The following is a 143,787-nucleotide window of genomic DNA, read 5'->3' on the forward strand; positions in this document are numbered from 1 at the left end:
CATTTTAAGGATGCTTTGTTCTTTCATTGAAAATAAAGACAGTGCCTCTGGCTTAAACCACTGTAGATTTCATTCATAATTTCTTATCAACTTCTCAATCAGTCTTTGCATCATTTAGCTGGTAAATATGCCCTGAAACAGCGGTTTACAAAAGCTTCATGGCAAACTACAATCATTCCCTCGAATGGAATAGATGATTGTGTGTGTGTGTGTGTGTGTGTAAACATCTGACATTATATAATAAGTCAGATTAATTTAAGATATTCACTTGCCAAACAAAGAGCATGTATCAGTCATGGACAGACCTGCACAGTTGCATAATCTTTTCTAAAATAAATAAATAAGGACATATGAGATGCCCGTTTGTTATATGTGACCTGGTGTTAATGAGTACACAAAAATGAACATTGAAGTTTTATATTGTCAAATAATATATTTCTAAAAACAACACTTGTGAGAGACAACAGCTCGGATTAATTTATTGTACAGGTAGTTTTTAAATTGCTGATTTTACTTGAATATTTAATGTGTTAACAGTATAAGAAATCTTCAGAACATCTGCTGATATGGGGATGATGATGACATTTGTATAGTCTGCCTCACCACCAAGTTCTACACACTCTCCATCTCTTGCATATTTTAATTGAATATGCAATTAAATCTGCCAACAATATTCGTTTAGCTCTCTACGCTGTTGAACATATTTAACCATGTTTAATTCTGCAGTATTCAGCAGATATTTTGTGATGTGAAAAAAAGCCTGTATCTTTCATCTGAGCCTGCTCAGGGCCTCGTGTTTGCCTCTTGACAAGACTAGCATCTACTAATGGGGAAGAGTGAGTTAGAGAATGTAAATGAGAGCAAGATCAAAGAAAGATAGGAAATGTAAGTAATGCCTCAAAGTGTGTCTAATTGAAGCATGAATGTAGAAATTGATTAGCTTGACTCTAATTGATTAGAGTCAAAGGAAGGACAGAGCACTCAAGTAATGACTAAGAAAAAAGGAATAAGAAGGAAAAGGCACATGACATTTCAGGAGTAAGAATATTTAAAGTAAAATATAGCAATATGCAATAAAAGAAATGAAAGAGGCAGATGAAAGAAGGGTCTAGTGTTTGTGGTGACATTTATGTCCCATCAATAAGAAGCTTTCAGAAGACTTTGAATGAAAAAGCTCATCCAAAAAGACCTTAAGAAGAAATCATTCACACTGCATTCATTTGTCAAACTTATACAACAACTGAGTGATCTCAGAGTGAAGAGATATAACAGCTATAACAGTTTACATCTATTGATATTCTATATTGCTATATTAACGGCTTATTAGTGATTTTACTAAAGAAACTACAACAAAAAATTAACTGCACTAGATCTAATTTCTTGATGACTTTGAGTAACATTAAGTCATTTTAGGCATGACAATAACTTTTTAAAAAAAAAAAGGTCTAACAGTTCTAAAAGATACCTTAACTCCATTCTAAACTTATAAATATCCCACCAAGAGAGCCACCCAAAGGGGGAATTCCCCTCATTCCCATTTTCCAAAACAAAATCCACAACTGTGTTTTTCTCTGTTTGTTTCTCATTTACTTTCTCACTCCATCTCTGTGCATGTCTTTGCTAGGTCTTTCTTCCATTTTTATCTTTCTGCTACTTTTTTTTTGTAGCTTCATGCGCAGTTCACAAGGCTGTATTTCTGAAAGGATCTGAACATTCACCACTGCTCTGAGAGCTCTTAAAGGGCTGGTTCTTCTTTTAACATGCTCAGGCGATGTAGCAGCTCACTGCCATTTCTGCCTGCCGAGTCACAATGACATGCTTACCTGCGTGCTAGGGCGAAGCTTGCAGGCCGTGCCCCAGTAACCCAGTTTTCCTGGTGAAATAACTCCGTAACAGCACAGCAGTGGCTACTGTGTCCCGTTACCTAACACACACTCACACAAGTTTCTCACCACCCAAAGGTTTCTTACTACTAATGAGAACCTTTACACAGAACAATTTAACATTTAGAGCAAAACAGAGTGCATATAATTGTCCTTACAGTTACAGTGTAACAGTCAAAAGACTTAAGAAAGAAAATGACTGAGCCACATTCATACACCACGAAAGAGATAAAGAGATCTATAAAAAACTCAAGCCTTCTAAAGTACAACTGCATTATTCTGATGAGATAACAATGACTTAATCAGTGACTGGCAACCTCAGGATGAGCCAATCAAGAGCCAGGAAAGTTCTAACAACTCAAAGGTTTGAAAATAGGAGAATCAACTGTATTCGAATCCATCCCTTATATCCTCATTCACTATTCCACATTAATTGAATGAATAAGTGAATGGAAACAAGTGAGTGAATTTGGACAATGAATGTATCGGAAGTGCTGTGAACGCCATGCAGAATTCATTCAGCGTGACACACACAGTGCATGACTATTTTCTAGTGGCTAGCCATTAAGTGTTCATCAACTATAGGTACACTAGCCTTTGAGGTGCTTTATGGGATTGAATGTCCACTGTGGTTTCGGACACCACTACAAATGGCTGTCCCCTCAAAAAGTGCACTATACCAGCGTATTGGGGCAATTTCAGACTCAGCCTGGGTTTTGCCAATGTCTATTTGCACAGTTTGGACAGCATGTGACTGTTTGACTGCGATCAAATATTCTTTTCTTGACCAATGGTAAATTTACTAGCAAACATTTAATATGAATCTGGTTCAATATGTGGCACAGCAAAGTTACAAAAAAGCAAAGTTGCTTTATAATCACTTCATTACATTAAGTGGCCAATGGGTGATGATCACTGCATTACTAACATAGCTAATAATTGCTAACTTTATTATCCATGACACACACTGATTCACAATATTTCCCTCTTGAACAGATCTCTTGAAATAAACTTGAACAGATCAAATAAACTTGAAACTATATAGATAGATAGATAGATAAATTTTCAGCATCATTACTTCTTTCTTCAGTGTCACATGATCATTCAGAAATCATTCTAATATGCCAATATTCTAATGCAACTATATAGATAGATAGATAGATAGATAGATAGATAGATAGATATAGATAGATAGATGAATTTTCAGCATCATTACTTCTTTCTTCAGTGTCACATGATCATTCAGAAATCATTCTAATATGCCAATATTCTAATGCTTGATTTGATTTTTAATTATTATTACAGTGTTTATTTATTTTTTGGTGGGGAAAGAAATGCTAGAAATTAATACTTTTATTTAGCAAGGATTTAAATTCATCAAAAGTGATGATGAAGACATTTATAATGTTACAAAAGATTTCTATTTCAGATAAATGCTGTTCTTCATAACTTTCTAGTCATCAAAGAAATTACAAAAAAATATATACTGAGCGGTTTTCAGCACCATAATATATATATATATATATATATATATATATATATATACACACACACATACATATATACATACATACACACACACACAATTTTTATTTGAGCAGCAAATCAGAATCAGAAGTCAAATATTTCATTCACATGTGACAAGAGATTCTTAAAAACAAATGTAGGGTTTAAGTGAAACAAAGAATCTCTTGCTCTTTGTAGGCTTGACAGTAAACCGGTGGAACAACTATCTAAGAGGACCTTGACTGAGAGAAATTATTGAGGGAAAAATAATATCAGGGGAAATCTCTGAGTTTTGAAACCAGCTGCATTGGTTTTAGTCTAATTTGATATCTGATGGATCTGATAATCTTGTTCAAGAAAGCCAAAGCACTTTACAGAGCAACCCCCAGCAGTGTGCAGCATCAAGTTGGATGATGCAACAGCCATAAGGTGCCAACACCAGCAGCTATCAGGCCAGCAGGTTTACATCCCTTCCCTTTTTTAGAAACTTTTTAGAATTTTAGAATCAGGACATAATTTTAATATTGCATCTTATCTAAAGGGTGGTGCCTTTTTTCAGGAATGTCACCATCGCTAGGTGAATGATGGCACAAAAAGAACACAGGTTGAGCACCATCTGCTGGCCTCACTAATACTTCTTACAGTACCAGCTTTTGTTCTCCCATAAATCTCCATCCTGGTACTGACCAGGCTCATCTACTGTTTAGCTTCAGCAGGAATGGTGGGAGGAATTTGGTTTGAACTGTTCTGGAACAGAGTTTTAAATACAACTTAACCACTGATTTCTAGTTGTGTCCTCTTTTGGAAGGCCAAACCAAGTAGTTTCGCTTTCACAAGAAAACATCCAGCATCTCCACGACATGGGGTCGCAACAATACTACAGCGAGAATCAGTTGGTCTTGTAACCCAAAGGACACAGGTTCGAGTCACGGTGCTGGCAGGAGTTGAAGGTGAAAAGGAGTGGATGAACAGCGCTCTCTTCCACACTCAATACCCATGGCTGAAGTGCCCTTGAGCAAGGCACTGAACACCCAGTTGCTCCCCGGGTGCTCGATATATTCGGTTGTTAAGTGATGACGTAAGAAGCTCTGTTTCCGGGTCCAAACCTCAACTCGCTTCACTTGAGAATACGACCTCAGTAGCTGTTTATGAGCACTGTTTATTCATATTAATAATTTAAGCTAAACGCTTTCAAACTTACGGTGTACACAGTCTCCGTGCTCACAGCATCCCAAACACAAATAATTTTACATTTATTTATTTACATTTATATTTTCATTGTCTGGCTATCTGGGACTTTGGTATGGAGTAAAAAAGGTTAGCATTATAACTTTCTCTGTAGTATTATATCACATTGTGAGTTTATATAAACAACTTTTGTTGTTTTCTTGTGGCATCTAATAGAGCATTTGGAAACGGAAGCTGTGACAAGTGACGTCAGATTTAACAAGCGAATAGCTGCCCACTGCTCCGGGTCGGTGTTCACTTGCTTTTTGTAAGAAATATATACATGTTCTAAACTTAATCACTTCGAAGGTGCTGTATGTAGGATTAACTCCGAGTGGTTGAACTAGGTATTGTAGGCTGCCCGATTGAGTAAACCAACAGGAACTAGCGCACTTAATGATGAATGAAATTAAATACTGTTTTTTTCCGCCAGCTGGCAACCCGGAGTGCAAAAATACAATTGGGTAAACTGGCAGTGAGCAGGTTTCACAAACCAAAACAGAGACCGACATTCCAGCCCGGAACTCACATTTTCAAAGGAGAATAACTAACTGTAGAATTGATTTTCAGATAAACAAGTATGTTAACTTAAAATGTTTTTTAAATATCTGCAAACATATTATGGTATTTTTATGCTTTAGTAGGAGTCAAAAATGTACATATAGCACCTTTAATGTAGCTTGCGCCAACAGTTGTACATGGAAGCAGCTCCGGGCTTATGACGTATGTGTCCATGAAAACCAACGTTTGTTAACAGGAACCAAGGAGGCAAAGTTCCCTTAATTTAGCAAAGGAAACCCAGTTTTCTCACAAAAATGCATCCATTCGCTACAGGAAGACTTTGATCACCCCTCAGAGCTGAAACACTTTATATTAAGGATGGGGGCTTTTTATTTTACTTCTTTTGGACTGAAACCAGAGTGTGAATTACCCTACCATAATTGGGGGCTACTGCTCCTTCAATTCTTTAAACTTGCGACTAGTTAACTTTCTAAAGAAGGCTCAGTCGCTTCTCGGGTCGATATTAACACACAGACAAAATTATATTCAGAATTTACAATATTTTTATACCACTTTTTAATGTGTGAGTGTGGAAAGGTGTTCATGGGATCGAGACACCAGCCTTTCGCAAATTTGCTTTCAATGTCTAACGAACACTCGTTTTCATGGAAATGCGATGTGCACAGAGGGGAGGGGCTGTGTGTGTGTGTGTGTGTGTGTGTGTGTGTGTGTGTGAGAGAGAGAGAGACGCATGAGTGACAGAGAGATGGAGGGAGAGCAGGGAAAGGAAATGCAGTGTAACGAATACGCTGCATTTAAAATTTACATTTATAACTACATTTACTCTATAATTTTATTTTATTTTAGTTAGTTAGTTTTGCCAAACACACAATACAGTTTTAGTTAGTTATCTTATATATATATATATATATATATATATATATATATACACACCTTGTTTTTATTTTTATTTCAGTTAACGACAATGTTTTTTCCCCACCTAGTTTTTGTTTTTTCGTTCGTTTTTGTTAACATTAACAAAATCCCCAAAAAAAAAAACAAAAAAAAAAAACAACCTTTCTTTTATTTCTGTTCCTTTGATTCTAACTATGACTGAAACACTGCAACACCCCGCTGAGCGGCATTAAACAGCTTGAAAGATCAAGGCCAATTTTTTTTATATAACTCAGGCTGGATTTGTCTGAAATAATAAAGTAATATACACAGAGGATTATTTGAGAGTGAGCAATTTATGGGCTAATTTTCATTTTTGGGTGAACTAACCCTTTAAAGCATGTCATGGTTGGGCACAACCTATATATAAAACTAGAAAGTTATCAAACTACACAAACAGTAAAGCCTTCGCAATCAAACTAGTCACCTATATCTCAAATAATGTTTAACTTGCATCCATTTGTTAACTTTGTCCAGAACTAGCAACACCAGCGAATTAACTACACACAAAATGAGCAAATAAGCGAGATCAGTCATTTTAGAGCGAAAATGAAAAGTATCACCAGAGGCGAGTCTGACTATAAAAAGAGAGAGAGAGAAAAAAAAAACCCAGAACGTGTAACCGAGGACTCTTCGTCAGCAGTGAACTTTTTATTCCTCTCAACGAATCCAGGGCATGACGTAACTCCCACCGGCTCATGATTCTCAAGTCATGTGTTACATAACTTGCAATCTTTTCATAAGTGTTTTTATTTTGAGGGTTATTATGTTCAAACTTTCAATAGGCATATCGCCATAGTTAAAATTATTATCTATGACTTCAGCCTATAAGCTGTAAAAGAAAATAAAGTAGACAGGATTTTACCCCGCTGTTGCTCTTGACCTCCATTAAAACACACAGAGACGTCAACTCGGCCATTGAATTAATATGTATATGCAGACTCACATAATCTGTCCAACCATCTGACACTCATAGATATCACAGTTAATATCTTAATTCCTGCAATATGTCATTTCAGGAATGAAGTACAGGAATAATTGACAAGAGTACAGGAATAATTGACAGAGACTGGCCTCATCAATTAATTGTCCACATCGTAACAGAGAGGAAAAAAATACATAAATGCATTTCCAGAAAAAAATGAAACAATGTGTCAGTACCGACACAAGGCACAAACACTCACGGTTCTATATTTTGCAACTTTAACTGAACGACCAAAACGTCCATAGCAATACGTAAACCCGTTATGGGCGCTTGCACCGGGCGCCTTTAACAAATTGACACACTTCTTATTGTGTGCTCTAATTTCACAAACTAAACCAAGCAACAACCGACTGTACTCACCTAATCAGAGGCAGCAATGAGAACCTGACTTCGACAGAGAAGTTGCTAGGAATCTCCAGCGACGAGACAGACACACCGAAAGCGTTTTTGCCCTCCTTGCCTTACACATGCAATCGAGTTGCATAACCGGCACCGTTTCTGTGGGCAATGAGTGACTTCCAGGACCCTTTTTTTCATTCACTGATGTTCATTTTCCAACGCACACACCTCACGCTTTACGTCATCAGCCGTCGTCACTCCTTAAAAGGAGCGAAGGGGGCGGATTCGCCGGCGGAGGGGAACGCACACACCCGCAGCGCGTGCTCGCCAGCCAGCGCGGTCCACCGTCTCCCTCTCCGTTCTCAAACGGCTTGAACGGCGGCCAGAGAATGTCATCGGCGGAGAATTAAGGAGGCCGTGTCTCAGCGAGGCAAGCTCTTAGTGTGGAATTAAATGGTTTCGTTAGTATATTTAGAATCTATGTTTAGTACGACTTAGCAGAATATTACGAATACCATTTGAGTGAACGATGTTTAAAAACAAATCTCATAGTTGCGTGCGAGTTTCCCAAATGACGTGGGAGTTCTGTAGGCAGTTATGTTATGTAAGGAATATTGTTTCATAAGGTGTATTTTGCCAACTTATTAGTTTCTGGCTGTGAATGATGACTTGAAATATTGCCTCACCCCTAACCCCCATCTGGAACAACGAGTTTATCCGCGCTTGAATGCCAATTAGGGGGTTGTGGTTTTATGTTTTATATAACTTACCAATATATATGGTTCAACGGTGTTTTTAAAGTTTCCGCAAGCATAAAAGTTAGATCGATCACACCACGTTGCTCAGAGCTAACGTTAATATTTACAGCGGTCTCCGAAGATTCACACTGACGTTAGTTGAGTTTGAGCTGGTAACCATGGAAACAGTACGCCACTCACGCCCTTTAAAAAGTGTGACAGTTGGCAACACGTCAGCAAATGTTAAAAAGTAGCCTACTGTAGCGTACTCATTCAGCATTTTATTATCCTGCATATCACAAAACATGCAGATTTCGTTCCCCTCATAGAACATTGTAAAACTAGACAGCCAGAAAATCATTGCAGAATTAATACACTGAACCCCATTCATTTTCTACTTTAGGAAATTGGTACTTTAGGTTTTCTTTTCTCTAAACCGTTTAAATTCACAATTGTTTGTGTGTGTTAAACACCAAGAAAACATAATTCTTCGAAGTGAAAAGATTTTCTTTCAAACTGTACACAGATCAGCGGGCGGGCGGGGCTTTAATTGGATCGTGCTGTGGTCTGTAACTAGGTCATGTCAGACAGTGATTGCCATCTGCCGACGGTTCGCTCAGCGGTGCTTGCTCAATGAAACATTGGACATTCAGCTGTAGTCTCGAGGCAGAAACCACACAGCTGATCCATACTGAGTCACTCTTGTGCAGCCTGTAAACGTATCAGCTACATACACAAGGACATGCACAAGCAATTAATTTTTTTTTAATTTAAATGTAAAGCCCTTACTTATAATGGCTTAATTTAATCATTAACCTCATTCTTGACCTCTTTAGCAATTTAAGACACAGTGCACAGTGTTACCTTACAAACACAAAATACCCACAGGGCAACACAGAGGACATTTAAAGAACGCAAGAAACATTAACAAAAGACAACACAATATACCAGTGTATTTGGAGAATTCCTCTTTAAAATGAATTAATAATCCAACATGGATTGCCTTATTTAAAGGATAGTTCACCAAAAAATGAAAACTGTCTTTCTAAATGTCTCCTCTTGTCTTTCTAAACCTGAATGACTTCCTTCTCTACAACATAAATGAAGATATTTTTAAGCATGTTGGTAACCAAACAGTTTTGGTTCCCATTTGACTTCCATTACATATGGGCAAAAAAAAGTCTTCAAAATTCTTCAAAATCTCTTCCCGTGTTATGCATAAAAAGTTTTTTATTTTTGGGTGAACTATTAATACTATATAATGTATTTTTTTCCTCTGTAAATTATAAGGTAAGTAGTGGTGTTTATGACCTAAACCCTAAAACTCTAACATTTCTGTATCTATAACTTATAATAAAATAAAAGTCTCCTAAAATAAAATGTTTACCATAATGTTACTTACCGTTATTATTATAGTATTTCCCCCCCTTTTTTCACACTGCACAACATTCATTTAGTGACAGATGAAAATATACATATTTACACACAGTATACACAAGTATAATAGTGCTAATTACAGTGGCATCATGCAGAATGCTGTATAAAACATACATATGCATATCACAGGATAACTTTTAGTTCTGTAAGATCAATTAAGATGATAAAGGAAATTGAGACATGAGAAAGAGAGAATGAAGAAGAGAGAGGGTGTTTAAGTACAGATCAGAGCACACATTGCTGTCCCAGTGCCCTGGCAGAATACCTAATGAGTCCGTGTGCAGACTCATGCCAATATACCAGCCTGAGCTCAACGAAAAGCTTCATAATTACTGTTCCAAGATCAGCATGAAATATACAAGTCTGTGCCTGCAAAGACAAGGTGGCTAGTTTTAGACCAGTAGTCTTTTCCATTAGTAAATAGCAAATCATTACTGACCAGAAATGACATTGCATAAATCAAAATAAAACAGTCTGTCATGGCTTTCCCACTGAATGCTGAGCACATACACAGGTCTCTTGCGCAGACAGTCTAGATATATGTGTTTACAACCTCAAATAAGATTCTGTGGATTATGCTATGAAGTTTAAAATTATTCTTTTCTTCTGTCTCTCATTTCTCTCTCTCTCTCTCTCTCTCTTTCTCTCATGCTGAACTTGAAGTGATCGCTCTAAAAATTCCAGGATAATGTGAGAGAGAAGCCAGTCTCCATGGAAATGGTCGCTAGTCTGTGAATCATCCTTAGTTACTATTGCACAATCAAAATACAGGATGAGAGCCCAAACTGTGTCCATGGAAACTTAGCGGATGTGTTCCACTTGGGGAACAGCATTCTGGTTCTACAGGTTGAGACGGGACTCATACTTTGACTAAAAATATTCAGCAATGTCTGAACCACTTTCTGGCCTGTTGGTTTTGCTTTAGATCCCACTGACGTACTACAATAGATCTGTGCCATGAGCCACTTAGCTGAGTACAGATGTTTCTCATACTTAGCATTACTCACTAAGTATGAGCAGAAATATATGAATACTATATTAAATGCATTTCATTTATTATGTTACTATACTTATTAAGTGACGGCGCCAACTGACCATCAGCCAAAGTGTGAAATCCCATCACACTAACCATCTTTAATGGACTTCCTCTTCCTGGATTCAGCTTTCTACAATGTGTATCAGGCATCGTCAATAGATATATTGCTTATTAAATCTGTTATTATTATTATTATTATTATTAATGCATTCAAAATTACAATTTATATTATTTATTTTAGTATTATTATTACTGAATTGTCAATTAAATATTATATGTAATATTTATTTTAGATAAGATCTTTAAATGATTTATGTACAGTTTGCAACGTATCTGAGTGTTGGTTGTATGTGTGTAAGTCTGAACTGGTCAAGACTTTTCTGACCTCGGTGACGTCATGCATTGTCTGACAGTAGAAATTCACATGCACACAGGAAATGGGGAGGATTATACAACATCCTCTCACCTCTCTGCATGTGTGTTTACACGACGGGAGTGAGTCACAGAGAATAATAGGGGAAGACTCATACATACACACATACCCACCCATAAACTCGAGCACTTATGCACACTCACAGATACATACACACAGACCTGGATTAATAATTATAATGATGACGCACAAATGGATGAACTATCTACGTCATCTCTTTGTGTCTGGGGAGGAGTGAGGAGAAGCAACGAGTGAAAGAGAAAAAGAGAGACTTGTAGTGGTTCTGTCATGTGCTGGGTAGATTTCAGGTCATGACTGCTGTGTCTGAGGAACAGTTGGATAACAGCTATCCGTGCCCTATTTGTCTATAATGGACCCCCCATGTGGAGCTGCTTTTGCTTCTAATAAGACCTGTATTTTTCAGTCTTTCCTCTTTTCCTCCAAGCTCCCCATCTATGTGACAAAGTATTGCTGTACTAACATTAACCAGCCTGTGACCTCTCCCTCTCATATCTCCATCTTTAGTGATACTGTGTTATCAAGACATGTTTAGAACGTGTATCCGTTTTAGAAATATCCGGCAGGTCCTGAAGTTCAAGACTTGGATACCTACGCATATCTGTCTGAAAACTGATCCTGAAGACAGGGTCAGTTTACAAAACACATCTAGTTATTTTATCAGGTGTTTATTCACACAGTTTTGTCCACACTTTAACACACTTACGGGATCAATGCAATGGTGACATCTTTGGAAACAGATCTAGCAGTCATTCAGTTTCTTTCATGAGCTTTAACTATATCACCTCACTCTCAACAAACTCAAAAATATGTTAGGAAAATTATTCAGAAAGTAAAATAGTAAAAGTTAGAATTCAAGTGTAAGAATTCAATGAAATAATGAAATACATGGGCTGAAATTTCCCTCTTCTGACCTCGGTGTGTTCAGGTGAATCACACACACATCATGGTCAATTATAGCACACACCACACTAGATGGCGCCAATACTTCGGTTCACTTTTTAAAAAGTAATTTTAAAACATTTCATATTTTAGACAGTGTCTACTCAGAAATATACCTTATATGTATTTTATAGTTATTTATGTTGCATAATTATTTTATGATACTGGTTTACAGTACAGTATCACTGTACAGCACTAATAGTGGATTGTTATTTTTATTCCATGCGAAATTTTATGTTTAGAAAGATTATCGAAAGGATCTAAAGGAATAGTTACATAACATGAAAGATGAGTTTGTTTCTTAATCGGAACAGAAGATAAACTTAGCATTACACCAGACAGACAGCTGATAAAAACATCATGATAATTCACAATAATCCACACAAATCCAGTCCACCAATTAACGTCTTGTGAAGTGAAAAGCTGCATGTTTTTAATAAAAAAAAAATCAAAACATTTTTTTTACTCCATTAAGTCATTTTTTAACTGTTTCTGGCTAAAATTGAAGTCCTTTATCCATAATATGGCTTTCCAAGTGATTAATCTCATCTGAATCAGTAGAGAAAACTGCACATATCAAGCACTGTTTATAAGTGGAAACAGTCTGAAACAGTTCTAATTAAACAAATACTGCAATGTTTTAATCAACTAGTTGGACTCTCATTCTGATGGCACCCATAGGATCCAATTTAAGGCGAGATACTGCAGGTGAATAGGGTAAAAAAAAAAACCCAAAAAAACTAATAGTTATCCCCTTACTTACCCAGTTGATTGATTACATTGATTATTGCAAACATTTTTTGTATTACAAGTTTTCAAAAATGTTATGTTTAAATACACTCTTTAGCTTATTGCTTAAACATGAATTTCTATTGTTCTATTATCTAGAGTGCAATAGTTCTGCTGTCACCATTGTAGTTTTGTAGTGTAGTGTAGTGTACCCCAGTTGGGCTTCACAGCTCAATGAGGGGGTGGAATGGAGAGAAAGTAGTCGGAAATGACCAGAGAAAATGACAAACCTGGAGAGGAAAGCAGGAAATTCTAATCATTGTCCTTTTCCTCTTCCACCCAGACATATTCTCAATATTTCCACGAGGATGTTTCCCTGCTTTCCCTCCCCAGCTATATCCCTCAAGACATTCAACTCACAGTTTTTCCCTTTCCTCTGTTTCTTAATCATCATCATCATCATTTTCTGGATCATTCTGCTTTAGCAGAAGGTGTGTAAAAGCCCTCAATCCTTCCATTACCAGCTGTACCGATGAAAAACAGGGCTTTAAGAATCTATTCGGACAAGATTCATGAAATCATCGAAAACCAAACCCATGCTTGGAGGGGGAGCAATTTTATGTAACTTGATGCAGACCGTCTCAGAGGTTCAGTGACCTCTTTTATTTGTATAATATGAAACATATAAAACATATATTCAGTTTATTGTGAACCTTTATGTGACCTTGTTTTTCTTAACTGTTCATTGCTTAAGGTACAAATATTATAATTGAGTTTAAAAGGGCCATTAGTGTGGTAGAGCTTGTGGCTAATCTCAAGACAGTATTCTAGTCTTATCATGGTCTCAACAATGGGTATGCAGGAATTTAATTTTTGAATTCCAATTTGATCAAAACTACATTAAAACACATCCCTTCTTTGGCAAACTTCTGCATGTAATCATCTTCTTGTGTTGCCTTGAGGCATGTTCTCTTGCCTGAACTAGGCTAAGAAATACAGAAACCTCTTAATATTCATGATTTCATTGCCTCCATCACTATCCCATAATAGTCTTAGGCTGATTCACTTGTCAAACATGATTACAGTAAGTTTCCACTTGATAAATGTGCAGAGCTTGAAACCTTCGAGACAGAACACATGTATTTAGTCATGCAAAATTATTATATTGAGTAGAAGTGTGAGTACTTTTATATAGTTAATTATATAGATATTATAGGCATAGATCAATCTAAATCACAATATTGATAAATGCTGTAATAAAATGAATTCATTTTATTTAATATTATCCTTAAGGGGACGAAGTATTGATTGATTTTATATTGATTTATATTTTCTACATTGATCTAAAACACATAACATCAACATATTGGCTCTCACCCCACTCATAACTGTCATTTTAAACAATATTTATAAATGATAAAATGTCTACTAAGAAGTGCAATACTCTTGGGGCTTCAAAGGTGTGCAATTCCGGTAAAAATTGAGAAAATGAAAGCTCCAGAGAACAGCTTTAATTGATAAATAAAACAACATGAAATGATCCATCTTGGAATTATTTTTGACTTAATCACACAGACACAAACTAGTTTCAAACAACCAACTGACTAAACAATCACTGTGTGTTTGAGTAAAAATATCAGGGAAGATACTAAAATTAGGTTTAGGTTTGACTACAACAGCTTGAAATCAGTTGATTCAGAATTGAATTCATCTATTGAATCGACTAAGATGGGTCAGGATATGACACTGAAGGAACAATGTGTTTTATCTGCACAAAAACACAGACTGACCTCCAGCTAGAGCAAAAGATGACCTCGACTATTCCATGAGATGAAGAAAAAAAAAAATCAGGCATCTTCTCTAGATACTCAGGAGAAACGTAAACACACACACACACACACACACACAGATGGTGTCACTCCATTATGATTTTCTTGTTCAGGAATGAATAAAATCAATGATTATCGTGTGTGTTCCAATCTCTCCCTGTAGTTTTCAGTCCTGTTTAATCCTGTTTTCCCTCTCTCCATTGTTGTGATCCCTCATTCCATGCAACATAAACGAAGAGTGCCAAAACTACATGGACGGCAAGCACTGCAACAATGGCAGCATAGAAGTAGCTGTCATTGCTGGAGTAACCCAGAGAGGCTGTGAAGAAAAGAAGAGAATTAAGCAGAAATTACTAAAGCAAATCAGCAACTAAGGACATAATACATTATGCTGTAGTACAACATGTATATTAAATAGTATTATTTTAATAAATAAATAAATAAATATTTTGGGAGTATCAGCATTTGAAAGCAAAATACCTTCAAAGAGAAAAGACTTCGATGCAAAATACAGTCCGATGGGTAGAGTTATCATCAGAAGCGTGAAAAACAAGAGAGTCTTGAGAACAGAGACAAGAGAACCGTCATTCCTGAAGGATTGCAAGGAAGAAAGAGACAAAGAGATTTTATAAAAATTAAATAATCTGAAATGCAACAGTCATAGTCATTAATCGACTATTTCAATTTAATCTCTTAGTTTCGTGCCCTTAGTCATTGTGATTTGGTGTGAGGTCACGTGCAGTCTGAAAGGATAGACAAATCACAGACAACCTTACCCTCTGAAATCAGGCGCGGTGGCAGGCATGGAGCCCACAGCTGTCTTGTCGTAATTTTGCATTCTGTATTTTTATTTAAGGCCAAAAACAAAGAGAGAGAGAGAGATAGGAACTCAATAGCTCGTAATTCCGTTTTGCGACATCTTGAATTATTTGCTTTTCCGGGTCTTTGTCACATGATCTGGATAAGCGTGACACAGTCGCCAACTCTCGCGAGACAAATAAGCAACCGCAGCTTCAAAAACAAGCCCGATATTTATCATCAATATTATTTATCACTAATAAGTGATCTTGTAACATATTAAACTGAAACTACCCTTTTATCTGAAAAGCAAAAATAAGTTATTTTACAAAAATCGGCAAACTGCAACAAAGCAGAAACAAAACTCATCTCCAATCACCTGTGAACGGAATAGGATTGGAGAGATGGAAAAGATGAAAAATACAACAGCTTCAAAGGGGAGTTGTAACATAGCCACATATTTATAGTCTACTAAAATATTGGCTATTTGAACCAAATATAGGCTACTAGTAGTATATGCCTACTTGTTACTATTATTATTATTATTATTATTATTATTATTATTATTATTATTACAGCCCGTGATAATTAATACATTACAAAAACATTGTAAAAATAAAAAATAAAACCATATTTTTTTTTTAATTAACCCCCCCCCCCAGACCCCCCACCCCCTCAAAAAAAAAAGAAGAAAAAAAAAAAGAACTAACCCGCGACCCGGGTGCTTTTTTTTTTTTTTTTTTTTTACAACAATGAAGCTCTAAATTGATTATAATATGCGAAATTAACAACTCTGGACGCAGCGGTGGTGTGCGTGTTTGCGCATGTCCGCTAGGGGGCGTCGCAGCACTGTAACGAGTTTCCAGTAGTAGCCTACACGAGTACTGACGGGGGACCACTGAACTTCAGAAAAATCTCTAAATCAGTTCATGTTTTGGGGATGTATCGCTATGCACATTTTGTTTCAAATCATAAGTCTGAAATGAAGGTAGTGGAAATACTACAAAGTAAACTTTGAAAGTCTTTGTAATACTAAAATGGTTGCAAGGAACTTTTTTATATATTATAAGACTGTATGCGTTTACTCCACTGAACTGGACAATACATTCATGTTTATGAGTCTGTGGTGGATATGGCAATGCTAGAGCATCGGGCATCAAGCATTCAAGTCATTCTGTGAAAATTACTGCTCCAGAGAAGCTTGCATCAGGTCATCATCATGCCCCTTTTAGCCAGCTCTTTTAGTGTCTGGAGAAGTGATACATCTTTCTAAAGGGCAGGAGCAAGAGTGTGTACTGTTCACAGGGAAATAAATGAAGGTAAGTAATCGGGCTAAAGAAAAGTACTGTCAATTAGGTGGCAAGATATAGCAAGAGAACAAAAGACAGGACTACAAAACAAAGATATAGTTTAGTTTTTAGCACCGTTACATGCAGACCACTCAGACTGGAAATGCCGAAAATGATTGTAAGGAAATACACAACATGAAGTAGATATTTTTTTTAAAAAGCATTTCACTAAAATCTTTTTTTTTTTTTTGCAAAAATGAGAACATACAACTTCATTTACAATAATTATGAATGTATCAGTTGTATTTTACCTTAATAAGCACCAGTCTTATTTTCCTTTATTACAAAATTACTACTACTACTAAAAAAAAAAAAAAAAATAATTCTGTTGCTTAGAAACACACTGCCTGATATACAAAACATTGATCCATATACAAAGAATTTACAATGGACACACAGAGCATCAAAATGTCTTTTTCGGTGTTGGTAGCCATGGTATCAACACATCTTTATAAGAAAGAACATATACATACTCAACTATCTGCAGTAGTCTTTTTTCATTTTTATTTTCTTTATTTTAGTTGCAAATCTGCTAATATGCATAAAAAGGCTGACAACCACATAATTTGTTAAGCAATGTTCATTCAACAAGAAATACGTGATACTGACCATTTGAATCTAACCATATCATGCCAACAAATGAAAAGTGAGCCTGCTATTTATTTTCATTCCAATTAGTGTGCCTTTAGCTTCAACAGTAGGGGCACTTTATCCCTAAATACCATACTTTCACATATTCACATTTTTGTTCACAAAAAAACTACTGTTTTAATTACTTTGAACAAAACTGAAAATCATTAACAACATTCTTTGTCTCAGAATATATTTGGTAATTTTATTGATTCTCATTTGCTACATAACTGTATAAAATGTAATATATGTGACCCTGGACCATTTTGAAAATGAGATTTATACATAATCTGAAAGCTGAATTAATAAACTTCACATTGATGTATGCTTCATTATGATCAAACAATATTTGGCCAAGATACAACAATTGTTGAAGATCTTGAATCTGAGGTTGCAAAAAATCTAAATACTGAGAAAATCACCTTTGAAGTTGTCCAAATGAAGTTCTTAGCAATGCATATTACTCATCAAAAAATAAGATTTTGAAATATTTATGGTAGGAAATTTACAAAATATCTTCATGGAACATGATCTTTACTAATAATTATCCTAATAATTTTTGGCATAAAATAAAAATCGAAAATTTTTACCCATACAATGTTTTTCTGGCTATTGCAAAAAATAAATACCAGCAACTTAAGATTGGTTTTGTGGTCCAGGGTCACACACACGCATGCGCACACACACACACACACACACACACACACACATATATATATATGTTAGGTCAGTGTAGTGCAAAATTTACTTTATCTGCTGAGTCAAGGATCAGTCAAATTTCCTGGAGCATAGTGAACCATGGATGTTTAGAAAAGTGCCGTGGTGATCTTGAAAAATAAAACAAAATGCGCATGTTACCCTGGTGTGCCTTTAACTCCATTGTACTCTAACATTGTGGTTGTTCGTTTACTGTAAATGGTGAGTGATCTACTATAAAAGAGTGTGTGTTACTCCACCCTTGTACATATTGGTGTCTTTCACATTGTTATTGGTTCCTGCCGGTGAATGTTTGCTCTTTATGGCTTCAGTGTTGTACCTGGAACTTTCAGTGAACAGTGCTCTTGGGGTGCAGAGAGCACGGAGAATCTGTTTGTACTCTTGCCTGAAGTTCTGGTTAAGCAACCCATAGACAACAGCATTCAGACAGCTGTTGAAATATGCCATGAAGTAGCTGGTAACAAACAGCCACTCTGGGACATTCGGTGCCACTCTTGCTGGGTTAACCGCCACGGCGAGCCCAATCAAGTTCAGGGGTGCCCAGCACACGGCGAACAGCACAAACACCACAAACATCGTCAAGAAATTCCTCAGGTCGGCCGCTCTGACTTTTGGATTGGGGCGGACACGACTTTTGACCCTAATCACCAATGTCCATATGCGCAAGTAGCAGAAAGAAACCACACCCAGAGGAACAAGGAAGTGAATCAGAACAACGCAGACAGTGTAAGAAGAGCTTGCTGTCTGGGTGAATGTGCAGGAGAAGACGCGTGGGTCGTATTTTAGGGAACCAACAAGGAAGTTGGGCACGGTGGCCAGAGCGGTTAGCATCCAAGTGAGCAGCAGGTACAGACAGGTGTTTCGACGAGAATACAGCCGGTCATAGCGGAAACTGTGGCAGATGTAGCAGTAACGGTTGATGGCGATTGCAGTGATGTTGAAAACCGAGCCGATCACACTCAGTCCCATAACAAACCCACTCAGCTGGCAGTGCAGGGAACCCATTGTCCAGCCATTATGGAAGATAGCGAACAAAGCCAATGGGTAGGGGTACAGTGCCACCACCAAGTCAGCGACAGAAAGACTGACCACAAAGAGGTTACCTATCAAAGAAAGAGAAATTGAGAGTGACATAACTATATCATATTCGAATATTTGCATACTTAAATATTTAGACAAATAATTGAAGTTTATAATTACATTATACCATATTGCAATTGCACATGATAACGGCAAACAGCAAAGTAAAATAAAATTCACCCAAATGAAAATTCTGTCTTCATTTACTCAAGCTTGGAAAAAAAAAAGATCATTTAAAAAGTCTTAAACATTGAGACATTTGTTTTTCCAAATTCTTCCTTTGTGTTCCATCTATAAACCATATTACAATTATACATAAGTGCTGAGCACGTAGTTCACCCAAAATGAACATTCTGTTTTTATTTACTCACACACAAAAATATATATATATATAAAAAAAATATATCAAAATATATATAATATATCCTAGACTTAAGTGCTGCTTTTGACACTGTGGACCATGCCATCCTGCTTGCTCGTTTGGAACACTGTGTAAGCATAAAAGGAAGTGCTCTTGAATGGTATAACTCTTATCTTTCAAATCGAAGTTTCAGAGTTAACATTGGTGAACACTCTTCTGAGGTAGCTGCTTTGTTGTGTGGGGTTCCCCAGGGCTCCATTTTAGCTCCTATTCTCTTTTCACTCTATATGCTCCCTTTGGGTTCTATTTTTAGAAAGCATGGTCTGTCATTTCATTGCTATGAAGACGATACTCAAATCTATTTGCCCTTAAAACAGAGTTCAAATGGATTGGAAGCACTTATGTCTTGCCTATCTGATGTGAAAGCCTGGTTGTCTTTAAATGTCTTACATTTTAATGAGAGTAAAATGGAAATAATTTTGTTTGGTCCATCAAATTATTTTACTGCGCCTAAAGTAACCCTAGGCGATAAAAATGTTTCTGTGAAGCCTTGGGTAAAAAATCTGGGTGTTATCTTCGCTGATGGTCTAAAGTTTGACAAACAGGTAAATTCAGTGGTTAAATCCTGTTTCTTTCAGCTTCGACTACTAGCAAAAGTTAAACCCATTTTATCTACTAGATATTTTGAAAAAATAATTCGTGCTTTTATTACATGTAGATTGGACTACTGCAATTCGCTGTAAGGATCAGTCAGTCAGCCCTATCTCGCTTGCAGATAGTTAAAAATGCGGCTGCTAGGCTTTTAGCGTGCTCCAAAAAATGGGAGCATATTAGACCGGTTTTACGCTCTCTACACTGGCTACCCGTGCGCTATTGAGTTAATTTAAAAGTTCCACTTTTAGTGTTTACATCATTAAATGGTCTTGCCCCTACTTATCTTTCTGAATTATTGACTGAACACCGACCCCTCTTGTCTCTCCGGTCATCCAACCAGAGATTATTATGCATCCCCAAGTCGAGGCTGAAATGTAGGGGTGACTGCGCTTTTTCGGTAGCTGCCCCTAGATAGTGGAATGCATTACCCCTTTTTATTAGATCTGCACCTTCACTGTTTTTAAATCTTTGTTGAAAACCTACCTTTTTGATTCAGCGTTTTAAAACTGAGAATTTTCTACTGTATTGTTTTATAGTATTATTATGTATTGTCTTATTGAAATGTTTTTATTGTTGTTGTTCAGCACATTGGTCAACCAGTGGTTGTGTTTAATAGTGCTATATAAATAAAATTGACATTGACTATAAACTATATGAAACTAAATTACAAGTACAGATAATTACTGGCTAACCCAAATACAACAGCTAAGAAAAATTGTCACGATCGGTGTTACAAGAAACACGGCGAGAGAACCAATTGCAGGTAAGTCATTTATTAAAGGGTAATCCAAAGGGGTAAACAGTCCAGGCAGGGTCAAAACCAGAATATCCAAACATGAAAACAAGACAAGGAGACAAGACTGAATTGACGGACATGAATAATCATAAGACATTAAACAAGGACTCCGTCACACAGACTCGGACAGACCGGGTATAAATACACAGAAGGTGATGAGGGAACTGGAGACAGGTGGGGAACAATCAATTAACTCAAACAAGGAGCAAGATGACCAAATAAGGGAACAGGAAGTTGATAAGGTGACAGACACCATGGGAAAGGAGGACACTTAGTGGAAACCCAGGGAACACAACCCAGACACTGTGACAAAAATAAGTTGGACCCTGAGACCCTTTTTGTGGTCCACAGAACAAAGAAAGTCATACAGGTTTGGTGCGCCATGGGGGTGAACAATTTATAAGAATTTTCATTCTTGGGAGAACTATTCCTTTAATTCACATAAACCCCTTGCCTGTATCCAAAATGTATCATGTGGTGTATCACACTGGCTCCACTCTCTGCTCTCTCATTGTCATATTATCTCATAGTCAGATTATGTCATTGTACATTTGCATAGAGTTAAACTCTGCTCAACTCTGTTGCATCGCCAATGGTCTCTGTTGCTCATGTCGCCTCAAATCACCAACTCTCATTGAAAATGAATGACTTCCAGTTGCTTTGTCACTACAAATCGCTGTCAGTGTGAACGGCCCTTCAGGGGACCACAAGGACTGCTGTGCACAAGATGCCTTTGCCTGTTACCATATGAGGGACAATGAGTAACCATGTCTAAACATTTACTAAACATATACTTTGACTATTGCTCTTTTTCCCCTCTCTTTTTTTCTGTAACTTTGTTTATAACTTTATTGTTATTATTATTATTATTGTATTATTGTACTTTTAATTTATTTATTACTTCCTTATTAATCCTTATTTTATTTTGCATTTGAGAATATAAGAACTAAACTGAGACTTGTTATAGCACTTATATTACACTTATAGCTTCCACTGTCTTCATCTGTAAGTCGCTTTGGATAAAAGCATCTGCTAAATGAATAAATGTAAATGTAAAATAAATAAAATTAAATTAAAAATGTATATTTAATTTAATATATTTTATTTTACATTTTAATTCTATAATTAAAAGCTAAGCAACAAAATATTTGGCACTGCAAATATACTCTAAATCAAAGTAAACTGAAACAGAGATAGAAAAGGATATTTGAATAAAAGGGAAGTATGAGTAGTAAAGTCTCTTTCACAGATATATCTTTTTTGTAATATCAGCATAGTGCACCTCTCAGACAGAGTATAAGTGCCCTTTAAAAGAGTGTTTGTGAAGGTAAGACAGAGAGTCTGGGTCAGGACTGTGTGTGGTCTGATAGAAATACAGACACAAGTATGTAATTTATAACTCGATTACGGAGGCGCTGTAAGAACTATTATCCCTGCAGACTAACATTAAGTCTCCTCACAGTGTCCACAACACTCTAAAAGATAATAAAAAAACTCACAGTCCCAGACCCCGTCTGGCTGCCTTTAAAAGCTAAGTAATTCAGCCTCATGTTCCACCTCCAGAGCAAAACAGTCAGGCAAATACATCTTCTCTAAAAATGACCTTATTGTGTCTGTGCAAAAATGCATTTCTGATTGAGCTGCCCCCTTAAACCCATTTACAAATCTTTCTCTGAATTCAAATGCAGCTCATTTCTGCAGTTTCAATTATTCTTTGGCTCTGTGCAACTCTGATCAGGGCACATTTGTTCTGCTGGCAATTTTCCATTCATAGACTCTCATTGACTGTTTCCCTTCATCACACTCCACCTTCATTTCATACCGAAGGAGCCAAAAAGATTACATGTCAGGAAAACTAAACATGCTTGCCAACTCATGAAGGTTGCATTAATGAGTAAAACGGATTCAAACAGACTTTCAAATTGCATCAGAGCTGCTGCCTTTTGTGCATGTTACACCTGACATCAGCTATGGCTTCCACTCATGTGAAGTATTATAACATTTTCAGACTGGGTCACACTTTATATACTCTGTCAGAACAAAACATACAAAGCTGTCAAGGGACAAAAGATAAAAATGACATCTTTGTACCTTACTTACCTCTATGTACCTTCAATGTACATAGTACCTCCCCAGTGACATTTCTATCTTTTTTCTGAGGGTGGGGTTAAAAACATACTCACTAATAAAACAAACACCTGATTTACATCTCTGGGATCCTGTTTATTATATGATAATTTTCTTTTTGAGGCTGAAGAACAATTTCATGGCCTGTTCCAAACAGCAGATTGTCATAAGGAGATAAACAAGATTCAGTTTCAGATTGCATCAGCCTGGTAAGCACAATTGCACACAAACACAAAATCAGATGTTAGACAGCCTTAAATCTGCACTTTTCTCATCGTGTCTCCTTTAGCATCAGAAATGATTTATCAGAGCATTTCCTTTAAATCTACAGTGGCATTTTGACTAGAGTCTCAGCCTGCCAAACATTTTGTCAACCCGAAGCCACAACTGACAGGAAGTGTGCTTTGACAAGCTCACAATATCCCGCCATGAGTCTAGCACGAGTCCAGTAACCCGAAGCATCACACACTGGACACGCTCTCTGTGCTGACATCAGAAGTGTATGCAGAAATTATAACCTTGAAATATCTGTACTTCTTATACAAATGTTGTTGTGATGACTGAGCATTGCATAATAATATCAATTGTCAAATTGTTTATATCAATATTCTGAATGCCTGAATAATTATCATAAGCTTTGACATGGAAAAACGCACCATGTTAGAAAATACACTGTAAAAACATTTTATGTAACATAAAAAGTTACATAATCTAGAGGTAAAACCAGAGATCTCATAATTTACTGTTTATTTACTCTTAATATGATGTCTTTAAAATATAATGTTTGTAACAAATATAATGTAAATACAAACCTACTTGCCCATAAAATAATTTTCAAGGTCCAATCCAAGGTTGCCATATCTATTCAGCTGAAACTCTTTTTCAGTAGTGCACTCGAATGCCTCAGTGGTCTGATTCTCTGTAGCTCATCACTGAGATCAGAGCAGAATCCTTAATCTAAGCTCAAGTCAGACCTCAGGCTCGAAAAAGCAGTTTTTGACTTTTTTCAAACAGTCACTGGAAATGGATCCTCTGGCAACAGTCAAAATGGTCAGGGAATTGCACACAGGTCACTGTGGGTGCTTCACACTGACATTTACAATGACATTTATATGGAGAATCAGTACTGTTGGCATCAGACAAAGACATTATTTCTCAGCTGAAAAGTATTTCGGATAAAAACTAAAAAAGCTATAAAAAAAAGAATCTCTTTTTTATTTTTTATCTTAATTTTTGGAGTTAAGACAGAAAAGTTGCATATTTTCATTTAAATAAAGATTTTTTTTTACATTGTCTTACTCTTGTTCCCTTTAGAAGTTGAAGTTCAGTTGGATCTGCATTGCAGTCATCTCGCAGTTGCTCGCTTCAAATCTGCATGGACCTACAAAGCTGTCAGAGGATCACCTGACCCACAGTAAAGGTACCATCAGCGTATCAAACCTTTAAAGAGCTGTATTTCAACATCTAATAACACCACAATTATGAGAGATAAGGTGCGAATACTGAACCTTTCCTTTATCACTATCTTCCAGCTTGAATGCACATGAGTCTGCTCTTGTTTTTTATTCCTCATCAAGCTTAAGGGACATAAAGACTTAAGGGACATAAAGACTTATTTTACAGAGGCTCATCATATATCATGTCTGGGAGAGAAAGTAGGAGAGCAGGAAAAAGAAAACAGATTTATTTTGTCTGCGGCTCATATCAGGACAGCTCCTGGGTAGGAAAGACTGTCTGAGGACCACTATAATCCACATAATTATCCTGTACAGGTTTAATTGGGTTCCTTACAATTTCTCATGGCAAACTCTACACAAGAACATATGTTCTACAACCCTGAATCATGGATTTAGAATCAGCATGTGTGAGTCACATGGAAGATCCGTGGGAGAACATAAAACAAATGGACCTTATTTACTGATTTTACCTCAGGGACAACCAATTTAGACCGTGCGCCCAGGGGCGCCGACCGCTTTCCTGTCTTAAACTAGCAAAAGTGGATTCAGAAATGCCCTGAGTGCGCCATGACCTTTAGACCATGCGCTTAGATCGTTAAAATAGGACCCTCTATCTACAATCTCAATTGGGAGTGTCAATTGTCCATTTGAGAGATAAGTGGCGCTAATGCACTTAAAAGTCTGTGATCCGCCGTAAAGCAAGAAAAAGAAGATAATGAAGAAGATGCGAACACGCTCAGGACAGTTCAGACATTGTGGTGAAAATCAGAGGTAAAAAACTATAAATACTGTTCAGTTTCTTTTACAGACTGATCATTTTGTGTTTTCACACATCAATGAGCCACAGGGTTTAATTTGGTTTTGTTTGTGTTTTATGACTCTCAAAGCCGTGATTCCCATCCACTGAAATGATAAGACTTATAGACAACAACGGCTTCAGTTAAAAATCTCTGTTTTTTTCTACTAAAGAAACAAAGTCACCTGCATCTTGGATGCCCTGGGGGTAAGCAGCTAAACGTCACATTTTAATTTTGGGGTGAACTATCCCTTTAATATATTGTTACTCTGCATGATTTATCAGTGCAGTGTGTTTGTCATATTTCATCAAAATATAATACCTTGCTAGTTAAGACATGCAAGGTGCAAGTTGTAATTTAATACAAAGATTTATTTGAAAAAGCATAGGCTATTTCATATCTTCAGGGTATTTGTCAGAAAAAGTATGCTATTCTGAAGTCAGCCTAAAATTTTGCTTTGTTAAACCCTAGACATAGTGATTATTTTGCGTATTGATGGCACTTCTCATGTTATTTCCTCCTTAAGATGAATTGCTTGTTTTTCTAATTTGTAAGCTGCTTTGGATGAAAGCATTAAATCATTTTTTTATTATATTAAATGTAAACAGAAATGATAAATTAATAATATTAGAGAACAGAAAAAAATGTGAAAATGATTAATTGCACATTTAGTTTCTATAGTTAACACATTAATTCATTCTATCTATGTACTGTATAATGTTAATTTGTGTGAATAACATTTACAAATGTGGGTTTAGTTTACAGACAGCTGGCCACTATCAAAAAGTAAAGCCTGATGCAGAATGGACACTCACCAAATGACAAAAGGAAATATGAATGATCAATGTTGTGATAGACCAATTATAATCAAGCATTACAGAGAGCTGTGAAATAAGTGCATTTAACTAAATTAAGACATAGGACAAAGTTATGGTGTCTTTATGTTATTTCAAATAAATGTTTTAACTTAAAAATGTGCTATTCTCTTTACTCAATTAATTGAAATACTAAATGATATACAGTGTATTGCAAATTAAAGCATTCTATACATTTTATTTTGGGGTTGATAAAGAGGGTACAGAGTTTGGAAAACACTATATGCCAATGTTAAAGAACCGCAAAATAATGTAGCATTGCCGCCTACAGAAACAAGATCAAATGAACACCTCACAACCATCTACTTTAACATTTACCTTGTGGCCAAATGATAAAACTGAGGAAGAATTCATTGAAACATATGCAGCAGATATGCAGCTTCATGTTTTTGCTCCAGATGGATACAATATTGTCATTGTCAACAGGCGATGAGATGATTTTATAAGCAGTCACAACACTGAGCGTGAAAACTCAGCAGCTCTGAGATTCTGTAGCACAAAACTGGAGAAAAAAGTCCTTGGCAAAGAGTAAACAAGGATGAATCTGGAGAGGAAACCTGAAGATGGAGGCACATAAAAGGTTTTTTCCAGGCAAGCGTCTTGTCAAAAATATACAAATTCATTCTCAATATTCACTCTGTTGCAAACAGCTAGTTGGAGGAAAGCTTGTTTTGAGCTGTCAGCATGTTCTGAGTTCCATCTAGACGTTTGGGCTTCAGAAATGCATACAGTGCAGTCTTCTTCCACTGCCAGGGAAGTCCAGAATAGATTTCACATCTTTGTTCCAACTTATGGCTCCATTAACTCACATTCTGATGAAATCTGATTATTTTACTTCCAATGTTTTCAAAATGATGTATATTGAGAGAGTTAAATGCAAATTACCTTGCATTTAGAGTTTTGAGGTACTGTAAACCGACAGCAATCTGTAAGTTAAGAAAATATGCCATAAACTAACAGTCTACAACAAATGGAAATTCATAAAAATCATACTTTAATATCATTGTGATCTCTCCTAGAAAATATCACATACTTCATCAGTACCTGAGGTGCATGATGGACTGAAGCAAGGCTGAATGTTTATGCTTATGCAACCTCACCACACAGACACGCATGCACACACGCTTCCTATTAGTCTATATAAAACACCTGTACTTAAGTTCATATAATTCTTAAAATTATGCAAAATATTTGTAATTTGCAATAGGAAGCACACACTAACATATGTAAGTGTGGCTTGATAGTGAATGATTTTTTCTGTTTTTTTTTTTTTCTGAGAGAGATGTAGCATTCAGAAAGCTAAAAGATTGGATTTGAACTTTTAATAAATCTGTTTGCGTGGGGGAAAAGAGGAAATCTGCAGTTAGCAGCTGAGTTTCAGAGGAGACAATTAAAATGCAATTACCTGTTCTTTTCCACCAGTACCTCTGTGAGTGAATTTGAGGTTATCGGTAGCTGTGAGGATGAGGCTGATCTGGCTGCACTGTCTGTGCTGTCATAAATGTATTTAATGGATAGTCTGGCTCTGCTCGTCTTTGCTGGAATTAGCTTATATTAAAATGCATTTACCAGCTTATTTTAGTACACAGATCACAGTCTCTTATAACTCTGCAAACCTCATCTTTATTTCTCACACTGATGTCCAGGAATATACGTGTGGACTATAAAATGTGTCATCCATCACCTGTTGAATTATTGGATTATAAAATTCATGAGATAGCGGTGAGATATCACCACCAACACTGCTCTGAACACGCACGTACACATAACCCCAGCACCTTTCACAAGCACTAGGGGTATGTAAACACACAGACCTATGTTCCCTTCTACATCCCAGTAGCATAATAAAACATCTGAGTGGAAGCACAGAGAGAGAAAGAGAGAGCGAGAGAAAAAGACGTGAAGGACAAGTGAAGGTTAATGCAATACAGGATAATACAGCAATCAATATAGCAATCTCTTTTTAAGTAGGGATTAAAGTGTGTTACACTACAACAATTGGATTTCTTTCTTTTTTTAAAATACTAATATTTTTAAATAAATCAATTCCAATTTAAATAAATTGCTAATTATTTTGATAAAAAAATCTTCTTAAAATTATATTTATTTAAAATATATGAAATGGGAAGAATATTTAAGCTGTGTACGAATTGTAGGAGTTGCGTGAGCATGATCAGTATTTTAGATCATGAGTGTGTCATGTTTATCTTTGACAAAAAAAATTATCAATGAAAATAATGCTTTAGTACAATAAAAGGTAGATAGCAAGAGAAACATAGAACAGATAAACAGAGAGAATCATGTAAAAGCATGTTACTTTTCAAAGGGTAACACTACTACATAATTAGTTTCTTTATGAGGAGTATTATTTTAGTATCATTGAGATATTTTGATAGTTTTTATTAATATAATTCCACTTTCACTTATATTCAGTTTTAATGTTATTTAAAGTTTTGTTTTTGTATTTTTTTTTAATTATTATTATTACTATTTTTCTGTCTACATTGTTTTTATTATCACTCCCAAAAACCAGTTAAGAGGTTGTTAGAGGCCATTGTATGTATCCACATTTTAAAGCATTGTGTGTGGGACTGTTTATGCATATGCATGAAAAAGAAAGAATGGGAGTATTTCCCCCTTCATTTCCATAAGTACTTAATGCTGAATTATTCCTGTACACCAGCCAGTCATATAAAACAGCCAACCATCCCAAGAGCTCTGCCAACAGACAGATCAAACCCACTCCAGCTGAAAACATCTTCATACTGCAATACGCAAATGACCATTTTTCTTCTATTATTGCAGTTTTGCTGTGGTGAGATATTCTACTGCTGCTGAGTGTCCAGTGAGAGTGTGATGTCAAGTGCAGCAGTCAGACTGTTGGCTGCAGCTCAAGCAAGAAAACATGATCATTGCCTTCAAAGACTTTCACAATCACTGTAACACTCCATCTCAACACTTTCTCATCTGCACACATGCATTCCAGTCTAATTCAAACCCATTCAGGACAGAAATGACCATATAAGAGCATTAACATGCCTCAGTGTGAACTGGAGACACATTTAATAATGCTGACACTAGATTTGTGTGTGTTTGTGCATATTATGTGAGGCAATGGTGCATTGACTGAGTGTGTGTTGTCATAGACTGAGGTGCCATTAATAGAATTTATGATGCATGTCAAAGTCAAAATCGTAACTATTTTTCACATTTTCTGCAGAAGTGCAAAAGTTGCTGCCAGGATGCCAAGGAGTTGTGGTGGCTGTCATAATGCTGCTATGAAGCTGCCCCGGTGTTCTCTTCAACAAGCTGCACAAATTGAGGTATAAATCATGTTTATAGGAAAATGACACACCTGAACAAGCCACTCATGTTCAGCAGTACTTAAATTACAGACAGGTGTGATGGTGCAGGTCGGACCTGAAGTCTACAGCCCTTTAGGAGTACAACTGGCTGCCCTTGACTGAAGTTAAGGGTTGTTCGAATACCTATAACTTTCCTTATAAGCAATAGTACGCTTGCCTTAGCAAGAGTAGAGAATATATATACTGTCATGTCGTTCTTTACTCACCATATGTGAGTATTACTACACTGAGAGTAGTTTTCATTGCCTCTCCACTGAAAGCCATCTGCTCATCAGCAGCCCTGAGTGTGTGCCAATGCCAAGACAAGCACTACTGCTATTTCAGGTGAGGCATAATGGATGAACTGCAGTGTGCTGGTGCTGCTAATGGAGACACCGTAATGCAAAAGGGAAAATGTTCAAACAGTGAAAATGTAAAGGCCACCCCATCAGAAGTGTATTTGAAACTTAAAAGCTCAGTAATTGTTTTCATCAATGATGCATTCAATTGATCAAACATGACAGTAAAGACAGTAAAGTAACATTGCTACTTTTTACTGTATTTTTGTTCAAATAAATGCAGCCTTGGTGAGCATAAGAATGCCCCCCCCCCAAAAACAGTAACAATTTTACCAATTTAAAAATGTTGAGATGTAAAGAACTTTTGTAAATTCCAATGGTTTCCTGCCTTTCTCCACTTGTCTTGTGCTCAAAGGCATTAAAGCCCATAAATAGAAACAAAAAAAAGCAAGCAAGCACCAAAACTGCACAAGCAGATCGTGTGCCACTCTTTTCTACAGCATTCTCTCCATCATGCACAGGTTTTTACAGAGTTATCCAGAATCTAACATTCTAAATTATCCCTATATTGATCCCTATTGTGATCATCACAGAACTTCACAAAGACAAAGAGCTTTTTCTGTAAAGAGCTCCCAACTCAATGTTACCAACTAAAATTAAAAGCAGAACAGCGTTTTGCAATGATGGTCAAGTGCTGTTTTAAAATAAATCAGAGCTGTACGTATGTTTAACAAATTATAATGATTTTTTTTTTTTCTAATATGTTGCCATTGTTGAGAGTACCTCTAAAACTGGCAATCAATTTATTATTATTGTTATTATTATTAATATTGTATTTTATTTTTTCTATTTAGTATTTTTTTTTTTTTTTTTTTGTTGAGAAAAGCCTTTATAGGGCCTTTATGCTATACTCTCTATAATGCATATTTTTCAGCTTCTTCTGGCTGAAATCATAATTTTTGTTCCGTTCCTATCTAAGTAAACCAATGAATAAATAAATATATTACAGTCTTACTGACACATCCTTACACTGATCATGTGTGTAGTGTGTGTGTGTGTGTGTGTGTGTGTGTAAGCTTAGTATCTGGTGTTTGTCCATCGCTGTCAGGAAATGGATGTCTCTGGGCAATACTGGATCTTCATTCTTTTTGCAAACATACAGGGTTGCACATTTACTCAAGTAGCTCATGGCTCAGGGCACTCTGGGAAAACACCGCATGATCTGAAGCAGCGACATTTCATCACACTACCAAAGCAGCTACAGAGATCAGAACGGTCTGATGACAGGAACATGCAAAGAGAACAACACTGCCCACACTGAAGCAATTTTTTTTTCATTATGATTGATGCGTTTTTCATAATTCCCTTTCTGTGGAGCCCAATATGGACAATTAACCACTGTTTTCAAATCATGAGAAATTCTCTTCTCCCAGAGGACTTTAAACACATGTAAACAGCACACTGTACTCTTCAAAATAAAAGTTCTAAAAGAGGGTTTTCCAAGTGACACAACATAAGAACCATTTTTGGTTGCTTAAAGAACCTTTGGGTTAATAATTAAAATATTTTTTTCTAAGTGTGAAGAACCCTTTTCCACTACAAACTTATAGGCAATGGGAAGTTTACATGGATGTTAAAGGTCCCGTTCTTCGTGATCCCCTTGTTTTAAACTTTAGTTAGTGTGTAATGTTGTCGTTAGAGTATAAATAATATCTGTAAAATTCTAAAGCTCAAAGTCCAATGCCAAGCGAGATATTTTATTTAACAGAATTCGCCTACAAAAAACGACCCGTTTGGACTACATTCCTCTAGTTCCTGCAGTAATGACATCACTAAAACAGTTTTTTGACTAACCTCTGCCCACATGAATACACAAAAAGGGGGTGTGGCCTTGTTGCGCTCCAACGGAGAAGAGGAAGAGCTGCATTTGTGTTCGTCGCCATGTCGTTGAAACGCTGTTATTTTCATCTCAGAGTCCAATCACCTTTGTTTGGGCTTCCCAGGGAAGCTGTACATGGAGATTAATGGTTACAATTTATGTTTAACTCGGTTCCCGAAAATTATAATCCACATGTAAAACTATGTGCAGCAAATTTTGCTGAGGACAGTGAGCTTCCTCAATCTCAATCAGGTTAATGCTGTATTCGCACAAAGTTTATTCTTGAAAGATGGAGCAGTTCCCTCTTTGTCTGGAGAAGGCGTTGTTTATGGACCACAACCGGTAAGTGTATTTTATTATTTAAGTTGGTGCGTTTAACAGTTTCTGTAACTTATTACACAAAGGGCAACGCTGTTTAGCTTTGTTAACTAGATGTTAGGGCTGTGAAAAAAAATCGAATGCGATTTTCATGTGAATCTCGTCAGTAAAAACGCTCCTGTGATCTCCAGCACGTGCTTTCTTTTACTGTCTGTGGTTCAGATCAGGATTGCTGGGTTTTCAAAACAAATCCTGCCCACTTGCTTCTCAAAACTAGTCCAATCACGTTTCCAGGAGGGCCGCATGCTCTAAGCTGCTGTCGAATCACTACACAGGAACCGCTGGCACAATCAGAACTCGTTACGTATTTCTGAAGGAGGGACTTCATAGAACAAGGAAGTCATCAGCTCGTTTTTATAACAGTGAAAATAGCGGTATACAGATAGGTGAATTGTGTGAAAAATACTGTGTTTTTTTACACACAAAACGTGAACACGTTATATTGCACACTGTAAACACAATCAAAGCTTCAAAAAAGCGCAAAAAACAGGACCTTTAAAGGTTTTCTTGGAACCATAGATGCCAGTAAAGAAACCTTTAAGAGTGTGTCTGATGACGGCACTTCAGCTCTAATGGAATCTTTTCGATTTCTGTCTGCCCTGCTCAGATCATGGTCGTTCTCACCTACTACAGCCTGATCATGTGAAGTAACAATGAACTTGTATAGCACTGAAATTGATAGAGATATCTACCCCTTGCAGGAAGAGATCTGCTCTTTTGCTCTCACCTGTATAAGATTACATACAATAAAAGAAAGCAGACAACGTAGCAAGCAACAGATCCTTTAGCAGATGTACAAAGGTCAGAAAGTCTGAGAAGACACTAACAGTTTAGGATGCAAAATCTAACTGACAAAATCTGATTGGCAAAAAAAAGTTGTAAAATTAAATAAGAAAGATTACAGATGTATCTCAATAAATTAGAATGTCATGGAAAAGTTCCTTTATTTCAGTAATTCAACTCAAATTGTGAAACTTGTGTATTAATTAACTTCACAAACTCAAGTAGTTTAAGTCTGTTTCTTTTAATTCTGATGATTTTGGAACACATTTAACAAAAACCCACCAATTCACGATCTCAACAAATTAGAATACTGTACTTCCTAAGACCAATTAAAAAAAACACTTTTAGTGAATTGCTGGCCTTCTGGAAAGTATGTTCATTTACTGTACATGTACTCAATACTTGGTAGGGGCTCCTTTTGCTTTAATTACTTCATCAATTTGGCGTGGCATGGAGGTGATTGACAATACTCTTGACAATACCCCACAAATTATCTATGGGGTTCAGGTCTGGTGAGTTTTCTGGACAGTCAAGCACACCAACACCATGGTCATTTAACCAACTTTTGCCATTTTTGGCAGTGTGGGTAGGTGCCAAATCCTGCTGGAAAATGAAATCAGCATCTTCAAAAAGCTGGTCAGCAGAAGGAAGCATGAAATGCTCCAAAATTTCTTGGTAAACAGGTGCAGTGACATTGGTTTGGAAACTTCCTATTCCTACTTTATTCCTTGACAAGTCTGTGTGTGATGGCTGTTGATGCCTTGACATAGCCTCAGTCCATTCCTTGTAAAGTTCCCAAAATCAGCAGTCTTCCCCATGATTGTGCAGCTTAGTGAACCAAACGGTTTTTAAGGCTCAGGAAACCTTTGCAGGTGTTTTGAGTTGATTCGCTGATTGGCATGTCACCATATTCTAATTTGTTGCGATCGTGAATTGGTGGCTTTTTTGTTAAATGTGAGCCAAAATCATCACAATTAAAAGAACCAAAGTTTCACAATTTGAGTTGAATTACTGAAATAAATGAACTTTTCCACGACATTCTAATTTATTGAGATGCACCTGTATATACAATTTCTAGTCAAATAATAAAATTTGAGACAATGACCGTATCAACTCCACTACACAAACGTTCAGATTTTCCACGACTGCCGCAAAGATGTTCACTGGAATATTTTCAAATATGCTGGTATATCCTTTATAATTTGCAATTAAATCTATTAAATTAGAAAAATGCTAAATATTTTTCACTATAGATTTTTGAGCATAACTGCATGTGTGAGAGTTGGTAAGAATGTGTGTGTGTTTTATATTCTTGCAGCCCTATAACAGTCTCACATATCTTATTGTTTGTTCATTGCACTGCCTGCTGTATGAAGCTCTGTAAAATGAGTTGTTTGCTGACGTGCTTCTGATGAAGTGATCCTGCCTTGGGTTACATTTTCCTGACTTTTTTGCAAAACAGAAACATGAAAAATCACTATGTCATTCAACATCTTGTGTTTTGTTGCACAAAAAAAAAAAAAAGACATGTTTTGCTGGTGTCTCTTTTAATTCTGAGGGAAAAGGTGCATCAAAACCTACAGAGAGAAAAGCATGTAGCTGATATAATGTGAATGAAATTCTGCGTATTATGATGAATCCTCTACCAACAAATAAAAAATGGTTCATGCCACACTGACACCAGCAGCTGGAAACAACTTAATCTAACAAGAAAATACAATGCTGCGTTAACTTTAATAAATTTAGATGCTTTTTAGCTATACACTTTACTCTGCAAATTATTTAATTTCTCATCTAAAACATGAATGTCATCTATACAAGCTACACAAAAGACGTATGATATTAGCCTGACATTACAGTTTCTGTGTCTTTTCACACCTGCATTCCTGAGTTTCTTGTTCCTGTACACGGATAGGATAACCAGTAGATTTCCAACGATATCAGCCACGGTGGTGAAGATCAGCACGCCGGCGAGGGTGGCCGCTACCCCGGGAGACGTGCTCCTGGCAGGGAGGCAGTTGTTTCCACGGGAGACACTATCCAGACAGCTGAAGTTCGCCTTCATTAATGCCATTCTTAGGAACCAGCGTAACGCCACATTTAAGTTTTTATTTTATTTGATCCATTCTTCAAAGGAAAAAATCAAAGTTGGCACAAAGAACTATTCACCTTCCCAAAAATATAACCAATCCATTTCACTTATAAAATGTTAACGAGCACCTAAAAATCTACTGCAATGTTTAAAAGCCGTTTTCATATAACTTCCATCGCACAATAGCTTTCACAGAAGAATCCCTTCGAATTTCCCAGTAGCTTCCATTTAATTCAAATGCATGTTTGGTAGTCGGTGCATTGTCGGACCAACAGTTATCTCGATTGTCACCTCGGATCACACTGACTTACACCCACTCCGGGTTGTTGCTCAGACGCCACACACACATCACGGCACAGACATCAGCGGAGGTCTGCGTCGCATCCCTGGCGCCCGGAGCCTCTCGAGCTCTCTTTGCAGCGATTAGCGTAACCAGTTTGGGGATTCAATTTAGTCCACAGCCTCTGCGAACTGTTAAAACTGAGTCTGTGGAGGTATGGGGATAGTGATATCCATAATTATAATAAGCTACATGTATATTTAATGATGTATATTAAATAAATATATAATTATATTATAATATTTAAAATGTTTAGGTAACCAGAAAAGTTAGCGAATCGAACTGGTTTGTCTCGTGAAACCCAAATCCTTTGGTGTTAAAATGAAATTGAGCACTTTATTTTAACTGTGGTAAGTAAACCTATAAAGTATATTTTTAATGTTAATAAAATTTACAATTAATTTCAGTTCATGTCTCAGAATTTGTATTTTTTGTTTGTAATTTCACAGCTGTAATACCATAAAATGTTACTGAATTTGGAAAGCTCTGCTTTTTATCGCGAATTTGCCGAATCTGATGAAGTAATGATAGAGAAGGGGAAGGTAGCATGGACATATAAATATTTATATGTATTTATCAGGCGGCAAGGAAGTTGACCGGAAGTTGAAGTCGGCCGGGTGCCACCATCTAGTAGCAGAACTTCACTTGCGTTAGCATTTGTCCGACACAGGACGACACATTTGGCTATGCAACGACGCATAATGGCGGCCGAAGCGTAACGATGCGTAGCCTCGGGGACGCGTATGCGTACAGATGCGTTGACTATGAAACGGCCCTAACGATGGCAGTTTGCACGCACAGTTACTAAAAGATTTACATCTGTCAGACAGGTTGCTGACGTCATCAAGCTTAAGCCCCTTTCACACTGCCATTCCGGCAAATACAGGGGTAAAGTGTTCCTGCAATTGTTCCCTGGTCGCTAGATTTTGCACTTTCACACTGCCAGTGATGACCCGGGATATGTGCGTGCTTTCACACACAACCCTTGAAGATCCCGTAACGACACGTGAAATCAGCGCGAAACGTGTAATGTACGAGTGGACAACGCTAGGCACGTTATACTTTCACTGAAGCAAGCAAATGATCTCGGTGTCAGCGCGAAAAGTGAGGAACTAACTGATCTCTGCTTCATTACAGTTTGCACATGTGTTTCGTCGTGAACGTTGATCTTCCTCCAAAACAGCCGGTAAAAGAGTTGCGCGATAACGCGCGTCATCACTTCCACACAGAATTAGATCTGGCTTTTGTTCACACAGCGCTCGTCCCGGGTCGAACCCCGCAATGTTACTAGGTCTCCGACTCGGGTTCAATTCGGTAATCAATCCCGGGACGTGGTTGCTTACACACAGAAGGCGACCCGGCAATGTTCTGGAAATATTGCGGGTCCGACGTGCAGTGTGAAAGGGGCTTTAGTTTGAGTCTGCACGTCAGAAACGGAAAAAATGCTAAAAACGCTAAAAAATGGTTTTCACTTGTCTCAATTGAGTTCCAATGGGGTCGCTGTGTCCATTTCTTTTACTGTCTATGGTATTTATATGTCTATGGAGGGGAGGTCGGAGGAGAGCTGAGCTATAATTACGTGACATTGGTTTGAACGTCTCTCGCTGCGCTGATAAGGTACCAAGTGGCGATATTGAATATTTGATAGGCAAAAAATTAAAAATAAACCAAATTGTAATTCAAATATAAAATAAAGTGAGAACACGCTTAAGCTGGATAGACTAACATTACAGCAGTCGGCTCTTTTAAAACAGACTTTTAAGAAGGGATGGATGTTTGCCTCAAGTGATAGTCCAGGTAATTGAAATTATATTACCTTGCTGTATGTCTGTATTTCTGGCTATAAGCAACCAAAAAGGCATTTTAAAGTGTTTAAGCAAACAATAATAATAATAATCAGCACAGATTCCCAGACCAATACAATTAGTGTGCCTCCTCTATTTTAAAACCCATAATTTGCCAATGATAATATGATCTTTTCTGCTTCAGACCAGTACTTAACACTGAATCCTTTCAGCAAGGACCCACACAAATGCACACACTGCATGTTAATAGTCTAATTGTTATGTGTTCATTTGGAGCAAATTTACAGATGTTTGGCTAAAAAAAATTAGCCTGCATTGGTCAAGTTGACCAACAATGCTAGGCCACATATAAATAGTGACATCCTGCCATGAGAGCTAGGAGAGCTGTACAGAAAACAATCTGTGTCTAAAAATAATCAACCATTCAATAAAATGCATATTTACATTCACACTGGTGTAACAATGGTGTACAATATGGTAGTGAGTGCAAGCTTTATGGGAAACAGTTGAGAGAGCCTATATTATTCCAATAACTGCAGTGCCTTCTGTGAAAAGGAAGTTATACAATTATTCTATAATGCAAAATAGGCAGTGAAGCAGATGACAGGGATCATAAACAACCAGCTCATCCCTGTAGGTGTCTCATGTCTTGTTTACAATACATTTCTGTCTATCGCAAAGGACTTTAACTAAAGAGATGTGTCACAGTGTGGAGAGATGAGGCAAGGGCTCAAGTTGCAGAAAGTGAAAGTGACATGACATACAGGCAAGCTTGATGACCAATAATCAGAATTCATGCTCTGCATTTAACCCATCCAAAGTGCACACACACAGAGCAGTGGGCAGCCATTTATGCTGCAGCAACTGGGGAGCAGTTGGGGGTTCAGCACCTCAGTCATGGTATTGCCAGCCCAAGACTTGAACCCACAACCTTTGGGTTATGAGTCAAATTTTCTAACCACTAGGCCACGACTAATCCTTTAAAGGAAGGGTTATTTAATAATAAAATGAAACATAGCAACAACAAAAACTACCTCAAGGCGAAAACAGGCAGGCAGGCCAGGGACAACAATACAGACAGACATAATACACACCACGAGCATACTTGAAGACAAATAACAGATCAGTACAGGACTGCAGACACACAGAGAATAAATAGGCAGAGAAACAAGGAGAGTAATGAAGACAGGTGGAACCAATACCACGTTTCCATTGAAATTACCCGGTACAGTTGTACCAGGAACTTTTTTTCCACAGGAACTATTTTCCCCCGAGACTTGTTTCTTTCTGCGTTTCCACGGCGGTCTAAAGTACCATAAAGATTAGGCAAATAGTCTGGTGACGTAGGTCTGCGCGCTTTTTTCAATAGAAAAGTATGCAAATTTTGGACTTGCATCATCGGTAGTTCGGACTTTGCGCATTAGACTTGGGAGTGTAATGTCCTCGAGGATGCAAATCTGGTAATTCTGCAAACAGCAGCCTACTTGATAACATCACTCAGCTAAATGATGGTAGAATACACAATTCGGCATGAACTCAACATATCAGCATGTGCAGCGCCCAAGTCCTGCCCCGGAAGTTTCGGAACTTTGAAAAAGTACTACCTCGTTATCAGGGACTTTCTGAGGGGCATTTTTTTACCTGGAACTTTATTTAGATCATGGTTCCACAGAGTACCAGGCCAAAGTCCCTAGTTCCTGGTAAAAGTTCAGGCGGTGGAAACACAGCTCAAATGAAACAATAATGAGGTAACAAGATGGGTGGGGTTAGACGATAGACAGGAGAGCACATGGCATCAACAAACACACAACAAGCCATGTGCTCACAAAAACGCAGTGTCCTTTGGTGGCCAGCCAGGGCACACCTGCTAAAGACTGTTACAAAACCCCCCCTTCTAATGAGCGGATTCCAGAAGTCGGCAGGACAGGAGACCAGGGCAGAGCCGAAGATCACCACAGCCAAGCAGCTAGGTTCAAAGACACCCACGACAGAGCAGAAGACCATCACAGGTGAGCACATTGGCTTGAGGACCACCTCAATAGAGCTGATGGTGCAGGAGCGGGAGAGTGTTCCTGAGTGGAATGGACTTTGTGTACTCCCGGACTGGAGCAAGTTCATGAGTGGACTCTGAAGGCTCCCAGACTTGAGTGAGTTTATAAGTGGACTCTAAAGGCTCCCGGGCTGGAGCAAATTCATGAGTGGACTCTGAAGGCACTCGGACTGGAGCGAGTTCATAAGTGGACTCTGAAGGCTCGCGGGCTGAAGCTGGCTCTTGAATGGACTCTGGAGTCTTCTGGACTGAAGCGGGTACCAGAGTGGACACTGAGGACTTCTAGACTGGAGCGGGTGCTTGAATGGACTCTGAGGGCTTCTGAACTAAAGGAGGCTCTTAAATAGACTCTAAGGACTCCCGGACTGGGGCGAGCTTTGGAGTGGATTCTGAGACTTGAGTGGGCTCTAAAGCAGGCTCTGAGATCTCCCTGACTGAAGCAGGCTCTGGAGCAGACTCTGGAGTGGATTCTGAAGGCCTCTGGACTGGAGCAGGTTCATGAATGGAAAAACATGCAGACAGGAAGGTCAGGGACAACAAATAAAAGGCAGAAATAATACATGCCACGAGCATTCTTGAAGACAAACAACGGATTAGCACAGGACTGCAGACACAAGGAGGGTGTAATTTTGAATTTGAACCTTATTCACTCATAAAAGCTACATAAAGATATTACTCTAAGGTAAAAGTGTGTAATAATTATTAAATGCACTTTTTAAGGGTTAATAGTATAAAGATGTTTCTTTAAGAGCATTGCCCCAGCGACAAGCTGGAGATAATAAGTGATAATGATTCAAATATAAAAAGTAATTCTAATCTTAGAAAACAGTTTTGGAGAATTTGATGTTTCCCCATTCAAAGAGATAGGAGCTGCACTTGGATGCCCAAGAAGCGTTTCAGAGCTGGCCGCTGAGTGACATGACTTGTCTTAAAGAGACTTTGATATAAATCAGCCTTTAGGGTATCCCATTTGTCATTTTAGCATTCAAAACAGTGCTCGCGAATGCCACCCTTTGCGTCCGTTATGTGCCCTTGATTCCCCCAAGGCCATACAGGGGCGAGCTCCACAGCAGACTTCTATCCGACAATCAAAGCGGCATTACGTCACAAAAGTGCGGATTCAGAGGAAAACTGTGAGGGTTTAGGGTGCCATTTGGGACAGGGCCATTGTCTCGTTAGGAAATTTACTCTTTCTAAATAAGTTACTCTTTCAATCAGCAATTTTATTAGTTTTTTAGTGAACTAATTGCTCATTTTTTAAGCAAAGTTCATTTGTGTCTATAACCTTTTTCTTATTAAACCAACTTGTTTCAATTACAAAATCATTCAAACATGAGAGCCGATAATGTAAGAGACAGTAAGAAGATAAAAAGAAAAACAGGTCCGGATGATTTAAAGGAACCTGGCAAGAAGAGAAAACAAAGGACAAAAAAGAGGGGAAGATCAGAGCAGTGCAGAAATTAGATGGTATCTATCTATCTTAGTGGCAGCTACTTTGCTATACTGTACTGTACTATAATATACTATAATACAATATACTATACTGTACCACTACTATACTAGCATACTATTTACTAAATCAAAATCATTTTACTGTACATCATGCAATTTAGATTTTTTTTTTCATTTTATTAATTAAAAAAATTGATCTTAGTTTTTTATTTTACTACTAAATGTTGCTTAACTTATATAATTATTAGTTCTCTGAGCCAAGCCATTGATACAGCAACTTCTGTAAACACCTCAGGTGTCATAATGGTCTCAGGTGCAGCTGTAATTTTACTTATCTGTCTGCCCCATGCTCACTCATATCTTCATTTAAGTCAAACATTGTTCAGTCGGCCTGTCCTCTGAAGGGCTGCAGGCATTTCAAGGCATCTCAAGTAATTTTAATTTGGAAGTGGTCGAAAGTGTTCTGACATTTTGATTTGTTCACTTGTAAATAGTTCGCCATTGAAACCAATTAGATTTTCCAACTGATTAGCATGCATGAGAGGCATGCATTATTGCATTGATGGTTTTCAGCCAATCATAATATGGGCATAATTGTATAGTTACTGCACACATTCATACTATATGATGTGGTTGCTTCTGTGAAATCACTCTCAAAGTCTGGAGGTTTTTATGCCAGAAGATTTTTTTATCAGAGACAATGAAGCCAAGAAGCTCTACAGAGAATCTGTCAAGTCTGTGTCTGCACACTCTTTATATAGCTTTTCCTCAAGGGGTGTTTAACAAATTTTTATGCACAGTCTGTCTACCCCCATACATTGTACACATTTTACTCTTCATACACACAGGAGAATAACAGAACATTCTCTTTTGTGGCCGTGAGGTAATTACTTATTTAAAAATACCTACTCAACAGAGTATTTGATTTAGGATGCATCCTCAGTTTTAGGACGTGTACTAAACACCTCACCTCAATGGAGTCAAAAGTAACACTGCCTTGCTTTATGAAATGCAAGCTTTACCCACTTAAATGTTTGACAGTGTTACTTTAAACATTATTTCTCTTACATATTATTATTAATATTATTATTTTACACTGGGTTATTTTCATATTCCAAAATATGATTTCCTCATCCACATTTGCATAAAGAAAATAGACAATATTTATGTATGTCAATATATATGAATGTTCTTGACAGACGCACGTTTCTGTCTCATAATTTACACATTTTATATTTACATTTCAGAGATGAAGGTTAGCAACAAGATTGTGTTTTATAATGTTTTTCTCTGACCCACAGCTCTCAGTGGTAAAGCTAACTCTGCAAAATCTAAAGTGAAGCTTTCTAGCAAAGACAAGGACAGAGAGAATAAAAAATCAATCTGCCCACTCAACAGACTGGTATGAGGATGATAGAAAAAAACTCAGATGGTGGCAAAAATAAAATAAAAATAAAAAAATAAAGAGGAATGAGAAAGGACAACTTGTGTTTAAAGGTGAAGTTAAGAATGTTTTGTATAAGTTTGTAATTTAATTACTGATTTATTGATTTACTTTTTTTTTTTTTTCTGTTGATTCAGATTACCCAGAGTTCACACCTAAAATGACTCCTAAAGAGGTTTTACAGGCAGGCACTTTTTACTTATTTCAGGCCCATCTACTGAAGACCACAAGTGTGTGTAGACCTTCATTACCTGATGGGACACACTTGCAAGTGTTTACAGAGTTAAACAATTTTTTAACTCTACCAAATTATATGTAATATTATTATTAATATTTAACTTACATTGGAAAGGTTTCCGTGAAAGATGGGACTTTATCTAAATAATCAAAAAAATATGAATAAAAATCTATATTTACCCCTTCAATACTTAATTTCAATAATCACTGTTACAGCCAATTGGTTTTTAAAGTCACATAAATGTTTATTTATGATCGAATGTATGATAAGTCCATATTGTGACAGAGCTGGTGAGAGGAAACAACTCTGAATGTGTTACATGCTTTAATGACTGAGATTAGCTGCAACAAACAAATGCTGTCCAGGGCACTTTACCAGACACTTTTACCAGACCAAAAAATGTGATTTTCCAGACTGGTGTAAGTCATCAAAATGAGAGTCCAAACAGCTAATCAAAACCTCATAATACTCCAATTTTTAAATTCAGACCATTGCTTCCAGCTGAAATACTTGTCCACCATTCGTAATATTGCTTTCTATAGTGAAAAAGTAACCTCGTCTAAATCAGAAGAGAAATATGCCCAGATCAAGCACAGTTTACAAGTGAAACAGTCCAAAACTAGATTTAAACAAATATGTTGTTGGATTTTGATTTGAGAGGACAACAGGGGATGGACTTTTTCACCGGAGGAAGCATTATAATGGATAATGGGTGATTGTTTAAAGTAAAAAAAATTATAATAATGATAATAAAAAAAAAACTTTAATCATGGATTGTTTCTGATTGTTTTTTCTTTTTTCACTTTACAAGATGTTAATTGATGGTATGGCGTTATGTGGATTACTTGTGGATAACTGTGATGTTTTTAATCAGCCGTTTGGAATCACAACCTAAAATTTAATGCTTGAAAATGTCAAAATTCAACATATATTACAGTATACAGTATATAGTTCCATTTAAATTAACTATTATTATGTTTCTTTTACTATTTTACCTTCATTGAATGTAGTGTTGCTAGAAGGTAGTAAGTAATGTTGAGTATAATGTCCATCAGTTAGCATGTGCTTCAAAGATGTTTTTTGATCAATGACATTTTGATTTTCAAGCAGGAATAAGATGGTTGGCCAAATAGTCCCTTGAAGGTTGAGAGACTTGTTCATTTCCCTAAATTAATGAACTATAAACTGTTATACAGCCCCTATTTTACAAATAGTAATAATGCAATCATGAGATGGTGTGATGCACTATGTGGTTTCTATATTTTAAAACTTTTAAAATGCACGAAAATAAATATTTTCTATCACTTTATCACTCTTGAAATGACCTGTACACTAAATAATCTATCCCTCATTCTTACATAACAATAGCAGTCTATTTATTTAGTGGTCCAAGTTGAAGTCAGTATGTAAATTAATGACAGTATGGGACAAATATAATGTAATTTAGTGGCGGCAGGTGCTGCACGCTGCCAGTAGATGTATAGTCAGACAAAACTAAATGCACAGTTATCGAAGGAGCGTACAGTCTTGGGAAACGTGTTGTACAGTTAAAGACATTATGCGACTCGGCGAGTCTGTGAAGTGCGCGTCATTGAATCAATGTGCTCAGTAAGTTAGAAATTGCTTACGGTTCCAGTTCTTTAAAAAACAGAACTGGTTCTGAATAAGAACCGGTTCTCGGTTCCCAACCCTACTTATAAGGCTGTAATTGCTTCCAAAGGTTTTTACGCTACGAAATATAAATTTGCATGGTGGTGAATACTTATGGAAATGTATAATTTATATAAATGATAATTATAATTTAGAACTGTAATACATTTTGAAGAAATCTGTTTTCACTTGAACAAGTCAAACTATTTTTTAAAAGGTCAGAACAAGCAGAAATAATTTTTTTTACATTTCTGTCTCTCCACAGGTCACACAGTGAGGTTGGTTATGTGATTAAATGCAGAGATGTATAAAGTACTAGAGACCCATACTTGAGTAAAAGTACAAGTGCTCTATCAAAAAAGTGACTTGAGTAGAAGTTGAAGTGCTCTTTAAGCACCACACTTAAGTAGAAGTACTAAAGTATTCAAAAAATGTTGTACTTAAGTATTGCAAGTAGTCTATTTTAAAATTTACTACTCAAGTACTGAAAGTAAAAGTAGAAGTATTGTGTTATGTAGTTATTAAAGAAAGTAGTCAAAAGTTTGAACATATTGTTTTTACTATTTCAAATGATTAACCTAAAGGACAATCACAATTCCTTTGACTAAGTTTTTGTAAACAAAAACGGTTACAGAGTTAGTTCGCCCAATTTGCAAAATTATGTCATTAATAACTTACCCTCATGTTGTTTCAAACCCGTAAGACCTCAGTTTATTTTTGGAACACAGTTTAAGATATTTTAGATTTAGTCTGAGAGCTCTCAGTCCCTCCATTGAAGCTGTGTGTACGGTATACTGTCCATGTCCAGAAAGGTGAGAAAAACATCATCAAAGTAGTCAATGTGACATCAGAGGGTCAGTTAGAATTTTTTGAAGCATCGAAAATACATTTTGGTCCAAAAATAGCAAAAACTACGACTTTATTCAGCATTATCTTCTCTTCCGTTTCTGTTGTAAGACAGTTGAAAACAAAGCAGTTGTAACGAGTAACAATTGTAACGAGTAATGATGCAGCACATAAAAAAAATATCGGAGTAAAAGTATTAAACTCAGCGAAAATATGTACTGAAGTAAAAGTGGAAGTAGGAGAAAAAAATAACACTTTAGTAAAGTACAGATACCGCCTTTTAGTACTTAAGTACAGTAGTGAAGTAGTTCTACTTTGTTACTATACATCTCTGATTAAATGTCTAACAATTGTTATGCACTCAACTGGAAATCATAAAATAATGTTTATTTTTTTTAAACGGAGCAACATTACAGTGATGTTTGGCAGGAGCTTCTCAAAGACTGGTTGGATGGACTAAACATCTCTAAACAAGGGTTAATCATTATCATTACATTTTAATAGTAAATACTTTTGTCTAGGGTCTTTAGCACAAAAAAAAATAAAAAATAAACTGAATGCACTCCCTTTGTGTGTATGATTTATTCTTTTGACTCATCGATTTGCACAGTTTTCATTGTAGATCACAGTGGAGACCTCAGTTCAAGAACTGATGTGTATTAATGCTTCTTTTTATAAAGATCATTAACATAATTTCTGTTAATCTTCTGTTATTTTTATGTGGCTTTTGCCTCGTGTTGTTTTATTGATTATTTTATGTCAGCAGATTAACTGGTTATTTGAGTGGTTTTATCTCTTTAGTTTGATGCTCGGGGCTTTAAGCATGTGATAAGACTCTCACACGAAAGGAAACCATGAACTTTTATGCATCTACAAGACCTCGCTTGCATTGAATAAAAATGAATGAATAGTTGATAAAAGCTAGATTGCCACAAGCCATTAGTCATTCACAGTTGACAGAAACATGACATATTCAGTTCCAACTTGGAGCTGCTGTAGTTTGCATGTATTTGAAACAATAATAAATATTTTTTTATTTCTAAGCCATTTAATACTGTTGTGAGTTTTTTCATTAAAAAAATAAATACACAATTTGTGGGTTTATTTCAGGTGGCTTCACCCATGTACAGGGAAAATGTAAACACCTATAGGGTAAAATGTGGAGGCATTCTAAGGATGTGAGAAAACGCAGTGGATGGATTGGATCCATGGATGGTTCCAGGGGTACTACAGGCAACTAACCTTTCACTTCCGTTCAGAGGTTTATAAATGTATTTTTTTATAATTAAAAAATTATTCAGCAAGGATGCATTAAATTGATCAAAAGTGGCAGGAAAGTTCCACAAAATTACATTGTTGCAGGAAAGTTCCATTTCAAATAAATGCTCTTTTGAACTTTCTATCTATCAAAAAATCCTTGCAGTACAATTGTTTTCAATATTGATAAAAATGTGTCTTGAGCACCAGATCAGCATATTAGATTGATTTCTGAAGAATCATGTGACACTTTAGACTGGAGTCTTACACATACTCATGTTTTGTCTTCCCAGCAGGTTTTACCAGGGCAGGTGAACAGAGGACAATGCACGCCAGATCAGTCGTTGGGCCAAATGTGCAGGAATCAAAGGTCGTGGTGGCATAATCTCATCACAAATATGGTCCGGTTGTGCTTATGAAAACCCTCGTGTTTCCCTGTGGTCAGACAGACTCTAAAGCACTGGGGCTACAAACTCACTCTGGAGGACTGTATAAGGAAGGAGCAATGGGAGTCAAACTCAAATAGGATTAACAGACTTCCAAATTGGCCTCATTTAATTTATCACATACTCCAGAATAAAGCTGACCTTATTGCATGGAAATACATGGACAAATCCTGATTAAATAATTTATGGTTTATCTGACTTGTTTAGCTGAGTAGACCTGTGGTAATAGTATTGCTGTATTTGGTTCTGCTTGGTCAAGTTTTCTGTTTAGGTAAACAGAAGCTATAATAATGGTCTATTTTTAAAAACTGGATCCAATGCAGAAGCAGACATGACTTGTTTTGTCATGTTGCAGGAACGTAGAGAACAGATCTGTGATCGGATGTGGGCATTGTTACAATATATATAATTTTTTTGTGACAGTAGTTTATTTTTATAGGATTATTTTTTATAGATATGCCTAACATGCTTATCTACATTCTGTGTCGTATATAAAAACTTACTCTGAATGGAGTTTAGTAAAGTTTTTTTTGTTTTTCGTGACACTACACATTTTGGTTTTAGAAACAGGTGGAACTAAATCAGAACCTTTTATTATATGTGTCATTTCTCTTATGCAGTACTTACATTTTTATACCCCCATTGTATATGTATTAATATATTAGATATTAGTTGATAGAGATGTAGATCATATTAGGTAGTTTTCTGGTCACACAATGTCACAACTATGTTCTATGTGTTCACTACTCGTTCTGTGATGTTTTATGGTATCAGTTGGTTTGTCTCACTTTCTATCCTATTAAATTACATTTCAGAAATGTATATGACGGTGATATAAATATATAATTAAATAAATAACCCCCAGTTCAATCACTTCAGTTACTTATTTCCATACTTAATAAAGTTCTTGTCATTGTATAAATAATAAAATAAATTAATAATTAATAAAGTTAAGGTGCGTGAGAATGACCGGATAAAATCATAGACAGTAAAAGAAAATGTGTAAATTGCGCTACCTTTGTTTCAACGCTGGACGGCGTCAGCCCAGCTCCAATCTTTTTATATTAGCATTTCTCAGTCTACGCCGCTCACTAACTTGTTTTATCGTCATTTCCTACGTAAAACGACCATGACTTAAGTAACTGGGTTTAAAAACGACTGCATCCAATGAAAAACTACTAACACTTTAACGTCATTTTACTGACGCGGAATTAACCAATCGAAAGCGTCAGAACGTACACCGGAAAACCCAGCACCAGCCAATGAGCAGTTAGATCAGGCAGCACGTTGGGGTGTACGGCGTTCAGCCATTCTCCTCTTTGTGAACAAGCTGCGTGTGTTACTGGAGCGGATTATACACGCTTATAAAAGGTACTAGACGTTTGTATCACATTTATATTTTATGCATTAAATGCATGCTTTTATTTATGAATGAATATGTTTGTGCATATGAGCTGTAGACGAGGCCGGGCGATTTGCCGTGTTGAGCGTATCTCTCCGGCTCAGCTACACTTTGCAAACCCATACAAGCTTATTAATGAATAAATCAGACAACTAATAATGTAAAAATGCATGCACTTAAGCCTCACTCACTAATGATAGTAACCCGAGCTTAAATCTGAACTCTGAACACAACATACGTTAGCTTTCATAAGGAAGAATAATTGAAAACAAAGACACCGAAATTACACCCATCAATAAAGAAACCACGCTCTTCGTGAAATGTTTAAACACTCATTAATTAAGGCATTGGACGTTAAATATGCTTCTCATTTATTAAATAAAGTATAATTCAAATAACATGCCAAATGATAAATAATATACTCTTTGTTATCCTGTTTTATTATGTAATGTAATCAGTTTCACAATGTGTTGATTTTTTCAGTCTCTCCTCTTCATGTGTGTTCTTGTTGGTTGGCCAGTGTAGATTTAGTCATTAAGCATTTCAGTGAATGTGCAATTAAATGATGCTGTAATGTTGTTGAATCCTCTTAAAGCAGCCAGAACAACGTCCATCATGGCTGTTTACACTTTTGAATGAGCCTTATTCTCAGGCTTTAAAAACCTATGAATTCGAGTTTGCATTGATGGTTCATGTGCCCTAATAGATGCAAGGAAACAGAGGACCCCGTTCAGAGCAGCAGAATCACGGGCCGCTCCGACAGCAGCCCAACCCCCAGCAGGAACCACAGAGGAAGCCTTCAGGAGCCGACAGCAATGGACAACACACTGATGCTGGAGAGCAGAGTAGCCCAAGTAAGCTACAGTTGTGTGTGCTGAAGAGCATTTATGACATTTACCATTTCATGGTCACTGACTTGAACCTTCTCTCCTGCAGATGCTGCTTTCACTATAGACATGCAGAACTTCAGGAAGCCAGGTGAGAAGACCTACACGCAGAGGAGCAGGCTGTTTGTGGGGAACCTGCCCACAGGAACCACAGAGGAGGATGTGGAAAAGCTCTTCTCCAAGTATGGGAAACCTTCTGAGATTTTCATCAACAAGGAAAGAGGCTTTGGCTTCATTAGGCTGGTGAGTCTGACCAGACATCGCTTTGAAATGAAGCAGAGATTGACTGCTTATTTCAATGAGACTGACCTGAAAAAGTTTATTCATAACCAAAATAGCATTTTTTTTTAGGGGGGGGGGGGTAATTTTGTTTGACTAAATTTTTTTTATTATGGTTTTTGCAGGTCTTAAAGCCTAGATTCGCTTTCCCTCAATTAAGGTCCAAATAGGTATTAAATCATAGCAGAAATTCCTAAATTGATAAAGTCATGGCGATTAATGAAATTAATATCTTCCTCAGTATTTGTGCATTGTTTCCAGTATAAATGTCTAAACATCCTTAAATCGAGCTATAAACCTAAGATGCAAATTGAACTAATGAACACATTCTAAAAAACAGAGTTTTTTTTTCAGCCTATTGACAGAAGAGTTTGTCTCTTCGTTTGAATCAATCTTTCATAAAACAAGAAATATCCTTTTGCTTTTCGAGAAAATGAAAATTGTGTTCCATTCAATTTATTTCTTAAAAATTCCTTCCTTATTCAATCTTAGTCTTAGTTTTGTGCATTTTTCTTGTTTTTTGTTTGTTGTTTTCAATGATGTATCAGTTCTCAAACAACAAAGGACCAATGCAACTTTAACCCTGACCTCCTGCTCTCTTCTCATTAGGAAACAAAGACTCTTGCGGACATAGCAAAAGCAGAACTGGATGACACTGTGTTCCGAGGTCGCCAGATCCGTGTGCGTTTTGCGACTCATGGCGCTGCACTGACTGTCAAGAACCTGCCTCAGTTTGTGTCCAATGAGCTCCTGGAGGAGGCCTTCTCCATGTTTGGTCCGATCGAACGGGCCATTGTCATCGTCGATGATCGTGGCAGGCCAACTGGGAAGGGCATTGTGGAGTTTGCCAACAAACCGTCTGCCAGGAAAGCTCTGGACCGTTGCGGAGACGGAGCCTTTCTCCTCTCAGCGTGAGTGTCTTCTGCTCTCATCAGTTATTGTGTTAATGGTGGTTGCTTAACTTTTAATAATTACCCCCCACCCCCCCCCCCCCCCAACCAACTTAGTTTCCCCAGGCCTGTCACGGTGGAGCCAATGGATCAGCTTGATGAGGATGAGGGACTTCCTGAGAGACTTATTAACAAAAATCCACTATATCACAAGTGAGTTCATGTTCTAAATTGCATGACGTAAACCGTAATGTGCAACCAGATGGTTATCCATTCAGGTTTCCTATAAGCATGAGAAACTTGGAACTATTGAAAATAGTGTTCGTCAGACATGGAGAAGAAATTTACTAAATTATAAAAAATAATGGAATATTGTGTAGTGAATATAATTTTTCCTAGATGTGCTCTGATTCTTATTTATTTTTTAGATAAAATAGCAAATGCAACCTTAATGAAATAAAAAAAAAACCTGCCTCAAGTTAGCAAAAAAAATATTCATAGATGTGTGGGAAATTGTAACTTAATAATAGGATATCACATTGAAGAAGTTGAATAATTGTTAATTATTAAAAGTGTACATTATACTAATTACGTGGCTACTCACCACATACATAAAGTGACACGTCTTCTGTCCATTAGAGAGCGTGAGCAGCCACCCCGGTTCGCTCAGCCAGGCTCCTTTGAATACGAGTATGCTATGCGCTGGAAGGCCTTAATGGAAATGGAAAAGCAGCAATTCGAGCAGGTTGATAGAAACATCAAAGAGGCCCAAGAGAAGCTGGAGGCCGAAATGGAAGCAGCACGACATGAGCACCAAGTCATGCTGATGAGACAAGGTGACTGCACACAGGTTGCTATTTTGGGGGGGTGGTTAACCCCAAAATGAAACCCCAACTTTTTTTTTCTTATCTTTAAGAACAGAAATTATTATTTGTTGTCAGCTGAACACTTTTGAGTTAAAATATTTGCCCCCTTGGAATTGAAGTTAATATTTCAATCATTTAACACATTGCATGTTCACGGTTCTCTGGTGTTGGTTCAGTGGTCACATGACATGCAGGGAAACAAAATAATAAAATATTAAATCAATCGATTCACTCAATTCAGGAGCAATATGATTTATATCGATGTGATATCATGTGTATCATTTGAAGCAAAAACAGAATAGCAGTGCATTTATAAATACAGGAAAATAATTATGCCTTTGAAAGTTGTTATAGTGCTGTTCTTTCCACACTACACAACTGTCTTTTGTCACAAATGTCAGCTCCAGTCAAAACACACTACAGGACTTGGACTGCAGACTAGATATTTAACCTGCTGATTATCTCTTGGGCATCAGTGCTTCTCTCAGATCGTGTCTTTGCAGCAATCACATCAGTTTGTCATGTCTGTTTCTCTGTCTCTGCTTCAGATCTCCTGCGCAGACAGGAAGAGTTGAGGAGAATGGAGGAGGCTCATAACCAGGAAGTCCAGAAACGGAAACAGATGGAGCTGCGTCAGGAGGAGGAGCGACGGAGGAGAGAGGAGGAGCTCCGTGCCCATTCTGAGGACTTGATGAGGAGACAGCAGGGGCAGGGAGGCAACTTCTCTGAGAAAGTGAGTCTGAATTTTCTGAGGTTTCCAAGCTTAGTTAGTGTTTGCATTTCTGAGGATTTTGAATTAATTGAATTTGTTTGTTTTTTCAGAGGGATCCAGACATGAGGATGCATATGGGAGGTACGAAACGGGACACCAGCACACTGTGATTAACAACACTATACTCACCTTTACACTTCTGAATTTTGAGCCTTTTAAATATGAGTGTGAAGTAGCAAGAACACCTTATGCACCTCAGTTTTAAAGTGGGAAAAAAAACCTTATAAGTGGATAATTTTGGCAGTGTTCACTCAAAAAATATGTGCGTAAATGCAGATCAATGAGGCAGGCCTACGTTCATTCGGTTTGCAAAAGAAATAAAAAACCTGTGCTATTTATAATATAGAATATAGGGAAATGTATAAAGCTTTTTAGTATAATGGTCCTTTTTGACCAGAAAAATAAATATCCAAAAAAGTGGGGGAAAATCCCAAAACGTAAAAAATATAATTCTTTGGGGGAATTGTTATATCTTAGATGAGCAGAGTCCGTAAGCTTGAGTGCAGTGCGATAGCTAGCATTTCAACAAAAATCCTCTGTGGGTCAAAATGAGAGAACACAACACAAGGGGAATCCTGTTGTTTTGCCCTACTTCAGATGAGGCCTCATCTCCGGGTCGGTAATATAAAATACTAGATAAGTTCTTGTCATGTTTTTCACATTGATTTTTCTCTCTTGGGCTAAAAGGTCAGGGAATGGCCATGAACAGGAACCCAATGGGTGGAAATACCGCAACAGCAGGAGCTGCCAGCTTGGCTTCAAGTGAGGTATCTCAGCACATTGACATCTTTCAGTTCAACATGCAAAGTGTACAGTATGTAAGCTTCTGTGTTTCTCTTTTTCAGCAGGGGTCTGCTGGTAATCCAGGTGGTCTCCCTCTTCCCTTCCCTCGTCCTGGACCTCCAGTTGACTTTGGCCCCAACAAACGCCGCAGATTCTGAGACCACCAGCCAAATATCTGTTGTTTTTTTTTTTTTTTTATCATACTGTATTATATTTTTAAGTGCAAATTGTGGTTTTGTAGGACCTGTGTATGCATTTCACATTCACAAATGGATTTGTGTAGGCAAATGTTTTAAACAGGTTGGAGTGTACGTTTTAAGTTACTCTAAGTTCTCACATCCCCAGCAGGAGAATTAAGGGACTGTTTCCAGAATCCAGCTGAGCCCAGTGTTGGGGTAAAGGAACCATTACGCTTATGATTTCTTACTGAAGATTCTTCATCTCTGTATGAGGGTTTATCTGTGCATGGAAATAGCTTCAGACTGGACATTCAGCTTTGTATATCCATTTTTCCTTTTTATTAATTTCTTCTCTTTTGTATTTCACCCAGCAGTGTCCTTTTCTAAAGTAGAGATTTGCTTTTGTTAATCTTGTCCTTTGCAACGCTTGCCTTTCTAGACAACTAAATAAATTCATAACTACATGTTACATACAGTTTAGTGTTGCTGGCAGCATTTGAGATTTAATTTTTGAGATTTAATTTGTCTTTGTGCAGCTGCTACAAAGAGAAAAAAAAAACAGCAGCTTCCAATTTTAAAATGAAATTGTCAATATACTCAGTCACCATTGAACTCACTAGGTATTGAAAAGCATAATTAATGTAGTCCCTTATTTTCCTCATATCAAACAGTTTAGTGGCGTATTAGAAGTGATGTTAATTTATAATGTAATATTTTTTTATTTCTTGGATTTTATTTTTATACAGCTGTTAAAATTACTGAAGATTGCTGTTTTTAAGTTACTCAAAGTTATTTGTATTGTAGGGTACAAAATTGGTCAAATAATTAAGCCTTTAGAAACTCTATAACTGAATTAGCTTGAGCTGTTACACATGCATACATTTAACCCATGCATGTGCTAAAGATGAGTAGTAAATATGGCCAACTGAAAATTAGACATTAAAAAGTCTATGGCTACAGGAAGATTTCAAAGACAAAGGAGTTCTGGAGGAATGTTTCATGGAGTGATGTGACCAAGCTGGATTTTTTTTTGCATCCATGGATCAGCGGTTTATCTGGAGCAAAAAAGGCAAGGTTTATGAGCATAAGAATACTGTCACAACCATCAAACATGGAGGAGAGCTAGTCCTGTTATGGGCTTGCTTTGCTTTTATAGGAAGTGAAATCTTGACTATATGAAGGACATGGATTCTCTGAAGTATCAGGCCATTTTGACAAAGACTGTGATGCCTTCGGTGCATAGACAAGCTTGTGGCCTGCTCAGTCTCCAGATTTAAATCTCATTAAAAATATTTGGTGTTATTTGAAGAAAGCAGTGGTAACATAAAACAAATATCAGTGATCTGGAAGCTTTCTTAAGCAAGGAATGGGTCAAGATACCAGTCAAGAGGTGTCAGGAACTTGTATGCACTTAAATGCAATGTTAATTTGAGGTCGTAAAGAAAAACAGATTCTTTACCGTTTTTAATGATCCATCTTTAGAATCCCTCAGATGTTTATCAACAAACTTTCAGTTATAATTTATTGATATAAATTTATTTGAATAGTTGTCATAAAATTTGGTTTATGGCGACAGAATGTGTTTCAGGGCGAGTAAATTAAATATATGTGACCCTGGACCACAAAACCAGTCTTAAGTCACAGTAGGAAATTTACAAAATATCTTCATGATCTTTACTTAATATCCTATAAAAAGAAAAATCAATCATTTTGACCCGTACAATGTTACCTATATTTGTAGCAATAGCCAAAAGGGTCAAAATTATTGATTTTTCTTTTTCTAGGATAAGTAAAGATCATGAAAATATTTTGTAAATTTCCTACTGTAAATATATCAAAGCCTAATTTTTGATTAGTAATATGCATTGGTAGGAATTTCATTTGTACATTATGGTTATTGGACCTTTTTTTTTTTTTTTTTTTTTTTTGCACCCTTAAAGATTCAAGATTTTCAAATAGTTTAGGCTTATCTATGCCAAATATGGTCTTATTAGTAACAATTTTATAACGTATTTATTCAGCTTTCGGGTGATGTATGAATCTCAATTTCATAAAATTGACCCTTATGACTGCTTTGTGGTCCAGAGTCATATATATGTGTGTGTGTGTGTGTGTGTACTATGAAAAAGTCTTAAGCCATTAGTATTTTCACAAAAAAAAAAAAAAACTCTACCTTAGTTTTAACTCTACCTTAGACTCTACTTTAATTTCACTTAACTAAAGGATTTAATTTCTACCTTTGGCTGTAGTGTGTCAGTAGGAAATCAGTTAACATTTTCAAACATGCCATTAATTGTAATAATCCAGTGAGATTTTTGTATGCACAAGGAGTCTGACAACAGCCGGTGCTCCACACACAAGATCTGATTTCACCATCATCCATTCCATCTGGGATTACATGAAGAAACTGATAAAACTATATATTAAAAAAACGAAATCCAGGAGAACTATGGCAATGTCTCCAAGACACTTCAAGAAACCTACCTGCATACCTATTCTTTTTTGAACGCATCCTCTCTTTACAGCACTAACGTTAGCAAAATTAAAGAGGGTAAACTGATTTGTATTATTATTATTACCAAGTTCAAGGGGATATACGCATAGATCGTCTGGAAATGTACCTGAAAAATGTACATTTAAATTACCATTACACTACTCCTCATAAAGCTGCTGTTGCACTTGCCTCAAATTCCAGAGGTAAAATGCACAGTCAACAAAATGTTTTTGCCAAGTGCATGACAGAAATGTATGCTCTAAATTATGTTCTTAGGGTTTCTTAAAGTCTTCTATTTAATTTTATCAAATTTAAGCCAATAAAACTCTTAAATGGTACAAGAAAGTCTTTATTATGATATCAGGGGACGGAAAAGACAAGAATTGTGATATGGCTTAATGCGACAAGTAAACTTTAAAAGGCAATGAATGATTTCTTTGAGTCCTGCACGTTTCAAGGTCAGGTGTATGGAGTCAATTTAATGCCACATATAATATGAAAAAGAATAAAGTTTTGCAAAAGAAAAATGAAAGTATTGAGAAAAATAAATTTGCTTTTTGCAAATAAAAATCAAGAATTGCACAATAAAAGGAAGTAGGGTATTGCAGGAAGAAAACAAGTTTAGCAAAAAATAAAAAAACTGCAGGAGAAAATGAAGTATCGTGTAGAATAAAAGAGGTTTTGCAAACAAAAATAAAGTGCAAAATGTAGAAGTGTAATTAAAAATTGCATAGAGCAGCTGTTACTACACATAGCTGTTGTTAACTGACAAGCTGCGCAAATCCACGTTCATGAACTGCTCTATGTGAAATCAGAGACCTGAGAGAATATAGCTGATTAGAGAACCGGCTTTACTGATGAGATGCACATTAATTATCAGCTTATATTTATCTGCACCCCTAATTGTTTCTTCCTTTATTTTAAGAGCCCAGTACATCTTGAGGATCATCATTAATACCAATAATGATGTAAGCCATAATGAGGGCATAGACACTAACAATGATATAATAGATGCAAAGATGACCCCTCTGCCCCAGTTCACCCTTAGGAAGTTTCTTATTTTTAAAGCCCCGAAAGTCAGAACTGTTTTTTTTTTTTGTTTTGTTTTTTGTAACAGAAATTGATTATTCTTTGCAGTCTAGCTATATTATTTTTTCCAAAAAAAAAAAAGACTGTTATAATTAAACATAGTTTAACAGCTTTCTGATTTCTGTCAAGTTTGTCAATCTGCATTTACCAACATATTGAATATAATGTTTTTTAAATAAAGCTCTCACTTTATTCCCCAGGGTAAGACTGGTGCTTCTACACAGAAGAAAACAGGATAAACATCCTCATCTTTCACCGGAAGGAGAAGAGAAAATCTTGCCAGTGATATTCTAGAAAAAAATCAATGACACGGATAGTCTATTCACCTTTCTTTTCCCATATTCGTTGTATTGGATTTTAAGAGTATGTGTACCACATTTATCCATGTTAACAGGTAAAAAAATATTTAATGATTTTATTATTTAGTATTTTATTTGTTTAAACTGCACAACAACAACACATATTTAGTATTGATGTGGATAAACATTATCATCTCAGTAGACATACATTGTATTAATATATATCTGGGGGGAAAAATACAAATATAACATCTCTCAATGAAGAAATCAATGAAACAAAATGCTGCTGTTTTGCTTAGTTAATCATGAAAGCACCGAAGTAAGTAGCTTCCTGTGGGAAGCGAACGGCGCTTATATTCAGCACGTACAAGGAGAGCCTATCGCCCTTTTCCAAGCGAAACAGCGCCCCCTGATGACTGGAATAAAGCTGTGCATTCGAGTTTATGCTCACGCAGGGAGTCACTACAGATTTAGCGAGCATCACTGGTCGTGGATAGGATGCTGTCGTCTTGTATAAGTACTGCGTAAAGTGCATAATCTTTCCTAATTGTGTTTCGAAATTAACCTGAGAGAAAACAAAGTAAATGCCGTCGTGTGGCACCGCTATCTCTCCATCGGAACTCAGGCGCATTAACCCTTCCTGACTGAACTGGCCGTTCATGTTGTCCCACTGTATGCGATCCAGTGCACGAACTCCGCCTGCAGAAAATAGAAAAGATGAACGCTGTTATCCTTAGACTGTTAAACTTAACCACCTTATCTTGTACAGTGGGGACGATTTTACCATCTTTCTGCAGCCTTTGATATTGTTTAAGCTCTTGTTTTGCCCCGACGTGCACAGCTGGTTTGAAAATCTCAGTGACGTTATGTTCTGTAAACACATTTTCAATTAGCCTAAATACAATGCTTGAAACAGGGTGCAAAATATGGGGGTGCATGGTCTGATTCACAAATTAGCTAAGGCTTAAATCCCCCAACAGAAGTCTAAGAAGAATATCATTTTTACAATACACAGGAATACAGTTTAAAAATCATTTTCAAGTTTAATATTTCACTACCGCATAGCCTAAGTTAGATTATAAATGCATTGCACAAATAAATAAGCAAGCAAGCATAATGTATTTATTTTACCTCCTAATGTTTCCAGTACATAATTCTGTATGTCCATCAACAGCCTCTGTTCAAAAGGGAATCTAGTTTATTATGGAATATCTTACATATATTCCTCACCATCACAAAGTGTATTCAAGGTCTTAAAGCAGTTTTAAATACCTGCTGTGCGGTTTGTTTCAGTTCTTGATTGAACAAGTCACAGCTTGCGAAACCTGCTTGATTTGTCGGTTGAGTAAGATCTGTGGAGAGACAGTGGATTGGATACCCTCCATCTTTGCCAGTTTCACGAGTCTTTAAAAAAAATTAAACGATTTACAGATTTATATTCTTTGTATAAATAAAAATATTTTTTGTTTAAAGATGTTAATAATTTAAGGTTATAGGATTTAACTCACTCTTTGAATATCCTCGGAGAAGTCATAAAGAAGGAAAGCCGTGATAAACGTCTCCGTGCTTAATATTAAAGTCAAAATCAATAAGAATATGTACTGCCCTTTTGCAGTTTTGTTTTCAGATATGTTTTCGTCCAGCTGGCTATAATTGGGGCTGATTGGTAAGTTTGATGTCATGTTCCGACAGTGTTTTCCAGAGTGTTCGCATGACAGAGAGAAAGTCGTTTTTTCTGTCATATCCTGAAGGAGTCAAAGGTCTGTGCGCTGTTCAGGGTCTTCCGCATGTCACGTTTGTTTTCCTCGCTGGAAAGTCCCGCGGTCACGGCGCCGCCCCGCTTTCTATCGCCTTGATTGCATGCGAGAAATCAGAGGCGTATGAGTGATCTGAAAACTGAGTTTGCAGCGCCACTGTTGTCAGTGCTGCTTTTTTCATTGTTTTGTACCATGCACTGCTAAAATATGGGATCAGTTAAGATTTTTATTTTCCTTTTTTTTTGTCATTTATTCTCATCAATGTTGTATTTATTTGATCAAAAATACAGAATAAAAAAGTAAAATAAAATAATCAAAATCAAAATAATGTTATTAAAAATATATTTTAATATACTTTAAAATGGAATTTATTTCTGTAATGCATTGTTGAATATTCTTCAGCCATTACTCCAGTCTCTAGTGTCACATGTCAGAAACAGATATGCTCCTTAATATATATTTTTATTTTTTTATATATTGTTTATTTTTAGACACTGTTATACTTTATTCAGGATTATTTTATGAATAAACAGTTTAAAAGAATAGCAGGTATTTAAAATAGATTTTTTTAAACAATAGAAGTCTTTACTATCACTTAAAAAAATAATTTTACACATCCTTGCTAAATAAAATTATTACTTTCAAAAAAGGATATATATATATATATATATATATATATATATATATATATATATATAATCTTATATCTTTTAAACTGTAATAATAATATAATAAAATATTATATTATTATATTATTAATATATATTTAGAATGCATAAATGAATGAAACGCCAGTAATAAAGCTCAAATTTTTAAAGAAAGATAAATCTATATGCCTTGTATACAGTGGGACTTAAATACAGTGTAACTGGGCGGTCTCTCGTCACACGACCTGTGGCGTCGTTAAGGCGTACCCCACAAATAACCAATCGGCAATTGAGTAACGCTGACAAATTATAACTGACAGAAAATCTAACCAATCACTCACAAATTTGTCATTGCCGCAGCCAATCAGTGCAGAAAAAGGGCGGGCCGTCAGCCGAGACCGGAAGCGCCTGCTGGAGCTGTGTGACCTGAGAAGGTCTCTCCGGCCTTAATCTACAGCTGCACGGTGAGAGTGGCTGTGAACTTCCCCAGGCTGTTTTACCGAAAAGTACAGCAGAGCTGCGATGTTTAAGTGCAAGACAGCATGGAATAAACTTGCTCCCCTGGTGCGAGCCTCGTCCACTCTGTGTCTGCAGAATGCGAGAAAATCAGGCAAGTTGAAGAAAGCGGCAGCAGAAGTTTGTGGCTCTGCTAATCACTTGTGAACTTCATTTCTAGCAGAAAGGCTTGCACAATTTACATGGAAACACAAGTCCAGTAGGATAAAGGTCTAGTAGATAAACACTGTTGAAGTTTCATTCAGTACTGTCTGCGGTACAACCGCATATGGACACATTTCCACACGAAGTCACGTGGGAATTCTGTCAAAATGATTATTTGTAACACAAACGCTTGTATGGTTTAACGTTAGTGCAGGACTGCACGAAGAGCTGCAGTAATTTTTGGGCCAAGGTCGGTGAACATTAAGTCTGCCTTTCACACGCGTGTGGCTCTTGACAGCTCTATGACGCGGTCAAGACAATAATGACCGTTAACTAACGTTATGTACTTCCCGGTTAACTACACGGGTATTACTTAATAAATACATGGACTTTAGACAAAATGTATAATTTTCTCTGATACAAGTTGCATTTTATTATATTTATTATTATTTTACATTTGGTTGTCGTAGTAACCGTTTTGAGTCGCAAGATGCTGTCTGTAAGGTATTACACTACGCGACTTCACAGATTTTTACACTTTACAGTACGTTCCTGAACAAATATTAGGAAAAACATTATGTATCATGCACACATACGTTGTTAATCGTTACAGAAATAACTAAGCGACAAACACTAAACGACTAAAAGTAGTGCAATTAGTTTTCAAGTTGAAAAAAAAAATCTAAAAATATTGAAAGAAATTTATATCCTTAAGCTAAAAAAAAAAAAACGAGACCCTGAAAAATAGAATTATATTTTATTATACAGACATATATTCTTGGGAAATAAAGCAACTTTAAAAAAAATTTCGTACATGAAAGTGTGTCCTGTTTAAACATTTCCCCATGAATGAAAAAATGTCCCTCAGTGTAATGATAGTTTATATACCAAATATCTTGTAAGGAATGTTTAAAAGAAGAATCTTTAGATGAGATAAAATTACTCTATTTAAGGAGCCCCAAATTACTAATTATATAATTTTCTAATCTTTGGCAATATCCTTTGAACCACTAGGCTTTGTCATCAAGAAGTTTTTAATAGTTTTTGTATGACCACTTATTCATTTATACATGTTAGTATGTACGGGTAAGAATAAATATGTTGTTTCATTTTACATTAATATATTTGTTATGCTAAGTAATGATGGAACATTTTATCCTTATTTTGACATTATTTTGACATTATTAACAGTTATTTTAAACAATAAAGTAGACAGTTTACAATGACAGTTGTAGACAGTTTATTGCATCTTGCATTTAATATGATATTTATATAAAATATATGAAAATGATACATTCATGCATCATTTTATATATGTTTATATATATTTTTTGATTGACTTCTCAGTGCTGAGACATGGGAGAAGATTGGAGATGGTACAGAGAGCCCAGATGTCATCAGGGCCAGCAGGAGGGGGCGGAGAAAACACTCTGTATTATGTCCTGGTTGGAGCAACATGTCTGGGGGGAGGAGTTTATGTAAATATCCCTTTATGATTCGCTTATTCTTCTGGGGCTTATATACCAGCTGTACACAAGTTACAACTTTTTTTTTGATGTAGTTTTGACGTAAATGGTGACCATTACACTTATCTGAAGCATAACTCTACATATAAATTAGATATTTACAGAAGCATCTGGTCAGGAGTAACAGCTGGAATAAAATATCAGACTGAATGAATATGCTGCATCATATGCTCTTCTTTTAGCCGACACCCCTAAACAAGTTCTGCTCACATATTTGAAGGCTTCTATTGGGTCTTAGGGTAAACGTCATATTATGCAACATTAATTTACTCAGGGCTTACGAACTACTAGCTACATCCTACCTTACCAAAAACTGGTGCAACCGAATAATGCATAGATTTAGTTACAAACTAGCTAGTAGTTACTAAGCCTGTAGTGTGGACTTTGCAATCTAATTTAGGTTAGTCCTTATGAATGGATGGTGCAACCCTACCCAGTTCCATACTGTCAGTGCACATAATATATATTTCCTCACATAATTGCTTCAAGTTTTACCTATAATAGAATTGCACTGCTTATGTGGTTTGTGAATCATGTTAATGTTAATTTATATGTGCATTTGTCAGACACTTTTTTTTTGTTTGTTTTTTTTGAGTATGCTCAAAATTTCAGTCTCCATTTCAGAGTTCCATTTCAAACTCTGGATCATAAGTTGCATCAGTTTTCTTCAATGTAATAAATAATGTTGCTTTTATATCAGTCATAAACGTTCTCACATTCTAGTTGATCAGTCACAAGCAGCTGTGATGTTGGTTTTTATATTTGCAGAGTTCAATGTAAGTGTTGTTTATTTGTTTGTGTGTTTAAAGGCGTACCGCACTGTCTCAGGGGACAAGGAAAGATATAATGAGCGTATGATAGATATCGCCAACAGACCAAAACAAAGGCCATCAGCAGCTGAGGCTGTCAGTAAGTAAATATACTAACCACATGAACACACCAAATTATAAATCATGGTCATTCAATTAGAAGTTATTGTTTTGTATATCATTTATATATTTACAGTTTAATTCAGTGGTATGTTGTCTTTTGTGTTTCAGCTGCAGTTGTGGCAGAATCAAAAGAAGGTGAGTGGTTATTTCCACATTCTGCTATAGGTTTTCTCCATCTTTCTGTCTATATATGCACATTGTTCACAGCCTTACACACAGAGCACTGTAGTCCACTCCCTGCACATTGGTTGCTGAATTCAAAGCAAAACCAGAGATTTATCTACTATTTGCCAGCTCTCTGACAACATTCTGATTTGATTGGAAACCTAAAATGAACATTTGAAATAAGTTATGCAGTGCTGTTGTGCTCTGAGGTCATATGGCTCTGGTTGTTCATATGTCACTGTCACTGGTGCATATATGGGGATTAACATTCACAGAATGTCCTGTTCATGCAGGATGAAATAACACTTCACTCAGTAGGATATGTTTCTTGGGAATTCTTAACTCTGCTTAGTCTAAAAAAGGGATTAACAACCTGAACATATTAAATAGTATATTATATTGTATTATGTACAATAAGCAAGGCAGCTCCTGTTTGTTAGTATAGTGTCATCATTTTGGTGTGTGCATAGCCTAATATTGCAACAAATGTTTCTTGAGCACCAAATCAGCATATCAGAATTATGTATGAAGGGATCATGTGACACTGAAGACTGGAGTAATGGCTTGTAATAAAAAAAAAAATGAAATTTTCAAAACCTATTCAGACAGTTGTAATAGTAATATTTCACAATATTACTGTATTTAAAGTAAAAGCAGTATCAAATAAATGCAGTCTTGGTGAGCATAAGAAACTTATTTCAAAAACAAAAAAAAAATATTACCCACTGCAACATTTTGAATGATAGCGTAGATGTGCCTCTACAGTGTACTGATATACAATATACAATAACAGGAGTTCCAGATTTGGATAGATCAACCATCAGCTTGTACACGTAGTCACCGTTTCCTGTTCAACCCTTCTATACTGTATAGATTGTAATGATGAATTTAAAAGGTAGTTCGATTTTTGGCCTTTATCAGTGTAAATCCCCCTAACCACCCTTCTGTTTATTTGCCCTAAGCCATGATTTTCTTATAACTGTAATAGAAAACTGGTAAAATGTACATGAACTGTCACATTAAGTTGTGCATGCTTCTTGGGACACTGCATACTGCATGTCTGTGTCTGTCTATGTAATTTTCCTATTAATTGTCTTTTGCATTGTTTTAACATTGTCTGAAACCTAACAGTTCTGCATTAGATGCATTTTTTTGTTCACTAAACTTTAAAAAGCATCTGCTAGGAACTGTAAATGTAAACTTTCAGCCATCTTTAGAATTGTCACCGTTACCTTCCACTTTTACTCATACATGGTGAACGGTCTTCACTGTCAGGCATTTGACTGCGTTTGACACTGCTTTGTGGGTAACTCCATTGATGTTCCTTACCCAACCGCTTGAGCATCCATTTGTTTCTATTCTAAATTTCACTTACTATGCCTTTTCAAGTTAAGAGGTTAATGTGGTACAAAATGTACCAGTTTTCTTTCTTCCATTTGGCCAAAAGTGGTTGGAGAGAGGCGATAATCTATGAAGTTCTTTCGTTGTTGATGGACATGCATGATGCGTGTCTTTTCTTCTTCGTCATGTCTTTCATTTGTCAGTTGTGTATTTTGCATCACACATTGTCTGTATCACCAACCAATCATTTCCACCTCTATTTTCTTTCTTCCCTTTTCCGTGTTTCCAACTAACTCTTAGATGTTTTGAAATAAGCTGTCTTGTCTTGCTTATTATCTTGCTTTACTTTTTTATTCATGTTGAAATGTTTGGAAAGGTTTTTAGATGGCTAGACCATCCATTTGTCTGGATTGTCAGTTCTGTTCTCCACTTGCACAATGAAGATGATGTTTTGGAGAAACTCTCATCAGGACCTGTTCTGGAACAATATTCTATTAATGCACATGTACATGAGTTTCTGTACTTTTTGGTTTGCATTGACACATTCTCCCAGCCTCAGAACAAACTAGCATCTATGAGTGCCAAAGCAGGAGCTTTTATTCTTGGAAGGAGAGAGTGTAATGGTAGTGGAGTCTAAGAGAATATTCCAGAGAATTGTCCATCCTGATAGTTTTTGATATGTCAGAAGATATGAGGATCTTCATGGTAACATGGTGATCCTCCACAAATTTGGAAAATGGAAGGTCACACAGAAGATGTTGCAACTATGGCAGGAAGTAGATGAAGACCCTGATACATTCACATTCATCCATAATTTAACATTTCCTTATGTTTTTACCTCTTTTTCTGTCCTACAAATTCATTCCTGATCCTGGATCCATTATTTTTCCAATTTTCACTGGATGAACCCACCCCAAATTAACCACTCCTACAACCCATCAAAGCGTGAAAATGTTCAGATTTAGAGCATTAAAAAATGTTAGGGATGTTTTCGTTTAGTCAGTTATCTACTAATAATCTTGCTTTATATGCTCCAACATATCTGGATTCCATTCCTGAACTATCTTTAGAACCTGTTAAGAGTGGTCAAACATTCTTCTGATTTGCTCATTCTGTGGTATTAGAGCCTGTTGCTGAAGAACCTACTCTAACAGAAGCTCCTGTTGAAGAACCTCTTGTAACAGAAGCTGTTGTTGAGTTCACAGAATCTGAGCCTGTTGTAGAAGAACCTGTTACAGAACCAATTGTAGAAGCTTCTATTCCTGAACCCACTGTGGAAACCCAAGTAACAGAGCCTGTTGTTGAAGCTTCTGTACCAGAACCCGTCATTGAAATCTCTGTAACAGAACCTGTTGCTGAAGCTCTAGTAGTTCTGCAGAGTGAAGAACCCTTAGCTCCTATAGTTGAGATTGGTAAGCCTAACGCATCTGCATGGAAATCCAGTTTTTTTACAGAGGAAATGTTTTTGGAAACTGAGGTTAACGTCTTTCCTCTCCTCTTACATGGGATTAAGAAACCAAACCTACACCTGTAATCATCGCTGCGCATGTTCCGGAGGCTTCACCTGTTTCTGAAAGTGGTAAGAGTCCAGTTTTGACTGGATGGGAATCAGTTTAAACATGTCACTGATAAAGATACTGATAATTACTTCTTTCACACATATGGACACCTGTTTCTAAACTTTCCGTCACTTCACTTTTGATATTTATGGATACAAATGCTCTTTTATTTGAGTTGACTAAATTATGTCTTGGTCTGTTTTAGGGTGGTTATATCATTTATCATTGAACTTCATTCATGGTTGTCTTTATAAACCACATTGTCCTCTCTTCTTTTCAAAGCCTTGTATTCTTTCCAATTCAGTTTTTTCATTCTTTCCAATGGTTGTTTTGTGTGACTGTTGTAACGCTAATGGCTAATGTTAATGGTACAATGTCACAAATGTATGATTTTCAGCCACGTTTCCAGATTACTTGGGGTACAGTTTGCACTTATATTACATTAAAATTCTAATCTCTCCCCAATTCTAGCGCTGTGTTCCTGAGATTACTTACATATTCTTGTACAGATAATGTTAAGTGCATACTCTTATTCAGTGTTCAGGTCAAATTATTCATAAATGCTCGTTTGTACTAAATGTCTCTTTTTTTTTAACCAGCTGCAGTTTCTGAGCCAGCTCCAGCTACTGAATCCACTGCTGCTCATTCAGATGTCCCTGAACACGCTGCCTATCTTCTGATTGGTGGAGGCACGGCTTCATTCGCTGCAGCTAGGTCTATCCGCGCACGTGACCCTGGGGCCAGGGTGAGTCTGTCAGTTTGGTGGTAGTTTGGCAGAATTATGCTGAACCTCACAGGATACTGTAATCAATACTTTTAGAACAGGTTTTGTTTAGAACCCCCAAATATGAGGATGTGGGTGCTTATATAATATCTCCATTCTAAAATTGTATCAAATTGTTGTTGATTGTTGACAGGTGTTGATTGTTACAGAGGAGTCTGAACTGCCCTACATGAGACCTCCTCTATCTAAAGAACTCTGGTTCTCCGATGACCCCAAGGCCACTGAAACACTGCGCTTCAAACAATGGAATGGAAAAGAGAGGAGGTGTGTGTCAGAATATTCCAGACCACCTAAGATCTGATCACACACTAATGCGCTGGCTTTGTTTCAGACAATTGCTTCTGAATTCTGAAATTTTTTGGGTTGATTTTTATGATATTGATATTTATTTTTGCTTGTTTTAGTATTTACTTCCAACCTCCCTCGTTCTACGTCAGTCCCACGGATCTTGCTAAAGTGGAGAATGGGGGTGTGGCTGTGCTTACGGGCCGTAAGGTGGGAAACTGACATCAGCATCTCTTGTTACTGAGCTGTGTTCTAAATAATTTCCTTATGAATAAGTATAAATATAGTGAGGTCCCACGAGTGGGAAAAAATGTTTTATGGATACATAAGTGCATGTGGATGACTTGTCCTCATCGTACCCCTGTTTGTGTGTGTTTTTGTAACTGTGGTGTAGGTGGTACACATGGATGTCAGAGAGAATAAAGTCAAGTTGAGTGATGGTGCAGAGATCTCATATGAAAAGTGCCTGATTGCCACAGGTAAAATGCATGTAAAATATACACATAAATGAATGCAGAGGTGTAAAATCTATTGCTGACTGTCTTATAAAATGTATGTGTGTTTTAGGAGGGGTGCCTAGAAACCTGCAAGTCATTGAGAGAGCTGGAGAGGAAGTGATGAAGAGGACAACCCTCTTTAGAAAAGTATGTCTCATGGCACATTTATTGGTTTCGGGACAAGCAGAATTAAAAAGTAGTGTTCAAATGAGATCCTCCATTAGTATGTTAAAGTCAACATGACATTGAATTTTCTATTTTTTTAAAACACGTCACATAAGGCTTGTCAAGTGGGTTGTGAATGGCGTTTTATGTTGACAGTATCAGATTATACCTCGATCTAGTGTCAGTACAGTTAAAAATTCAAGCCAGAATAAGATGTTTAATAAGAAAAGCTCTTTTATTAAGCACATATGCACATCATCTCACGAGATGCCAAATGCACAAATGTAAATGTGCAAAACACCACTGGAGGGCACCCTTATGCTAATCTCTAATGTTTATTATGCATGTCACAGACCACTAAGGATGAATCTATGAATGTAGTGACTGGAAAAGTGATGGAAATGTGTTGTGAAAAAGTACTATTGGACAGAACCCTGTCTTCTATATATACATCTGTTTAATTTTCATATGTTCTATTTGGTAGATTGAAGATTTTAGATCTCTAGAGAAGATCTCCAGGGAGGTTAAATCCATTACCATCATTGGCGGAGGTTTTCTTGGTAGCGAACTAGCATGTGCTTTGGGTCGCAGATGTGAGTCCAAACATTCAACTGTCATTCAGAGATATATAAATGTGTGTGTATGTGTGTGTGTGTATATATATATATATATATATATATATATATATATATATATATATATATATAATAATTGTCTAAGTGTTGATGGTTAAAAAAAAAGTATATATGTATACATTTTATAATTTATATGTATAAATAATGATGACCGTTTTATTATAATATGTGTATATAGAGTGGGTATAAAAAAGAATCACCCCCTTAAAAAAGATCAAATTCTGTTGCTTTGCAGCCTGAAATGAAGACCGCCACAGTTTTTGTTTTATCCAGCTGTATTTGCTCAGTGCACCTTATAACATCCAAGTGGCAAGAAAAAAGCCACTCCTCTAGAAAGGCCGTATGCAGTCAGTCTGAGCGTTGCCAAAACGCATCTTAAAGATTCTGAGGGAGATGAGGCTAATATTGAACTGAAACCTATTAAAATTAAACTGAACTTGAGCAGTTCTGCTAAGAAGAGTTGGCAAATATTGAAAAGGCCATATGTGCCAAATTAGAAGAGACAAACAAACAGACTAAAGTCCGTAATCAAAGCAAAAGGTGGTTTAACAACATACTGACACAATGGCGTGATCCTTTTTTCAACTCGGTTATTTATTTTTTTCCTGACATGCAGGGGTTATATCTTTCACTTTGATGTTATAAGTTGCACTGAGTAAATACATCCACATAAAACAAAAACTGTGTCAGTGTGTGTATGTATGTATCTACATGTTCTCATGTTATAAAGGTGTTTTTTTTTTTTTTTTTTTTGTTTTTTTTTTACTGAAAATGCAGCTGACATTTCCCCATCTATCTTTTTCCTTGCCCTTGCTCTCTCTCTCTCTCTCTCTCTCTCTCTCTCTCTCTCTCTCTCTCTCTCTCTCCCTCTCTCCCTCTCTGTAGCCACTGACCTTGGTTTGGAGGTGATCCAGCTGTTCCCAGAGAAGGGTAACATGGGAAAAGTACTTCCTGAATACTTGAGTAACTGGACCACTGAGAAAGTCCGGAAAGGTGAGAGGATGAATAAAGCACATTTGTTTGAGCAGCCCAACATGGCAATGGCTCAAAAAATAGCGTGTGCTTTGAGGTGGGGGAGTAAGATTACCTGTATCAATGACAGTGTTTGAGAAACAGTGTTTCTGCCTGAAACCTATTGTTTTACATACATGTTTAGCTGTAAATGTCCAGATGAAATGTAGGTATTTTGAAAAGTTTAAGCTAACCACAGTCAACCTTTTGACCATTCATAGAGGGTGTGAACATAATCATGGATGCTGTAGTGAAAAATGTGAGCTACAAAAATGACAAATTGGAGATCAAACTGAAGGATGGACGACTGGTGAGTCTGCTTTTCCGTCAGACAATCATAACCTAGCCTTGCTAATAACAAAGTAATATGATTATGCTGTTGTTTTAGATTGAGACAGACCACGTCGTAGCAGCAGTTGGTTTGGAGCCTAGTGTGGAACTTGCCAAATCTGCCGGGCTAGAGGTGGACTCTGATTTCGGAGGGTATCGGGTTAATGCTGAGCTCCAGGCTCGCTCCAACATCTGGGTGGTACGTAGGGCTGATGGCTTCTCCAGCAACACATACAAAAGGGAAGAGAGGAGATCTTTTAAAAATACTGATATTGATGGTATTCAGGAGAGTAAGCCAGAAGATCCTAAAGAATGGCTGGTTCGGTTTTCATAGGAACTGTACTGGTTCTGATTGCATCATACATTTTTTCAACACACATAAGGTTCTTCTGTGTTTGTGTTCTAGGCAGGAGATGCTGCATGTTTCTATGATATCAAGCTGGGCCGCCGGCGCGTAGAGCATCATGATCACGCGGTGGTCAGCGGCAGACTGGCTGGAGAAAACATGACCGGAGCCAGCAAACCCTACTGGCATCAGTCGATGTTCTGGTGACCACACATCTCCAACAAACTCCCCTTTTAATGTGTTTTTAACTGTATTATTCAGCACTCACAATATGTCCTTGTCTTCAGGAGTGATCTAGGTCCAGATGTTGGATACGAAGCCATCGGTATAGTGGACAGCAGTCTGCCCACCGTGGGAGTGTTTGCTAAAGCCACAGCCAAGGACACACCAAAAGCTGCAACCGAACAATCAGGTACGCAAACATTTACTGACATGTAGATTGCTAAAACTACCTTGGATTTGTGGATTACCACTTCCTGGGTCCTGTCAATAACAGCGGACAAACAAAACCAACATTTTCTTTGTTTACAGGCACCGGAATCCGTTCCGAGAGTGAGACAGAGGCAGTTGCCGGGACATTGAAAGCAGAAACAGTGGCCCCTCCACGTCCTGTCCAGCAGAAGGAGGATTATGGGAAAGGAGTGATATTTTACCTGAGGGATAACGTAGTGGTCGGAATTGTACTTTGGAACGTTTTTAACAGAATGCCCATCGCAAGGAAGGTGAGCAGAGATATCATTTCCTTTCTCCATCCATCTTTATTGAATCGTTTTTCTGAAAAATATTTATTTGTTGTTTTGTCTGTGTATTTGTAGATAATCAAAGATGGAGAACAACATGCAGATCTTAATGAGGTGGCCAAGCTTTTCAACATCCATGAAGACTGAACAATCTGTGTTTTCTCTGTTTTCTGTCCACTGTGTCAAGGGCATTCTGCCCAAATCCATGTGGATTGAACTTGGGAGAAGACACACACACACACACATACACACACATACACACTGAACAAACACATACAGACTTACACCAGCCTGTCATCTGCCATTTTGACCTCAAAAGTCTTTGAGATCAGGACATGCCATGCTGACTCCAGACTGCAAGGTGGCGCTGTGCCCATGGATTGGTTAAAACTGTACCACTCAATTTTCTACCCAGGGAAATCCACACTTCTTGTTTGTATTGAAAAGTTGCTGTGTGTGTGTTTTTTTTTTCTGTTGAGGTCAGTAATTGTTCAATTCTCAATTCTTGAATGCATCCGTTCTAAACACCTCTTCGAAATCAGACAGGATATCCACTTTTGTTGAATATCACAATAAAGTTGCATTTTGAAGCAAACCAAACCAGATGAGAGACATTCCTCTGACGTCTGGTAGCACACTGTTTGCTGCCTGCACGATTAAAGCAGCTGGTACAAATGAAGATTAAATAAAAGTAAGTTATTTTTGAATTTGTCTCAAGATTGATTTGAATTTTTCTTGGCTTGGATTTTGTTAAAACATTTGCCAACATGGTAAATGTACAGTAATTATTTGGCCATTCCAGAGGTCAGAGGAACTTAGCAACCCTCTTCAAGTGCAAGACATTCAATGGTTGAAATCTGAATGCCTGTGTGTCTGATACGGGTGACCCTGAGGCTTTTGAGATGTGTAGAGAAGATGCAATATGTTAAGGCTCATTAAACCTGTGATTGCCTGCAAACATGTTCCCTAAAGTAGCCTTGACCCATTTCCTTATGCCTCAGTGCTCTGATATACAGGTCAGAGTAATAGCATTCTGTCTTTCTGCAGAGTGCCATGGAAAAAATACAATTTGAGCCTTTGAAGTTTAATGAATTATTTTGATATATCCAAATACTATTTGTTATTGTTATTTTGATGCATCTGTCACACTTTAATCATCACTGAGGAGGGTACCATGTACAGATTATCTCTTCATCCAGGTGTTGGACATCAGAATCGAGTTCCAATATTGAGAAAACATGTTCTCTGTTCTTTCGCAGTCACTCTGGATAAAAATGTCTGCTAAATGATTAAATATAATTTGTATTTTGATAGATGGCAATGAGTTCTGTACAAGCACCAGGATGCAGGGATAAAATCTGTCCACAAAAACAAGATCAGATGTTTCCGAGATAAACTTCCTCGGGACTGTGATATTCTGTAAAGCATATGAACAGGGTGGATGTCACTGACCCGTACATACATTAGCCTACACACATAAAGTCTGCTTCCCTTTCAATTAATCTGCAGTCAGCCAGCAATTCTCAGTTGAGGATGCCTGGGTTAATTTAACCTCTGTGGACACTGACGAGTGGAAGCGCATCTGTGTTTGTGTTATTTCAGATTTTATGATTCATTAATTAATAATCCTGTTATCAGACATGTTAATACGTAGGAATCAATGAAGTGTGTGTGTTTATTTGGAGGGTCTTGGAAAATTATATTATCTGAGAGTGAAAATGTGTGTGTGGTGTAGTTTGGGCATTTGCTCTAATTCCTCTTGAGGTCAAGACAATGTTTGTGTGATTTCTGACAAATCTGGGGCTGTTTTTCTTTAGTTTGGTTCACTCTGGAGTGAAGATACATTAGAAATTAACATTGGCCTAGTTATCGACTGTGACTCAACACACACATAAAGCTCAGTCAGATTTCTCTTTCTTTCAGTTTTTCTTACACCCACTCTATATTCTTAGTCTTAATTTTCTCTCTTCTTTATTCCATGTTTCTCCTATACAGCTGATGGTTCATGTTAAGCATTATGATGGTAAGAAAATGATTGAAACACATTTTTCTCTCAAAAACAAATTGTCAACTTTGTTCACACACACAGGTTTGTTTTTTGTGAAAAGTGGGGACATCCCATAGGCGTAATGGTTCTTATACTGTACAAACTGTATATTCTGTCACCTTACACCTAGCCCTTGCCCTCTCAGGAAACTTTGTGCTATTTCAGATTTTCAGTACACTCCATTGTGTTTGATTTATATGTGTTTTGAAAAGTGGGGACATGGGGTAAAGTCCTGAAAAGTCACCTCCTTGTCATACCGATGTTATACCCTTATCACTACAAATCTGTGTCTTGATATCAGAAAAATGTGCACACACACACACACCTATATTTAGAGAAAACTAAATATCTATATACACTCATTAACTTTCTATTCATCAAAGAATACTGAAAAATTTTTCATTTTTATAATATATAGTTTATTCTTAATAGTGATAGATAACAATGTTTTCAGCATTTATAATGGATTATTGAACACCAGCATATTAGAAGTAAGTACGTTTTAAAATATTAAAAGTTATTTTAAATTATTATAATATAGCTTATATTTAAATAAATTCCAAAATGGTGGAAATTTCAGAAGAAATACTGACTAGCCACAGGACCTAAAATATAAATGTAAAAAATCTAAAAGTTTAAATTCATGCTGTTAATTAACAGGAAGCACTTGATCTTCCGAATTTACTCAAGAATGCAGATATCAGAAGAGGTGGATGGATGGATGTTTGTCCTCTGCTGCAGTGCGTCTTGGGATGTGGATCTGGAGCCCCTCAGGTGGAGTCGTGTCACAGTTGTTTATTCTGATAAAAGTCTTTAAATGCATCTTACGCCTTGTTGCCTTTTCTCTTCTCCATGGTAGAAATTCACCTCAGGCTAGCAAGTGGCCAGAGAAAAAGAAAGAGCAGAAGACCCCCTATGCACACACAGACACACACACACTGACACACAGACATACACTAACACTAACATATCTTAGTGTGCTCGTCTCAGGATGCAGTGCTCAGTCAGATGGCAGTGGAGGAGAGACCAGAGTGCATCAGAATGGGCGTCCTGCCCCTCCAAAACACATCTGCTTACTGAGATTTTGCCACAGGATACCAGGGATTAAAAGAGAGCAGCTGAGCAGTGAAAGGATGTTTTCTCTGTTCTGGAGGATCCTGCTGGAGCTCTTACTGGTTTGGTGGATGTTTGAAGGGGTCACAAGGTGAGTTTTTCACAGGTGTGCCATCATTTCTCACTGGTGTCACCATGTGATTCATTAAAACACTTGTAGAGGCTGCTTGAAAATCTAAATATAGTTTGAAGTGTCTTCAGATAAACTCAGGTGTTTATGTATGTAATTGGTTAAAATGACCTGTTTCTTCCCTATTATGTGAATTTCATAGCTACTTGTTTGCTTTTGTGTGCTCAGTCGTGTGTATTTGGCTTGTGTGTTCAGTTCAGTAGGCTTCATGGGTTATAGGTTTATTTTAATCCTGGAGAGCGTTCTTATGTTTGTGTGTGTGTGTGTGTGTGTGTGTGTGTGTGTGTGTGTGTGTGTGTGTGTGTGTGTGTTTTTGTTGCCTCTTCGTATCTGGGTCTCTGAAGTATGAGGCTGACAAATAGAGACAGCTCTGTCTGAAGTCATTTTCACAGTTACTGAAATTGCAGATTTATTGAAGTTCACGTAATGAGATTGAATTATAAGACATTTCTTTAGAATGACAATAAGGGCTTGTAAGATTCACCTGAGGATGCATTCATTCTGTGTCTTATTTCCATTCCCCATACGCTGCGTGAAACAGACTTTATACTTTCACAAATCGAAATTGCCACAGTCCTACTCACAAACAGACAGGAAAATTGAGAAGGAACTAGACCAGAAAATGTCTCTAAATATGGAATAAGATTGGATTAAGAAGTGTGTGAGAGAAAGTGCCGTCCTTTTCTCTGCTTGGACTTCTACTTAACTCTTATAAAATAAATGATTAACACCTAAAACAACCTGCAATTAGGTCCAAAGCAATAAAGCTGTCACTGCTATTTTCTTTTCTTTTTTTACTGCAGCCTCACAGAGAAACAGACAATATGTGTTAGGTGGAGAGGGGTTTTAATAAAACATGGGACAGATGTTCTGATGTGCTCATTTAAAGTCTTATTAAAGGTTTTAAGTAAACTCCTCAGGTATTTTGTTAGAAACCAGATTTCCCTCTACCATTAGTTTTTTAATTTGGCATACATTATTGCCAAAGCATTCAGTCAAAAACGGAATGATAATAGAGGCTTTTGGCAGCAGTGAATGTTAAAATGGACTGAAGGAGCTCATAGAGAGCATACCTATTAATAAACCATGCACATATACAGTCCAGAAGGCCATGTAATTCTAGTCATTTAAAATCCCAAATTTTAATTGAGGTTTTTGAAGACAGAAACGAAGAGATGAATGCAAAGAGTTTCATTTGTTCAAAATAAATGGTGGCGTTAAATCTGGTTGCTAACAAAACCAGAATATTAAAGAAAAGTTAAAGATTTTGAAAAAAGCATATTCATTCTTTGACTTTGGACCCCACTTTAAAACAAAAACAGCTCTCTAATACGATGATCTGTTTGAGGTGGCTGCAGATTGGATGTTCTGATGTGTATTTTTTTAACCTCTCTCAGGTGTGTGTTTAGTAAAGAGCTGAAATCGCCCAGCAGCAGGGTGAAGCCCATGTCACCATCTGATTTTCTGGACAAATTAATGGGAAAAACATCTGGATATGATGCTCGGATCAGGCCCAACTTTAAAGGTTTGGATTCAACTCAAATCTGCTCCAGCATAGTTTTTTTGTTTTGTTTATAGTTTTAATTTCTATCAGAGAAAATGTGATTTCTCTTAAAATGTGAGTATAGCAAACGATAAGTACATCAAAAAACTGTGAAATGCTCATCTTTATGCAAATGAGAGGCAAACAATAGTAAATATCTATCATACACTATCATTTAAATGTTTACAGTCAGTAAGTTTTTGGAATGTTTGTAATATTGCCAAATATTAATTGCGATTTCAAATAACCATTTTCTGTAGATTTCTGAATGAAGATTATTTCTGTGACGGCAAAGAATGACTAAGCCATTACTCAAGTCTTCGGTGACACATGATTCTTCAGTATTTGTTCTAATAAGCTCAAAAAACATTTATTTTCACCACAGTTTAAAAAATGGTCGTGCTGCTTAATACTTTTGTGAAAACGGTGATATATTTTACAGGATTCTTTAAGACTTATGAATAGAATATTAAAGAAGCACATTAATTTGAAAAAAAAAAAAAGACTTTGCTGTCATTTTTGATCAGCTGAATTCATCCTTTGCTGGACAGAAGTATTTATTTCAAAATAATTATCTTATTGACCCCAGATTTTTTTATTAAACCAAAATATATGTTTACACTGGACATTTGGAAACCAAATAAGCATTTTTTCATATATGATGATTTTATTAACTGTAGAGTGGTGTGGAGTTGATGCTCATTCAATTACTAATCTTGATTGAATATTGATGATTCTCCACTGTGATTTGTCATGTTTTAAATACAATGGAGTTTGAATAAAATGTTGATGCCAGATGAAGATCATACGATCGAAACGTTGCCATTCAAATATTTGTATTATTTTTATTGTTTTGCAAGTTGATAGTGAGCGGGATTTTCTTGTTTTCTCATTAACTGTAGAGTAAAGGCAATCACAGGCCATCCCAAAGACATCCACCACACTCAGTTTAACAAAGACTCCTTCAAAGCAGCAGCCCTCAAGTATTTTGAGCAGGTTTCTTCTCCACCAGTGGACATGTCACGAACAGAAATATCATTTTTAGGTGAATTATTCCTTTATCCTCACCAGTAATTCTGGCAAAGCTGTGTTAGCCTTGAATTCCTTCTACTGAATCCTGCTGTCAGACACACGTGAGCCTGGGACTCCAGGATTTTAGGAGTCTGATACTGTCTTCAACTCATTCTCACTCTCTTCTGTTACTTTCTTCTAATGATATCTTGGTCATTTTTAAAAAATAATTTAAAGCAACACAGAAGTAAGTAAAAACTGCTGTTGCAGCTTAATCTCTTTTACATAGATTGTTTTGGCAAGAACTCTACGAAAATGTGATGCGGTCAGCAAAGAATATATTTACATTCTCTGTGAGCCTCGCGTGTGAAAAAGTGCTGCGGCCCGAAAACACAGAGCAACATAAGATCTCATTAAACTATGTGACCCCCCCCATGGGTTCTCCCGTCTATTTTTTACCATCCCCACTTTACACAGACTCCCAGTGAACATTCATCAAGAGAAACTCACAGGCGTTCAGAGACGAAAACCAACAGAATACAAGACAGAATTTCAGTCCCAGACGATGAGAATGATTTTAGAAACATGCAGGATACGGCTGTCAGCTCACGCTAGATTTCTCTCCGTAAAAAGTGTCACAACAGCCTCTGTGAGGATTTGTGAGGGGCAGTTTCTCCGCTGACATCAGGGCCATTTAGTTTGCTATGCTGTCTGCTCGAGTACATGTTAACCCACAGACCTAAATAAGTCCTTTCCTCTCATTCTCTTACTTATGTTTTTTAAAACTGGAATTTCTTTTTTTATATATATACTTATTCTTTCCTCCTTCCTCTCTTTTTTCTTGCGCTCTCTCTGTTGGCGTCTCTGAGCTCGTGTATATTTCATATCTGTTCTACATCTCAGAGATGTGGCTGTCAGCATGTGTGTGGGGGGAATGTCCCCTCTGATAAGCTATATATATATCACTAATGTCATGAACGTTAAATCAATAAATAAAATGCTGCAATTAAATATTTACAGAGCAACTGAATGCTAATTAAACATCGGCTAAATAGCATGGTCCGCTGTGTGTTCATGAAAATTTGTCATTTGATTTGGATATACCTCATTCAGTGTTTTGTCTTGGAAACTATCTGTTGCTATTTGCTGCTAGTGAATTTTTATTCAAGACACTGAGGCTGACACAAGTCAGTTCTGTGTGAATTATTTATCTAATCTGTTAAAATTTAAGTTTTTAAGAAATATGCTGATGCAAAAAATTAGAGACTTCAATCTTGGTCAGACGGTGGGGTGGTATTTTAGTATGCAAATTTATTCAAAGAATATAGGAAATGAGAATACAACTCATAACTTGCAAACAGATTAGTAAGTATTAAAATCAGCTTCAAATATAGAAAATACAAATCCCAAAATTAATATAGTTTTAAAAGCAATCCATGTATGATGGATGTTGCCCAATTAAAAGTAATACAAAATGCATTATAATATTCAAAAGTAATCAAGATGTTAAAAATAATAATACAAAGTATACAACAATACCCTGCATATCAAAAGTCAAAGGTTGTAATAGTATTCATATAATAACAAATAATATAATAATAATCATATCTGAGATAAATAAAACCTGAGAGAAGTTCAAAGTATTCAAGTGAGCCCGGAATCAAAGATAAAGAAGGTGAGAAAAGACTAAGTCCAGCTAGAAGGGTCTAGGCTGAACTCAGTCTGAGCGAGAGAGAGAGAGAGAGTAAGGAGGGGTGAATTTGCCTCCTCTTATAGCCCTGCGAATCTGTATCAAACCCATGCCACGTCTCTGCAGCCACGTCTCAAACAGATATCAAAACAGTCGTCATCCTTCTCCGAAAATACATCCTAGCCCTTGCAGCCTAATTTCAGTTCCCTATTTCGTAAGGTCAGCAGATTGTATGTTCAAAGTCCAACTGTCCTACCTCAGAAGATTAATCGTCTGGTTCTCTTTTGTTAAGAACCCACATGGGGGGGTTCGAATGACTCCAAATAACAGACGTGTGATGGAATATAAACGTCTCTGAATCATGCTGTTTTTTTTTAGAAGTATAAACATTTCGTGGAAATCTTTTATCTTTAACTTTTCTTATTTCCATATTGGTATAGAAGTCTTCTAAGTCTAAAGTTCAGCTGAGGCCTTCAGCACAGGCTGTCCTGTACTTTTAAGCACGTAGCAAATGCACACATGACAGAAGTCAGAATTTGGGTTACATCATATGCTAATGTTTCTTATTATGTTGTTCTTTCATTTTTCAGGTCCTCCTGTAAATGTCACTTGCAACATTTTTATCAACAGTTTTGGTTCCATCACAGAAACCACCATGGTACACACACACACACACACACACACATTGAACATATACTCATATCTCCTAGGGAGAACCTTTCAGTATGTATTAGATTAATGAACATCAAAATTACACACTGGCAGCATTAAACTGGTTTAGAGTTTTCATTAGCCATGCTATGAATTATGAAAACACTGCAATGAACACACACACACACACACACATATATATATATATATATATGTGTGTGTGTGTGTGTGTGTGTGTATTTACATGTAAAAGATGCCTAAAAAGCTTATAAGAAATATGTTTATTAACTTTCACAACAGTTAAAATATTCAGAATCAAGCCTGAACATGACAGTTAGACTATATTTGGATCAGACTCAGTTTTATGAGATTGAAACAGATTTCAAGATAAATTGGAAGTTAGTAACTGATATTTTAGACACAATATGGCAACCATAATTAACACAGAAAAGTGGAGTGATATGAAAAGTTCCAGTGCTGTTATGAATTAAGTCTACTAATTTGTTATTCATATATAATTAACTTACTAACTAAGTAGATCAATCAATCAATATAATTGTTGTATATTAACATCTGTCATAATGTTAAGATATCTGTAAAGTTTTACTGAATGTATTTGACTCAGCTGTTGTGAATGTGATCTGATTTTTTTTCTGAACACTAACTCGTCAGGATTATCGGCTGAATGTTTTCCTACGGCAGCAGTGGAATGACCCACGGCTGGCTTATAAAGAGTATCCAGATGATTCTCTGGATCTGGACCCATCCATGCTGGACTCCATCTGGAAGCCAGACTTGTTCTTCGCCAATGAGAAGGGTGCCAACTTTCACGAGGTCACCACAGACAACAAACTACTGAGGATATTCCAGAATGGAAATGTGCTGTATAGCATCAGGTTCGATATCACCCCCTACAGATTACTTCAATCATTCCAAATGAATACATGGATGATCATCAGAAATGTCTCTCTCTCACACACACAGACTCACTCTGATTCTGTCATGTCCTATGGATCTGAAGAATTTCCCAATGGACATACAGATCTGCACTATGCAGTTAGAGAGCTGTAAGACTGAACATCCTCAACTAATCTTATTTGTTTCTTATCTAATTTCTCTTTTATACGCTGATTATTGTCTGTCTTTCTCTCTCTAGTTGGCTACACTATGAATGATCTGATATTTCAGTGGTTGGATGAAGGCCCAGTGCAGGTGGCTGATGACCTCACGCTGCCCCAGTTTGTCCTGAAAGAGGAGAAAGACCTGGGATACTGTACAAAACACTACAACACTGGTATGCTATTGAAATTTCACCAGCATAAATGTTTATTGATTTTGTTTATTGATTTCACTTATTTCATAAGTGGTTAGGTAATGAATGTTACAGGGAATAATAATGTCAAATGTAATTGATGCTTGCCTGTACAAAACACTATGCAGTTGTAGCTAGTAATTACTTTTCTTAGAGTAACTACTCAACACTGCTTACAACATTGATATGCTGTTATTATGGTGTTTTGATTGTTTTTTAAATTTGTTTCACCCAGGTAAATTCACCTGTATAGAGGTGAAATTTCATCTAGAGAGGCAGATGGGCTACTACCTGATCCAGATGTACATTCCCAGCCTCTTAACAGTTATCTTGTCATGGGTCTCCTTCTGGATCAACATGGATGCCGCCCCAGCCCGTGTCGGTTTGGGCATCACTACAGTTCTCACAATGACAACACAGAGCTCTGGATCCAGAGCATCCCTGCCTAAGGTAGGAAGGAAGGTCTACTTTATCCATCCATTAGTCCACTTTCAGTCATTATATAATTACCCTATGTAATTCCAAACTTGTATGACCTGTTAAAACGGTTTTCTCTGACAATCGACAGCATTTGACAGATGCTAAACTTCCATTATATCTGTTAATCCATTAAGAATATTCCATTAAAATAGAGACTGCCTGTGCATGCGTACAGGTGTCCTATGTGAAGGCCATTGACATCTGGATGGCAGTGTGCTTGCTGTTTGTCTTTGCTGCTTTGCTGGAGTATGCAGCAGTTAACTTTGTCTCTCGCCAACACAAAGAATTCTTCAGACTGAGGCGAAAACTGCGCGAGGAGCAACGCTACAGAGCTGTGAGTGGCAGTCTGAAACTCTCCTCTGTCATACACACGCGACATGCGTTAAGTGCCCTTAACAAACTGCACAACCACTGTGTCTCTTTGATCTTTCATGAGAGCAGCCTGCTGGCCCCCTCCAGAGCAGAGAGGGAAGGTCAGTGATGGCATGAAGCCATGTTATGAATATTGCACAAAGTAATGCTTTTCTTTACACACAAAAATGTAGGACAATGTGAATGGGAAGAAAGTGAAGGAGCTGCAGGATTTAAAATCTGGAAAATGTCTCGGTGAAGTAGAATACGAAATGTTTTGCTGATCTGATTGAGCATTATTATTAAATTAAGCATTATTTCTCCTTTACCAAATGGAAATGCTAAAATAGTCATTGTATTCAAACAGGTTTTCTGAACCTTAATCTACGACTGATTGGCAAAACAGACTGTACTTAAAAACTGCTTTTTTTTTTTTTTAAAGAAATTAACATTTCATTCCACAAATATGCATTAAATTGATCAAGAGTGACAGTAAGGACTTTTACATTGTTACAGAAAAATCCAGTTTTTCATAAGACGTTAATGACGTTATGTTAAAAACATAGATCTAGAGGGAAACACAGAAGGTTTATGTGACACTGAAGACTGCAAAAATGTTTGCTAAATATTACATTTTGCCATCACAGAAATAAATTAGATTTAAATAAATTAATATTGAAAATGGTCATTTTAAAATGTTATAATATTTACAAATATTAATGTATTTGTTTTATCAAATAAATGTAGTCTTGGTGAGCATAAGATAAGATACTTATGTCAAAAACATTTTTAAAATCTTACCTATACCTTCCTACCAACCTACTTGTCTATCTATCTGTCTGTCTGTTTAATATCTTTTTTTTTAAAAATAAGTGTTCCATTAAAAAATACAAACACCCTTAAGAAAAACATCCAGATGCATTATGCTAATTAATGAGAATGGTGGTGGTGGGGGTAGTTGTAAATTTCGCAATGCAAAAATTGGTTTCATTTTTTTTTATATAACACGTTTTCTCATTTTCACAATTTCTTGCTCTGTCTTTTGATTTTTGAAGTATAATATGACCCAGCCAGGCTTTATGTCTGCCTGGAATAGAAGGCTATTCCCAGACTCCTCTCAGGAGTTATTGTCAGCTGAAACTGCATTTCCCTATCTTAGTTACTTTGTTTACTTTAGTAACCATCTAGTTTAGAGATATCGTGGCTTTCTTTTGGACACAGCAGACACTGTCCTGCCACAAAAAGCAGAGAGAATAAATATTACACTATCCTGTCCTTTTCTATTCCTCCTCTATCTCCCCTCTATCGCCCTGCAGGCAGGCTGTGTGTGTGTGACACAGTGTGTGAGTTGGTGGTGCTATGCTCCTTCATTTGCCTTAGGGATGCTTTTAGACATTTAACATATAAACATGCTTACACACTACTGCACTCAGAATTTTAGGCACAATGTACATACAACAGCACACTCTGATTGGCTGTTTGGTCACAGGCAGCACAGTGCAGTAGGCTGTCAGATCTCCGGTGCACTAAGTCACCCAAAGCAGCAACCTTTACACAATGCAATTCAACACAAACACACCTAACTGACTGGATCTCATACTCAAAAAAGCATCTTTTCCCTAAGGAACAAATATGCTGTCACTGTTGATATTATACACACACAGATGTTTATTGAAAATACCACCAAGAATAGGTAAACTGGAAAAAGGGAAGACTGAGGAAAGCCAAAGAAAGCTGGCACAAAAGGGCAAAAAAAAAAAAAAAAAAGGCAGAGCACAAAGGCAAAGAAAACCGCTGAAACTGACTAAACATATTTAGAATAAAAAATTTAGAGAATACATGTATCTTAGAAAGTAATTTTTTTTTTATTCCAGCTAAAAATGTTTTGCTAAAATACTCAATAAGTTATACAAATTTTGTAATGTTTCTGAAAGTTCAAATGAACAAATGTTTTATTATGAAAACATTACTTTTTAATTTTTGTCCTGAACATTCTGAAACAAGTTTAAACATTAAATACATGTCATTTAAGATGTTTCAGGAAAAAAAAAACATTCTATGAATGATGTATAAGTGATGTATGATGTATGAGTGTTTAAGTATTTGTGTATTTTCTATTCATTTTCGAGCATTATTAAAGACCAATTTTAAATGACCGTTCTATTACCTTTACTGGAAGAATATTTGTTCATAACTGAGGAAATGTTATCCAAATTCCAGAGAATGTTCCCTGTTAGATGTGATGGTTCAGCATGGAATCTGCTCACTGGCTTAGTTATGTCTTGACAAATTAAAGATATTAGAGTAGAAATGTGCATGGTCACTAGAGATTTTTAAGGTACATTGTGACCCCGTTTCAGATCTGTAATGCATGGTTACAGAGAAGCAGGGGCGGTCTGTTGAGGAGTCCACAGGAAGAGAATATTTTATTGTTTGAATAAATGATGACTCAGTTTTTAAATAAGTGTCTTTGTATTGTCTTCAGGCATCTGGTCAGGCTGGAGGAGCAGAGATGAAGAACAAAAGCAACAACATCACGGGGAATACACCAAGCAGAAGCACACAACGCCGGTGCAGTGCCTGTGCTCGGGTATATGCACAAATGAAAGATTTACACATGAACATTCTTGGTTTAGAAATATGTATTTCTTATTAGTCATTCATGACATATATTTTTTTTTATAGTGACCGTTAACTTTTTATTTTACTGTTGTTGATGGCACATAACTGTGTTACTTTTGCGTCTCTCATATCACTCTGTCTTACCCTTTTCATAAAAATGCAAGTTTGATAACTGATTGATGATCTTGCCACACATAACTATACATAAATAATACATTTCATTAATCTTTGGTAGCATATTATCTTCCAGTTAAAACAATAAAACAAAAACATCACAAAGAGAAACTAAGAGTTGGATGAGAGAGAAATTAAAACGACATTCAGAATTTTTATTTTAAGTGATATTTAAAATAGACATTTTACAAAGCAGCTAAACATGTTATAAGTAGCCCATTGGATGGCCTATTAATATATACTTAAAAATATTCAAATATGTTAAGATATACTTAAATTCATTCAATTCAATTAACATATTTTTAAGAGGACACTTTCAGCTAATCTACAGGGTCAATATTTCAACTCAAATCAATATTACATGTCCATGTTTATTTCTTTGATAAATTATAATTTATTCAAGGCTTTTTTATTTTGCTGTAATGACTGACTCTTCATTGTAGTCACATAATTTAATGTATACAAAAATATTCAAAAGATTAAGGTCACTAAGATTTTATTTTGAAAGATTTTATTCAAATTTGCATTCAATTGATTAAATTTTGCCTGAAAAAAAATCCTATTAACTGTTTTCAACACTGATAATAATAACAAGACAAGAAATCAGGATTTTAGGAGGATTTCTGAAGGATCATGTGACACTGAAGACTGGAGTAATGGCTGCTGAAAATTTTGCATTTCCATCACATTAAAAAAAGGCATTTTAAAATATAAAATTATAAAAAAAATTAATTGTAATATTTGATTTTTTTTCTGTATTTTTCTGTACATTAAAAAAAATTCTGAAGCCTAAACTTTTGAATGGTAGTGTATATTCATATATTTTGTTGTGATGTTTTTCTTTAGGAAGAGCAGTTAGCCTCACAGAATCAGGACTTGTACTTCACAGGATACGGGATGGACAGCTGTCTGTCTGGGGATGGACCTCTCTCTGAGGCTGCTGCCATGTTCGCGGGCCTGCCGCCCGGCCACATCCTTTTTGAGATCCGCCGACGCTTTGTGGAACGAGCAAAGCGGATTGACACCATCTCACGAGCCGTCTTCCCTCTCAGCTTCCTCGTTTTCAACGTGTTCTACTGGATCACGTACAAAGTGCTCAGAAATGAGGACATTCACCCTGCCCTGCAACCCTGACTCCCTTGAAGACTTCTGAATTTCCCAGTATTCCATTTTGTAAGCCAGTTTAAATCCATTGTGAGGATAAGATTCCGTATCAAAGACACACAAAAAAATAAAAAATGCTTGATGAAAAGGTGTTCTCTCTGCACGAGTGAACATATGTGCATGCATCTCAGACCAGTTTTACAAAGATATATATATATATATAAACTTTGTTTATATGTGACACTGGAGCACAAAAGTACGGAAGTTCAAGCAGTCATAAGTAACACAGGTATATTTGGAGCAATAGTCAACAATACATTGTATATGGGTAAAAATTATCCATTTCTCTTTTATGCCAAAAATCACAAGGATGTTAGGTAAAGATCATGTTCTGTGAAGATATTTTATTAATTTCTTACCATAAATATACCAAAACTTAATTTTTGATTAGTTATATGCACTTATAAGTGCTTCATTTGGACAACTTTTAAAGGTGATTTTCTCTATTTTATTTTGCACCCAGATTCCAGATTTTTAAATGGTTGTATCTCAGCCAAATAGTGTAGTTTCCAAACAAACCACACATCAATGGAAAGATTTAATTATTCAGCTTTCAGAGGTTTTAATTTGACTGGCTTTGTGGTCCAGGGTCACATATGTAGAACGGCTGGATCAGTCCTGACCTTTGGTCTCCTAAGATGCAAATATTTTATTGTTTATGATGTTTTCTTTTTTTGTAAATACTTTCTGCACTGAGCACATTTATTCCTGTCCGTTATCAAAAATAAGTTATAAGAAAATTCCTCCTCAGGGCTGATTTTGGAGGAAGACACTGAATATACATTAACTCATGGATTAAAAATATCTATCTAAAAAAAAAAAACATGCCAACTCAAAAGACCATTTCATTTTTAGTACAAAGTGTTTGTCTGGTAGCTATTTTCTAGTCATGCGTGTATAGATATTGACATAAATGGGGAAGCACTGATATCTCTAGTTTACATTAAAATATCAAATTGGTTATTAAAACTGAAAATATTATCATAAATCTTGCTTCCAAACAGCTGCTAAAAACACCACAATAATACATAAGTAATCAATCTTTTGAAGCCAAAGCTGCATGTTTTTAAGAAACACATCAATCAAGATGTTTTTGACTTTCAACTGTCACTTTTACCCAGAATACAAGTCCCATATCCATAATGCTGTTTTCTATCCAGAAATCACAAATCAGTCCAAAATTTACTTTTCAGGATGATCCAATGCAGAGTCAGCACTTTCTATCAAAAATAAATAAATAAAACAAAACACACACAACAGGGGATACCTTTTAAAAACATACCTTTCTTTCCTACAGTTGCCAAGTAGGAGCACGTCTCTTTTAAGATTCATCCTCCACTGCGGGATGCATAGATACATTGCTTTACCCCAACAGTGGCACATGACAAAGAATGATTTAATGCAATACTTTTGTATTTTTGGAAGCTAAAGTCCCCTGAAGTGCACTTGTGTGGAACTTAATTTGGAAACACAGTTTGATACTGATGTTAAATGAAAGGCAAAGTCAGCATAACTGTATATAACTTTTATTGACAGTGATGGTAAACCACAAGAAAAGCATTTTGCCCAGCTCAGAACTGGATGACCTGGCCCTGTAAAGAGAGAGAAGAGAAATTAGGGGCATGTTAATTAATAACAGGTTGAAACTATTTTATTGATTCTGTCCTAGTTAACGGGAAGCATTCGTTTGAAAACCCAAACATTTATGACTTGGTTTATTCTAATAATTAAAAAAACCAAGGACAATTTTTATATTTTAATTTAACAGACTTTTAATTTACACAAAGCAAAATAAAAGTCCACCACTGATTAGTTCCCACACTTCTTCCGAGTGAGTTTCCATGATCGTTTTTTTAATTGACTGGATACAGGTTTTAAAAATTTTTTCATTGTAAAATGATTCCATGATTTTTTTTTTTTTTAAAGACTGCATTCAAAGCAAATTCCAGTTAATGAAATCAACCACAAATCAGTTTACTATAATAATAATATCAAATAAATTTTCATGTGTAAATCACAAATTGCCTTTTAGTGCTTGTTCCAGGTTTTCCATTACAGTGAAAACCCTGAAAACATTTCATGACAAGAAATATGGCATCTCATGTGCATCTGAGGTTTTATCATCAGTACAAACAGTTCCAAATTCGGCGTTTAACTTATAAGGATGTTTTTTTAACCAACGTGATGTCAAGTCTGGTCAGCTGATGTGTATTCCTCTTACCTTTCTCTTCTTGTCTCCTCCCAGCTCAAAATGTTTGCATCTCTTAATGGCCAACATTCTCTTTGAGCGGCAGTTGGGCTCCACACACTCCAGCCTCAGCACAATCTTCTTTGTGGTTTTAGCCTGCGGCACAAGAAGGGACAAATTACACCTGACATGCAAATATCCCTATGATCAATCAATATTAGGAAAACCTTTGCTTCTCCACAAACAATGAAGATCTAGACTCAATTAAGATGCTTCGATGTTCATGTGTGGAAAGTTTAAAGCTACATCAGATCACTGGTTACACCTGCAACTTGAATGCATCTCCTGTAACCAGATCATACTGCAAATGTGATGATTTCTGTTCATTTGTATTTAAATACTGTCCACTTGTGATCGGACAGCCGAAAGGGACCACCACTTGTAAAGTGTCTTAGGCTCAATGTTAATCCAAATTCCAATAGAACAATATTATTTAGTCAATGCCAAATAAAGACATTTTAGCATGTCATACAAAACAAATCATTTTCTTTTAACAATAAACTATAATCCAAATTCACTTCAGACATAGTTAACATGTAAACACATCAAGTTTCCACCAGTCTACACCTGTGGTTCTCATTTTTGTCAAGCTCCATTTTAAGAACTAGAAAATAATATATTTTAGTCTTACTGTACAAAGTGAAAAGACACCTTTTGTGGAGTAAATCAAATAAACTTTTACTAGGCCTACACTACTCATTTAAAAGTATATGTACTTTGTGTTGCAACAATACATAGTGTTTAATCAGAGAAAATTGCTTTAAAATACAAGTGAATAAAAACAACACCAACATTGCTTTGATGCGACATTAAATTAAAAGACTCTGAAAACTGCTGGACCTGGTCAACATTAATCATACAATAGCATCCATGCTCCTGACACCCAACATACCTTTTTTCGGAAAATAGGCTTCGTCTGTCCTCCATAACCACTCTGCTTTCTGTCGTAACGCCTCTTTCCTAAAAGAAACAGACAAAACAAATGCAGGTAAAAGTCTACAGTGAACGCCGTTGATCGTCCCAGTCAGCTCTCCACTTACCCTGGGCGTACACAGAGTCTTTGCCCTTCTTGTACTGGGTCACTTTATGTGGTTGGTGCTTCTTGCATTTCTTGCAGTAGGTCCTGCGGGTCTTCGGTACGTTCACCTACGGATAAATAATAGAAGCATGTTGTCAGAGATCTCGTGCAGCCGGATTTCATTATTTCGCCTGGCGCTAGCGCTCGAGCTAATCGACATTTTCGCTAACTTAAATATACAAACATTCGTAAGCTCATGGTTGTGAATAATGCATTTAAATATATAAAGACAAAAAAAGTATTTTATTAGTATTATTATAAATATAATTAATATGCTGCTTCAACTGAAACATCTACTTGACGAGTTGGGAAACGGCAAATAGATGAGAATTATCTTCATTCGTCACATAAATAACACATATGATATGTTGCTGGGAATATATACATTCACACTGCACGGTTTGTTTGAGTCTAGGTTGTTCAGAAATCTAGGATTAAAACAGATTTTGGATGAAGCTGCAGAAGACAATATTACGCACCATGGTTGCCCTCGCGGCGCAGGAGCAAAGAGGAAGTGCAGACGTCACTCAGAGCATTAGTACCGGGTCGCGCGACAGATTACTGGGGCTGGTTCCTGTTGCACGATGCTACCACCTAATGGTCGACACACAAAGCATATAAATCCGAATATTAACAAGTAGTACTTTTTAAAGTTGTATATCTAATATATATAAGATATCACAGACCACGTAGAAGCCTGTAGAAGCTCGTGGAAGGTTACTATACCAGCTATCGCTGTTTATCGCGATACTTTCTCTAAACTTGACCAAAAACGCGCGTTCCTTTTATGAAAATATGAGGGTTCATCTGCCAAAGCAGCCAATAATAACAGTGTTATGGAAAAAGATCCAAATGTCATGAAAATGACTTAAAATGCGACTTATAGTATCACATAATAAGCTGATTTCGAGGAAATGCCTCTTTAAAAAAAAGGTTCAGTTGTTTGTAGGACAAAAATATTTGTTCTTACAGCAGATTGAAACGAAATTACAAATATCTATATTTACAGAATACTTCTGCAAAATTTTAGAAAACAATATGTCGAAGAAGTCTGTTCTCATTAACAAAATAATACAATGGAAGAGAAGTTAAAGTGGAATGATTTGTTGTGGCGTGGGTTTTTGTGCTGTTTTAGTGTTGAGGTCATATTTTAATTTATTTTAGAGTTAAATTTTGTAACTCTTTTGTATTTTATTATTAACCACAGTCATGAACCTGCAGTTGTGTTTATGGGAATAATGAAGAAGAAGATATAACAGTATAGGCTCTGCTTTGGATAAAAGGAATTGATGACTGACCAAAAATATATATTAAATTTATGCATTTTGCAGACGCTTTTATCCAAAATATATATATATTGAAATCAGAAGTCAGCTTATAAAAGTGGTAATATTCAAACAACAAAGACGTTCAAGCTCTTCTACTGAAGTTCCTCGTTTGTTATTGTTTGTCGTAATTGTTGGTCTGTCAGAGAATAATTAAGAACAAAGGGTCAGTAGAAAAAGAAACCACACTGCCTTGTGCTGCTGGCCATCTGAAAGGATGATATGAACTGGCAGATGCAGCATGCTGCTGGACGGCAGTATCACCATGGCAACACTCACTGGTCATTCCTGATGAGCAGCAGGGCCTTAGCTGGGCTTTACCAGTGGGCCCTGTTTGAAATTGTTTCATTTATATGTTCATCCTATTTATTTATTTGTGCTAATTGCACAATGTTTAAGTTGTTTGATGTTTGTAGGTGTCCAGGTAGAGAAAACAAATAATTAAATATAAAATAGCACATAGTCTTCACTGTAAAAATTTAATTAAGTCAGACCAAAATGTATTCAGACACCTTCAATGTTTCTAACATTATCACAGTTTATTTTCTCTAGTTTATTAAATGGTAAAAAAAAAAAACAAAGTCGTTGAGTTGAACTGTCAGAACAAATTCATCTTGATAATGTCAGATAACTTTGATAGAAAGATATGTAATGGATTACAATCAACCAAAACTTCAGACAACTGTTAGAATGGCAATATTTACACAACTATCAATACTTTGTTGAACAATTAATATGCAATGCTTAATTTTGTTCAGTCTGTGATGTGAAAAGATTGCATTAGCAATTCAGGAAAAAAAAACACATATGCAAAACATGGTGAGGTCAAAGTTTTTTTGGTCCCATTTTTTTTCTATCAATTTCACTAGTAGTCCACTGTATGAATATTTTTTTGGGGGTATAATATGTCACAGCACGCTTTATTTTGCTATTCACTTACCTACATTTATTATACTGTCCTGCACCTACTATTAAAACTTTTCTTTTTCAAAATAATATATGGTGTGTGAATAATTTTTGGTTTGACTGTGCACTCATTCTTATTAAAACTACGAAGTAATTCAAATAAGAGCAGTGAGTGATTTTCTTTCATTTTCTTGGATAAACATTACAGCAGATAGTAGCTAAATTAGGCACGGTCACTTTAAAAGACTATGAATGCATCCACTATAATACACATCCGATTTGTTCTCTCAACTGTTTACTTTCACTTAAGACATAACCGAACATACTTTCCAAGACGGGTATTTTGACATTTTGTATGTTTTGTCGGTACAAAAGCAAAAGGAGGCAAGTGTTTTGAGATGTGTTTCTCTGCATGAGTCCTGAACACCAGAACACTGCGGCTGCAGAATTGGGCTTTTTCACATCCTTTTCTGTTTTTTGTTTGTTCGTTCAGGTGCAGGAGGAAATTCGAGGAGAACTTCGCAAAGGAGAGCTCGGTTCAGTGTTCTGTCTGTGAGACGTGGCTCTGAGACTCATCCTGAGCCCCTATAATCGTCACCACCTTTCACCGAACTTGCGACGGCCCTGATGAGCAGTATAACATCTGTCTGACCCAGCATTCAAGGTGAATTCTTCACATTAGACTGTACTACTAGATATTGAAAATTATTCCTGCACATTTAGGGTTTAAAAAGACATGCCTCTGAAAAACACACTCTCAACCATCCATCCACACACACATACACACACACACACACTGCTTGTCCTGGAGCTTTGATTAATAACACCTGATTGCACATGTTAGCATTTGGTTCCCTTCGTGCAGGTTAATGGGCTTAATTAAAGCTAAATAATTTGAAAAGACAAAGAACAAACATATTGCTCTGTTGTTAAACCGCCAACGACTGAGAAAATGTGTCTGATTTCCAAGCCTACATAAAGGGAATGGATATCCATGCATTGATATTAAAGCTTTGTAAGAAATAAAGCAATATTTTGGATGTTGCTGGATCCCTGGTGATCCACCAATAATTGACACAACACTGGCCAATGATATTTCTGAACACCAGGTAAACATTGTTCCATCAACCTTTTAAAGTATAATATAAGTATTGCAACTTTTTTTTTTTAAATAAATGCCTCTCTTTGTCAAGTTGTACCTGTATTTGTAATGATAACCAGTTATTTGTAACATAAGTGTAAAAATGGAAGACGTGATAATATCAATATTTCATATAAATGTTTGCAAACATTTCACATTAACATTTATTTTCTTAATGTTTGTACTATTCTGTAATCATTTCATCCACATGGTTTCTTGTAGTGGAAGTGCAGCTTGTGTAGCTAAATAACAAAACAAAAACAAACATTCAAATGAAATAATTAAAAAAAGCTTATTTGTGTGCCTCAGTTAAGTATAAAATTAGTAGTATTAGCACCTGATGGCCTGATGCATGTGACACTGGAACACAATAGTTTATGTCACTTCCCAGTAATACCACAACTTGTATCATGAAAAGCTGCAGCAAGGACACTTTTCATTTGAATTTGAAGTATTTCTCATCCCCAACCTTTGCCTGTACCTACCTGTGCTTGCTAGAATGAGATGCTGATAAAGAAACTGGTTCATTTTTAGTGTTCAGCTATAGCTATTCAAACCAAGATCTGAGACTGGTGGATGTGAATAATCTGAATGGTAGGTTTTAAAAATAATTCTTAGAATTTTGTATTTCTGAGCTACTTTATGCTTACTTTAATAGCATTAAATCAGTGGCGGTTGGTAATGATAAATTAGTGGACTGGAATTCTAGAAATAATTTTTTTTTAACTAGACATTTTTTATATGTGCCTGCTAAGAAAATGCAGTAATTATTTTTAGGTGAATTTCATATAAAAAAAACAATTAATTAAACAACACTATAATTTTTAAATGCATATATAACCAAAAACAATTTTTTTCATAATATTTTGGGATTTCAGGGTTTTTTTCAGCCTCCAAATACAGGTATGATCCAAATTTAAAGGTATCTATATGGTTTCATTTTGATAAATCTTTGATAAAGTATTTCTTAATGTCTATAATATGTTTGTGTTTTAACATGTAAATATAATTAAAAAATATTTAAAATTTGTTATAAAGGCCAAAAATGTAATAGTTTTTGCATTATATATATGTATTTTGTATACACACACACACACACACACACACACACACATATATATATATATATGTATGTATGTATGTATGAAGAGTTCTGATCTAAAAGCCTCGAAAGTGTCTGAAATTTTAATCTAAAATGAGCATTTTTATCAGGCTCCTACATTTATGTTCAGTTATTTCACTATAATGGAATAGAAAAGGACTTATACATTGCCATTAAAGTATAATTAATGTAGGAGCCTGATGAAAAAAAGGATTAATTTTAAAAGAAAATTTCAGATGGCACTTAGAGGCTTTTGCATATATAATTATTCCCTTCTGGGTGTGTGCATTTCTAAAACATGTGTCTGTCTTTTTAAAACGGAATTGGCTATGCTACAGCGACACGTGTGTCCTTCCTCTGCTCTCACTCAGCTGTTTGAAATGATGACAGATTCCTTATAGACACAGTAAAGATACATCCCGTTGAACCATCTGTGTCCCTATTTACCTTTATATAATAACACAATCAACCTCTCCAGTTAATTTCTCCAGTTTTTTTCTCAGTGCTTATGTAACACACATGTTCCTTTCTTAATGTCCTTACACACACACACACACACACACACACACACACCCCTGTGGCAACTACCCAAAACTACTGCTGAGGCTGTGACCTCCAGTGCCTCAGCATCTCTGTGGTTGTTTTCTAAACCAATCTGTTCTCCTTTCTTTACTGTCTCCCACACACACACACACACGCCCGCTCCCCCACTGTGCAGTTAAACGTCCCTAGTAACACTGAAAAATGTTGCCCGCTTACTCTTCCCTTTACACCTGTCTCCCCCATTTCCCTTTTTCCCTGCCCATACAAGGTGTGTTTCTCCCTGAGTATTTCTGTCTCCATTTGTAGTCAATGTGCCATCCTTATGCCTCGTCTTTTTCTATCTCACTCTCTATCTATGTCCTCAGTCTCTACCAGCCCCCTTTGCCTTCATCCTCTACCACCTCCTCCCTTTTCCCTCTCTATCTATCTTGCTGCCTCTCCCTCTTTCTTGCTCTCTCCCTTTCTCCCTCCCTCACTCTGAGGCACTGCAGTAAAGTCTGTTGGTAGGATTGAGGCGGTTTTCTGTGCTGACAGAGAGAGAGAGAGAGAGAGAGAGAGAGAGAGAGAGAGAGAGAGACTGCAGCATGCTGCATTGCAATCACACTAGAGCACATGAGAATCTGCCCACAAAAGCACACGTGTGCATCCATTCAGCCATCGCATCCTCCGCATCACGATGTTTGCAAGTGCATGAGCTCATTCAAAGAGGGTATCTTGTGTCTTTAGGTATCTAAATTCTGCTGCCCCAAAACATACACGCACATCAGCGACTCCTCCCACTCCTCTGAACCCCCCCATCTACACCGGTCGACAGCAGGACGGCGTAGCGATTCCGGACGCAGCGCTGACACCAGAGCTTCGCCCCTGACGCGGATGCACACAGGCAAGCAGGCGAAGATGTGGATTTTGGTTCTCATGTCACTTGAAGGATTATGATGCAGTGATTATTATTTTTTTATCTTTTTTTTCCTGGAAACAGCTGGTGTGATCACCATTGAAGATTTCTGTAGGAAGACCAAGCGCTTTCAGTGAGTGTCTGTCTTGCGTGTGCATGCGTACCGGTTGTTTTTTCTGAGCTGGACTGACGCACGGATACTGCAGCAGAACTGCAGGGGCCTGGACGTTAACCTGGAGGACATGAGGACCCAGTGGATGCCCCATCCCTGAGCTCCAGACCCCACTGCTGCTGCACATTCTGCTGAGGTGCTGCTCTCTTCTCTGCTCTGGACATTTTTGGGATGCGTGTGTGTGCTGGTGGTGAAGGTGAAGAGGTTTTTCGTGGTGCTGCAGTGTTGTATTGATGTTGAGTGTATGGGGCCTAGCGCTGTGTGTGTGTGGAAATGATGGCTAAAAGATTGTGGCAGAGTGTGTCTGTGTCATAGCTGTCTGCTGACTGATCTGTGCATGTGTGTGTATGGTGTAGCTGAGCAGAGCTCCCAGAGGCTGATAGGATGCTGACAGCTCGCGATGGAGCGCAAGATGAAGCTCAGAAGCTGCACAGGAAATGGATGAAGCACCAGGCCTTCATGGCTGAACTGGCCCGCAACAAAGAATGGCTTGCCAAGATCGAACAGGTGAGTCACAAAGGATGAAATGAAAGAAATGGGTGGAAAAGGGAGGAAAAAATGTATATACAAGTGGGCACTGCTTACACAAGGTGCTCTTCAGGGGACTGCATGGGCTCCAATTCATTTCCAACACATTGGATATGAGCACAGACTCTTTGTAAATATATGTGTGTGTGTGTGTGTGTGTGTGTGTGTGTGTGTGTATATATATATATATATATATATATATATATATATAGGTCTAAATGAAAGTGATCAGAAAATACTAAATATTCCATTAAACATGGTTAATAAGAACTGTAGATCAGCATAGACCTAAAGGATGATTTCTGATGGATCGTGTCTGAATATTTAGCTTTCTCTTGGTTATTAAATATAATTGCTGTGGAATTGTGTAAAACATTACTGAGCCAGTATGGATTCTTGGCATTGTTGGCATGTTCATGAGAAGTATGATAGAAATAAGACTTGAGTTAAGACTGACTGAGGATAGATTCAGGGTTGGGTAAGAATGTTGAGGACAGATTTGTTCAGGAAAGATTCAGGACTGGTTGAGAATGAATTGAGAAAAGGATTTAGATTGATTGAAAACTGGCTATGAATGGACTGCTTTGGTTGTGTTTTAGTTGAGGAGGTTTGATTTGGCCTTGATTGAGAATGAACAGCAAATAGATTTGAATGGGTTTAGAACAAATTTGGGATTAATTGAAGATGGAGCTAGGACAGATTCTGGCATATAGGTGTAGACTTTGGGATGTTTATTTGGAAAGGAGTAAACTAGTGTCGTCTGTAATATTTTTTTTCTTAAACCAATGTTGAGACAAGAAAAAATCCCCAAATTGTAGTAGACAGCAAGAAATCCAATGTCTGTTGAAACAACAAATTTTAGATTATGCAATCTTCATCCGGCATCTAAAAGCAGAGACATGACAGCGTGCAGGATTTCTTTTTCTATCTTCCTTCTATTTTTTTGTTCTGTATTTAACAACAAATGCATTTAGTATGAGATGCCAGCAAATAAGAGATTTTTCAATCAATCAATCAATCAATCAATCAATCAATCAATCAACCATTTTATTTTAATTATTTATACAATACATGACCATTGTTCTAAACAACATAAAATAAAAGTGCTAAATGACTGCTTCCAAATGTATTAAGTCATAACAAGGTAAAATACAATTTACATATATTGTATCAAAGGGTAATGTTTAATATTTGGTTATAGATACTATATATATTTTTACTATATTTCTGCCATGACAATTCTCGGAGAGTGTAGCATGGTAATATAATAATAATAATAATAATAATAATAATAATAATTCCTTACATGTATGTAGCGCTTTTCTAGGCACTCAAAGCTCTTTACATAGTCAGGGGGTCTCCTCATCCACCACCAGTGTGCAGCATCCACCTGGATGATGCGACGGCAGCCATAGTGCGCCAGAACGCCCACCACACACCAGCTAATTGGTGGACAGGAGACAGAGTGATGAAGCCAATCAGCAGATATGGGGATTGTTAGAAGGCCATGATGGTCAGAGGCCAATGGGCGAATTTAGCCAGGATGCCGAGGTCACACCTCTATTCTTTTCTAAAACATCCTGGGATTTTTAATGACCACAGAGAGTCAGGACCTCAGTTTTAACGTCTCATCCGAAGGTCGGTGCTTGTTAACAGTATAGTGTCCCCATCACTACACTGGGGTGATAGGACCCACACAGACCACAGGGTGAGCACCCCCTGCTGCCCTCACTAGCACCTCTTCCAGCAGCAACCTAGTTTTCCCAGGAGGTCTCCCATCGAGGTACTGACCAGGCTCAGCCCTGCTTAGCTTCAGTGGGCAACCGGTCTTGGGCTCCAGGGTGATATGGCTGCCGGCCATATATATGGCAATGTCAATGTGTTTGGTCTTGGCGGAATAGATCTCCAATACTGGTGTGGCAGAGCGAGTACCAATTACTTGCTACTTCCAGTACATCCATGAAATGCTGCTGTGAGCATGTAAGAAATACTGCTGCTGAACATATGAGACAAACCCATATAAACATACATGAATCAATCCATAGCAGATCTATACAGGTGGAGCTGGGGAAGGTGGAGGGTTTCTGAAGTGTGCTGCAACTGCTACAGCAACCACTAGCCGAGTATTTGAATGTGTGAGCAGCAAACTCATTGGCTGCTGAAAAAATAAAATAAAATAAAAAATAAAGGATGTGAGTTATGATGTCATTATATCAGATTGAGTTAGAACCTATCAGTCTGTGCCATCTAGAGTTTCTTTTATATCAGTTATTTTTCTTTTTTTTTAGTGTATTTTTAGTCTACGTTTGCCATCTAATGCTAACTTATAGATATAACACTGTTATGGCTAAGATTAAAGCACAACTTTTGAAGGATGCTTTCATATTCTCAAAATTATCTGTATTTCATGCTGTAAATTGTAATGTTGTGATGCTTACATTCACTTGAACACCAAAAGACTGATCTTACACAGATGATTACTGTTCATTTTTAGATTTTAGCATGTTATAGTCCATGTATTGGTTATCAGCCAATAATCAGCTTATTGGTATCAACTATAATTTTACAATTGTAGAATTTTAGGTGTGTTCCCTTTTAAGAATGGCTAAAACATTTCCTGGGATAGTGTTCAGGTGGTGGTAGAAGATATGTTCACTAGTGTTCAATATATTCTGTACTGGTCGAGCTGAGGTGAGAATCAAGATGAAGCTGATATGCTTTATCATCGCGTGATACATAACAGGACATCCTGGTGCAGATGAAGTTTAAAGGCTGGGTTTCGAATGGCACTGTACTATGAAGCATCTGAAGAAGGGACATTAATGTGATTAGTATGTAAATCAGTCTAAAGATATGATGGGTATTAATGGCATATTTGCTAGTAAGGAACCATGTCACTTGATACGTCGTGTGTTGCTGAATGACTGCCGAGACCCTGCTACTGTTCTTCTTCCATGCTGAAAGTGGGTGGAAAGCTGATGAACAGCCTCACTGACATGTGCTAAACGGTTTCACAAGTGTTAAACTGTGCAAAATATGAATTCATTATCTGTTACTGTTTCGAATGCATGGATTGGCATATGTGAGTGTGTTTTTATGGTAGATCAAAGCCTAGATGCTGTGTGGACAGAGGTGCTAGTATGTGGTAGTGTTGGTCTGTGCAAGTGTGTTTTCTTTTTTGCGGTGGTGATGGCCAAAACAATTAAACATAGGTGAAGGGTCTCTGCCACAAAGGTTTTTGTCCCGTGTGAATTGTGTGTTAGTACATGTTAAACAATCCAGCTCTAACTTGAAATTTTAGATGTATTTTGCTGCATTGATGATTTGATGAATAATATCTCAAATGCTTTGTTTCTGTCTGATTCGTCACTGTGTTCTTGTGGTGGATCTGTACCACAGTACTCTGAATTACAACACTCTGAATGCTTTATTAGATGTCGTGGGCCTGCTTTCTTTCAGTTTTGGCCTTGTTTTCTCTTCTCATGTTTCTTTCCATGTATCACTATTTAAGTTTGCTATTAACAGTTCACCAAGGAATAGATGATGTAAGACTCTAAACTCTGTAGCCTTTAGGCTGACTGCACTACTTTGTAATAATTAAGCTAATCTTTATTCAAGCTGATTTTAAATGTCACTCCTGTTTATTTTCTGATACTTCTGTTTCAGAGCTTGCCTAGAGGGAAAGCACTTTTTACTGGAATTATTAAAGTCAGCAATCAGTTTTCAGGCAGCAATCAGACTTGTCATGTGGCTAGAAATAATGGTTCTGTTAATAGAGTTCTTTTTAATGAATGATTGTGCATAGCGTTGGGAAATAGAGCTAAAATTGCCCAATATATGTCAGCCTTTTGACAATATTTGATTATAATTCAAATTCAAAAAATATTCCTTCATTCTGAAATGGAATAAAATTGTGATTTATTATTAGTATTACTTTACTTTTTTAAGCAAAGGCATGCTTTCCACGCTGTTTTTAATTTGTATTTATATTTTTATGTATATTTGTATATATTGATTTTATTTATATTTATCTTAAATGCAGATAATTTATAAACACCAATACGACAATACATAAATAATAATTATTTATTTATATATTTATTTTTACTTAAACTTTCTAATCCTGTACAATCAGACTTAAGTGAACGTAACTACTGAAATTTCTCTAATCACTAGGAAGGAATGCTAGTGTATTCGTTTAAGGACACAAATAAACAACACATCAAAAATCATCACAGGATTGTCAGTGTTGCATAAATTATTATCATCATAAAAGTCACTGTGAATATGTTGTGAATATTCAATAGATCTCCCAGCCCTAAAGTGACTCAGTGTCAGATCTTGGGTTCGCAAAGTCTAATGTCATAGTATTACATAATATCCATAATTGTAATAAATGGCAAGATTTTTCCTTTTCTTGATCTGTAAATGCCAGTGGAAATCAGCTGCTTTTCGGCTACTCTATGTGGGTGTGACTCTCATGCATCTTCAGGCCTTTTGTGGAATTGTGATTAATGTTGTTCTGGTACTTCAGTGCCAGCGGTTTTGAAATCTTTATTCGGGTGATTTCAGTGGACCATATCAAACATGCAAACCAATCTCTTGAGTGAAATTGCTTTTATAATCTGAATCCTTCAGTGAATTAGATTCATCAGAAGATGCATGGGAATATGTTTATATGTGGAATATCCTGTGCTGCTATGTAGAAAATGGTTTTTACTTCACTAAGTCAAGTCCAAGTGTTCTGTCTTTGCGTGCTCTGTGTTTGTCTTTGAATTATCAGAAGTTTGCTCGTTCTTTTCAGTTTGAAGAAGGAGAGTCTAATTCTGCTTTATGTGCAATCTGGAACATGCTTCCTTTTCTCTCCCTGTTCTTCAGGATTTTGTTTCAGTACTACAGCTGTGTCAGAAATCTAGGATTTATTTTACAGTTATGTAGGTCATTGTAGAATTTAGAATTATTTTATTCTGTAGAATTCTAGATGTTTCTTTTTATCAGTACATCAGTGTTTTTGAATGGTTTTACGGGTTTGGAACGATATGAGGGTGAGCAATTAATGACAGGATTTTCCTTTTTGGTTGAACTAACCCTTTAATTATCTCAAATTAATAAGTTCATTAGTTTCATACTATCCTTAATCGTTTTCAGTGATGGAGGGCTCTGAATTTGTCCAAATTTAATCTTTTGAGCAACCACAAACTTTGCTACAGTACATCAAATGCTAAGCAAATAATAATAATTAAAAAAAAAACGAATTACTATATGTTTAGTCTGTGATCCCAATATATGAAATATTGTCAGACATGGCATGTTTTGTGAGAAGAAGTTTATTTATTTTTAGCACTGTTAATAATAATAAAAAAATCTATTAGCAGAACTAAGATGGCTGCCAGTTTTTCCTGAAATTGATTTCTGTAGCCCTGAGGAGCTGCCTGACTTGAGAGCAATAACAGCATCACACACAAACACGCTCACTCTTAGACAGTGGTACGTAGCTGCAGAAACGTGAGTTAATGAGGCTGTAACCTGATAAACAGCAGAAGCTATGACACTGTGTCCCACTGTGATTGGAGAACTCTTCGTCCTTCTGGAAGAGTTCCCGCCTCCTCCCCCACTCCCGGACTCATTCAACTCAGCATCCACAATGACAGACAAGTGGCTGGACCAATCACAGTACATTATAATGTCCTTAGAGCTGACCTTGCCTCCTTGTTTCACCAGGCCATTCAAAAGAACGCATGATGGACAATATTATGCACAAGAATAGTTTTAGACTCACACACATTCTCTCCATCTCTTGCACACATACATACGCATATTGAGTAATTTGTAGTACAAAATTAATGAGATTATATGTCAGATCTAATGAAATCAGAAGGGTTCCTCACCTCGTCCTCTATCTATCTATCTGTCTATCTGTCTGTCTGTCTGTCTGGCTGGCTTTCTGTCAGGGCTGAGTATTGACACAGATTTTATGATTCGATTTAATTATTATTTACAAGGTCTTGATTTAATTCCAGTCTATCTATACAAATATATCAGGTGCAGTACGTCTCTCTCAACTAATGCTGTAAAATATACAAAGAACCCTGTCAGTTAGTGTATATATATATATATATATATATATATATATATATATATATATATATATATATAATCAAGTTTGCAGATGCACAGTCAGCATGATCTCTAGTGATCACAGACAATATGGCAGATGGCTTACGTATAGCAGCCCATAGAAACAGCAGCTAATAAGACGTCTACATACATATCTATGGCTAGAACACCCTTGGAGGGGTTAGAACTGCATAGCAACTGGCTCAAACACCCTAACGAACAGCCACATTACCTTAGCAATGCTAGAAAATTCTAGCAGCCAGCTAAGACATCTAACAAAGCCTAGCAACCAGCTACAACAGCCTAGCAATGCTTAACAACCAGTCAGAATACGTTAGCATCTTGCTAGAACCATCTATATATCACAGATTTCTATATCCACCTCATCTTCTCATCTTTTTGTTTTCCATCCAGACCCCTTTTTGCTGTTTTTCTTCTGTTCTCTCTGTATCTCTTTGTTTCTCCATCTGTTTCTCTCTCTCCTTCTCCCACACAATATTTCTCTCTCTGCAGTACAGGGGAGCAAGCGACTTGTGCCAAAAGGAGACATTCTGCACTGCATTATAAAACACAAATGCACACACGTATTGAAATGCACACTTGTACATGCACAAACACACACTCAGTGACAACTCTGTGACGGAAAGAGGGATGCAGATTATTTTGAAAAGAGAATGAGGAGTTAATTTAATTTCAAGCAGTTCTGCAGGGAAGAATTAAGCATTACACACTGATGTAGAGAAAGAGAGACACACACATTTGTGTGTGAGATGGCACCCTATTTTAGGAGGCTGGACTTCAGCCATGGCTCTGAAGAGACAGATACTCTCTTTACTTTGATCTCTTTCCATTTTATACATACACACACAGGCATAAACTGGCAGGGATGAAGGTTTATGTTCAGAGCACTAACATATACACGGACTATGTGACATTTTTATGTGTAGGAGGGTGAGGAGCTGATCCAGGAACAGCCTGAGTTGCGATCGGTGGTGGAGATGAAGTTGAAGGAAATCAGAGAGTGCTGGTCTCACCTGGAGAACACCACCAAAGTCAAGGCCCGTCAGCTGTTTGAAACTCAGAACCACCGCATTAACGACCTGCCCTCAAACACCCTCAGCGACCTGGACCAGCATCTCAACGCCATACAGGAGCAGCCGTCCACACTAGGCTCCACCCACAGCACCCAACCCACCCTCCTTCAGCCCCGCCCCACTTTCAGACAGCAACTCCAGAGGATACAAGTGAGACAGCCACATTTTCCATGATTTTGAAAATGTTACATCCATTTATAAACTCACTTTATCTTTGTCTCATAGTCAATGGAAGCGCAGATGCAGCTTTATCAAGGTGTTGGTGAAGTCAGGGCTAGTGCTGATCACCGGAGACCAGAAGGAGAAGAGCAAGGAGGCATGACGGAGACCCGAATTGTGCGTCTTATTGAGCCTCTGAAGGAAAGGAGGCGGATAATTCTTGCCTCAAAAGAAATGCACCAAGTCACCCAGGACCTGGAGGATGAGATTGTAAGTGCCTCTTTCTTTTCTCTAAAGTTCCACTATTATTATTTATTCATTGCTACTTGAGGTATTCAAATCTGCACATATTGCACTGCTTGTTGAAGATTGAAGTTATTTATTTATGAAGTTAAGTAAAAGAAGGGCAATGAAAAGGGTGAAATATATCATATTGAATATCATATAATCTTGGGGTGAGATCAACAAATCAGTAAAGCCTAGCAATCCATTCACTTAGTAACTCCATAGAATGTTAGCAGCAAACTAGCAATTTCTATCTATTGAATAAAGCTATGCTAAAAAGATTCAGTACGTGATCTGAGAAAAAAACTAATTGCAATTTTCTGATAAAAATTGTGATTACGAACTCAAATGTGATTTTTAAAAAGCTCCAGGTTTGCTGTGTTTGTGCATAAATATATAATAATAGTAATCATTATAGTAATGATAATTAGAATGATTATTATAACTACATAAAATATTAAATATAAATGTAAAATGTACATATTACTAATATAATATTTCAATATAAAATGCAAAAAGCTGATTATTTAAGAAAAAATATTTAAAAAAATGTACAGTATAACTGTAAAAGTACAATACTAGTATTTATGGCTTTTTTAACTTTAAAACTATCAAGCTTTTATTTTGTTGGAAACCACAGGGAGCTCTTTTGTTAAGCTGTTTTGTTGACAGCAGCCAGTTGCTTTTCTTTTACAAGTTTGGGAGGATGGTTGGTGTAAATGCACTTTATAAGTTACCTGAACCCACAGCACATCCTGAGATGAGTTAAATTAAGAGATGAGTTTGTATGGAGATACTGACACTGTGAACGGAGCCACTATGAGACTACGAGAACACAGGATCATGAGCTGCTCATGTGTAAAAAAACTAAGTACCACTCTGAAATACACAGTGTCAGTCTGTGATTTTTGCATGTGCAAGCACTACAATGTTTTTCAGAAAATATCACACTTATTTATGTACTGTATCAAAAGCCCTCTTTTTCTGAATTTTGGCTTCTTTAGGTATGGATTCAGGATCGGTTACTTTTGGCCTCATCTACAGACTATGGGACCAATCTGCAAAGTGTCCAACATTTAATTTTGAACCATAAGGTCAGAGTCAAGAAAAACTATTGCATCCTTTTCTAAACTCTGATATAGGACACAGTACATTTTCACGCAGGCAGTAGTGTTTCTGTGGTAAAGAATAAAGAAAGTCACAGTGGGATTATGCTTCCTTTTTACAGTTAGTCACATTAAATTAATGTGTTCAATTAACAGCTTTAGTTTTAATACTGAAGTCATTATGAATGCCAAAGCATGCACACAAAATATCTATCACCTAAAGTTTTCATATGTCCACCTACCCTCATTTTTTTGTGAGAATATGACCATCTAATCATTCTGAAAGGTTAGCAGTACAGGTTGATGCATCTCAGTTCTTTATTATAGGTCAAGAGCCAAATATGATACAAATGCCTTTTGGAGTCTGTCAATCAATTCATTAAGTCAATCTGTTGGATTGATTATCATCCTAGTTTTTAAAGGTCCGTTCACACCAAGGACAGTAACTATAAAAATAACAATGTTTTAATAATCAAAAGTCCACACCACAACAAAAACGACACAGACCAGAAGCAATATTGTTGAAATCATTTTCAGAACAGTTTTTTCCATATGCTAAACAATAATAACAATAATTAAAAATTGACAGCCAATCAGAATCCACCTTTAAAGAGCAGAATCAAAACTTTAAAGAGCTCTTGCATTTAAATTGCAGACAACATAACTGCACCATACACTTATAATAAATTGTTGGTGTGGATGCTAATATAGTTAATGTTTAATCATTCTTGATGTAAACTTGAATATTTCTGTTTTATGTTTTCTTCTTTAATTATGGTTCAATTATTTTTGTTAATTTTTAGTTTTTATGCTTTATTTAAAGGGGACATTAGATGCAAAATTCACTTTTACATATATTTGCATATAATGTGTCTTAGCAGTGAGTGGACACAACCACCCTACAATAATAAAAATACATTCACTACTCATTAGCATTTCAAGAAAAGTGCACCAATAGAGCTGTTCTTGACAAGGTAAAAGGGTGTTGTTTTACATGACTGTTACACTACTATTACAGACATTCATGAAAACCCTAAAGAGCCATACCAACCTGTGGAAAATGGTCATCCACTGTCGCCTTTAAGAAAGAGTAAACTATTAATTAATTATGAATTACCTGTCATTGTTTGATATTCCATTAGTCTTATTGCAGATTGTTGGAATTCAGCTGAGGTTTAAGCCTGAGGAAATGTAATCAAGCTCCGTTTTTTTATAGCCTGGTTCACATGGCCTCTGATTCTACTGATGTATTTTGATTGGCCAGAGAGCTTTGACTGACAGCTCACTTGTGTGTATGATTGGACATCCAGGCGCTGCAGATCGAGATACAGGCTCAGAGGGGGCGGGTCGAGGAGGTGCTGGAAAGGGCGGAGGCCGTTGCTGCCCTGCGAACTCCAGAGGTGGAGCTTGTGCGGGAGGGGGCGGGGCATGTGAGGCAGATGTGGGAGGTGCTTCAGGTAGAGATGGAGCGTCGCACAGTGATGCTAGATGCCGTGAACCACGCCCAGCAGTACTACACCCAGGCAGCAAAGGCAGAATCTTGGCTCAGTGGACAGAAACTTCAGGTCCTCAATGAGGAGAAAGGAAATGTATGTACTGTACTCAATCTAGCTTTAACTTAAATTACACCATTTATTTATACAACAATATTCAGTAATGTTGGGTTAATGTATTACAGTATGTTAATACACTGACATTGAAATTGTGGTCAATGTGATGTGGTCTGCTTGTCTTTCACTTTGTAAACCAAGATTTATTCTTTCTCTCTTTCTCTCCTCTTTGTCTGCAGGACGAGGCCAGTACTCTTAAGTTACTGAAAGAGCAGTTGGCTTTAGAGCAAACAGTGGAGAATTATGCAGAGACAGTGAGCTCACTGTCCCAGCAGTGTCGTCGCATGCTTGAGATGGGGCATCCAGACAGGTAAATAAAGATGTGTGACTTACACCGTATCCAAATCAGGCACTCCGCAAAAAAGCAAAAAAAGATTGATTTCTGAAGAATCATGTGACACAGAGGACAGGAGTATTGGCTTCTGAAAATTCAGCTTTGCGCAGGTATTAATTACATTTTAAAATAGAAAATAATTATTTAAAATGTTGGTAATATTTCACAATGCCACTGTTTTTACTGTGTATTTGAATAAATAAATGCAACCTTAGTGGGCATAAGTGACATATTTAAAAAAAAATGTAAAAATCTGACCTCAAATTTTGAGTATTAGATTTAACTGTTGATAAGGGTGGAGTGTAACCAGAATTAGTTAATCTGTTGTCTCTCTCTTTCTTTCTCTCACTCCTCTCTTACCCTCAGTGAGCAAATCACCAAACAGCAGGCTCATATTGACCGGCTATATGTATCTCTAAAAGACCTGGTGGAACAGAGGAAAACAAAGCTGGAGCAGCAATACTGGTTGTATCAGCTGAAGCGAGAGGTGGAGGCACTGGAGAAATGGATCTCTGAGAGGGAGGCTATCGCCAGCTCCACTGAACTCGGCCAGGACCTGGAGCATGTGACGGTATCACTGGCTCGCTCACACACACACACACACACACACACACACACACATACACACGCACAGTGTGTCTTGTGCTATTGTTTAGCCATGTTGAACATTCTGCTTTACTCAAAGCTTCTAATCTTTCTAGGTTCTGCAAGGCAGCTTTACTAAATTCTCCACTGAGACACGTGCAGTCGGCCAGAAGCAGATGGATTCAGTCAATAAGATGGTGAATGAGATGATTGACTGCAGTCACTCTGATGCTGCCACCATTGCAGAGTGGAAAGATGGTCTGAATGAGTCCTGGGCGGATCTTCTGGAGCTCATGGAGACCAGAGCACAGATGCTTGCAGCTTCGTACCAGCTACACAAGTTCTTCACCGACTCTCAGGAGGTATGCAAACACACATACAGCCATAAAACACTTTTTTTAACACATTCACAGTTTATTGCAGTATGAGGCATTATCAATGTGGCTGTGTTTGTGTTTTGTAGGTGCTGGTCCAGATTGAGGGAAAGATGAGACAACTACCAGAGGTGAGGTCATGTCAGGTGAGCTCAGCCAATCCTGGCACACTGCAGAGACTCCTGCACTCTTTTGAACACTCCCTGCAGCTGCTGGTATCACAGGTAAGACTCACACACACACCCACAAAAAAACTACAACAACTGTTCTGACCAGGTGGAGCAGCCATGATAAATAAGTGTTTAGGCGGGTTCATCCTCCTGACCGAGCAAGGGGTGGTTCCCATTTCAGTTCAGGATCACAATAACACTCAGAAACACAGTTACAACCATCACACAGTGCTGAATCCTATGGAAACTTGTTTCTGCCATGGAATAAAAAAATAAAAAGGTAATTGCAACATTTTATCTCACAATTCATTTTTTTCTTGTAATTCCTAGTTTACATCTTGCAGTTCTGAATTTTTTTCTTCACAATTCTAAGTTTACCTCTCGCAAGTCATTTCCCCCCCTTAAAATTCTGATCTTACGTTTGGCAAATTTTTTTTTTTTCTGAATTCTTCTGAAAATATTTTCTGCCACAGGATAAAAAAATAAAAAAACAGAATTGTGACTTTTTATGTCACAATTCTGACTGCTTTTCTCACAATTGTCAGTTTAGGCATCAGCGTGGAAAGGACTGAAAGACATCAACTACAAGACACCATAACTGTTGTGTCTGTGTCAAGCATAACTGGCCAACAATTTGAAAGAGTTTTATTGCAGGTTTGAAAAACCCTGTCTCACACCCCACACACATTCTGACCTTCTCTCCATGGATCTATTAACACCTCCAGCAATGCCCCCTCTCCTCCCTCCTGGACTTCAGGTCTGTGAAAGGATGTGCGTCAAGTCTTCTGGAAACAGAAGAGAAAGAAAGCCCCAGGCCCAGTTGGCCCCATCTTCACACAGATCACTGAAGCTGTATGAAGTCCCTTCCTATTTCAAACACTCAACCATCATCCCCATCCCAAAGAGACCCAAAATTAAGGTGCTAAATGATTACAGACCTGTGGCTTTGACAGCTATGGTTATAACGTCATTTGAAAGACTAGAGCTGGCCTACCTGAAAGACATCACTTGACCTTTGCTGGACCCCCTGAATTTTGCTGGATCACCAGCTTCCATATAGACAGGCAGCATCTAGTAAGGATAGGAAAATTCTCATCCAGCATCTGCACCATCTGCACTGGTGACCCCCAGGGATGTGTTCTCTCCCCACTGCTCTTCTCCCTGTACACCAGTGACTGCACCTCTAAAGACCCCTCTATCAAGCTCCTGAAGTTTGCAGATGAAACTACACTTATCAGCTTCATCCAGGACAAAGATGAGTCTACTTACAGAAAGGAGGTTAAAGAGCTGGGTATCAGGAACCCCCTGCACTCCCCCCACTCACCATCATGGACAGCACAGTGAGAGTCATTCAAGTTCCTGGACTCCACCATCTCTCAGGACCTGAAGTGGGAGTTATACATAGACTCCATTGTCAAGAAGGCCTAACACAGTCTGTGCTTCCTTCGCCAGCTGAGGAAGCTGACACAGTCAGTCACTGAATCTGTCCTATGCTCTTTTATAACTGTTTGGTTCAGCTTAGCTATCAAATCAGATTTTGGAAGATTGCAGCGAATATTAGGGACAGTTGAGTGAATTACTTATACAACCAACCTACCCTACTCCCCAATAACTGTACTTGGCCAGAGTGAGTAAAAGAGCAGGCAAAATCATTCTGGACCCTTATACCCAGCCCAATTTCTCTTTGAACTGTTGCCGTCTGGTCGGTGCAACAGAGCACCAGAACGACCAGGCATAAAGATAGTTTCTTGCCTCATCTTATGAACATTTAACTTGCCAATAAATGTGTAATACACAACACTACTTATACATTTATTTATTAAAATCACACATTTTTACACATTTCTTTGCATTTGTACATAACACACCTGTATACACAAATATTGTCTACTTTGTATATTGTGTATTTATTTCCTATTTTTTATTCTTTTAATTGCCAGTGTCTTGTTTTGTCACTGTCATTCTGTTTGTGCTGTGGACGCTTCTGTCACCAAAAAAAAAAAAAAAATTGTATGTATATGGCAATAAAGCACTCTTCACACTTTTCTTCTTCAGTTGTGAGTTTAATTCTTACTTTTATCCACAGAACTGCAAGTTTATATCTCACAGTTCTTAGTTTATACAGTATCTTACAATTCTAAGTGTATCAGAATTGCAAGAGGAAGATTTTCCCATGGCTGAAACAAGCTTCTATAAAATACCAATCAGAATGAGTTAAGAGATAAACAAGTAGCTGTTAATTAAATTAAATTAAATGGTTTATTTTTAAGTAGTTTTAGTAGTTTTATTAAAAACCTTGTATGAGACAATATTTTTAGATGCCCCAAGTGTCAGTAAATATAGTCATTTTACCATTGTTCTTACCTTTACTTCAGGTGCGCCAACTACAAGAAAACGCAGCTCAGCTGCGTGCGATTTATGCCGGGGAGAAGGCAGATGCCATTTTTTCCCGTGAGCAGGAAGTGATGCAGGCCTGGAAAGAGCTCCTTGTTGCTTGTGAGGGCAGCCGTGTACAGGTTACCACAGTAACCGATAAGATCCAGTTCTTCGCTGTGGTGCGGGAATTGAGCATGTGGATGGATGGGATAATGGGACAGATTGGCTCAACTGACGATGCCAGGTACCAGATCAATTATAGAACCATCTGAATTATATTGAATCTACAATTGGATTTAAATCAAACTACAGTAGACAGTGTGCATCAGGATAATGTGTGTGCGTGTTTCTTGTTTGTGTCTGGGCGTGGGTTTTGGTGTTGGGCGGGTCCTTGTGTACGTGTCAGGGACCTCTCTGTGCTGGAGAGCATGATGTCCCAACATCAGAATCTGAAGAGTAAGATAGATAACAAGAGCAAGAACTTTGTGCATTGCGTGGAGATGGGAAAGATGCTTCTCGCTGCACGCAACCCTGCAGCTGAAGAGGTACACACATACTCAAACACTGAACCCTCTATGTGCACACCTTTAAACATGCAAACACATACATGGAACTAAAGTTAACCCGATAACTTGATAAGCTGGATTTGTCAAAGTTTAAAATGCAAATGGCATCATATTATTTTCCAAAAACACAAATGGCCAGGCTCATGTCTTAAAGTTTGCCTTTAAATGGATTATGGGTTTTTGAGCTTAATGTTAATGTTACTGAAGCTGATTTTATTAAAATATTTGACACACAATACCATTCAAAAGTTTGTAGTTTGTAAATTTTTTTTTAAGAAATCTGTCATGCACACCAAGAATTTGATAAAAAAAAAAGATGTGGAATATTATTCATATATAAAAAAGATATTTGGTTGTTTTTGTGGAAATCAAATTTTTATCAGGATTCTTTAATGATGAGAAAGTTCTAAAGAACAGAATTTATTTGAAAGAAAAATCTTTTGTAACATTATAAATGTCTTTACTTCAAAATAATGTGTCCTTATTAAATATAAGTATTATTTTCTTTCCTAAAAAAAAAAAAAAAAAAAAAAAAAAATTCAGACCCCAGACTTTTGATCAGTAATGTAGAGGTCTAAAGATTAAAATTTAGTTTCTCTTCCGTTTTGCATTGAACATGGATCAGTTGCCATCAGTGTTCTGCTCACAAATGATTACATACCCTCTGATCCAGGTAAAGGAAAAGCTGGAGTATATAATGGCAAAGCAGAAAGAAATGAATGAGCGATGGGAACAGCACTGGGAGAAGCTTCAGCAAGGTCAGTGATGACATTTTGTAATGTCATGTTAAAGGTCTGCCAATCTGATCCCATCTCAGAGTTATCCACAAGCTTTATCTGTGCCCTTCAGCCCAGCAGAGGCTGCAGTCTACCCAGCTGGGACCGTCGGAGCAGTCCTGGCTCAAAATCAAGGAACCAATCACTCCAAATACCCGTGAGGCAGGGGGAGGGACAGACGATGTGGAGGAGCTGATTCGGCGGCATGAAGCGTTCCGGAAGGCTGCGTCCACGTGGAAGGATCATTTCAGCTCATTACGACAGGTCATTATGGAAACAAAGATTTATGTATAAACAGAGTCAGCACCAGCTCTACACTGAAGAGGGTCAGAAGTAACGAAGTCGGCGGGTGTGGGGGGGGTGTGAGTGACATAACGCAGAGTATCCCCATCTATATGTGAAGTGGCCCATTCATGTATTTGTCAGTCATAAACAAACCTGTTGTTACTACAACTATGAAACTAAAATATACTGAGCAACTTACAGAAGAACACTCCTGCACCTGGCAATTGTAATTTCTTTTCTGTTTCACCATTCAAATCCCTTTTCACATTCATTGTGACTGATTGGGCCGAACGGTCTGGTTGACCTGGCACTGGCCCTACATATAAATAACATAAAACTGAGAACTAAAAGATCTTTGTGTGACTTTCTCTCTCTCCTCCATCTGCAGGCAGAGAAGATGAAGGAGGAACTGAGCAAGCCGCCTTCTACCTCCTCTCTCCTCAGCAGGCAGATGTTCCCTCTCTCTTGTCTTGTGCCCAGCTCCTCTTCTTCATCTTCGTCCTCCTCTCTCTTCCGCAACCCACTCCAGGACTCACTTCTGGAGTCCAAGCCCGGGCCAGACCTCATGCACGCCTCAGAACACACAGTGGTGAACAGACTCACTCAACGGCTCGGGTCCACCCTGAACCCCTACATGCCTGTCATGAATGGCTCCCCCTACCAGGGGCTAAACCAGCCATCAGGGGTCATGGCGGAGGGTCTTTTGTACCATGGGCTTAAACAACAGGGTGTTTTAGGGTTGGATAATTCCAGCTATCAGGGGTTAAACCAACAAGTTGGTGTCTTGGGTGTGAACAGCTCCAGCTACACTGGACTAAACCAACAGGGTGTTTTAGGGGAGGACAACTCCAGCTACCACAGCCTAAACCATTTAGGTGCTGCTGGGGCAGGGGTAGACCCCAAAATGGGATATGCTTGGCAGCACCTGAAAGCTGACTGCCTTCAGCCCAAAATCAACCACATTCACAAAGCTGTTCCACCTTTACTGGAGGCGCACCGAGCCCAGCTCGCTGGTGGAGGAGCAAACATGCCAGCTCCTCCTATGGGCCTGGACCCGTCCCTTGAGATGATCCACAGCCGTTTACAGAGAGACCCCCGCGGGAGCCGATCTGACCCACAGATGGATCACTTGCGGCGAGAGAGAGAGTACCGGCTTGGCCGACAGACCTCCAGCGAGCAGGAGATCCAGGCACGACTTAACGAGCTCCCGCTGATTGTTAGACAGGAGCGCTACCGTCGAAGAATGGAGAGACAGTCGTCCAGTGAGCAGGAGGCCAGCGGTAAGCAGAGAGTTCAGAAACATGACTCCAGCGACGCAGAATCTGGGAAAGAGCCGTCTGACAGGAGACCATCTGGGTGAGTTTGCTTAGCTATATTCGGGGAACAAAACTTCTTTTCTGAGATGCCTTTTGGTAAAGGATTTTATTCTAAAAACCCAAAATGTTTGCATTTAGAGTTGAGTTTAGGGTTTGGGTAAGTGTTTAGGATCACCACATTCTCCCTGTTGTTCATTTAAAATGATAAAATATGGTTTTCATTTATTGAAATAAAGCTGTAATAAAATCAAATCAAAATTTAAGATTCAAAATAAAAATTAGAATAGTTGCCAAAGCAACAAACTGAAATAAAAAAAAGCTGAAGTGCTAAAATTACTCAAATTAAATAAAAATTAAATAGACATATAAAAAATTTAATTAAATGTAAACTGAAAATATAAAAGCAAAACCTAATGAAAAATATGAATAATAGTAATTAATAAAAGTTTTGAGTGTAGAAAATAGCTTTAAATAAAAACTGAAGTCTAAGCCCCTTCCATGATAAAATAACAAATGTGTTTGTGTGTGTGGGTATGTGTTCTTATCTGTATATGGGTATCTAAATTAGTTGGCTTTTCTTATCTTTCTTGTTTTTTAGGGAGAAGCGTTCAACTATGGCTGAGATTGTTGAGCAAGCACAGGAGAAAGAAGCTTGCCAAGTATGTGGCGTGTCTGTTCTGGCATTTAATACTTGTCATAGATTTAATTCACATCATGCATCATTCCCCCTCAACATTTTAATGCATTATCTATACAATTAGCAATACTCTACTGTTCAAACGTTTGGGGTCAGTTGAATTGAACTCTCTTATGCTCACTAAGGTTATTTGATAAAAATACAGTATAAACTGTAATATTGTGAAATAATATTATTACAATTAAAAAAAATTTTTTTTTAAATATATTTTCAGCAGCCATTACTCCAGTCTTCATTGTAACATAATCTTTCAGAAATCATTGTAATATGATGATTTAGTGCTCAAGAAAGTGTAAAAGAACGGCATTTATTTGAAATATATATTTTTTGTAACAATGTAAGATCTTAACTGTTTTAAATCTTAATGACCCCAATTAAGCAGTAGTGCATGTTCAGGCTATTCTCTTTCCAGAAAATGAGTCCACACACACTGCTGATTTAAAGGTTGAGGATTTTTCTACTATTTGTGTCATCCAAAGACAAATAAGAGTAGACTTACTGCAGCTACAGTGCCCCTGGAGTCTCTTGGTTCGGTATCTTGCTCAAGGGCACAATAGTGATATAGCAAAATTGTGATCTCAGTAATTCTCCACTTTCTGGGTCACCTTGCATCCTCTGAAACTTGGGACTGATCCCCAAACATTTAAGTCAGCAGCTCAGACCCTTAAGTATCTCTATACATTTTATTGTTCAGGTAAGACTGATCTTATGCAGATGTTGACTTTGCTGTATGGAGATATAAATGGAGGTGTGGTACAGTATTCATATATAATAAGATATGGAAGATACAGCACTTGAGAATGTGAGGCACAACACACCTAATTTCCATATACACCCATTTAGTATTTAGGTTTTTTTTAATATATAGTTCAGTTTTTTTGTTTTCTTATAATAAAACAATTCTGCATCATACATTCACAAAGACTCTTTTTCAGGCGAGGGGAGAGGTGTACAGACCACCCAGCAGCCTCTCTGCACCAGTGAGAAGTCTGGATCGCCCTCGAGCTCGAGACCGCCCCAAACCACGACGAAGACCTCGTCCAAAAGAACCTGAGGAGCCACGGCGGTCTCGTTCTGCACCAGCTCAGAGCATCCCATCCACACCTCAACCTCCAACCCACACCGTCCATCATGAGGGCTTCCTGTACAGGAAACATGAAGAGGAGGGGAAAGAGAGAAGCCCAAACAGGTATGTTTCTTACTAGTTGCTAGTAACTGATTGCAATGTCCTGAAATGATTTTTTTCCCGCCAGATCACTATAATCTTATTATGAATGATCTAAATGCTTTTCGTTGCTACTGCTAATAGACTAGCAAACCTGTTACCAAGATAATAACTAATTATGCTAATGCTATCCACAGATACTACTGTGTTCAGAATAGCATGCATTGCTATATAGTATACAAACATAGTATGCACAGCATAAATTACATAAATAGTTGTATGTTGTTATTGTTGCTTTAGGACCTTACAAGTTACAGATTGCATATTTGATGTACATCATGGAAAATAGCATGATGAATTTTGATGTATTTAGAGTGATCTGGAGCATTACATACTGAATTTATAGTATTCATCATTCAAATGTAATAGTCGAAGATGTAATATAGTCGTCTTGGCCCAAAAGTGTATTAAAAATACTGTTCTTAGTGTGTTTGCTAATCTGCTTATGGCAATACTAAATGCCTTGGTGAGGCCTAGTAACTCACAAAGCTACTCCTAACTTTCTACACCTCCTGCAGCAAGTCGTGGGTAAATCTGTTCTGCGTGCTCAAACAAGGGGAGATTGGATTCTATAAGGACGCACGACACAAAACCACAACCTACAACGATGAGCCGCTTCTTAACTTGGCCATTTGCGAAATTGACACTACCAATGGATATAAAAAGAAGAAGAATGTGTTCATTCTCAGGTAAAATTATCTCAGTATGATCTTTAATGACAACCATATTGGAAGCTACAAAAAGCAATGACAACCATGCAGGAAGTGCATTTTTAGTATATGTTCCATTAAAATCCCTGTGCTTTTTGGAGTATTTGTTGATTTATTTCCTTTTGAAACAATATGATATTTGGTGGAACATACTGAAGGATGAAGGATACTGAAACTTTTTCTTTTTTAAATAAATTAGTGCTTCACTTCAGCAAGGATACGTTAAATTGATCAAACGTGACCACATTTTTTAATCATTATGTAAAATTATTTTAACTCACATTTTAGATAACTGCCTTTTTAAACAATCTATTCATTAAAGAATCTTGAAAAAAGTGTTTCTAATGTTTTTTAGGACCACTGCTGAAGGGGACTACATATTCCTGGCTAAGGATGAGGTATGTCAGACAAAGCACCACCTGAGTGAAAAAAGGTCAAAGTTGTTCAAAATTGTTTGGTAAAAACTCTGTCTATTGTGGCCATATTACAAGTGTGTGTGTGTGTGTGTTCTGTTTCACAGGAGGATCTGAAAGGTTGGGTCAACAGCATCAATGATAGCCTGAAGGAGATCGAGGAAATTGCCAAGTGGGAGAAAGCCACAAACTCCTCCACCGACCCAGACAAATCAGAGCGCAAGGAGCGTTCTGAAGGGGCGGAGCCATTTGAGGGGGCAGAGAGGTCAGAGAAGTCTGAGCGTTCAGACCGATCAGATAAAATAGAAGCATCGGACAGAAGCTCAGAAAAGAACTACACATCTGAGAAGGAGAATGGAGATAGAGGTGAAAGAGGAGAGAGGGGAGAACGAGGAGACTGGGGTTCCAGGGGTTCCAGCACTTCGGGAAAAAGCAAATGACTCATCCATCTACACCTTTATTTACTCATCCATCCCTCCATCTTTCCAGAGAGAAGACAGGACTTGCATTTCTCAGTCTCTGTCACTCCGTTTGTCCTGACAACCTGATTTCAGGACAGATGTAATTGTTCCTAGAATGTGTCGATGTGTGTCTGTGTGCGTGTGCCAATGTGTTGAAGAGAACTTTTTTGTGAAAGAAAATGAAAAGAACAGTATATAAACGTATCCCAGCATCAGAGGGCCAGTTCAGCCGCCTGCTTGACTCTCACAGAAAAGGCATCGAGGATGACTATAGCCCTCTTAATATTTTAGAAACGTTTTCTCGAAGCAATATACTGTATGTAGTAACTGATGCCACTTGTTTTAGCTGCTCTGCACTTCCAATGCAAGAGTGCAAGAGAGAGAAAGTGACAGAGAAGTCTTTCTGAGAGAAATCTGCTGTGGTAGTAGGGACAGTGTTCCTCCTGATCGACATCCATGCACAGCCCCACACATGCATACGAACACGCACAGTGCATCATGGGAAAATGTTTGGTATGGAATACCATTCTCTCACCCGAGGCCGCACAAGTCTTCCACCTGCTGCTTGTAGTAATGGTTTTAATCATTCAAGATGCTACACAGTACTGTGGTGAGCTCGATTCAGTTTACACCCAATGAAGAGTCTCGATCACAACATGTGAATATAATGTGGCTGTGTGTGTGTGTGTGTGTGTGCGTGTGTGTGTGTGTGTGTGTGAATACAGCTCCATCCAGAAGGAGATCAAATGTACTATAACCTCATTGATCGTATTTATTAGGTTATCACAATACAAATTTAAAGTGCAAGGTTATTCTTCACTGAACTAAGAGTAAGTACGATCAGACACCCCAGTATGTGTACAAATATGCTGCTTTTTATCATCTCTGCCCCCTTACATCACTCTTTGATTGTAAAATGATTAGTACACATAAAATAGGGTGTATGTGACTTTGTCATGCTATAAAGAAAAATACTGTATATATATATATTTGTATATATACTAGTAAATGAGATTTACTTCTATGAGCTGCAGCGTCTAATTAAAAAAGAAAGAAAAAAAAAGATAATAGTTATAATAATTTTTATCAACCTATGAAAATGTAACAAGTTAAACAGAGTTGTTTTGTGCCCCTGGCTGAATTTAGACAGTAAACGTGCATTAACATCCTTTTCCGGGATCTCTTGTAAACGGAAATGCAACTTTTACTGTTTATGGTTTGTTTTGACCAGGGCAAAAGATCAGGATACTTGTAAAAAGAAATCACCATTAAAACCCTCATCAGAGACTGTTTTGTTTTTAATATAAATGCTAAGAGAACTGTCTTTTGACAGCTGTTGCAATTCCTATGACAAAGACAATGATTTCCCCCTAGTGATAATATATAGTTGTAAATTATATTTGCACAGATATGATACAAGTTAAAATATCTGAATAAACCAGAATAAATACAACAACAACAAAAAACAATCAATTTGAGTTTTAATGTTAGTTTTTTTTCACTTATTTGTAATGATGGTCCTAAGGCTTTAATTTAAGTTGTCAATCACTTTGTTGAGGTCAAGCTTCTCCTAACTAGCTCTACTTTCACCGCACAAACTTGTTCTTCTGAGTTCAAACTCTGACTGGCCTCGTTGTCTATGCAACAGCAAATATCAGCATCATACTAAAACCAGTTTCTGAAATTGCGATTAAATGGTGTGGAATAAAATACTAATTTACAGAATATGTTAGTTTTTATGACAAAACACACTTGACCCTGATCAGCTCCAGTAAAACATGCAATATTGATCTGCAATTTAAAAGCTGAGGCGATTGTGTGCCCTTGCTTTCAGAAACAGTGAGTTCCTGCTGTCACAAAACACAGAACAACATACATGCATATGACAACAGAAACAGTTGCACACCCTGCATTCAGGTTTAGAAACCGCATAACTAGAGACTGAACTTGTTGTGTGTATCTGTCTGATAAATGTGACTGAGGATGAATGAATGTCTGTTACCAAACTGTTGCTGTGTATGTCTCCGTCTTACCTTTGCTGAAGCAACTTCACTCCTGACAGCCAGTTTATCAAATATCCCCTTCCAAAGCATAAAATAACGATTAGTTATGACTTTACTTAAAATTTTGACTCTTCGACTCTCAAATCTAACGTTTGTTACAGAGTGACCTTGACTACGGTCTGCCTGCAAAAAGCACAATTTCTCCCTAAAAATAAATCTGGAGTATTAAAAGAAAACTACCTCTGCATTTCTTAAAGCTGCCACATGATGTCAGTGTTGCAAAGGAATTGCAGTGCGAAAATAACTTTTATTTGAACAATTCAATTTACCTTTTTTTTTTAAACCCAGAATTGTTTACCTGCAGGGTCAGTTTTTGCTTTGCTTAGCCTTGCTTTGTTTCTCTCCAGCTTGACCTCACCAGTAAGTATTTATATATTTTAATTCATATTTGGAAGAATGGAGAAAATTAAGTGTGTGGGTTCCCCTCCTTTATTTAAAGTCAGTTTTCACACATGAAATTAAAGAAAAACAATATTAAGTTGCATGAAAGAGAATATAGAGGTGATTTCTATGCAACAGCTGTGCATGTTTATCAAAAGGGTTTCAATCTTCAGCAAAGCACTGAGTTTGGATGATGATGATGATGGAGAAATGAGTGGAATGAGCAGATCACTTGTATAGCTGAAATGAGACATTAAATCATTTATGTACTGATATCTGCACTAATTCATAAATACAGGTTGTATATATCAGTGTGCTGTGGCGTTTTCATTTTGGTGACTGTTTCCATCTCCAGATTTCCTTAAATTGTTTACTCAACTGTAATAATTGCACCGTGTTTGTACATATTCTATAACATACATTTACAGTCCACTTTTTAAAAATACCTTTATATTTAAATAATGAAAACAAAAACCCTTTACAGTAAGCATATGGTGGACACTTTCTAAAGCAGCTTTCAGTGCCCTTAAGAGTTTTTGTTCCAAGAAGCTAGGAACATCCTAAACTGAGATTGAGCTTTTAAACTTGAGTTTTCTGTAAACACAAAAGGGCGCCGTGGTTAAACCAAATAAATTTTTTTAATTAATTTTTTTTGTAAAAAAAAAACAAAACAAAACAAAAAACATTATTATATATTCTTCCATCCCCACTAGATGGCAGTAGAGACCACGCATGTTCATAAAGAATCCAGGCATAATCTTATTAGGCTATACTTTGAGAGAGTCTGATATTAATCATGCTATTACGAACATCCCCCAAATAACCTGAAATCAACATCTGAACACCCCTCAAGAGTTAGAGTGGTGGAGAAGGTGCATTTGGAGAGCAATCAGCTGTTATGAATTTTACTGTAATATTGCCCATACGTAACATGGGTTGATTTGTGGGGTGGGGGGCCCCCTACTGGGAAACTGTATTAAATGCAGCACATTAAAAAGAAAATGCGAAGCAAAGTTTGTCATATAAATATGCAATCACAATCAAAACCAAATTAATTATGGTAGACAATCAATAATATAAAATGTCTTTTCACATTTATTTTCTGGCAGAAATGCGTTCAGGTTTGAATTATTCTTTTCACGCATAGCGTACGTGTAGCTGGAGAAAATGTAAGATGGAGTTAATGACTGTGGTAGTCATTTCTTTTTGCTGGGAGAAGACAGCCTGAGCTGTCATGTCCATTAACGTTCAGTGAAAACACCTAGCACTGCTGTCTGTTCTCAACCACAGAGGTGCTGCTTCAAACCTGCCTAAACTCATTTCAGCAGGACATACAGGAATGATAGAAAAACACTCACTGCACCAAATGGACAAAAGCAACCTTTTTTTTTCAGACTTTTTCCAACTGCAAAGAGGACACCTCCCGCTACTCTGGAAATGAAGTGCACAGAAGCTACCAAACAGCTACTGATCAGCAGGGAAAAAGTCCTTCCAAAGAAAATAATCATTGTTATGCTGTCAAGACAACATTTTAACTTTTAGTCAAACACATCTCTGAGGTTACACAATGTACACCATGTATATATACATGGTTTAAGACATTGTTGTCTATAATGAATATGTGCACACATTTCCCCTGTGTGTAGCCAACTATACTTATTTGAGACTCTTGTAGCAAATAACTGAACACTATTTTGATTCACACATATCAAAGCGATGAATCTGAAAACAAATTACAGCAGATGGGTCTGTGACATTCTCTGTGCCAAATGCAAAACTGACAGCAGTAGCCTATGCATATCTTAATTTATATTAGCCAGGGGTAAATGAATCCCAGTGCTCAGTCACAGTGAGTTTTATGAATAAACAGCCTTTTTTATTTACTCATGTATTTATAAATACAATAATGCTAATAATTTCTAATCAACATGTCTAGCACTGTGCACTGTAAACTAAGTCATCAAATTGTGTTGCCAAAAGTGTCAAGATGGTTCTGCATAGAAAGACGAAATGTGGCTTGGCTATATACTTGAAATTACTCTCTAATGAATAAATCTATTATCGCTCTCCAAAATTAAAGATGCAGTCACAAAAATTTATTTTTAAACTTGAGAATGCCTCCTTTTGCAAGTTGAATTGTCCCACTGTATTGTACTTCTGCATGTTGTGCAAACTGTCAACTTTTTTTACATTACCAGCACTTCACTAAAAACCCACATTTAGTTTATATATTATATATGCTGCTTAGACCAAATACTATATTGTCACTATTGCTGACTGTCTAGAACACTTGTATTTATACCCCACACTGTAAATTCTCTGTGGCTCTATTTAGTGAATTATGTATATTGTGTTGTCTATTCTGAACTTGAATATCATGTGTATTATACTCTTCTGTTAGATTTGCTACAATTTTGTTTGATGAAAAAAACTTTTTTTTCCCAACCACCATTTACTGACATGAATTTGAGATAGTGGTATACAGCCTGAGCACACTCTATGGAATACTACGTTAATAATAAAATATCACGTAATCTCAAATTTAATATCAAGAAAATGTTTAGTAGTGGAACCTTAACTATAGCTACAACTAGCTTTTTCAGTAAATGCTAACTGGCTAATTGGTAATTGCTGAATGAGTAAGGTAATATAGAGCATTTAGCATATAGCTATCTTCTCTAAAACCAAGCTCATGCTCCACCATGATGGTACACCCCCCCCCCCCCCAAAAAAAAAAAACTAGCATAAAAGACACTTTTCTAAATCAGCATAGCACAACATTAAGCACTACTATTTCCCACTTACAATTAGTCTTGCACACACACACATTCACACGCATACACGCAAGCAAAGAGACATAACACATATAGCATTTACTCTCTAAATTAAAAGCAAGTTCATTAAATTACAGCTCAAAACAATGAAACAATTCAGAAAAAGAAAGCTTAATAAATATGTATAAATATCCTGCATGGTTGAAATCTTGTCTGGACACATGCCCAGAAGGCCTGAAAACAGTACTTAATTAGTAATCATTTTATTTATTTGTGTTAATTGCTGACAGAGTGCACCACCTGTAACCACCAACTTAATATTCACTGTTATTGTTATTCACAAGTTGCCAATTAGTGGTAACAGAATTCAGTAATAAAACTATCACGTCCTAAGAATGGGGCTTGATAGACAATAATATTGGTGGATTTGCCAACAACCTTGAATAGATTACGCCTATCAAAACTTAATTTGGCATTGAATTGGAATGGCTTGGCTATGAGTTTGTGTCTCTGTTGGTTGATGGAGCTGTGAAAATGGCTCTACAGCTCCATCAGCCAAATTCAACCTGTCATTTTTTGCACTTTATGGATAATCCCTATGACCACCTTCATGACCCTAATTTGAAGGCCCATTTTCTGCCTTCTCTAGACAAAATACTCTTAAAACAAGGTCTCATATATGTGATCAGCAAAAGGACCAAAAAAAAAACTGAACTACCATCTACTGTATTGTAAAATAAAAAAGGTTGTATTACTATTAGTAATAAAAATAATAATAAAATAATAATATTTTACAGAAAAACTAATATTTATGGAAGTCATCTTCACTTTCAAATATAAAACAATGAAATGTAATTTTATTATCCTGCTGTTTGCCATCTGCCCTGTGCAGTGAAAACTGGGATTCATCCATGAAGAGAACACCTCTCCAAAGTGCCAGATGCCATCGAATGTGAGCATTTGCCCACTCAAGTCGGTTACAATGACAAACTGCAGTCAGGTCGAGACCCCCATAACGAGGATGAGCATTCAGATGAGCTTCTCTGAGACGGTTTCTGACAGCTTGTGCAGAAATTCTTAGTTTATGCAAACCGATTGTTGCAGCAGCTGTCCGGGTGGCTGGTCTCAGACGATCTTAGAGCTGAAGATGCTGGATGTGGAGGTTCTGTTGCTGGTGTGGTTACATGTGTGAGGCCAGTTGGATGTACTGCCAAATTCAAGTTTCAAGAGAAATGAACATTCAATTCATGGGCAACAGCTCTGGTGGACATTTCTGCAGTCAGCATGCCAATTGCATGCTCCCTCAAAATTTGCGACTGAACATTTTAGAGTGGCCTTTTATTGTGCTCAGGCTAAGGCACACCTGAGCAATAATCATGCTGTCTAATCAGCATCTAATCAGCATGCCACACCTGTGAGGTGAATGGATTATCTCGGCAAAGGAAAAGCGCTCACTAACACAGATTTAGACAGATTTGTGAAGAATATTTGAAAGAAATATGCCTTTTTTTATATACAGATAAAGTCTTAGATCTTTGAGGTCAGCTCATAAAAAATGGGGGCAAAAACAAAAGTGTTGCGTTTATAATTTTATTCAGTATATATATATATCACATATGTGATATGTGTATATAGTAGGCCTATATGTTTTAGTACAGTACATTATTAAAAGCATTGCAATAATCACGACATTAAGTGTGTTTCACCAAAAAGCGAAAAGGTCAAGTAAGGTTATGATGCTCATAGTTCAGCCTGTAATATTGTTTGTGGCAATGAATTTTCAATTACATTCACTCTTTAGGAACTGAAGGCACTGAAGTCTGCCAGTAGCTGTGAGCCAAATAAATCTACAGATAGATGCAAAGGTGATGCTGAGAGTTCTTGAAAGGACTGACATTCATTTGGGATGGCTAGAGGGTGAGTACATTTTCAGCAAATCTGCATTTTTGGGTGAACTATTCATTTAAGAAAATGCCTTATGAAAATCACACTAGCAGCAACAATCTACAAACTTTCTCTCACACTGTATGAAACTGCCAATAGGGGTTTGTGCTTACTATTATTAGTAATATATATATATCAACCACTGGAATGCCACTTTCTCATAAACATGCTAACAGGTAGGGGAATCAAGAGATTACAATTTATAAAGTTCTAAAAGTTCTTTTCTTACACAAATTCATTGCTTTTTGTCAGAAGGCCTTTATTAAGACTAAAATATGATGTGTGATGCTTACTTAGTCTGGAGTCTGGACGTTTACATTTACGCATGAAGCGGTGGTATCGATCCCACTCTCAGAAGGAATCTTTGCACAACTCCAGTGCTGAACTGACACTCGTTTGTGAGGCAGTCTAGTCCAATGTAAAATGTTAGCACAAAGTATAGGGCTTTTCCATTCTTTTTCTAGGATATTTCCTTCGAAAAAGAAATGTAACCACTGTGTCCTCAGCAGTCTATGGAGAATCCTATGTTCGTTGGTGCATCCCAACACACAACACTTTTTTAATGATTCTGACATTGCATCTCCAGCAGATACAGCAAGAAAACAGTAATTGTGACCTCAGCTTCTCATTTAGGGCTGTGTATATGCTAATAGGGAAGAGAGTGTCACAAATGGAACAATTTCATCTATATAATGATCACTGGGAACATTCACAAGATGTCTACAGAAGGACGGAATTAGGAAATCTTTTTTTTTTTTTTTTTTTTTTTTTTTGAGTTTTAGGTCTTTATTGTCTTGAATAAGTGAAATAACTTTTTTTTTTCTCAGGCCTAAAAGGCAGAAATAAAAGTTCTTTGCTTCTTTACCTGAAACCAAGCCCAACGTGCCACGCCTCTGATGACGTAAGGGAATATCCACACATCAGTCATAGCTAAAATGTCATTTGTACAGTTATGATTTAGAGAAATTTACAGTTTAAAATATAGTTTAAGCTTAATTTTCAATTCATTTCAATATCATTAAAATATGAGAGAAATTGTTCCTTATAAAATTTCTATTTTAAGTGTCTGATCATCATTATTATTATTATTATTTTTATAAAATGGCAAATCGAAAAAAATGGGTGGTATTGACGTTAAAGGTGCCATCTGTAATGTTTGGCAAAAAAAATCAAGTCATACTCCACATTCCATACCAGATGGGGGCAGTATGCCTCAATAAAGTGAATTGGTCTAATCTAGAATAACAAACGAGAAACGGCATTGTCTCTATGCTCCGCCCCTACTTTCACAACAACACTACAGCCATAGCCGAAGCCTAACTGTGCGTTCACACCGCCAGCGTCTAGAGCGTCACAAATCACTTTTGCTGCTCTGCTCACGACGCTGCAGAAAGATTTGTGAGCGCTCAGACGCTCTAACGCTCTAGATCGAATGCTTATTTTGTATTTAAAGTGGCCACAAAGCGAACAAGCTTGTTGATCTCGTGCAGACTAACCACAAGGAGTTATAAGTTAACCTCATTAAATATTGTTGTGGACGAAATATTAGGATCCTTTACTTAAAATGAACAATCTCAGACACCTTGGTCCACGTATCACTTTTAATTAATTTTTTATGTCCCTGTACGCAAACAGGGACACATCATAGATTAAATCAAGCGCTAAACAGCAATAATCAACCTGTCCTTTATTCTGCTTGGGAACTAATGTGCCAACTCTCAAGCATTCACTGTGAGACACACGCAATTGACTCTTTTCACATGCTTTCACGTCACACATCAATTTTTTCACGCACAGAAAAACAACGAAGCAAAGAGGACACGGAGACCAACAGACTAGACAGAGCAAGTTAGTTATGATATAATAAAATGGGTAACGTTAAGTTATAGCTAGCTAATTATCAAACGCAGCTACGGTTAGCCATCGCTAACATTAGCACGTTTATCGAACAGCCTTCGATACATTTCTATGTTATAACTTCCCAAAAACAAATACACAAACATATAAAACAAACTTCTAGCGAAATACTAACAGCTTCTAACTTAACAATGCAAAAGAAATGTTGCAAGTTCGGAGTCGAACCTCATTTCTTTCAGGTCCATTAGTTGTCTCCAGCGATTAAAAGCAGTGCCGATGTTTACTCTGGTTCGGCTCCTTTTCTTATCGGATTTGATTTGTGATTCCAAACGCGGTGGTGGTCTCCTGCCAAGGACTTCAATCATCCTTTCTCTCTCCTCCCTGAACTGAAATGAACTAGTGGGCTGTACTTTCCACATGATTGACATCAGGTTCAGGCACGCCAACAAGCCATGCGAGTTATTCGTGTATTGCAGGTTGGCTGGTGGTTATGTTGCCCGCATATCGCCTCCCATGGCCGAAACTGGTATTACGACACCTGTCGGGCCGGGGCTAGTAATGCTAATGCTAATTAAGGTTGATATCTCTGCAGCACTATAACTTGACATTTTTTTTAATGACATCATCGCCCTTATTTCTTCTCATTCTTTTGATGCATGTAGGTCATGTTATGGATATTTTTACCTCAATTTTTGCATATGGCACCTTTAAAGGCTACAATAAGTCAATTAGAATAAATGCAGTTTGTATTGGAATCATCCTTCTTACAGTTTGATTCCATCTATCATGTATTTTTTCATAGTCATTGCAAGAATAACCTCTTATGGACACACCAACAGGAACAGACGGCAGTCATGTAATTCTTTTGCAGAATTAGCCACCAAGGATTTGAGTGTAAAATGTTATAAGGACTTGTGAATGTATGTGAGCCATGCATACCTGTCATCCTTCAAAATAACTTACCAAGGTATTTGGAATCTTTTTTTTTTTTGGATCCAAATAAAATAATACAATTTGTGTGTCGCGCTTGCGTGCGTGCGCTTGCGTGTGTGAGGTGGCTAGTGAAGACTGTGATTGATCACAGGGTTGAGAGACGCATTAACTGTGACTTCACTTAACGATGCGCTCCAGCGTTTGGCTAGAAGGCTGACTCAGACACCACCAAACTGTCCAGAAGTGGATCAGAACTGCGCTTTAGTGTTTTTGACACGGCACCTGCATCTTAACGATGACATTCAGAAACACCTCCGTGGATTTATTTTCGCAGTTTTATATCTTGCAGAATTTCTCCATGTATTTTAATTTCTCTTTGGACTCTATGTACGACAGAGGAGCGAATTACGAGTCTGAATCCCAAAGACCGACCATCAGAGCGCTGCTCGTCGTCGCATATTCCGTTATTATCATCATCTCGCTGTTCGGAAATGTGGTGGTTTGTCACGTTGTTATTAAGAATAAACGGATGCACTCAGTGACAAGTTTGTTCATCATTAATTTAGCCATTGCTGACATTCTTATAACTCTCCTCAACACGCCTTTTACACTGGTAAGTTTCCACAAGCTTCATTGATTTACTTAAATATGAAAACACTGTATTTTGATTTTGTTATGGTTAAAATACAGATAGGCTATTAAAGTTTTACTCTTGTTACTGTTTATGCCTTTCAAAATCTAGAAAATGTTGTTATTGTGTCCGGAATCTATTCAAAATAAATTAAACAATACAATTAAAAAATGATTTTCTATGCTATGAAACATTTAAGTCATTGTGATGTATGTGGAGAGCACAAACAGTTACAGTTACATTACAGTTAAGTTGTAACTGTCCTTTGAATTAAAAACTAAAGGCTGAAATTGTGTTCATATTCATATGCAGAATGTTATTATACTAGAAAATTTAAGTCAGTGTGATCGTCATTTGACAATAAAAATATTTATATGTTTGTTTGTTTATTTATTTCAATGGTAGGCGTAATTGTTTTGTTCAGGTCAAATGTACCAAAAATTTTTGTTGATATTAATCACTAAAAAAGTAAAATTTACTTGAAAAAATCTTCACACATTTTAAGTAAATTTTACTACTCTAATGTTAATTACAACTTAGTTGCTATTATTAAAAATACTTACAAACTTAAAATTCATGAAGAAATTATCTCTAATTGCACTCTTAAGTACTTTGTTAATTAATTTAGAGGTTTTGTTTAAAGTAATTAAGTAAAGTTTATTTATTATTTTATAGACAGGAACCTTGGATTTATCAAAATATTGAGTAAATCTTAATATTTACTTAAATACATAAGACTTTATTTGTATATATATATATATATATATATATATATTTATATGTATTTTTTTTTTGAGACTTGAGACTTAATTTTATGAATATATATTACTCCCTATGATTATGTAAACATTGTAACATTGTAAACTAATTTCTTTTTGATTAATATGATTGATTAATTTTGTCTGGGGTTCTCAGCTTTAGCTCTCGAGGTTCACATTCCTGCAGAGTTTAACACCATTTCCCTATTCAAACACATCTGAACAAATGATTGGTCAGCTAGTACCTTTCCCTCTGTATGTATTTGTTAGTTTTGTGCAACAAGCAACATGTCCGTGGACACTGGAGAAGAGATACGGTTTACATGTGTACTGCACGTCGATGTGGACAACGATGCAGAAGTGTAAATGAAAACAGACACATACCCTACAGTGTAGAAGCTACAGCATATGTCTGACGCAGAAGTATAAATCATCTTTGTTACGTATGTAACCTTGGTTCCCTGAATGGGGAACGAGATGTTGCGATGACGTCATCGCTATGGGAACACCTCTGATGTGATGAATGTCTGAAGCCCTTATATGCCAAATTATTGACCCAATAGCGCTTCGCACCGCCCCGAGCATATGTCAAGTATGCTCATTTATGCATGGTGCACACTATTTCATCAGATTTGACTCTATGACAAAGGAAGCGTTATCGAAGGTATAGAAGGCCAGCATCGAAGGCCAGCATCGCAACATCTCGTTCCCTATTTAGGGAACCAATGTTACATATGCAACTGAGATGTTCCCTTTCATAGGTTCACGTCAATGCTGCGATGGCCTCATTGCTAAGAGAACACTATACCATCATGCCTGACGTACCTAAGATAGCTGGAAGACATAGGAAAGAGTCTGCTCAAGTGGAAGAGAACTGGGATCCAAGAGTCATCCTCACTTCCAGACAAATAGAACTTGATGAAAGTGCTAGGAGAGGAATAACCTGCCACAGCACAGACATCTCTCGTATAAGGCTCTTTAAAGAGAGCTTGAGAGAAGCCATTGCTCTTGTAGAACGAGCACACCTTTAGAGGCGAAGTCAAACCACACGCCTCATAGGCTAAAAATATAGTCACTATCCGACACCGCATAGCAGGGGAGAAAGCCTCTAACCACTTGCTGTGAAGGCGAAACTGAGTCAAAGCAGCCAACGATTAACTAGGACTAGGAAGCAGTAAGACTTAACCAACCTTGAGGGAAAATCCACACAAAAGGAGCTGACAGAGCTTGCAGATCCTAATCTAATAGAGTATAGGATGACCCAAAAAACTGCTTAAGATTCCAAAGTTATCTGACAGACTTAAACGGCTCAAATGAAACTGAAAAATAAGTATCAAAAAGGAATCTGTGCTGGGCGAAATGCCCTAAGCCATATCCCTGCATGAAATGGTAAACCAGAGGGTGTAATCCTGCTGAAACACCTCTATGGGTAATGCTCAGCAGATATGGCAGCCATTGGCAGCCATTGTGTATTGTTACATTGTGGAGAGAGCCCAGAATTAAGAATAGTGTCTGTAATCTCTGCTATGAGACTGGAATAGATGACAACTCTGCTCAAGGGTCACACCCATTAGTTCCAAAAATCCTGATGGCAATGTCCAAAAAATGCCCCAAGTTAGAAGGTCGTGTTTGAGGGGAGCCTCCCAAGGGGGTTGGCTAACAGACTGACCAATTCTGAGAACCATGTATGAGTGGTCCATAACGGCACCACCAACAACAGATGTTCACGCTGACCAACCTTACCCTGAACAAAATCTTGAAGCAAATGGGTCAACAGGAAAGCATAAGACTGATCCTGGGCCAATCTTGGGCTAGAGTGTCCACACCCAGAGGCGACGGAGGAGACAAGGAAACCAGAGCAGGCAATGCGCATGCTCTAAGCAAACAAATCAACTTCCACTCGGCCAAACCTCTGCCATATGAGACTCTCCATTCTCTAAACTTGGCCTCAAGAGTAACTCCACTCCTGAGTCCAGGTGACCCAGGACATGAACTGCTTTGGTCGACAGGAACCAGGTCTGTGTCCAAAGAAGAACACACCCACCAGCCTGCACAGGGCCAAGAGCGTAATCCTCTCTGACCAATGTATGAGACCACAGCTGTGTTTTCAGTCCTTGATCTAATGTGGCAACCACTCAATTGGGTAAGAACCATTTGAGTGCCAGAACGCTGCTCCAAATGGTTTGTGTGATTGAGCTAATTTCAGCCAATCATCAAGTTAACTCAAAACAGACACCTCACCACAACAGGGCAAGAGACGCATCCATTCACCTTGCGTTTGAGGCAAGTTCAGTGGAAGAATAGAGTATTGGCAAGCTTTATTCCAAAAGCAAACCTGAGGAACTTCTTGTGTCTCTTGATGATCTGGATGCAGAAGTACGCATCCTTAGATCAATGGTCACAAACCAGTCTCCGGTTCAGATAAGAGACAGGATGAACTTCTGCGTCAGCATCTTGACATTGGTTACTCCAAGCACAATGTTCGGTGATGCAAATCCAATCAACCAAAGAAGCTGTATGTGTGACAGCCTGATCCTTCCTCATGAGGCCCAGAGACACCTGAGTTGCGGGGAAAACCTCTGAAATAGGAATGGATACTAAAATCAGGCATGCAAGCCCCTACCACAGAGTGGGGACTTGGATGTCAACATAGACCCTACTTCAATAGGTTTAGGGCTATCCTCTCAATCTCCAAAGCTAAGGCACGGAGAATGGTCAAAATCAGTCCGAAATGCAATGTCCGGTGGAACAGCTGATAGAGAGGCAAACAAACTTGTAGGTTTTTTTGTAAGAATAATGATTAGTAATGCAAATAGTGTTGGTATCCTGAAGTGCTAAATGCTTTGTAGCTCTAAGTGCCAAAAACCATATAAACTTGAGATACACTTGATCCAGGGAGGGAGTAGAGCATTAGTCATGCAAACCACTACTTGGTAGCATGAAGCACCCAACATCTCTAGTGCACATTAATGTATGCTGTAGTCATATAATGCAGCCATTCATGTGAAGTGAGTGCTGGTAGCAAAAGCGCTGCATCAATCATATGAAGTAGGCTGATCATGGTGAGCATTAGAGATACTCTTACACGTGAACTCGTTTACAAAGTAGCTCAGCTCAGTGCAACTCAGTTGGGATGAGAAGAATAATGATTAGTAATGCAAATAGTGTTGGTATCCTGAAGTGCTAAATGCTTTGTAGCTCTAAGTGCCAAAAACCATATAAACTTGAGATACACTTGATCCAGGGAGGGAGTAGAGCAACAGGGAATTTATATCAGTAAGCTCGCTCCTTAACCCATGCCTTATATCTACAGCTTGTGTGCCTGCGAGCTCGAGAGGCCGAGCCTGATTTAGAGTATGCATTATCAAATGAGCAGCCGAAAGAATCGATTATGAGCTTGCGGAGCGAGACTCAAATTTGACGAATCAACTGACTCTCAGGACACTTCTGATGAACGCATGCAGTCCTGGGAAGAGAGCGAGAGAGAAAGTTATTAATTCTGTTCTCTCACTCTCTGTACTCTCTCCTTCCTCAGAAAGAGTGTGCGCCCAGAGTACAACTTATTTTAAAACACAGATATCATGGATACAACCATAGACAAGGGCCGTAAAGTGGTCTTCCTTTCTGTTTCCTTGTGAGTCTGTGTCCATCTTAGAGAATTACTGCTCTATATAAATAGATGGCTTAGAACACAAGAATCTCTTTACGATGGACATCAGATGATTCGCTTCCTGACGGAATTAAAATTTGATGAAATAGTGCACAGCACGCATATATGAGCATATTTTTTGTAATCTTTCTCTAAATGTATTTATCTCAGGGGATACATTGCCCTTTTAGGGGTGTAAATCAAGATATATATATAAACCCTGAGATTTTGTGGCTTGTGTTTCAAAAAATCTGATCTTTTTGTAATCTTGACAAAACTTGTTGTTCAGCAAATTATTGAAAAGGTCTGACAGTCAAGATTCCATATTTGGTGACTCTTTTGTTATAAAAGTAATATTTTGCCAAAGTATTGTTTTGTGACAGACAAATTAGAAAAATTCAGTAGAGTTTGGGTGTCACAAATGGTAGAGCATTGCGATATCAAACGTAAGGTTGTGGGTTTGATTCCCCGAGAACACATGATAGGTAAAAACATGATAGCCTGAATGCACTGTAAGTAGCTTTGGATAAAAGCGTCCGCTAAATGCAATTTAGATATATGGCTTTGATTGTATAGTAATTTTAGAGTGCAAAATATTTTCTAAAATATGTATTTTATATAAGATATAAACAATTAGTATACTACATTATCTTTACTGTAAACTTAAACTTTAATAACTTTTTTATTCTTTCTTTTTTTAAACGCTTTTACTTCAGCAATAATCTGCTATGTTTCTTCTTTAAAAAGAGACCTATCAAAGGTCTGTACTCCAAAGCATTCAGGAAATACAACCATACTGTAACAAGCATTGATGATCAAGTGTTCTGTTTCCAGTGAATTTATACCTGCACATGCGCAGCGTATCCTGAGGGATACAAACATTAAAATAAAATATAAGAGTCAAGTTTTGAAAAAAATTATGAATTTATTTGAGTTCCAATAAAATGGAAAATAGCAATAAATAAATTTTCTGATCTCTTTTTATGGGTTTGCCCTTTTTAGGGTTAAGCACAAGAAAATTGTCTCCATGTTACATTTGTAACCATTGTTCCTGGAAGGGAATGAGACACTGCGTTGAAATGCTTTGATAAATACCCCCACGAGACCACACTCTAAAGCATGTATGAAATCAGTCCAACAGAGAAGCGTGCGTACATAAGCAACCAGGAAGTATAAAAGCTTCTGCAGAAGCGAGCGCCTGCAGGGGTGCAGGGATTATGGCAGAAAGATGCAGCGTCTCGTTCCTTTCAGGGAACCATGGTCACATATGTCACCTGGAGACGAAAAGCTTTGGGAACGAGAATACCCACTGCGCCATACCAGCAAGTCCCTGTCAAATGTGTCTGGTGAGCACATCAAGGCGAGGGAACTTGGGACCCTGGAGTAGATGTCAGGTCAAAATTTTTAAATTGGACAAATGTGTGTGGAGAGGACCAGCCCACTGCAGCACAAATATATTGAAGGGCCACGCACTGGACAAAGCAGGCTGAGTCTTTCCTGGCCTGCTTCCTGAAAGGGAGGAGGACAAAAAGCATGCAGTACTACAGGACCCGGCGAAGAAGTGGGCACATTAGGATTTAGGCACTGAATGCAGTGTACGAGTACTCAGTTTAAATGCATTAAAATTTCTTGAATGTATTAATTGGCAAGGATTAACAGCATGCAAAAATGTGCAAATGATAAGTTCTTATGAAACGCTCATCACTGGCCCATCAACTGTCCTGAACGTATTTCATTTCTGGTCTTGGGCAGTTGCCGTGAGCCCCTATAATCATTACCACCTTTCACCCCACTAGCGATGGTCCTGATTAGGATATTGGTGAAACAGATTTGGTAAACGCTCCAGTGCACATTTGTATTTGCACTCGAAAGCGTGAAAGATAATATTTATGAAGTGTTTTCGTAGCACTGAGCAATGTTGTCAACCACAGACATTCACCCAGGTATATGTCCTAGCCCAGTCTTTACTAAAAGAAAATTTTCTCTTTATTTGTTGCCATTATGACACAATGTAAAATAGCTTTTACTTTACCAAATTATCCGAACACAAGTTTGTTTTATGACCTTCTCCTCATTTTGACTGACAGCCATCACAGCTGTCAACCATATTGGATGTGTTCTGTACTGAAATAAGTTAACCTCTTTTGAGTCTACCTATTAGATTGTGTTTTATTAATGTCTACGCCTGCCTCAACCCTAAACCCACCCTTTACAATGATGCAAAAATAGTAATTGTTGTACAGAGTAGAGAAAAATTACGCTATATTGATCTGTGCATGCTCAGTAGTTCCCTCTTGAGTTTTCATGAGACATCACAGAGACATTTCTCCGTTATGGGAACTCCTTCCCTTCCAACCTTTCCTGAAGTACTATTGGCTCACGCCAGTCCAAATGACTCACCAATTGCCACAAAGTATGCTAATCGCATGCAAATACCAACTGCCTCAGAGCTGCATTATGCTATGTGTGTAAATCACTTTGGCACTTTGGATCACCAGTGTGCCATGTTTAGAGGACACCCTCTCATTCACATGATACCAGTCCCACATCAGCTGCTGCTGTGTGTAGAGGACTTAGCGCTCTCACTCATTCAAGGCAATATGCAGGCCCTGCTTCAGTGTGGTGACCTGCTATGAACAGAGTATTAAGCGCTTTAGTTGCTCACCCACCCACCAGCAGTAAAGCGGCCCCCTCCTTAGAGCAGCACTGAGTCACCTGATGCGCAGAAAAGCATGCCAAAGTGAGTCTAGGTTTTCTTTGGTGCATGGTTCATCACAGTGCAGGGACTCCACGCATGCAGCTGCTACCGTGACCACTGCTGCCCCTCGCCAGGAGCTGGATGTGCAGAGAAAAATATATAGGAACCTGAGAAGAGGTGCCATGGCAAGCGGAGGAACCCGCCCTGTGACTCCTGTGTGCCCCCAAGCATCACAAGCCGTCTCAATATTGTTTAAATTTGTTTGATGAATGTCTTCATTAAATTATGCCTACATTTGCAAAAAATGTCATCCTCACTCAGTCAATGGAGCGATGCTGCCCCACCGAACAACAGCTGTGCAGTACTCACTGGCACATTCAGAGACATTAGCTCTAAAGGATTTTCGGCCACAGCTGGAACAACGACATGTTCTGATTTGCACTGACAACATGTCTGTGGTTTCGTACATAAATTACCAAGGAGGTGTGCATTATCCAAGGCTTTGTACAAGCAGTGCACATCCCTGGTCTCCTGATCCGTGAAGCAGAATTGCTCTGGAGGAAGGGGATTCCTCGTGTTTGCCACAAGCGAGAATCTGCATTGCCCTCTGTTTCTCTCTCTGTCTCACTCCTCACTGTAAGGGGAAGCTCTGACATCACACTGCCCAGCAGCCAGGCTGTATGCATTCCTCCGATAAAGATATTGCCACTGGTGTTATGAAAGATCAGGTAGGAGGAGGCTTCGGTGACACTCATCACCCCGAACTGGCCGAGCCAGCCTTGGTTCCCGGATCTGACAAAGCTGCTGGTGGTGCCACCCTGGCCGATCCCCATCAGGGAGGATCTGCTGTCTCAAATGAGCGGCTCAGTGTGGCACCCCAACCCGGAGTTATGAAGACTTCATGTATGGCTGCTTCTGGGATATCAGAGGATCTGAGTTCTCTGTATTCCCATGTGCTTGACACGCTCTTGGAGGCGCAGGCGCCCACCACAAGACTTTTCTATGCTCTAAAATGGGTAGTGTTTGTGGTACCGTGATGTTCATATCGACCCGGCTGCTTGCTCCGTGTCGGATGTTCTGTGTTTTCTACAGTACAGGCTGGATAGTGGATGTCTACAATCAACACTGAAAGTCTATGTGGCTGCTATTCCTTCGTTTCTTTCCGCACTGGATGGGTAATCATTACCTGTTACCTAGAGGTGGTGTTAAGAGCTCTTTAAAAGCCACTATTCAAGCCTTTAGCATCCATTGCTATGAAGAAGCTGCCCCTCAAACTGCATTTCTTCTTGCACTCGCCTCGGCCAAGCACATAGGGGATTTACATGCATTTTCTGTGGATAGCGACTGTATTTGTTTCATACCCAGTGACTGCAGTGTCACTCTCCGGCCAAGACCGTGTTACGTGCTTAAATCACTATCCACCCCCCTCAGGGCGCTGAGTGTTTCGATGTCTGCTCTGTCTTCTGAATCATCAACCTCATGTGATGCAGACGCTCAGACTTCGGTGTGCCCCTTCAGGTCTCTGAGGATTTAAATTGACCGTTCGGCCAGCTTTTTTTTTTAAGCGGACTCAGTGCGTGGGTGCACATCCGAGTTCAGAAGACCACATTCACATCATCCAAACGTACCAAACCTCTGATGTCAGTTGAGCCTGGGTGTGCAATAAAAGTGCGTGTGAAAGCACCCTGATTTAAAGTGAGGATGCATGCACGGATTCAAGTGCACAATACTTTTAGATTAAAGTTTACTCGATAATTGTAGATTTATGTGCAATGACTATAAAACATAAATATTGCAAGTACATATTAATAAGAGTTACTTTTCACGCAGTTCACTAATTACTTGAAAAAGAAATGTGTACTGTACATTTTACTTAGAACATTTTTGTTCTCCTTGATATTTAATATTAAGCAGATTTATGATGGTTAATTTAATATATTTAGCTATAACACAAAGTATTTTTTTTTCAGTGAGCACGTTTAAGAATTTGACATTTTATGTTCTGCTGTCCTCTTGGGCATCCTTTTTTGTTATTGAGAATATTATAATATCAAACAGTTTTATAATCAGTCTATTTTGTCTACTGAGCATTTGTAAAAGAGTATGATTCTGGGCCATTGATGGGGATAATTAAAGCCCCTCCCCCCAAAGCCCCCCAGTAATGCAATCTACTTGACATTTTTTTCTCAAATATGGACATTTTGAACTGAATAAAGGTGTTAAAACTGAGTAAATGGTTATGCTGCTTACTCACCCTGGTGTGTGTTATCTCTATCATTGTTCTTAGTTGTTTAGTGACGACCATACAGAGGAGGTGCATGATTCATATCTCTGTGAGTGTGTGGGGGTGAGCATGTGAGTGCTTTTTAATCCTTACATGTGTCTTTATCCAAGGCCACTTTATTGCATATGTGTTCTCTCAGGTTCGGTTTGTTTACAGTACATGGGTGTTTGGGAAGGCGATGTGCCATGTGAGCCGCTTTGCACAGTATTGTTCTGTTCATGTCTCCGTTCTTACGCTGGTCGCTATCGCCATTGATAGACACCAAGTAAGTGTTCTCACAAACAGATAAACACAGATATCTGTAACATCTTAACAGTGAAATCTTTAGCGTGAATAGTTTTTTCATACTTCTGTTAAAATTAGTGAATCATCGTGTGCCAGTATGAAATCATGATAGGTGATTGTTGTTATCCATCAGGTGGTGATGCATCCAATGAAACAGCGGATGTCTCGGCTTCAGGGCATAGCGTGGATCGGTGTCATCTGGATCATGGGGTCCTGCTTCTCTCTACCTCATGCCATCTACCAGAAACTGCTGCGCTTTGAATTTGTGTATGATCTTTCTTTCTTTTTTTATTCTTTATTTCTTTTTGATAATGAAAATCAAGTTCAAATGACAGACATTGTTTTGACAACTTAAATGGATGTAAACACTGATAATATTATAACGTCATCATAAGGATATTTTGTTCTCAGTGCAGGGGCACGAGGAATTCAGTTAAATTCTAATATATTCCAATCATTGTTAGCGTTTGCAGTCAGGCCTAGAGAAAGAGAAAGAGAGATAAGTGCTTCATAAAGATAAGTTTTGTGTAGTGAAGCCTCCCATTGTATTTAGCTGGAAATGTACTCACCCTCAGGATGTAATTTTTTTTTTTTTTTTTTTTTTTTTTACTAGAGGAAGCGTTATTATGGATTGTGGAGATATTTAAGTTAAAACATGCAGCCTTTTACTTAACACGACATTAACTGATTTAAAATGGACTGGTGTTGTGTGGATTATTGTGATGTTTTAATCAGCTGTTTGAACTCTCATTCGAACAGCACTCATTCACTGTAGAGAATCCACTTGTAAATGATATAATGCTAAATTTCTCCAATTCTTTTCCAATGAAGAAACAAACTTATCCTGGAAATCCTGAGGGTTGAGTAAATGTTCAGCAAATTTTCATTTTGGGGTGAACTATTACTCTAACAATAATGTGATATTAAAAGATTTATCTTCTTGCCTCTTTTAGCAATAACAGAGTACGGATGGTATGTCTGCCCAGCTTTCCTCACCCCGCCGATCTATTCTGGAAGTATCTAGATCTTGCCACCTTTGTCCTGCTCTATGTATTGCCTTTAGCAATTATCTCCTTATCATACCTTGTGGTTGCCAAAAAGGTCTGGTTCCGGAATGCTGTTGGTGATGTCACACTGGCTCAATCGGCTGCTCATCGCAGAAGGAAGAAGACAACTTTGAAAATGCTAATTGCAGTTGTGGCCGTTTTTGCAGTCTGCTGGTTTCCTCTAAACTGTTACATTGTGCTGCTGTCAAGTAATGTGATCCAGGCTAACAATGCCCTGTACTTTATCTTCCACTGGCTGGCCATGAGCTCTACCTGCTATAACCCCTTTATATACTGCTGGCTCAATCACAGCTTCCGTGCAGAACTCAGAGCCCTGCCTCTAATTGGCCGAATAGCCAAGGGCAATGCCATCCAGCAATCCTAAGGAAGCACCTAAGATTTTGCAGTCCTATTTTTTCTTTTAAAATTCAGTTGTTTCTCATTTTTATCCCACCCACAGCTCTTCTTTATTCATCTCCATCTTATTGAAAATGACACCTAAACCCATGTCCTTTGAAAAAACAACAACACTGTGCTGACATTGAGGAGATGACATAAATAAACTAGGGATGGCATCGATCTGATACTCAGGATCGGTACTTGCTCTGATACAGGAATTTTCTGTCGATCAAAATCTGATATTGTGCGTATTCGATTCTGTGTTATTGTTGAGCCCCATGAAAGGTCATAAACATGATAAAGCATCAGAAAGTATTTGTGCACTATTTTTCATTTGTTCTGAAATGTGAGTTCAATGTGAGGTACAGATAAATATTTAGGTAATTAAATTCAAGTTACATTACATTTATCTGACGCTTTTATCCAAAGTGACTTACAATTGCTATATATGTCAGAGGTCGCACGCCTCTGGAGCAACTAAGGGGTTAAGTGTCTTGCTCAAGGAAACATTGGTATCTCACAGTGGATTCAAACCCGGGTCTCTCACACCAAAGGCATGTGTCCTATCCACTGCGCCAACACCACCCCTAAAACTGATCTTACATCAGGACAAGAGATCAACCTAACCTACCCTGGATTCGAACCCACAACCTCACGGTTTCGGGACCAGTGCCTTAGCAGAGTGAGCCACATTAGTTGACACACAATTACATAAACTCTTCTTTCCACTGCGGCTGTCTGTCATCCTCCATTCAGCAAACAAACTGCGTGTTGCATTTGGTTGCATTCGGTTTATCTGCTTACCCCCAGGGCATCCAAGATGTCGGTGACTTTGTTTCTTCAGTAGAACACAAATTCTGATTTTTAACTTCAGCCGGTGCAGTCTATCAGTCGTACAATGGATGGCAATGGTAACAGGATCTATGAGAGTAAAAAAAAACATGCACAGACAAATCCAAATAAAGCAGCCCTGAATGAACAAAACCTATATCAAATTGTTTAACTACTTGGAACAGGTGATAATGTACTGTACTATACTAATACAATGTAACTACAGTAACAGAGGTGGTAATCAGAAGGTAACTGGCTCAGTTACCACAGATATTGTACCACTGAGCAAGGCCCTTCACCCTGAATTGCTCTAGTCTAGGGAATGGTCCCTAATGTGCAATTTAAGTTGCTTTGGCTAAAATCGTCTGCTAAATTGCTCCTTGTTAACTAATAGCACAGGCCGCCACCTGATGCAACATTTAAATAAAAAAATAAAAAAAACCACTTGCTTTCTTACTGATAGCAGTAACATTCCGGATGAAATCTCGGATGAAATGGGGGAAGTGATTTGCACAGGACATTGAGGATTGTAGAATGTACTACCAATACATACTACCTTTGAGTCAGAAGGGTAGTTTTCTGATCACAACATTTCTTAACTGATGTACTTTAGTACTTTTCTTAACTGATTGTTATGGCTCTGTTTATCAGTTCCAAAGAAATGTCCTTTTTATCTCATGCTTTTTTTTATTTGAGTGTTATGCCTTAGGTGTGACATCAGTTTATGTCAGTTTCTGTTCTGAAATTTGTAAAAGATCTCACAAATTCCTTTCTAAAATCCCCAAATATCTGATATTTAATTACCTTAGCAACAGCCCCATTATTTGCTTTGATAGCAACACAATCCATGATTTCATTTTGTGTGGTTTTTGTGGAAGTATGGAATCAGAACTAATCAGCTATTAACATATTAAAAACAGAAAACAGAACTGCAATTACCTTAGCAGTCTGCATTGTTTAAAATTTTATTGATTTTTCAGAGCACAAATGAAATAATATTCATAAGTAATACACATTCTAAATAGCTTTGAACAAAATGTTGTAGCACAAATGCTAATATCCAAATGGACATTTAACTAAATATCAAGGCTGGCTGAAATTTGTGGTGATTCACTGTGATGTTAAAAGGCTCAAAGGCAAGTTGATGATGGTGGAGAATGACCTCATCCATTCATGCATATCAAATATAAAGACTAAAATGGCATGATAAGGAAAAAATTTAGAAAGCTACCATGTGTGTATATTATATCCTGAATAGATTATTTCTATTTCTACATAGAATATTTAATAAAATATAAGAGTATTATATACTTTACATACTAAATGTGATGGTTTTGTTTTAAAAAATTTAATAATTGTGACAAATGCTGTGCTCTGGGAAAAGTTTGTAATAAAACAGTGTTCACATAATCTAATGCTGTCATGTACTGACATCCATCAGTTAATCTAAAAATACACCAAAAGCAAATTTAATCCGAATTAGATTTTTCAAGCCTGTAGTTGTGCCATTATGTCTAAAAAAAGCCAGACTTCTTGCCATTTGTCTGTCAAACCAAGCTAACACAGAGATGACTTCTGTGGTTTTCCATCATCCTTATAGGATACTGTTGCCCGAGGGGTATTTTGCTTTGAACTACAACTAAAAGAGGATTTAAGAGAAGAGACAAATGTATTGTTGCTCAGTTATTTTTGATGTGTTAAATCCTCACTATGTTGCTATTTGATCTTGTGTGACGTTTGTGCGTATGCGTGGGATGGTATTTGTTCACGGCATGCCGTGTGTGAGACAAACATCTATCTGCGAGAATGAATTTCACTATTTAATTTTCCAGTTGCAGTGGGGGGTATTTGCAGCTTTGAGTGTGTTATGATTTCTGTGAAGCCATTACCGGCCTCAAATGATACAATAAAAGTGATGCTCATTTATGAGGGGATAGAAAAAAATGTCAAGCTTGTACCTGCCAATTCAATGTTATTTATATCTTTCAAAGATTAGTTCCTTTTTTTATATCACACATTATATATTTTGATGTGTGTCCTGTTGGCGATATATCAGAAGTTCTTCTTCAAAGGAGCTTCACAAATAGCTGAAATAACTCACACAAGATTGTTTGCACTGATTAATTAAACAGCCAAACAAGGGTAGGATGGGAAGCAACAAAGGACAAATGTTTTACATGTATAATCAGCTGCATTAGAGTCTGATCGTTTTTTGGAATCATTATGACAAAAATAGCCTGTATTTTCTGTGTGGTTGTAATTTAAACAAATGATTAAATCTTTTACACAGTGTGTTATGTGGACTTGGAGATGTTTTGCTATCTGTAAAATGAGCTGCAAACATAAAATGTATCTTGTATGATAAATACATTTGTTTCACTGCTGGCAGCAGAACGCAGTGTGATTACTTTTTTATACCAACATTTGGATCCAGACTGGTCAAGTTTATCCTGTAAGTGTTTTCGTGTGTGTTTGTTTATGTGTGTACTGTACATCTGTGGGAACAAAAACATTTTAGAATCAGAATCAGAAAGAGCTTAATTGCCAGGCAAGTTTACACGTACAAGGAATTTGTTTTCGTGACAGAAGTTTCCACAGTGCAACAGAATGATAGTGACAGGACAAAAACACAGATAATAAAAGAATATCTAATATATATATATATATATATATATATATATATATATATATATATAAAATAGAAGAAGTAAATTTGTTCAAAACAAATTAACAATTGTATGTACATTTATATTACAATAGGCAGTTCTGAATGTACAGGTATATTATGTGCAAATTTGAAATGTAAACTAAGTGTTTGTTAGACAAATAAGTGTATAAATAGTGTTCTGTGTATAAGTTTATAAATAGTATTGTGTGTTCCACAATTATTGTCAAGTGTTCATAAGATGGATTGTCTGAGGGAAGAAACTGGTCTGGCCGTTCTGGTGCTCAGAGCTCTGTAATGTCGACCAGATGGCAGAAATTCAAACAGGGAGTGTGCTGGAGAGTAGTCCGGACTATCCGATGTACAGTATTTTCCGGACTATAAGTCACACTTTTTTTTCATAGTTTGGCTGGTCCTGCGACTTATAGTCAGGTGCAACTTATTTATCAAAATTAATTTGACATGAACTAAGAGAAATGAACCAAGTGAAAACATTACCGTCTCTATACTGCTCAGTGCTCCTTTAGTCTTCACTGAGCAGCATAAAGCGCCCCGCGGTTGTAGACGGTAATGTTTTCTCTTGGTTCTTGGTTCTAAATAAATGCGACTTATAGTCCAGTGCGACTTATATATGTTTTTTCCTCGTCATGATGTATTTTTGGACTGATGCGACTTATACTCAGGTGCGACTTATAGTCCAAAAAAATATGGTAGTCTTCTGAGGTCAGATGTCAGAGAATTATAAAAGGGCAGAGGATGGAATCAATGATGGCGGAATAGAACTGTTTCAGCAGCTCCTGTGGCAGGTTGAACTTCCTCAGTTGGTGAAGGAAGTACAACCTCTGCTGAGTTCATTTGAGCAGGAGGAGTTTGGGATGATAGTGTTAAAAGCAGAGCTAAAGTCCACACACATGATCCCTGGTCTGTCTAGATGTGGCAGAACATTATGCAGTCTAATATTGACTGCATCATCCACAGACCTGTTTGCTCATAGGCAAACTGAAGAGAATCTAGCAAGGGTCCTGTAATGTCCTTTAATATAAAATGCTGACAAACAATAGATGTTTCAGTGGTGAATATAAAAGTCTATCAATCACAAGCAATTTGCTGATTCTGAAAAGCTGTTACTCTGTTAGACTTTCCAATTGTGAAAGATTAGCTGATTTATTTTGAGATAAAATACAAATCATTTGCTAAGATACATTTTAAAAAGAAAAGGTTTGAATCTGAAGATTTTGGATGATGTGATTGTGGGAGAATCTAAGGGCACAGGAGCATACAGAGAATACAGGTTCATCAGGAGAATACATCATCAATGAAATGGGGTAAATTTGAAGCAGTTTTCCAGTATTCACCCGTCCTCAAGATTGGTGATATCTGGACATATTTTTAGGAAGTGTTTGACTGTGACATGCAGTTTTATCAACAGTTAAGGAGATGATGCCATTATAGGAGTTATAATTGTGATAAACATGATTTGTGCTGCCTGTTCTGTTTTCTTAATTAAACAATTAAATATAATAAGAAATTTTACTCAGTCATTGTGTGTAGGGGTGCTCCGATCACGATCGGCCGATCATTATGCGCATCTCGTCAGTAAAGCCGGTTCTCTAATCAGCGGTTAATTCCATCAGGTGCGTGATTACACATAGAGCAGCTGTTACTACACAGAGCCGTTGTTAACTGAGAAGATGCGCCAATAAACGCTGAAATTGAAGTGGATTTGCGCATCTTCTCTATTAACAACGGCTCTGTGTAGTAACAGCTGCTCTATGTGAAATCACGCACCTGATGGAATTAACCGCTGATTAGAGAACCGGCTTTACTGACGAGATGCACATAACGATCTGCCGATTGTGATCAGAGCACCCCTAATTGTGTGTAACTCACTTACATTCATAAAATAGATGTTTACTTAATCTAACGTTCATGTTGATAACACAATTTATTTATAGCAGATGAGTTTAATTCTTCCTCAAAATAGATTTGGACAAATTTCGTATTACATCACTTGTTCACCAATGGATCCTCATCATAATGAGAGACCAAACAGCTTATAAAAACACCACAGTAATTCACAAGTGATCTATCAAGGTGTTTTAACCATCGCTTCTGTCCATAATCAATCATAACACTTCATCCAGTGGAAAAATATGGAGGTAAATCAGTAGCTAGACTTGAGAGCTTGAAAATCTGATTCTGAGAACTTGTCATATTAACATTCGTATTTGTAAGTTGAAATTTAGTGAAAATAGTTTGCATTATTTTACAAATAACTGATACATATGCATAAAACAAAATTATTTCTTAGCAAGATGCGATGGCTGGCATTTTTCATTGGTAGGGCATCAACTAATAAAATGTCTTAATTCACACCAAAGCACCGCCCCCGGCTCTGCTCTCTCACATCTTCATATGCAAGTGCACAAGTAAGTTTTGCAACAGGAATGCCACAAAAGGAGTAGCAAAAGTCAGAGCGCTAGGATTTGAATTGTACTGCCAGATCTGAGAGGATGTAAGTGCCGACTTGACATTGTGCAGTGAAACTGAAGTAAAGTGCAAAAGTAAATATGTCGTAAACATTTGTGTAAATGTCATTTTTTTGTGTAAATGTCATTTTACACATTTGTATCTATTACTCTACAACTTCCAATTCAAAACATGGATGTTTTGATCATTGTCGTGACTGTGTGTGCAAATTGAAAGATTCAGCTTTTCACATCAGAGCTGTGAGTGTAAATTTCAACTTACAAATATGAATGTTAATATAACAAGTTTTTACATTCAGATCAACAAGCTCTCGAGTTCTGCTACTGTATGACCTTCATAGAATAAAGTCCATCCCCTGTTGTCCTCTTACATTAAAATCCACCAACATTTATAACTGTTTTGGACTGGTTTAATTTGTTAACAATGCTTAATCTGTGCATATTTCATTCCTAATTAAGTCAAAACTACTTTTTCAATGTATAATTCAATATTATAGATAGAAGATTTAAATTTTAGCCAAAAGCAATGGTTTTAAGTTAAAAACGTTTTAGATAAATTTGTTACAAAAACAGAGTCAACCAGAAGCAGTCCTGTTTTTTGATCATCTCTCAGCAAAGATGACAAGGACAAGGAGTTTGTTGGTGACATAAGCATGTTAAGCCCTTGGAAAGTGAATCATCTTGGTAGCCAGACAGTGTTGTACAGTTTTCTATAAAATGTAAATGCCCTAGATTTATTTTACAAGGTTGCATCAAATGCAAACACAGAACATCTGATCATAAAAGCATAAAATTTCTTCACATAGCATTAACCCAAGCGGTACTTGCCTTCAGTATTAACCCCCCAAAACAAGCTTATGTTTTTATAAGAATTATTTTTACATTAAATTTTATAACCTCCAATAACAAAACATCATCCTTATAAAAAAGATATATACCTCATATACTGGTATGTACTTACACAGTATGAGAGGAGTCCCAAAGGTCACAGGATTGATTGTCTGTACCAGCAGGAAATGTAGGATGGGGGAGTGAATGAACAGCAGAAACTTCTTTTTAGTGACTCATGTAACCCCAAAATATTACAGCTTCTAAATTACATGGCGAAAAAAGACTTATTGTGCACTACAGTTACCTCTAAGGAATCAGAAAAACACAATCTACTTGTTCAGAATCATCCATTTTATGTATTCTGGGGTTATGACTTTTGGCACTGACTGAACCGAGTGACTCAACAGCTTCTAAAAACAGCCAGTGTGGTCCAGAACTAATTATGTCTGAAGGGAAAATGTGTCTTTAATGCTAATCAGAATTTTTAACTAGGTTGTAAAGCAGAAAATATAAAAGAAGAGTTAAAATATTTATTTTAATTTTTCATGTTTATTTATGTTTAGG

At 37.3% G+C, this 143,787-nt stretch overlaps 10 protein-coding genes and 1 pseudogene across 17 annotated transcripts in view; 6 read left to right on the forward strand and 5 right to left on the reverse strand.

Annotated features, from left to right (window-relative positions):
• Nucleotides 1-8,077, reverse strand: part of LOC113091422 (neuronal PAS domain-containing protein 2) — a 62,622-nt gene extending 54,545 nt beyond the window's left edge. For both annotated transcript variants that reach the window (XM_026256939.1, XM_026256941.1), the window contains exon 1: nt 7,417-8,077. The gene's annotated coding sequence lies outside the window, so the exon portion shown is untranslated. The remainder of the gene's footprint in view (nt 1-7,416) is intronic.
• Nucleotides 8,078-14,223: 6,146 nt separating this feature from the next.
• Nucleotides 14,224-15,517, reverse strand: LOC113091356 (vacuolar ATPase assembly integral membrane protein vma21). The gene is made up of 3 exons (XM_026256827.1): nt 15,333-15,517; nt 15,037-15,146; nt 14,224-14,875 (listed from the first exon to the last, which is right to left on the reverse strand). The coding sequence occupies exons 1-3, from the start codon at nt 15,392-15,394 to the stop codon at nt 14,733-14,735; spliced, it is 315 nt and encodes a 104-aa protein (XP_026112612.1). The 5' UTR covers nt 15,395-15,517; the 3' UTR covers nt 14,224-14,732.
• Nucleotides 15,518-18,042: 2,525 nt separating this feature from the next.
• Nucleotides 18,043-35,232, reverse strand: LOC113091363 (melatonin receptor type 1B-like). Its single transcript, XM_026256839.1, has 2 exons — nt 34,759-35,232; nt 18,043-19,153 (listed from the first exon to the last, which is right to left on the reverse strand). The coding sequence occupies exons 1-2, from the start codon at nt 34,952-34,954 to the stop codon at nt 18,264-18,266; spliced, it is 1,086 nt and encodes a 361-aa protein (XP_026112624.1). The 5' UTR covers nt 34,955-35,232; the 3' UTR covers nt 18,043-18,263.
• Nucleotides 35,233-40,499: 5,267 nt separating this feature from the next.
• Nucleotides 40,500-46,580, forward strand: LOC113091333 (uncharacterized; annotated as a pseudogene).
• Nucleotides 46,581-47,741: 1,161 nt separating this feature from the next.
• On the forward strand, nt 47,742-53,033 carry LOC113091310 (non-POU domain-containing octamer-binding protein-like). 3 transcript variants are annotated; one of them, XM_026256737.1, is made up of 10 exons: nt 47,742-47,871; nt 48,609-48,756; nt 48,839-49,032; nt 49,678-49,979; nt 50,076-50,171; nt 50,598-50,794; nt 51,373-51,557; nt 51,647-51,677; nt 52,284-52,363; nt 52,442-53,033. In XM_026256737.1, the coding sequence occupies exons 2-10, from the start codon at nt 48,609-48,611 to the stop codon at nt 52,535-52,537; spliced, it is 1,329 nt and encodes a 442-aa protein (XP_026112522.1). In that variant the 5' UTR covers nt 47,742-47,871; the 3' UTR covers nt 52,538-53,033. The 3 variants fall into 3 exon arrangements, with proteins under 3 accessions (XP_026112522.1, XP_026112523.1, XP_026112524.1); XM_026256738.1 differs by having other exon boundaries at nt 52,445-53,033; XM_026256739.1 differs by having other exon boundaries at nt 52,284-52,358; nt 52,445-53,033.
• Nucleotides 53,034-56,306: 3,273 nt separating this feature from the next.
• tnfsf10l4 (tumor necrosis factor (ligand) superfamily, member 10 like 4) lies at nt 56,307-58,273 on the reverse strand. The gene is made up of 5 exons (XM_026256833.1): nt 57,949-58,273; nt 57,713-57,844; nt 57,572-57,617; nt 57,225-57,311; nt 56,307-57,139 (listed from the first exon to the last, which is right to left on the reverse strand). Exons 1-5 carry the CDS (start codon nt 58,180-58,182, stop codon nt 56,736-56,738), a joined length of 903 nt encoding a protein of 300 aa, XP_026112618.1. The 5' UTR covers nt 58,183-58,273; the 3' UTR covers nt 56,307-56,735.
• A 957-nt stretch (nt 58,274-59,230) lies between these two features.
• Nucleotides 59,231-70,527, forward strand: LOC113091443 (apoptosis-inducing factor 1, mitochondrial-like). Of its 3 annotated transcripts, none has more exons than XM_026256973.1 (19): nt 59,231-59,454; nt 60,852-60,982; nt 61,840-61,939; nt 62,071-62,097; nt 64,593-64,880; nt 64,982-65,047; nt 65,627-65,772; nt 65,945-66,075; nt 66,216-66,306; nt 66,491-66,575; nt 66,664-66,740; nt 67,243-67,351; nt 68,279-68,386; nt 68,626-68,714; nt 68,793-68,933; nt 69,141-69,283; nt 69,368-69,492; nt 69,612-69,802; nt 69,896-70,527. In XM_026256973.1, exons 1-19 carry the CDS (start codon nt 59,367-59,369, stop codon nt 69,965-69,967), a joined length of 2,208 nt encoding a protein of 735 aa, XP_026112758.1. In that variant the 5' UTR covers nt 59,231-59,366; the 3' UTR covers nt 69,968-70,527. The 3 variants fall into 3 exon arrangements, with proteins under 3 accessions (XP_026112758.1, XP_026112759.1, XP_026112760.1); XM_026256974.1 differs by having other exon boundaries at nt 59,232-59,454; nt 64,674-64,880; XM_026256975.1 differs by lacking the exons at nt 64,593-64,880; nt 64,982-65,047 and having other exon boundaries at nt 59,233-59,454.
• On the forward strand, nt 70,382-84,363 carry LOC113091444 (glycine receptor subunit alpha-4-like). Its single transcript, XM_026256977.1, has 12 exons — nt 70,382-70,511; nt 72,528-72,641; nt 72,727-73,071; nt 74,508-74,635; nt 77,945-78,012; nt 78,678-78,901; nt 78,990-79,072; nt 79,162-79,299; nt 79,553-79,767; nt 79,973-80,131; nt 82,634-82,738; nt 83,791-84,363. Exons 2-12 carry the CDS (start codon nt 72,559-72,561, stop codon nt 84,076-84,078), a joined length of 1,836 nt encoding a protein of 611 aa, XP_026112762.1. The 5' UTR covers nt 70,382-70,511; nt 72,528-72,558; the 3' UTR covers nt 84,079-84,363.
• Nucleotides 84,364-85,618: 1,255 nt separating this feature from the next.
• Nucleotides 85,619-88,028, reverse strand: LOC113091403 (60S ribosomal protein L36a). Its single transcript, XM_026256916.1, has 5 exons — nt 87,914-88,028; nt 87,397-87,502; nt 87,249-87,316; nt 86,330-86,452; nt 85,619-85,700 (listed from the first exon to the last, which is right to left on the reverse strand). Exons 1-5 carry the CDS (start codon nt 87,914-87,916, stop codon nt 85,680-85,682), a joined length of 321 nt encoding a protein of 106 aa, XP_026112701.1. The 5' UTR covers nt 87,917-88,028; the 3' UTR covers nt 85,619-85,679.
• A 2,165-nt stretch (nt 88,029-90,193) lies between these two features.
• Nucleotides 90,194-117,460, forward strand: LOC113091308 (spectrin beta chain, non-erythrocytic 4-like). Of its 3 annotated transcripts, XM_026256734.1 has the most exons (21): nt 90,194-90,329; nt 93,178-93,654; nt 93,875-94,025; nt 101,111-101,407; nt 101,483-101,686; nt 102,706-102,795; nt 104,118-104,396; nt 104,597-104,727; nt 105,118-105,322; nt 105,453-105,698; nt 105,800-105,934; nt 108,256-108,500; nt 108,663-108,801; nt 109,496-109,580; nt 109,672-109,862; nt 110,272-111,239; nt 111,798-111,858; nt 112,832-113,085; nt 113,640-113,810; nt 114,187-114,229; nt 114,352-117,460. In XM_026256734.1, the coding sequence occupies exons 3-21, from the start codon at nt 93,903-93,905 to the stop codon at nt 114,682-114,684; spliced, it is 4,200 nt and encodes a 1,399-aa protein (XP_026112519.1). In that variant the 5' UTR covers nt 90,194-90,329; nt 93,178-93,654; nt 93,875-93,902; the 3' UTR covers nt 114,685-117,460. The 3 variants fall into 3 exon arrangements, with proteins under 3 accessions (XP_026112519.1, XP_026112520.1, XP_026112518.1); XM_026256735.1 differs by lacking the exon at nt 90,194-90,329 and having other exon boundaries at nt 92,489-93,714; XM_026256733.1 differs by lacking the exon at nt 90,194-90,329 and having other exon boundaries at nt 92,489-93,654.
• A 7,367-nt stretch (nt 117,461-124,827) lies between these two features.
• On the forward strand, nt 124,828-139,615 carry LOC113091412 (probable G-protein coupled receptor 83). Its single transcript, XM_026256929.1, has 4 exons — nt 124,828-125,270; nt 134,817-134,942; nt 135,096-135,229; nt 135,916-139,615. Exons 1-4 carry the CDS (start codon nt 124,953-124,955, stop codon nt 136,391-136,393), a joined length of 1,056 nt encoding a protein of 351 aa, XP_026112714.1. The 5' UTR covers nt 124,828-124,952; the 3' UTR covers nt 136,394-139,615.
• Nucleotides 139,616-143,787: the final 4,172 nt, after the last annotated feature.

The sequence above is a fragment of the Carassius auratus genome, unplaced genomic scaffold, assembly GCF_003368295.1.
Source record: "Carassius auratus strain Wakin unplaced genomic scaffold, ASM336829v1 scaf_tig00214183_4049273_7079891, whole genome shotgun sequence".
NCBI classification, from domain to species: Eukaryota; Metazoa; Chordata; class Actinopteri; order Cypriniformes; family Cyprinidae; genus Carassius; species Carassius auratus.

Excerpts from the sequence above, each read along its gene's own strand:
- LOC113091356 (XM_026256827.1), bottom strand. The coding sequence starts at position 15,394 with ATGCAAAATTACGACAAGACAGCTGTGGGCTCCATGCCTGCCACCGCG. Across the intron at positions 15,147-15,332 it reads ACCGCGCCTGATTTCAGAGG|GAATGACGGTTCTCTTGTCT; the intron begins GTAAGGTTGTCT and ends GCAATCCTTCAG. Across the intron at positions 14,876-15,036 it reads GAAGTCTTTTCTCTTTGAAG|CCTCTCTGGGTTACTCCAGC; the intron begins GTATTTTGCTTT and ends TTTTCTTCACAG.
- LOC113091308 (XM_026256734.1), top strand. The coding sequence starts at position 93,903 with ATGCTGACAGCTCGCGATGGAGCGCAAGATGAAGCTCAGAAGCTGCAC. Across the intron at positions 104,728-105,117 it reads GAGATGGGGCATCCAGACAG|TGAGCAAATCACCAAACAGC; the intron begins GTAAATAAAGAT and ends TCTTACCCTCAG. Across the intron at positions 113,086-113,639 it reads AAAGAGAGAAGCCCAAACAG|CAAGTCGTGGGTAAATCTGT; the intron begins GTATGTTTCTTA and ends CACCTCCTGCAG.
- LOC113091363 (XM_026256839.1), bottom strand. The coding sequence starts at position 34,954 with ATGGCATTAATGAAGGCGAACTTCAGCTGTCTGGATAGTGTCTCCCGT. Across the intron at positions 19,154-34,758 it reads CAAGAAACTCAGGAATGCAG|GTAACCTCTTTGTGGTCAGT; the intron begins GTGTGAAAAGAC and ends TTTCTTTGATAG.
- LOC113091443 (XM_026256973.1), top strand. The coding sequence starts at position 59,367 with ATGTTTAAGTGCAAGACAGCATGGAATAAACTTGCTCCCCTGGTGCGA. Across the intron at positions 66,076-66,215 it reads TGGAATGGAAAAGAGAGGAG|TATTTACTTCCAACCTCCCT; the intron begins GTGTGTGTCAGA and ends TGCTTGTTTTAG. Across the intron at positions 69,493-69,611 it reads AGCTGCAACCGAACAATCAG|GCACCGGAATCCGTTCCGAG; the intron begins GTACGCAAACAT and ends CTTTGTTTACAG.
- LOC113091444 (XM_026256977.1), top strand. The coding sequence starts at position 72,559 with ATGCAGATATCAGAAGAGGTGGATGGATGGATGTTTGTCCTCTGCTGC. Across the intron at positions 79,300-79,552 it reads TACAAAACACTACAACACTG|GTAAATTCACCTGTATAGAG; the intron begins GTATGCTATTGA and ends TGTTTCACCCAG. Across the intron at positions 80,132-82,633 it reads AGGAGCAACGCTACAGAGCT|GCATCTGGTCAGGCTGGAGG; the intron begins GTGAGTGGCAGT and ends TATTGTCTTCAG.
- LOC113091412 (XM_026256929.1), top strand. The coding sequence starts at position 124,953 with ATGACATTCAGAAACACCTCCGTGGATTTATTTTCGCAGTTTTATATC. Across the intron at positions 125,271-134,816 it reads TCAACACGCCTTTTACACTG|GTTCGGTTTGTTTACAGTAC; the intron begins GTAAGTTTCCAC and ends GTGTTCTCTCAG. Across the intron at positions 134,943-135,095 it reads TCGCCATTGATAGACACCAA|GTGGTGATGCATCCAATGAA; the intron begins GTAAGTGTTCTC and ends GTTATCCATCAG.
- tnfsf10l4 (XM_026256833.1), bottom strand. The coding sequence starts at position 58,182 with ATGACAGAAAAAACGACTTTCTCTCTGTCATGCGAACACTCTGGAAAA. Across the intron at positions 57,845-57,948 it reads TCTCCGAGGATATTCAAAGA|ACTCGTGAAACTGGCAAAGA; the intron begins GTGAGTTAAATC and ends TTTTTTTTAAAG. Across the intron at positions 57,618-57,712 it reads TGAAACAAACCGCACAGCAG|AGGCTGTTGATGGACATACA; the intron begins GTATTTAAAACT and ends CCTTTTGAACAG.
- LOC113091403 (XM_026256916.1), bottom strand. Across the intron at positions 87,317-87,396 it reads AGACTCTGTGTACGCCCAGG|GAAAGAGGCGTTACGACAGA; the intron begins GTAAGTGGAGAG and ends TGTTTCTTTTAG. Across the intron at positions 86,453-87,248 it reads AGCCTATTTTCCGAAAAAAG|GCTAAAACCACAAAGAAGAT; the intron begins GTATGTTGGGTG and ends CTTGTGCCGCAG.
- LOC113091310 (XM_026256737.1), top strand. The coding sequence starts at position 48,609 with ATGCAAGGAAACAGAGGACCCCGTTCAGAGCAGCAGAATCACGGGCCG. Across the intron at positions 48,757-48,838 it reads TGGAGAGCAGAGTAGCCCAA|ATGCTGCTTTCACTATAGAC; the intron begins GTAAGCTACAGT and ends TCTCTCCTGCAG. Across the intron at positions 52,364-52,441 it reads CCAGCTTGGCTTCAAGTGAG|CAGGGGTCTGCTGGTAATCC; the intron begins GTATCTCAGCAC and ends TCTCTTTTTCAG.